Source organism: Trichosurus vulpecula, chromosome 2, assembly GCF_011100635.1.
Source record: "Trichosurus vulpecula isolate mTriVul1 chromosome 2, mTriVul1.pri, whole genome shotgun sequence".
NCBI lineage: Eukaryota > Metazoa > Chordata > Mammalia > Diprotodontia > Phalangeridae > Trichosurus > Trichosurus vulpecula.
The window spans coordinates 459,009,992-459,154,170 of NC_050574.1; the positions used below are offsets into that span (position 1 = coordinate 459,009,992).

Genomic DNA, 144,179 nt, shown 5'->3' on the forward strand with positions numbered 1-144,179 from the left:
TAAGTTTAATGTGAAGGTATACATATGCAGAACCTATATCAAATTATGTGATTATAAGCTCTCTTGGGGGAGAAGGAGGAGAAAATTTGGAACTCAAAAACTTGTGGGACTGAGTGTTGTAAACTAAAAATAAAAAATAAAAAAAAGAATTTGCATTCTACGTCATTTGATGGATATGTTTAGTGACCCATTCATGGCTGTTGGTAATACTTAATTGTCTATGGCAGGCCTGCAGAACATTTGGCCCACAGGCCTCTTTGGGGCTCGCAAAAGGATTTCAGGCAGCCCACAAAAAATGTAGAGGTAAAATAGGCCTGTACAACATACCGCCCACAGGCCACTTTGGTGAAGGGCCATATGTTGTGTAGGCCTGGTCTATGGTATCTTTTAGCAAAATGTGATTTCCCTGATTATCTCTTAATTAGGTCTATTTTTGCTTTTGTCTTGTCTGAGATTCTGATTGCTATCCCTGCCTTTTTTACTTCAGTTGAAGCATAATAGATTCTGCTCTAGCCCACTATTTTAACTTTGTATCTTTCAGTTTCAAATGTTGTTTCTCGTAAACAACATATTGTTGGATTCTGGTTTCTAAACTGGTTTCCATTCTGCTATTCTCTTCTGTTTTGTGAGTTCATCCCATTCATGTGCAGTTATTATTACTGTGTGCAGTTATGATTACTATGTATTTCCCTCCATCCTATTTTCTGTTTATCCTTGTTTACCTTGCCTCTCCTCAAGTCAGTTTTGCTTCTGAGCACTGCCTCCTTTAATCTGCCCTCCCCCCTTTCTCTTATCTTCTTCCCCTCCTACTTCCCTACTTAGTAAGAAAGATTTCTATACCCAACTAAATTCTTCCTTTTTGAACTAGTTCAGATCAGAATGAAGTTCAAATGTTGCCTGCCCCTCTCCTCATTTCCATTCCACTGTAAAAGGTCTTCCCTCTTTTATGTGAGATAATTTTCCTTCTTTCTCTCCCTTCCCTTCTTCCAGTGTGCCATTCTTCCTCACCTATTTTTTTTTAAATAATTCCAACATAAATGACTCACACCCTGTAATATCAATTAAGTTGGGTGTCTTTGATTGAGCCTTACTAGGTGCTAAACCCCAGGCTCCAAACTCCTATCTATTAGGTACTAAGCCTATGTGGGTGTGAATTGGAAATGAAGGTGGGGCTTCAGGTGGGGCCAATTAAGGGAGGTGTTAACTCCAGAGCCAATAGTAAAAGCCTAAGTTCCGATTACTTAGATGACATTTGATGATGTCTGAAACTGTATAAAAACAGAGAACAGAGTTATTTGCTTAAGGCTCTCACTACTGGAGGTGCGGGACTCTGGGCAGCCCCTCTAAGGGCCTTCCGGCTGAACTCAGATGTTGATGGTTTTCTTGGTAGCTATGAATTGTATTTGGTCTGTTTGTAATTTGATTGTATTTGCTCTGAAGTTCAGGGTGCTGGCTTCTTCCCCTGAACTAAATGAATGATATCTGTATGTTGCATTAAATTAAGACTGTTAACCCCTTAACGTTGCTTTGGTTAGCAAAGCAGATCAAAAGAACCTGGGCTTGCAGCATTCTGTGAACCAGTTGTTGTTGGTTTTACACTCCCACAGCAGCTGCTAGCTGGATTGTTGAAACACACCCATATTGTCTATGTAGACTTCTAACTGCTTGAATGATACTAAAGTTCTTAGGATTTACATGTACCATCTTCCCATATATGAATATAAATAGTTGAACTTTGTTAAGTCTCTTATGATTTCTCCTTCATATTTACCTTTTTAAGCTTCCCTTGAGTCTTGTGTTTGAATGACCAGTTTTCTATTCAGCTCTGGTCTTTTCATCAGGAATGCTCTATTTCATTAAATATACATTTTCCCCCTGAAAATTTTTCCAGATAGCTTATTCTTGGTTGTAATCCTAGCTCCTTTGCCTTCCAGAATATCATATTCCAAGCTCTCCACTCCCTCATAGTGGCAGCTGCTAAATTTTGCTCAATCCTGACTGTGGCTCTACTGTATTTAAATGGTTTGTTTCTAGCTGCCTTCAAGCTTTTCTCATTGAACTTGTAGCTTAGCAATTCGGCTATAATTTTCCTGGGAGTTTTCATTTTGGGATGTCTTTCAGAAGGTGATGGGTAGATTCTTTCATTTTCAGTTTTGCTTTGGTTCTAAAATATCTGTATAATTTTCTTGAAATATGATGTCTACCTTTTTTATTGTGACTTTCAAGTAGTTCAACATTTCTTAAATTATCCCTCTTTTGTTTTCTAGGTCAGTTGTTATGACTTATTTTGCATTTTTTTTACATTTCTTCTATTTTTCTTCTCAACTTTTATTGTATCTTGATGTCTAATGGAGCCGTTAGTTTCCACTTGACCAATTTTTAAGGAATTATTTTCTTTGGTGAGGTTTTATACCTCTGTAATAGCAATTTAGATTTGAAGATCTTTCCCACCCATTAATAGGCCATGCGACCTGCTTACATCACAGGAAGCCTAAGTCACATGTGGTAGGAGGAGCTTGCTGAGAGGAAAAGGAAATTGTATCAAAGGAAATGCCGAGAGAGCAGTTAGAACTGAGGGAGAGAGGATATGTGGTTGCTGTGAGTGTATTTTTGGGAAGGCCCCAGAAGGTGGGCAGATGGTTTTGAGATGGTGAGGCTCCATGCTGTGATATTGTGTATCGAATTCTTTGCGGCTATGAAGGATTGGGCATATTGGTTACGGGATCTAATCCTCTGGTGTCTGAATAAATGGTTTACTTCCTCTATCTTCTATGTGGAGAATCTCATAGATTTCGTGATACAGAACCACATAGGCATTTTGACAATTATCATCTATAGTGTGATTATTGCCTTCCTGATACAACCTCTTTTTTCATTTAGCCAATTCTGCGTTATTTTCGTCAGCAAAATTTTGTACCTCTTTTGCCATCTGGCTAGTTTTTCTTTTTAAAGAGTTCTTGTCTTCAGTGAGGGTTTGTGCCTCTTTTATCATTTGAGCAATTTTTTTTAAGGTGTTATTTTCTTCAGCATTTGTTTGGGCCTTTTTTATCAAGCACTTTTTTCATTGCTTCATTCTTGCATTGCTCTGATTTCTTTCTCCAATTTTTCTTCTACCCACCTTATTTAAATTTTTAAATTCTTTTTTGTTTTTGCTCTTTAAGAAAAAAAAAAACTTTACTTCTTCCAGAAATTCTTGTTGAGCTTGTGTCCAATCAGAATTTTTCTTTGAGGCTTTGTTTGTAGATAGTTTCATATCGTTCTCTACTTCTGAGTTTGTCTTGAGTTTCCCTATCACCATATTAACTTTTTATGGTCAGGTTCTTTTTGTTATTGTTGCTTGCTCATTTTTTCATCTTACTGATTTTGATCTTTATGTTACAGTTGGGCTCTCCTCCTGAAGGTGGTGTCACTGTCCCAAGCTTCAGGCTTTTTCACTCTTCTGTTTTCATAGCTATTTCTGGTGATCTGTAAGTTTTTGGTGCTTTCAAGGCGGTATGACCCAGAGAGAGATGTGGTCACTTTTCTCCTGGTCTGCACGTTGGTCCTTAACCAGGTAGGCGCCCTCCTCCCTTGCAACTACAGCCACTAGTGCTCCTCTCACCCTGGAATTGAAACCTGAAACTAGGGCTTCTGTTCTCTCTTTGCCCTGTGACCAGGACCCCTACTTCCTTGTGACCACAGGGAGTTCTCTTCACACTGGAATGCTACCCCGGTAATGAGCAATGGAATTACTCAATAGCACCTGGTCCTGCACCCAGTGTGACAAGTCGCCTGTAGTCTTTGTATGACCAGTTATCCAATTCTCTCATTGTCTCTGAGTAGTGAGATCTCCTGAAACTGCTGCCACCTCCAAGACCCACAACTGATGTTATAACCAGTTACAAATCTGTCCTTCCAACCTAAGTTGTCTTGGGCTGGCAAAATGTCTCCTCATAAGTTCTTGTTGACTATGCTGCTCCAGAATTAATTTGATACATTATTTTAAAGTTGTTTGGGGCAAAATGTTGTGAAGAATTTGGCTTGAATGCTTCCGCTAATCCACTATCTTGGTTAAACTAGGTCAAATCCAAAGATTCTTATATTCCTTGACCTGTATTCAAGTTGTTTTGATAGCAGAGTGTACATGTTCTTTTGTCTTTTTTAATTCCAGTATTTCTTGTTTCATGGAGTCATTTGATTTATTCTAGTTTTCAAGGCATACATTACTTAGCTATGGTTTGACGCTTTCTCTTTTAAGCTATTTATTCTTCCAATTCCTTCCTCTAGATATTTTATTTAATTTATCCCTTGCTTCATTTCTCCTATATAGTGTAGTCCTTCCTGAAAACCCATATGCTTATGCATTATTCTTATAGGTAGGATTTTGGGGTATCTCTGGATCTACAATAATTCTTTATAATGGTTTATTCAATTTTCCAGTTTTAGTTCCTGAATTGAAGCTTTGTTCAGGGCCAATTTCTTCTCCCTGCAGTGTTTTTGATTGGGGTGGTAGTCATGCTCAGTCTCAACCTGAGAATTCCCAGTTCCTGAGCTAATATTCACTTCTAGATCTTTTAGATTGAGTTCTGGATATTTAGGGTCCCCTAGAGCATCTCAGTATTTTGAAGCCCTGGGGTGACAGTCTGTGTTTCTGGGCCTAGTGGATCCCAAGGTACGAATTGTGGGTACCTGACCACCCCAGGGCCTTCTCATGGCAACCCTCTGATCTTGCTTTCCAACATTGGGCCTCAAATAGTAAATGTGTCTCTGGTTATGGTGGGTAGGTGCCAGATGGAACTAGCTTTGCTGGTGGCCTCCTTTCCTGATGTCTGGGAACATTTTACTGATTCTTCTGCAGCAGAAGTTGTCACACACTGTAATTTGTTACTGGATTCCTTAATCATTATTCAGCCTAGTGAGATGTTTACTTTTGCTGGAGTAGGTCTATGAAGTGACTGCCTCCACTTTTGTAACTTTCTTGACAGGAAATTGTGTGTGTGTACACTCTGCATGTATTCCACAGAAAGATTATCATTCAGAGTAATACTGTCTATACATGTAGATGTATAGACAACCCACTGCTGTTTTTGCTATTATCTTGGGTTATTTGCCATTTCTTTTGGTTTATTCTCATAGTAACCACACTCGCAAACAGACTAGGTAGAAGCAGTTAGGTGACACAATGCATGAGAGTACTAGATCTGGAGTCCCTCACAACCTGAGTTCAAGCCTTCGACACTTCCATACTATGACGAAATGGCAGTCTGGCATAGTTGCTGGATTGAGACCTGGGAAGATCTGAGGTTGATCCTGTTTCAAGGGCCTACTGAGTCATTGAACCTTTCAGATTGTTTCCTCATCTGTACAATGCATATAATAGCATTTATCTTCCCAGGGTTGTAGTGAAGATCGAATGAGATTTGTAAATTGCAATCTAAACCTTAAAGCACTATATAAATGCCAGCTATCAATATTAGTGAAAGCGGAACTACAACTTGAATACTAGGCCAATACATACTTAAGAAATATTAGCACCACCACCAACTAATGTTAATGCTGAATTCATGATTACACTTGTCCATTATGTTCTTCATGGATTTTCTGTGAAAAAAAATTTGAATTTAAAATTAGCTTTATTTCCACTATAAATTGACTGCACTAAAGTCACCTCCAAACTATATGTGCTTAGGCAATGAAATATAATTTTCATTTAGTGTAAAGACTCCCCCCCCAAAAAAAAACCACACTAAAAGCCATAAAATACTGCAAAAAGAAATCTTATTTGAATTTTCCACACTATTCTTTCCTCCAGTTTGTACAATTAGTCTACAAACGTATTAAATCAGAGACTGTGATTTAGGCTACTTAAAGATATAACCAAAGAGTTTTCTAATTCCCCCAAAGCCTTAATCAGAAACTGATTTGGACAATCGTGAAAATAAAATGACCTGAGAGTATGCTGAGATTACAAATAGATTACCTGATTGTAATGGTGATCTAAGTATTTCAAGAAGTACAAAACTATCTAAGAATCCTAGCAAAAAAAAAAACAAACTACAGTTATGAAATTACACATTTTCTGATTAAAAAGCAACGAAGTTTAATAGGATTAATTCTGAGTGGTCAAAAATGGGAGAGGGGGGCAGCTAGGTGGCACAATGAGTAGAGCACTGGACCTGGCATCAGGAAGACCTGAGTTCTAATCCGGCCTCAGACACTTGACACACTAGCTGTGTGACACTAGGCAAGTCACTTAACCCCAACTGCCCTGCTTTCCCCCCTCCAAAAAAAAAAAGGGAGAGAAAAATTTCTGCTGAGTGTCATTAGTATTTCATTCCTACATCCTCATTTATACCAAAGTTCAACATGTCAAATAAATGTATGTTCAACTAATCCCAAAGGAAGCCTGGTAAAAGTAGGCTAAGGACTGGCCTAGAGAAGGTGTGTATAGCTACATTGTTTTGGGGTTTTTTTTAGAGTTAATTATAAATACTTGAATTATCTCTTAAGACAATAGCAAAAATCTTCATCCTTTTACATATTACATAACAAATGTTAAAGTGCAGAATAAAGAGCTTCATAGAAATACGAACAATATTGTGCTGTGATTCACATAAACTTTCCACTGTCATGCAAACCTATTTTTACATGCTTACTAGATTTTTAAAAAAAACAGCAATGAACTTAAAATATACTGACAGTTGTGTTGATTTTTTTCTTTTGCAATTAAGAGTATATTAGTGGGTTAGAGTGCTCTTCAGAATAAAAATATAGATCCTGAACCTAAAAATAATTTGCACTTAGTCATATTCAACTCCACACAGAAAGAGATACAGAATGTAGTGTTTTCTTAGTTTATTAATTTATTTTGCAGGAATCTGCAACTCTCCGAATATGTACTGGTTGGAGGTACGATGCATGCATAGCCTTTTAATGCCTTTGTACAATTTCATCTCAAAATAATTTCATTCACAGCGTACACGGAAATCTAAAATAGAGACACCATATTTACAAGATTTATTAAGCTCTTGCTTTTTTAATGAAAAAAAAAACTGTGATCAATCCTGTTACAATAGGGAAATATGGATTAGGTACATTATTGGTATCATTATAAATAAAAATTTAGAAATGCTCAGCTTTTAAAAAAAACTTTCCATGGCTTTGAAAAATCAAAATTAACTAATGTCATAATCCCATTGACCTTTGAAGGCTCAAGTCATGCAAAGTCTACATGTATTAAATATTTGAAGATGTAAATAATACTGAAAATGTACCTCTGGTGAATGTGGAAAATGCCATCGAAATTAAAAATAGGAAAATACTGTTTACTCTTTCCATAAGATACAGTAGTGATGCAACAGTCAGTGCCCAATTATTCCATTTTTGCAAAGTACACTTTTTACTTCTGGTTTTCTGCAGATATATATGTATGTATATGTATGTGTATATGTGTGTGCGTGTGTGTGTATATGTGTGTGTGTGTGTGCATGTGTGTGTGTGTATGTGTGTGTGTGTGAGTGTGTGTGAGAGAGAGAGAGAGAATCCCTGTGGCATGAACTCATTTCATTAACACTGGTAAAACTAAAATAACTGAACTTTTAATTAGGAAAAGACATTTTCACATTCCAGGGTGTACCACTGACTTTTTTTTTAAGATCAATTTTTCTATACATTTAAACATAATCTTTACCTTTTTGCTTTCCTTATTCATATTAATTTCAAAAGGAATTTATGATTTGCTTTCAAAATCCTATATATAACTTGCCACAGAAAGACTGGATATGAGATCCAGATACCTGTGACATAAAGCAATTAACAAAGTTTACTGAGACATTGATTTCTTTTTTATCGTAATCAAAAAGTACTAAGATTGAGACCAGCTCTTTAAAAATATTACACTGCTCATCACACCTATCATTTTGTGGGAAAATACACAAACATAGTAGCACCACTCCTCTCCCTACCATCATTAATCTGTAGCTCTAAGACTACTTGTTTTACAAATGCATTTTCCTCAGCTTCCTTTATCAACCAGTCCCTCCCCTGTCCCTCCCCAGCCCTCTAACTCTGCCACCAAACAGAGTTAACAATATCAGTTCAATGCATTTTAGGGTGCTTGGAAGGACTTTGGCTCCTCTATTCTCAATTAAAACTTTAGAGAACTATTCCATAATTTAAGACAGTTAAATATAACTTTAAAAAAAAGTTTATCAGCATAGTGAAATGTCATAAAAGTTTGTTCTACTGTGTACATTACCATCTGTATCAACCTAGTAGCATGCTAACAGAAATGCTGTTATTAGAAACCAGAAGGACATTGACTGACCAAAACAGCATTGAGCATATTGTCTCCTAGGCTGGACTGGAGTTAATGTAATTTTCAATTATATGCCACTGTCTATCTATGCCAATATTACTAGATTCTAATTTTGAAAGGCATTGCCCACTTCTTAAATTTTGGTGATTTTAATGCTTGAACTGGACACAGGCACACATTCTTTATACACTAAATATTTAAGCATATCTAGTCTATCAGTGGCAAAGTTTCACTTTTTAAAAAAATAATGACAATCTAAACTGGTATATCTCTTGCACAGCCAGAAAAGTAGCACACACAAAATCTCTTAAAATTAACTTCTATTTCTTTTATATTCACCCTAATTAACTATCCAAGGACATCTTTTTTTTTTCATTTCCCCTGGCAGGTGAAACCTATGATCGACTAGAAATATCACCAGTACCAGAAACCATGCATCTACTGTATGGTAACAACTTATTTACTTTGATGCATTTCATGCAGAATTTTCTAAAAGCTGATTTTATAGGGTCTTAATAAAATATCAAAATATTTTCAAACATGCTATTTCCATTCTCAGCTGAATAACTGATAAAGGTCAATTTGGTTGCTGCCACTCTAGAATGACAGCATACATTATTGGTAAGTTTTTAGCTAGAGTGACACCAAGCAGTATTTTCCCCCTAAAATATTATTTTTAAAAAGGGCTGACCATCAATAAACAGATGTGAAAGCATAGGAAGGCAAAGGCATTGGTGTATAGAAACAATAGGGCTGGTATGTGACTGCTGAAAACACAAGATTAACAGATACCAGTGTTACAGAACCTTTTGAAAAAGTGTTGTCAATAATGTGTTTTTTTAAGCTAATCTGCTTTCTCACCACTATTTTCAGTTTTGCCATAGCTGTGGTTTTTAATCAGTGTGATTCAACAATTATACGCTAAAATGTTTATTCTGTGAGACAAACTGATGCATTTTAGGTATTCTTCCACATGAGAAAAATATCGGTGAGGTTGTGTTGGAGTATGAAATCATTAGAATTTTGATGGACTTTGATTGGGTCATTGATAGAAAACTATTAAGAGCTCTGATGCCTTTGGTTTTGTTACATTTATTAGTGCAGCTTGCTTTTCAAGATCTGCCAGAGACTGATCTTCTAATAAGAGTGGTACAACTGGCGTCTCTTTAGCAATGGCAGACCTACTAACTTTACTGCTGTCTTGATTCATCAGTATAGCAAAGACTGCAGAATCCTGTTCTGAGCAAAGTAGGAAAATGGCATCAGTGGGAGAGAAAATATTTCTTCTTTAAATTATACTAATGAAACGGATAATCCCTTATACCTAATTTTCCATCAGTGGTGATATCTTAGTCTGTCATATTTACCTTTACCTTACATTCATTTACCTACACTCCAAAGTTGTAGTTTCATAAACATGGAGTGCTTTAATATAGCTATTTAGATTACATGAATGATTAATATTACCTTTGAATAAAGGGTATCAACGCCATAGCTATGCTAGTTGGATTTAGTTTGAAAATCCTCTGCATTCCTCATTCTACTAATAACATTTCCTGACCAGCCCTTCGTCCCTTTATTTCCCCAAAATGCAATGGACAACTTTACAAGATTAGCCATGTGCAATTTCCAACACGCTGGTTTATTAACAATGTGCAAATAAACCTTTATAGCTAATATTGATTACATTTGAGCTAAATCAGGATTGTGGCACAAAGTACTGTCTGTGCTGTAAACATCATGAATTCTTCACAAAATTGGAAGCTGAGAAAAGGCCTAAGTAACAGGGTGCCAACACTTCTCATACATAACCACAGCTGAGCTCAAGTATTCCAAACGGAATCTGGAACTGGTCTGCATTTGGCATCCATTCACTGTACTATTAGCAAAGCACAGTCTGATGAGTGTCACATTTAAAAGCAGACTTTATGGGGACTTGTTAGCTGTAAAAACACAACAGCCTAATAAAAGCATGCAGTAACTTTTTTTATCCATTATGTGGCATAATTAGGTCTCTGTTAGTTACCAATGTTGATACAGCTTAATGAATGCTGTACAGGCAAAAGGGATTTTACCACCTCTGATTGTACCCTCAGTAATATAAGGCTCATGCCTATGTCCTGACATGTGTGTATGTGTGCGTGTGTGTGTAGAGATTGAAATTACCCCTGAAAAAAGCAGCAATTACAAACACCCTCTGATTACTCTGCACATAAAATAATCTGGTTGCCTTTTCCTGACTTCTTTTTTCAGCAGGATACAATGTGGCAGAGCATGGAAGCGTTCTTTTCCAGCACGCTGTGATCAGGTGAGTCTGTGCTAGAGTGTCACAGTTTGTCTGGATAACTGTAACAGGATGCACTGTGACTCAAAGTTCTAAGTTTAAGAAATAAGGGCCACTGAGCAGTAAATATAGCCATAGGGATTAAACAGGAGCAGCTCTTGGCTTTCCTGTATACATTCTTTGAGGAGTGAATCCTTTCCTGGTTTCAAGTATCCCTTCAACATAGCACACAATGTGGTTAAGAAAGAAAAACATCCCCCTCATTTTTTTCTTTAGTGTGGTAGACAAGTGGATACTATTTCAAATCTCCTTCCCTTTGGGAAATTGGAAAGGAAAAGACTGGTCAGATGGTCTGAAGGAGTCGCCAGGATTCCTTTTCCTCTGTGGGTGCTCAGAATTTCACTCTCAGCCTCAACAGTCTCTTCTTGATTCAAGTGTACCGCGGCATCTCACACTGCTCACAGCGATTTAACGCTGGGTGATTCAGAAAGGTGCAACTCTTACAATTCCATGGAGCCCCCTCAAACTCTTCATCTTGTGGCTGGGTCCTTGGAGTCTGTTTGGAGTTGTTTGGATGTTCTGGGGGAAAAAAGGCAAAAGAGTAGACCTTTTCCTAGTTACAGCAAAAACTGCTATGCCGGGAGCGATGCACACATGGAACCAGAGAGCAATTATGTGGTAGGTTTTTACAGAGGGAAAAAGCTAAGAATTTGTGCACACCTCCTTTTACTTTTCTAAAACCACTTTTACCCCCTTGTTAGGAGATGGAAATGAATACCTAAAAAATATACTGTTAGCTAATCAATTATGTTTCAAGTTCACCCTAATGTTACATTTTGCCCATATTTTACTATCTTTGCTAATTTGATGGACATGAACTGATACTTCAGATATCTTTGACAGCTGAGAATACTGATCAAAGTGGGAGAAATAATGGAAAAAACACCCCACTGCATTTCTAATTATAAAAAATTTTCTCTTTTAAAATATCTATCCTTAGGTACAATGTCTTTTCCCACACCGAATTTTCCTCAACTTTGAACTTCAATAAAGCAGACTCAATTCCACATAATTAAACATCTGATTTCTATTCTTACTGTATAGTTTGATGCATGTAAATTCTGTATGTGTCAAAGTCCAAATAAGGCTTGTCTTCACTATGACTACAAATCCTTAAGCATAGGGCGGGTACCAGGCTTTCCGAGACCCCTTGCAGAATCTAGCACAAGTGTGACATTAGGAGGAGATCTGGATCGGAATGAGAGGAGTAGGACCCTTGCTCTAGCTCTTGGTTACATCACACCTCCCTGGAGCTGCAATCTCCTAAGCTATCAAATAAAGACAAATACTAATTAAACATCATTTCTCACAAACTTCTTAAGCTCAACTGAAAAAGGATCTCAGTTCTAGAGCAAGAAGGGAACTCAGAAGCCATCAAGTCTGACCCATTCATTTTATAGACGCAGAAACTCTAAGGCCCAGGGAAGACAAGCGACGTATCTGGAGAGCTAGTGATCATCAGAAGCGGTATCTGAAGCCAGGTGTCCTAACAGAACAATGTTCTATTTTTAGGAATCTATTTGATAGCCTGTACTTTTCCCCCTGCCTTACACTAAAATGTATGATGAAAGCACTCTATAGACGGCAAAGCACTATTACATGTTACACTTGTATAATTATTGTGGTAATGTAATGATAATACCGTTTGAAGATCTGTCTGAGTCACATGAGCCTGCAGTGGGAGGAGCTGGCCGTGGATGGAACAGGAAGTTGGTGTGAGTCAGAGCTGGGAGGGAGCCCATGGGAGCTGCAGCTTGGAGAGGGAGGAGGCAGTCAGTGAGAGCAGCAGTTGTGAGGGAGAGCCAGGGAGTGATTTTGCTTAAGGAAGTTTTGTCTGTGGGAAGGCTGACAGAGGGAAGGCTTGAGGATGACGGTGCCCCTTGCATTGTTAATGTGCATAGATTTCTTTGTTGCTATGATGGATTTGGCTTTCTGGTGTTTGGATAAATGTTTTGGTTCTGTCTTCCATATGGAGAGTCTGTTATATTTTGCGATTCAGAACTATACCGGCACATTCATAGCAGTGGCTGTGGGTATCGCATTGGCGCTACAAGTAGGTGCTCAATAAGTCTCTACACCAACGATTTATGATTACTGCGTTTCCATTTGTAAATATTCTTAAAAGTGGGGAGAAAGCCAGAGGCCTGCAAATAATGAGCATTCTATAACCGGCGGGGGGGGGGGGTCAGGAAATGTCACCCTCTGTAAAAGAATCTTTAAAAAAGTTATTGGTATATTTTGTTTTGACATAAACATTCCAACACACTCACATACCAACTCACTACATTTAGGTACATTTCCTGAAAAGCAAACTGACCTTTATAAAAAAAATGATCAGAACGGCTACCATGGATCCCTTTCCACTTCTGTCATTTACCTTTTTTAGACGAAGATTGTGGGCTACATCGGTGATTTGGTATCGATGTTGTCCATTCATTTTATTTGCCTTGCATTTTGTTGCCTTTCCACGCTGTCTTGATTTTCTTTGTTGTAATCACATTTCCTGTTTTCAGGCCCTCCTTTCTGAACCCTGAAGCTCTTCACATAAATCCTCTGAAGTTTCTCTGAATTCTTCCTATTCCTTGTTCCTCATGGTGCAACAGTATTTCATTATACGTCTATCTACAATTTGGGGAATTAATTAAAAAATTGTACACAGATGTATAATGAATGCTTTTCCCATAGTTTTATTATAAATAGTGCTGCGATGAGTATTTTTGAACATACAGTCTCTTCTTACAATCAAGAGAATATGAATGACGTAGTATTGTTTGTTCCTTCACTCCAAATTATTTTCCTGAATGGATGGACCAGTTCCTAGCCTGTTCAGTAGTGAATTAATATCCCTGACTTCTCATTGTCCTTTTCATACTGATTTTTTCCATCTTTTATAACCTATGCCAGTTTGATGGGGATGAAGTGATACCTCAGCATTTATGGAAACTGAACGTACAAAGATGAATACACAATGGATAAGTCATCTGTAGGAACCTGGCACTCTGCTTTTGACACAGCTTTTTAATGAAATTTAGGCGGCAGGAAGTAACTACAATAAAATATAACTTTCTTTGATTATCCTTCCCAGCCCTGATCATCTATGGTAAACTGTAAAACTGGAACTGCACAGCTAAGGACCAGACCCTGGACTGTAATGTCTCTCTAAGGCGTAGACACCTGGAAAGATCCAATCTGACAGCTCAAATTCCAACAGAAAATACCAAAATCATCACTGGTGTTCCTTCCCTCCTGACAATGAAATGACCCTGGTGCAGGCCCTCATCATCTCGTGCCTGGACTACCAAAATAGCCTTCTAGTTAGTATCCCTACCTCAAGCCTCTCCTCAGTCCACTCCATCCTCCACTCAGCTGTCAAAGCAATTTTCCTAAAAAGTAAGTCTGATCATATCACTATTCAATAAACTCTAGTAGCTCCCTATTACCTCCAGGATCAAATATAAAATCCTGTTTGGTTTCCAAAGTTCTTCACAACCTGGCCCCTTTATATCATCAGATCTTAGCCCAGTGCCAGGCACATCATAGATACTTAATAAATTCTAGCTGATTGACTGTTAGCCTTCTCCATTCCTCTCTATTCCTGTAACTCTTTATCTCCTGTCTTTGTGCCTTTGCATTGGCCAACGTTCCTTATGTCTGGAATATATGTCTTCATTACCTCCACCTCACAGAACCCCTCTCTTCCTTTAAGATGCAGTTCAAATAGCATCGTCTACATTATCTTTCCTGATATCCCCAACTGCTAACTAATGCCCTTTCTCCCTACCTTCCGTTAACTTCCTTACATCTGTTTGTATTTATTCCATATGTACTAACATATGAACTTGGTATCTTCCTTGTTGGAATGTATGCTCCTTGAGAACAGGGACAATATTATTCTTTGTATTTGTATAGCAAGAACTTAACAAATGCTTGCTGACGGGATAATTGAGAAAACAGTTTTTGTGTTAAGGAGCATCTTAGGACTGCTGGAAGTAAAAAGTGGAAAAGCAGTTCATTTTCTTCTTCTAACCAAGTCAGGTCGCCTGTTCATCTGCCCAAGAGACATATATTTACAGATTAATCAAACAGTCTGCCCATCCTGCATGCCAAATTCTAAAACTGTGAAACTGAAAACTGATACCCCACTTTGTTTTGTATTTATTATTAATTGGGAATTATACCTAATCAGTTTTACTACCCATGGATCAGATCTGGCCTTGATTGTACAGGCTTTAGTGGTAGAGTCTGTAAGAGTTTAACTTCCCTATTCCTATGAGCCACAGAATGACCACAGTTCAAAATCTGTGAGCTTCTGCTGACCATGGAGGGATGTGAGTGAAGCCGGTCATAGGAGGTTTGCCCACCATGAGAATTTCCAGAGGATGTTAGTCAAACCTACTTTTTTTCCTATCACCATGGGTCCTGGAAATCCTCTCAGTCAAGCCAAAGGTAAGCCTACCCTCCACCTTTGCATTAAACCAATTAGAGTCTTAGTTTAATTTACATAATTTCTATCATTGGACAATTTCTGGTATCCTACATAACCTACCTTTTCACCTGCAGAAAAGAGCTGTCCTAGCTATTTAGATGCATCCCTGGTTGATGAGGAGCCTTGGATCCCATTTATTGGCAATTGCTAGCCTTGCTAACAAACCAATCACGCTCAGAACTCTGTGTCTCAATTTCTCTTTATGGCAAATTTTTATTATGGTAGTGGTCTCCAAATTTTTGATTGTGTAACCTTAACAGTAATAAATAAATGAGTGCCCCTCTATATGTGCAAAACAATTTATAAATTATACACATGTACTATTGTGCTTTTATGCACATCATAAAACCTACACAAAGACATCAATTTTAAAAGGTTAAGACAAAAATGAACTAGTAGCTAATAAAGGCAACTGGAAGCCACTAGAGTTCATGGAGCAATGGAATTAACACAGTGAGACTCATATTTTTGTGCCCTTTCTCTTGTCCTTGTTGCTTGTTGTCTCAGACCAACAGAGATGGAAGAGGTCTGTTCTCCTCAAAGAGGAAGGTCTCTAGTTGGTACATTACTTCAGGGAGATAACCAAAATTTGGGCTTATTCTCCATCTTTACTAGTCCCATTCTTCTGGGCTCTACTGTCCCCAGCGTAGCAACTGGAGGCAAGTTGTGAGGGTGTCTCAAGAGTATCCCTCAGAATGGAGCCCAGAAGTGATCTGGGAACTTGGGTCTCTCCCCTCTCTTTTCATCACTCCCTCTACTGGTTTCCTATTTCCTCTTTTGCCGTACTAGCTAACTTTAATTAGTGCTGTATTTCTGGTCTCTTTCCCCCTTCACTCTAGTCCCCAAAGTTCCCTATGGTTCCACAGCTATCCCATTTTTTTCTTAAACCTTAGGGGTGACTTGATTCCTGGGCCTCAACTCATCTTATGCTGAGTTATACTGAGACTCTGCTAAGGCATGAACTCTAAAAAATGCTAAATGCCTAAAATTTAGAGTTATAGGACAGCCCTAGTGTGGAAGAAAGTACTGAGTTGGTGTTCAGTTATTTTTTTCAGTAATAATTACCTTTTTTTCAGAGTCTTTCACATATCTTCTTCTTGTTTTTGCTGAGTTTTCTGTATTTTGGGGACTTTCATTTTTATTATTTTGGTGTGATGAACAGACAACTGCCCCTAGGAAATCTCTAACTTAACCCAATCCTCCCAGGACTCTTCTTTCTCTTTCTTAGATTTGTTCTTGACTCTTGACCTTTGCTGTTCCTACCTAGCCAACTGTCCAAAAGCCTATGGATATCTGATTCAAAAATAATTCAGTCATTTGTTATCTAACTGAATACACCAATTTCATTTTTAATGACATTGTTTGGCACTTGCTGGGTGCAGTACCCTCCAGCTTTCTTCCTGAGGTTTCCAAGTAGCCTGCTATCCTTTGGCTTCATCTGTTTCTTAACACTAAAACATGCTATCCAACAATCTTTTAAACCACAGATTTCCATACTATCACAACAAATGACAATGTATGTCCCTGACAGCTTTGGGGGATTTTGATGAATCCGTCCTAGAGTTTCTCTCTCATCCTCTGCAACAAATTAGCTGTAATTACTTGAAGGGGGTCTTTTTGTTCATTCTCCTCATGAGCATGTACGAAGAGATGACCAAATATCCTATGGAATGATTTTTCTTATAGCCTTTCTTTTCTTACAGTCTTTCACCTTGACGTAAAACCTGCCACAGCTAACACTCTATTGGGGCAACCTTGGGAAATCTAGGATAACTTCCTAACAGGGTATGGCATTGGAGAAGCACAAGCAACAAAGTATGAATGTTCAAACACAAACCAAAGTGAAAACAAAAAGCATCCATATATAAAATTATCTAAATCTACTTAAAGGAAAACTAGAGTAGTTCTACTTTCATAAAGCTATAGTATTTCAAAGTAGATTATACTTTTATTTTTCCCAAATTTTATTCAATAAGAAATATATCTCTACAGCTTTTATTGAGGAGGTTGACCACGTCCACGACCAAATCCACCTCTAAATTGGAATTCTGTTGCTGATCCAGCCCCAGCCTCAGCCTTCTCGTCAGCACCAGGGGGAGCAGCACTTTGCCTTATGTGTCTGTCAGCTTCACCACAAGTAAGCCGGGCAGATCGCTCACCCTCCAGACCTTTGGGCCTTGGCCTTCCTGTCTCAGGACGACTTCTGTGGAGTGTGGAAGGCACAATCTCAGGGGGCAGGTGAAGATAATCCTGGAGGTACTGAATGCCCTCATTGGTGAGGTACCAGTAGAAATGCCTCCATGCGAACTGCTCCTTAACATAGCCATGAGACTTTAGAGACTGCGTGGCCTTCATGAAATGGAAACTGGGCACATTCTTGTCTGCCAGCTTGGAGTGCTTTGGCATGTGGACTTTCTTCTTGGCTACCATTACTCCCTCCTTAAAAAGGAGTTCAGAGATGGCAATTTGGTTCTTCTTGGGCATCAACACCTCGGCGGTGGCAGCGGCAGGTGCTGCACTAGACGGAGCCTGGGATCTAGACTATACTTTTAAATGGCTAAATTTTAAAAGTTAAACCTAGGGATATCATTTTCATGAAATTTTATATTGTGATAATTTGCATGAAGATACTCACCATCAGCAGTAGTGGCCTGGGAATCAAGGGGATCCAACTGTACTTTGGAGGTCACACTGATTCTTCTGGCTTTTCTCTCTGTTGCACAGGGATCTGAAGTCTCTGCACAGAACAAATTAGAACCCCAGAACAGAACATTACCTAGAGGATTAAATTCTGGAACAATCATCTTGTACTAAGTTACTCTCTAATTTTTTTTTATCTATGTTAGTTCTATTTATCTAATAAATCAACAAGTATTTACTAAGCGCTTATTATGCACCAAGCACTGAGTTAAGTGTTAGAGACACAAAGACAAAGCAAAAGTCCCTAACCTCAAGGAAATTACATTCTAATGGGGGAGACAATACATACAGAAATGATAATACAGACAAGATGGAAAGCACTCTCACTGAGGAAGGCATTAGCAATCGTGAGGACTAGAAAAGACCTTTTACGATTTAAGAAATAGTACTTGAGAGAATCTCAAAGGAAGCCAAGGATTCTACAAGGTAGATGATAGGGAAGAAAGCACTCCAGGCATGCTGGACTACCAGCAGCAAGGCAGAGTACTGTGAAGATCAACAAGTATGATATTAAGACTTATCTACCTAAATTAATTTACTGACTATACCAATTAAACTACCAAAAAAGTACTCTAGAAAACAGCTAGAAAAAATAAGAAAATTCAACTGGAAAAACAAAGTGTCAAGAATATCAAGGGAACCAATGAAAAAATGTGACGGAAGGTGGCTTAGCTGCACCAGACCTCAAACTATACTATAAAACAGAAGTCAAGGAAACAATCTAGTACAGGCCAACACGCAGACTGGTAGATCAGTAGAACAGATCAGGAACACAATACACAGTGAGCAGCTAGGTGGCTCAATGGCTATAGTGCCAGGCCTGGAGGTAGGAAGATTCATCTTCCTGAGTTCGAATCCTGCCTCAGTCACTTACTAGCTATGTGACCCCATTTGCCTCAGTTTCCTCATCTATAAAATGAACAGAAGGAAATGGCTAACCACGCCAGTATCTTTGCCAAGGAAACCCCAAATGGGGTCATGAAAAGTCAGAAACTATGGATATGACTGAACAACAACTACACAGTAGTAAACAACTCTAGTAATCTAGTGTTTGATAAACCCAAAGATTCAAGCTTTTGGGAAAAGAACTCACTATTTGATAAAAACTGCTGGGAAAACTAGAAAGCAGCTTGGCAGAAACTAGGTATAGACTAACATCTCACACTGTATACCAAGATAAGTGAAAAATAGATACATGATTTAGACATAAAAAGATAATATCATGTGCAAATCAGGGCAGCATGGAATGGTTTATCTGTCAGATGTATGGAGGTTAGAATTTATGAGCAAACAAGAGACAGAAAGTATTCAGGATGTAAAATGGATAATTTTGATTTCATTAAATAAAAAAGTTTTTGCACAAACAAAACCAATGAAGCCAAGATTAGAAGGAAAGCAGAAAAAAGGGAAGGGGGGAATTTTATTGCAAGTTTCTCTGATAAATGCTTCGCTTCTCAAATATATAAAAAACGGAGTCAAATTTATAAGAACACAAGTCGTTCCCCAATTGATAAATGGTCAAAGGATACGAACAGGCAGTTTTCAGATGAAGAAATTAAAGCTATCTATAGTCATATAAAAATGTTCTAAATCACTACTGATTAGAGAAATGCATACTGAGAGAGGGAGATAGGGAGAGATAGAATGGGGTGGATTATCTCACATAAAGGTGGCAAGAGGAAGCAGTTCTGTGGGAGGAGGGGAGAGGGCAGGTGAGGGGGGAATGAGTGAACCTTGCGCTCATCAGATTTGGCCTGAGGATGGAATACCATACATACTCAGTTGTGTATCTTACCCCACAGGAAAGAAGAGGGAGGAAGAAAAAAAAATAAAAGGGGGGGGATGATGGAGGGGAGGGCAGATGGGGGTGAAGGTAATCAAAAACAAACACTTTGGAAAGGGGACAGGGTCAAGGGAGAAAATTCAATAAAGCGGGATGGGTTGGGAAGGAGCAAAATGTAGTTAGCCTTTCACAACATGAGTATTATGGAAGGGTTATACATAATGATACACATGTGGCCTAGGTTGAATTGCTCGACTTCTTAGGGAGGGTGGGTGGGAAGGGAAGAGGGGAGAGAATTTGGAACTCAAAGTTTTAAAATCAGATGTTCAAAAACAAACAAAAAAAAGTTTTTGCATGCAATTAAAAAATAAGATACACAGGCAATGGGGCGTAGAAATTTATCTTGCCCTACGAGAAATGCAAATTAAAACAATTCTGAAGCACCACCTGACACCTATCAAATTGGCTAATGTGACAGAAAAGAAAAATGAGAAATGTTAGAAGGGATGTGGTAAAATCGGGACACTAATGCATGAGGGTGAACTGATGCAATCATTCTGGAGAGCAATTTAGAACTAGGTCCAAAGGGCTATAAAACCATGTATAACTTTTGACCTAGCAATACCACTACTAGATCTGTTTCCCAAAAAGGTTTAAAAAAAAAGAAAAAGGACAGAAAAGGACCTCTACGTACAAAAAAATTTATAGCAGCTCTTTTTGTAGTGGCAAATAATTGGAAATTGAGGGGATGTCCATCAATTAGGGAATGGCTGAATAAGTCATGGTATAAGATTGTGATGGAATACTATTGTGCCATAAGAAACAATGTTTTCAGAAAAACCTGGAAGGACTTGCATGAATTATGCAAAGTGAAGTGAGTAGAACCAGGAGAACATTGTACACAGTAACAGTGATACCGTACAATGATCACCTGTGAATGACTTAGCTATTCTCAGCAATATGGTGATCTAAGACAATTCCAAAGGCCTCATGATGAAAAATGTTATCCACCTCCAGAAAAAGAACTAATGGAATCTGAATGCTAATCAAAGCATATTTTTTAAAATTTTATTTTTCTTGTGGGTTTTTTGGTCTATCTTTTCTTTCACAACATGACTATGGAAATGTTTTGCCTGACTGTACATGTGTAACTTATATCAAATTGCTTGTCTTCTCAATGGGGGAGAGGGGGGATGAGAGAAAGCAAGGAAGAGAATTTCAAACTCAAAATTTTTAAAAAATGAATGTTAAAAATTTTTAGATTTTAACACTGAACTATAGTGTACACAAAAGAGAGCAAGACTGGAAAGACTCAGGAAAGTGACAAGTTGTTAAGCAGTTTAAATGTCAAACTACATTTATATTTTATGTTAAGAGACAATAGGAACTAAGTAGACACAGGATGGATAAATAGATCTGGGAGTTATCTGCATAGAGATAACAATTTAACCCCTAACATTGAATAACTCATTAAGTGAGAGAACAGGCCCTCTTCTCTTCTCCTATGACAGTTTGGGATATACCATGGCTGGTGAGCCAGAGATGGAGAAAGGGCCAGGAAAGAACAATGAGAAGGTAGGACAGACAGGTAGGAAGAAAACCAAGAGAACCATAAAAACCTAAACAGGGAAGAGTATCTAAGAGATTCTCAAGAGTGTCAAATGCTTCAAAAGTCAAGGATGAGGACTGAGCAAAGGCTATCAGATGTGGCTATTAAGAGAAGATTGGTAAATCTGGAGAGGGCAGTGTCAGTTGAGTAAAGAAATCAGGACCCAGATTGCTAGGGCAGTTGAGGATTAAGAGGAGAGGAAGTAAAGGCAATGAGTTATAGACAGCTTTTTCTAGGAATTTTTAAGATAGCTGTGAAATAGAGGAGAGATACAGGATGAAAGCTTGTGGAAGCAGCAGGGGAAAGTGTTTTTTAAGGATGGAGGAGACTTAGGTATGTTTGCAGGGATCAGGGAAGGAGCCAATAAATGAGAAAAGATTAATAATTAGAAATGGAACCACTGTGGAGACAATCTGCCACTATCACTACAGGGTCAAAATCACAAAGGGTGATACAGAGGGTATGGTCTTGGAGAGTAAAAAGGTCACTTCATGTTTTTGCCATTTTTTATTCTGAACTTATCATCAAATAAAATAAGCATCTTATATACACTGTATAACAAAACAATATTGTACGTGAAATGATGAATTTCTACTACATAAAGCTTGCCTCTCTTTTAAAGTATATAATAAATTCAATATGTAACTTTTAAAGCTGTCCTGCTCATCTGTGATTCTTGCTTGCCTTCCTTCTGTTCTCTCCTCATCTGAAATGGGGAGGAACCTTATCCCAATCTGACCTCCCCTTTGTTCTCTCCTTCTACTGGGGAGAGAAAAAGAAAAAAAAAACCTTGTAAAGGAGCATCTCTTCAAAAGAACCAGATTAAAGGAGGAGACAATGGGGGATGATAAAAGATTTGGGGATGCAGAGTAGAGGAAAGGAGGAGCTCACAGTACTGAAAGACCTAAAATACCTATCCTCAACCTATATCTCTCGTAACTCCCCTTCATATGTCCTACTCTCTGGCCAAAGCAGACAACTCACTGTTTGCCAAACATGCCTTGTATTTGCCCATCTCCTAGCACCCACTGACTCCAGTTTTGAATTCTATTCAGTCTTCAAGGCCTAAGTCTAATGTCACCCTCTCCATGAATTTTTCATAAGTAATTGCTCACTCTTTTCCAAATTCTTATAGAGTTCTATAGTTCCTTTGTTTCCTATGAAAAGAATGTTCCTCACACTGTACCTTGATTTATAGTTAGTATATGTCTTATTTTCTCTTTACTGTGCCTTGAACTCTGGGACCAAGCCTTTGTAATCCTTCATTGAACCTAGCACAGTGCTTTGCTCCTACTCAATATATGTTAAATGAATATAAAGCCTTAGGGGAAAAGAAGATATAAAATAAGAAACTGAAAAAATATTCCAAAATTAAATTGACTGATCCAGTAGTTTGGAAGATCCTTGATGGCAGGGACTATTCTATTTCTGTCTTTGTATCCCCAGCACTTAATACAATGCCTTGCACATGAGGCACTAAATAAATATTTGCTGAATTGAATAGAAAACAACAGAAATAAAAACAACCAGAGAAGCTACCAAGAGTAAGAATCAAATTTTAGGTAACTTTTTTGAAAGCAATAAACAACCGTTTCTTATCTGGACAGTTATAACTTACTAATAATCATACCAGTGAATTAGTCAGATAATACTATGCACTGTGAAAATCCAGTGTGGTAACAGCTCTGCTATTCAAGATCAGTGCATCTTGCGTACATCTTTTCATATAATATTACTGTTGGACAATTTCCAAACATGTCAAAAGAACCTGACGCAGAGGTGTTAATGAGTTCTAGCTGTTTTTTTTTCAAGCTGAGTTTGGATTTGTAAAGCTATTTATATCCTACTGTTTTTGTTTTTTACTAGTGATGATAGTCTATGAATAGTGCAATGGAAATTTAGAGGAAAGTTTCTGGGCAAGGATAATATGAAGATTTTTAAGCTAGCATATTTTAAATAGCAGTTATAAACAAAGGAATTTTACAGCAAATAACTCTGACTACTTAATGTTACTTGACCAATTATCATGATAAGAATTTTAAGTTTTGGTTTTTTTAACGTAGAAGATGCTGATTTGAGCTAGAATTTCTTTTCTTCAAATCATACTTGCTCAAGGTAAATTACAAAGTCTAAAGCTCTTGTTATATAGCAGATAAGCTTTAAAGGACAAAGGCAATACGAAATGTAGATACCTTTGGCACTATTTATGTAACAGTGGAAAAGTAAAACCTTCTAACTATGCTTATCTTAAAGAATTCCAAAGGGTCATTTGAGGATGTCCAAGCACTAAGCTTATTCTGAGGTAAATATGATGCTGCCCTTCAAACACTAATGTTACTATTGCTAAATGAAATTCTTGGGAGTTAAAAAGATGATGTTCAACTGTCAATCCCTTCTAAAGGATTACATAGAAGGCAAGACAATACCTACACATAGTGGATGAAAAGAAAAACTACCACACGTAGTACTCCTTTTATAACCAAAACCTACTTTAACAAAAATTGTTTTATATATTCTTTTTTTTTTGGAGGGGGTTAAGTGACTTGCCCAAGGTCACACAGCTTTTAAGTGTGTCAAGTATCTGAGGCTGGATTTGAACTCAGGTCCTCCCGACGCCAGGGCCAGGGCTCTTCTCACTGCGCCACCTAGCCGCCCCGTAGTAATTGTTTTAACAGGATATATTATCAATTAGACTATGAGCTCCTTGAGAACAGGGACTTTTTCTGCATCCCCAGTACTTAGTACCTTCCACATAGGAAGGATTTAATAAAAACTCATTGATTACCTATTGTTAATATATGTATATGTTAAATTGAGAGATTTGATGAAAATGATGTATACTCAACTTAAATGCTGCACCAAGAACTTGAATTCATCAGTCACTGAATATTTATTAAGTACCTAAGCTGTTTTAGGCAATGCAGTAAGTGCTGGGGGTACAAAAACAAAAAAATAAACAGTTCTTTCTCTCAAGTTGCTTACATGTGGTAACCTGAAATATAATTTTTGGGATGGGAGGAAGTGACACTAACAGCTGAAGGGATCAGGCAAGGCCTTATGGAGGGTGGCAAAGAAGGTGATGTGGGAGTATATTATAAGCATGGACCGATAGCCAGTGCAGATACAGGGAGACAGGAGATGGAATGTTATATGTGTAGAACAGCAAGGTGGTCAGCCTGGGTAGAGAGTGTGAAGGGAAGTAACATATAGTTTGAAGCTGGAAGGGGACCTCAAGCAATTCCTTCACTTTGTTAATAAGAAAAAAAAATGAAGCTATGAAAACTTAAGTGACTTGCTAAAAAGCAAGATTTTGGACCCACATCTTTCTGACTCCAAGTCTGGCACACCATGCACTACACCATGCTGAGGCCAGGCTGTGAAAGGCTTTAAAAGACAACTGGAGGGATTAATTTTTGAACCTAAAGGCAATGCAGAACCACTGGGACTTAGTAAATAAGGGGAGTGACACAATCAGATCTGTGCTTAAGGAAAGTCACTTTGGTAGCTCTGTGGAAGAAGAACTGGAGTAGGGAGAGACTTGAGTAAGAGAGCACAGAGGAAGCCGCCGTAATAATCCAAGTGAAGACAGGTAAGAACTTGAACTAAAATGGTTGTTATTGTAAATAAAGAGAAGGGGTTGGATGTGATACGTTATGGAGGTAGAAATAAGATTTGGTAACTGACTGGATATGTGGGGTGAGAGAGAATAACTAGCTAAAGAGAACACCAAGGTAATAAACCTTAAAAACTATAAGGAGGGTGATGTCTTCAGCAGAAATAGGAGAGTGCTTTAGAGGGGTGGATTTTGGGAGAAAGGAAAATTTTGCCATGATTAATTTGAGTGTCTTCAGGTAATCTAATTTGAAACATCCAATTTAAAATTGGTGATGCAGGGTTGGTGCTTGAGGAAAAGAACTGGATTATCCCAAGTCTGTGCGTCATTAGCACAGAGACAATAATTGAACCCACGGGAGCTAATGCCATCACCAGGGAAGACAGAACAGAAAAGAAGGCTGAAAATAGTTAGGGGGAGAGATATGGATAAATAAGCCCAAAAGGGGAACTAAGAAGGTTAGACAGGTAGTTAGGCACAGTACAATGAGAATCTGGAATAGATAGCATCAAGACAGCAAGGTGTTATCAAAGATGTCAAAAAGGATGTAAAGATTACAAAAAGACTATGAGATCTGGCAACTGAGTTCAATGCTAACTTTGAACATAGCAGCATTTGTTGAATGATGAAGTTATAAGGTGGGAAGCACAGGCAATGAATGTAGATATACACATATGTGTATGTATATATATACACATACATACAGTATACATGCATGCACGCATAAATGCATACATACAAACGAGATAATTTAAGGGAGATGGTAAGGTCCAATAAAGATTTTTTTTTCAGTGATGATGAGACTTGGGCATACATTACATATATGAGGAAGATGAGAGATTACTAGTAATAGAAAAGACCAGAGAGATGATCTGAGTGACCTGATAAAGCCATAATACATATTATAATGAATTTATTATAACTACAATTATACTGAGTTCATTATATTCTTGTGCCATATATAGCACCACCGGAAAGCACAGTGGCGATTGCTGCTTACCAAAAGTCTAACAGGCAAATCACTGTTAGTAAAACAGGTTGGTGGGGTAGTGTGAGTACACCTTGTCCACTATCCTGTGCCCTGAGCTTCCTGGATTGTTTCACCGAGAATGTAAGGCTAAAAGCAACCAGTATTTCAATGTTTTAAGCTTTGCAAAGCACTAGATGTGCTACCTCCTATGAGCGAAAGCAAGGTGGGATTTTTGTTGTTTTTCTTTTGGAGTAAAGTTTCCCAGGCTTATGCTAAATTGTAAATATCTGAAGGATTAATCTCCTTTGAACCCCGGTAATCCACAGCTGTAGGTGCTGAGGCAGGACAGCTTTCGTATCTTCGAGCACTAAGCCAATCAGGTGCCGAGTAAAACCGTATAAATAAAGAGTATAACTAAAGAGCTGTATAGAGAGCCTAGAGAAAACGAGAGCAGAAGCAGCAAAAGGAAAACGAACATGAAGAAAAATGAAGGTGAAGAGAGAAAATGAAGGAGGAAATGTGCACCAAGTAGCAGCTGCAGGAACTTACTAAGCAAAAGAAGAGACCTCTGGTAGCAGGGAGATCTCTGACAGTGGGAAAGGAGACCTCTCATAGACTGAGAGTGAACCTGTGTGAAGATGTAAGGTGTTTAGTGACACTGGGATGTTTCCTAGTCTTTGTGTTACTTTTGGTAGCTAAAGGTCCCACAGAGATAACAAAGGAGCCAGGGCAGAAGATTCTTTTGAACTTCTCAAAGCCAAGGCTATGGTCAGAGGCAGAGCTGAAGTGGAGCCGCCCCTCTCCTTCCCACTCCCCCCAAGGGGGAAATGGAGCAGGAGCAAAAGAGCCGTCTGAGTCAGGAGCCCACAGACCTGCAGACACAGGGCTGGGAATTAAGCCTCAGGTCAAGATGGAAACTTGGTTGCCCAGTCACCCCTCAGGTCTTTGAAGGGGCGGGGCTAGAGCAGGGTTGGGCCTTGGACTCAGACTCTTTGGCTCATTCAAGCATGTGTGCGCCTGAGAGTGCCAGGTGGGAGCCTGCATGACAGTGTGGAAGAAAGGACACACCCCCAAGAGGACTTTACTTGGCCACTCTGTTTTTGATTGAGGGGATTGTAACCTACTGTGACCTAGGGATGGGGGGGAATGTGTTGTGTTTTCTGCTGCCCCTGAGGCTGTGATGTGTTACAAGAGAAGACCCTGGCCTGGGATCCCCTGATTGTATAAACAAATATTTTGGGACAGTATATTATATACCGAATGATGTTTTGTTTAAAGCCATGTGGCCACCCTGGTTACGCTGTTATGAATTGTAAATACTCTGAATAAGGTTTAGTTTTGTATAGAGTGCTTATTATACTGTGAGACTGGACCCTAAATATATTCACAGCAGCAGCCCTCAAGTATGCTGTGTTGATTGGCATTACACTTCCTTTGTTCCAGGTCATGTGGTCTGGAAAATAGCTTTATTTCCTCCTCTCTTCCTCATCTGTGTCTCTCTCCCCTATCTAACTTCTCCTCCCACTACCCTGTTTGAAACAGTTCTCTTAAGGCTACCAAGTAATTTTCTTTTACCAAATCTGACACTGCGGCCTCTACGGTAAATTACTGACAACACTCCCTCTGCTTAAGTTTCATTTCTCTGTATTTCAGTGATCTTTACTCTCCTCACTCTCCAATTCTTCCTTTTCAGGTACTTTTTCCCCTCCAAAATGTGGTAATCCAACTTCTATCCCAACACTGTCTCCCCTTAGAGGGCCTGTCAATCTGAGAGCTTCAACCATCCTCATGGGGAGGATTCCACAGCCCCTCATCTACACCTGGGCTTCAAGCTTTCATTCCTAAATGCTTATAAATACCTTTACATGGGCATGTTACTGTCTCCTCAGACTCTACACATCCAAACTTCTCAAACCTTTCTCTATCAAAAGGCTCTTCCCTCTTAACTTCCCTGCTACTGTTAAAGACACCATTATCACAGGTTCTTAGCCTGGAAACCTTGGAGTACTACTTGACTTACGTTTTTCACTCCCTAAACGTAATCTGCCATGATGTATTGTTTATTCCCCCCAGTGCATCTCCTGAATTCAGTCCCTACCAAGTTCTGAAGGACCTCTACACTGGGTCCACTGAGAATGAGCAAAAAAAATCATTTACTAAGTGTTTATTATGTACCAGCCAATCACTGTGCGAAACACCAGGAATACACATACAAAAACAACAGCCTCTCTGTAGTACTTATAACGGAGAAGAGATGCCCACGGGAGACTGATGACTTTGGAGAGACACTTTGGTCCTAAGGGATAATGAATGACCATACAGGGAAATAGAGCAGTAAACCCCTTCCAATGGCAGCTGATTTGATGGGAGGTGGGAGGGTGGATGTAGAGAATTTGCTATTAGAAATTCAATGCAGGTGACCAATTCTGAAACTGTTTAGGGTTAACTGGTCAAAGCTACTTCAAGGCAAGAAAAACTTTAAAAACAACTATGAATAGAGGGAAAAAAAAAACTTCTTTAACTCCTCCCCATTTTCTTTCTCAAACCTTTTACTAGAGCACCCAACAAGTAATAAACTGAATGATTTGAGCTTTGTCTTCTTTCCTTCTTTTACTCTACTACTTAAGGTCAGAGGCAGCTGGTGGCAAAGTGGACAGAATGCTGAGCCTGGAGTCAGGAAGACCTCAGTTCTAATCTGGCCTCAGACACTAGCTGGCCTCAGCTTCTTCATCTGTAAAAGTGAGGTGATAATAGCATTAACCTTCAAGGCTATTGTGAGACTCAAATGAGATATTTATAAAGCACTTAGCATTTGTGCCTGGCACACTGTAAGCACTCCATAAATGTTAGCTATGATTATAGCTTTAAGACGCTAACAGATAGTAAAATGACCAAAATAGGAAAAAGGAATAACACAAGACCAGACAATATCCAAATTGGATAACCTACCTCTAAATAATCAAGAGTTGTTATTGTGGAAAGGTAAATATATAAGCCTACATGCTATTCTAAACTATTATTCTTATTAAGTCATTGCTTCAATGGATTTTTAAAAATAGGGCCATTCTTAACAGGTTTCCCCACAGAATACCAATAAACCCAAATTCACCTGACATTCTTACTAGGTCCTACTTGCTAGATACTTAGGCAAATCTGAAGATTAAATACCTTAGAAGAAAATGCTCCCTGAACTGTAACTTAAAAGTACACACTACTTTGTCCTAGTGCCAGATCTGGTGACTGGAATACAATTACTGCTATTCGTCTTATTTTAGAAATCAGGAGCCCATTTTAATTATCGATGAAGCACACAGTCCATCCATGGTAACGTTAACCAATGGGTATATTTAAAGACGCTATACTGTAAACAGTGTATTTATGTAAAATTTTCTGGAATGCTCTGACAGTTTGAAAATCTGGGAGAAGATTAGCTGTCATACTTTAACCACTTTATGCCTATTTTTAACACTTTCTGTTAGGGAATGTTGTTTAAGATTTGTTTCTTTCCTAATTCATCATTTTCTTAAAATACTCCTTCACTAAGATCCTATGGTGATGTTTCATTGTGATTTCGAAGCAGACCTCCCTGGCTTCTCAAAGATTATGCCTATGGCTCATGAACACTGGCAAATGCTACCAAGTGAGGTGCCCGAGAACTGAACTGCTACTGGCTGTTGTCCCAGAAACAGCCCAGGTAGAATAGATTCCTACCACCAGAACTGCCGCTATCAGATCCTCGACTGCGTTGACTACAGCAGCCTACAATATATCTCAATCTTTACTGATGATACTTGTAAAGCACTGTGTAAAATGCTCTGTAAGCCCTAAAGAACCATATAAATACTAGCTATTATCATCACTGTTGTCATTACTATGGATTACTGGAGAGAATGCCATAACAAAAATCAATACTTCAAAGGGTTCATGAAGTATTAAAATATCAATTCTATCATTACATGTAACAATGACTAATATACCTTGAACTGCTTAAAAGTGATACACATCAACGCTCCAAAGGATCTAGGATTCCAACAATGTAGCATTCCTTCCAAAGATGCTAACTCCAACTCAACCTTGCCTGCCCTCCTTCCATGACTCTTTCTCATGTCTTCCTTTAAGCTGTCCACAGGAGGTTACCCTAACTTGCTGGGAGTCTTCCTCAAGTTCCACTGATATTCTGTGGATCCCAAAGTAGCATGCAAGCTATCAGTTAAGGAAGCTCCTTTTTTTTTTTTTTTACAATTTCCAAAATAATTTTATTGTCAGGATTCTGTACTTTAGTTCTCCTTCTCCTATACAGTTTTGGTACCCTGGAGTCGATCAGTATGCTGGGCAGCAATGAGACCGATCTTTCGTGCAGCTGGGGCATCTCCTCAAATGGTGGATGGTTTTCCAATGTGCTGGTGATTACCTCCTCCAAAGTGATGTTCCACAGGATTCATGGCTGCAACCTGGACACGGGGCCAGCGGTTTCTTTTGGCCTTGTATTTGTGGTAGGCATGACCTGCCTTAAGGATGGGTTTATCAATACGACCTCCTCCAGAAACACCAACCACAGCTGTGTTTGCAGAGGAGATCACTTTCTCAGAGCGTGAAGGTAGCTTCACCCAAGTCTTCTTGGTTTCAGGATTGTGAGAAATCACTGTGGCATACTTTCCAGATGCACGGGCAAGCTTACCCCAGGCCCCAGGCTCTTCTTCAAGGCAGCACACTATGGTCCCTTCAGGCATAGTGCCAACTGGAAAGACATTGCCAACGTTGAGCTGAGTTTTCTTACCACAGTACACAAACTGGCCGGTATGGATGCCTTCAGCAGCAACGAACAACTCTGGCCTCCTTCTAAATCGTTAGGAATCCCAGAAAGCTCGGCCTGGATCATGGATTATGTCCTTTACGATACCCTTAATGTAGCTATGCCTCTCAGCGAATTAGACTGCCCGGAGCTTGGCAGCCCCTTTCCTGTGCTTCACATGAGCGCCGAGGACAGAATCCACACCCTTCCTCTGACCACGGATCACTCAGCCCATCTCAAGTGGTCTGGCTCTGGACTTGCTAGAAAGATTATGGAAGCTCCTTTTGAATACAGACTGTCATTTCTTCTTTTTTTTTTTTTGGAGGGGGGAAGGCAGGGCAATTGGGGTTAAGCAACTTACCCAAGGTCACACAGCTAGTAAGTGTGTCAAGTGTCTGAGGCCGGATTTGAACGCAGGTCCTCCTGCCTCCAGGGCCAGTGCTCTACTCACTGAGATTGTCATTTCTTGTATTTGTATCTCCAGCACAGTGCCAAGCACTTAATAGGCACTTAATAAATGTTTGTTGACTGATTTTTCTCTTACTACATGACAAACTTTTTTCTTCGATTGAACATTTCTTTGATGACACCCTTGATACTGCTTCACCAAACAAAATTTATTGTTAATAACGTACTGTAGCTTATTCTTGTCCACCATGTGCCTTCCATTAACCTTTCCATGACTTTCAACTTCAGTTCTTCAGACTATGTTATTCCATAACTCACAGACATACATAATCCCCAGAACAATCTTCATACTAAATATTAAATTCAATATTGGTTTAAAGTGAAAGAAATGAAAATATGACATGCAAGACATTTCCAAGAATTATATTTATGTAAGATGTTAGTATTGACTGAAAATTTAATGGAGAAAAAATATATTTGTTTATAAACACTCAGTGTGTTAGCTGCTAATACAACAATGGTTAGTGACACAAATGATTTTAAACAATATTTAAATCAGAAATTAACTTTTATAAAAATGTTTAAAGTCTCTTTAAACATTCTATCCTGCAAAATATAAAGATCATACAATCACATATGTGAAAGGGAATCTAGGAAGTCATCCATTTCGTTCTCCTGACTGCAGGCAAGATTATAAGTAAACCATGTCATAATTTTTAATTTAAATTTTTTAAATCTTCCAAACAGGGAAAAAAGGGTGTCTCTACAGTCTCTTATGGGAGAATTTTTCTAGTATATACTAAAACATCACAAAATCATGATTCGTTTTTACCTTTATCCATCATATTGAAGTTAATTTATTTGGGGAAAAAACCCCTACAGTTCTTTCTCAAGTATAAAGTATCTTAAAATTACCTCATAGTGTCCTTTACTCCAGGTTAAAACATCTCAGCTCCTGTAATCTGTCTTCAAAAATCTAATTTTTTATCCCCATAAAAACAAAGCAAGCATAACTCTGAAAATTCTCAATCTGTAAAAATTAATTTTATTCAGAATATTATAGATGTAAAGTGAGTAATATAGAACTTTTTTTCTATAAACTATGCCAATGAAGAATTTCTCTGAAAATAACAGTTGTTATTGTGTCGCTTTTCAGTCATGTCCAACTGTTCATGACCCCATCTGAGGTTTTCTTGGGAGAGATGCTGGAGTGGTTTGCCATTTCCTTCTCCAGCTCGTTTTACAGATGTAGAAACTGAGACAAACAGGATTAAGTGACTTGTCCTGGGTCATATGGCTAGATTTGAACTCAGGAAGATGAGAAAATAAAAGTAATGAATTACTAATCTGAGCACTTTCTTAAAATATAAATTCTAGAGCCTTGCACGATTGCTAGTATCATTATCAGCGTGTGTTCTTCTAAGCAGCCTATGAAAAATAAAACATTTTAACCAATAAAGCTCTTATTTATCAATTTAACTACTGACTGTATTTTCCAGAATATTACAACAGCATCCTGAATTCAAACTGTCCAAAACAGAACCACTATCCTCCCCATTACCCAGGTTTTCAACCTCAGAATAACCCTTGTCACAGCTCTTTCCTTTATCTCTCTCTACCCCTCATATCTTTCCCTTGTCTCCTTTCCTTCAATTCACATAGCCAGCCATAGCTGCAGTTTAGACCCTCATCATCTGTCTGTAAGCCTTCCTGTTCTCAGTTTTTCCCTTTTCCAATCTATACCACTGACACCAAGGCCTAAGCTACATAAGGATAGAATGAGAACATGTCATTGCCCTGCTCAAAAATTTTCATCAGCTCCCTGTGACTTCTGAAAAGCCAATTCATCAGCCTGGCTCTTTACAACTTGACTCCAATGTGCCTTGCCAATTTTAGTTCATATTACTCCCCTTTATAAATTCTACAGTCCAGGCCAACTTGACTGTTTCCTAAAAGTAACATTTCGTCATCCAACTCTGCGCATTTCACATAGGCTTTCCCAAATACATTCCCCTCATCTCAACTTCTCAGAAGTCTTATCAGCTTACAGGCCACGTGCCACTCCCACCTAAAATTTATCTATGATCCCCACTCACTGGTAGCACTGTTGTCCTCCACAAGTTACCCTGTATCCAGATATTTGTAGGCTCCTTAAGGACAGGACTGTTTTGTTTGAATAAATGCTTGATGACTGATCTTATCCTCACTATCCCTAATGACCTGCAGGGACTTACACATACTAAGAACACAAAAAACGTCTGCTGAACTGAGTCAAGATATGTATGTTCCCCAGGTACTTTGATGGTATCACTGACATCTTGATAACTCACCTTTTTTGGATGGCTTCGGTGGCACAACTGGACCAGGTTCTATATGGTCATAAAAATTATTCATGGCTTTTGGATCAAAATTGCCTATCAAAAAAAAAAAATAAAACAGGAACTTAGGTTTATTTTCCTATAAATGTAATAAATGCCTATCAAGAAAAAAGTGAAGTAGGAAATTAGGTTTATTTTCCTGAAATTGGAGAAAATGAAAAGAGATGACAAATTAAGAAAGGGATTTCCTCAACTCAGACTCCTGAACTCAACGTCAGCTCTTTTTCATGACAACTTTAACATCCTGTCCCCATGTGAGGGACATACACCATAAAACAAAGCCTTCACTTTAAATTCATTCCAGTGTTTTTTCATTAAAGTATCTAAAATAACAGTTCTAAAATTTTTATACCAGTTTTCTTAGATAGGCATAAACAAACTTACTGGGCAACAAAAAAAGAGAAATGGCAATTCGCCCAACACAGTGAGGACAGTTGCCTTTCTTAATAGATTCTTAAGTAAAGCCAAATGAAATAGAAGGAAGACAGATGTCTATATATTTTCTAACAAGTTTATAGACCATTTTTACATGTAGTGATCTTTAAGCACTCACATCAATTTGAAATAGAATAAGCTTGATGGTCTTAAATATGTGACATATCGAGTCTTTCAATGAATTCAACCAATGGACAGATGGAACACAGAAACATTTGCAGAATAAATAAGATGGGTCAAATCCCTAGGGAGAAAAATCTTGATGCCAGTATCTCTAAGAATTTCTGCACCTGTTAAAAATTACTCCATTTACTAATTCTTTTATCTACAGAATATAGCTATAACTGCCCATTGTAACTATTCTTTGACAGGTTTTTTTTTATCTACTATGTGAATTATTCCTATGTTTTCTACTCTATTTAAAGAAATCTAGCACCATGTTTCTCATCCACATGAGCACATGGATCTAATAACACATGCCACTTTTGTTACTTTCCTCAACAGATCTTTATAGAGTGTAACATTCTTTTGTCTATATACTGAATACTTTCTTCTAACAAAGCACTTATTCTAGGATTTTGTTGTCGTTAACTATTATGGCTTTTCAGCAAGCCACTGAATCTTAACATCAGGAAGGAATCTTAAAGATTAATGAAAAAGTTATTTTTATAGCATTAAATTTATACACTGGAATCCTATTATATAGAATAAAAAAATCTTGGACCTTATCTATGGTGAATTTAAATACTACAGTACTAAGTTCAGTATTCAGTACTACTAAATATTCCACTATAGTGGGTCCAAAGAATGTACCTAAGGGACAGAATCATATTAAAATTCTGATGGCATTCGTAAATCTTACATGGACTTCTACCTGTGTTCTATCACAAATACCTATGTGTATCAAGTTACGTTGTAAGAAGATCTTCTAAAAGTAATTTTTTAGGACTGCTCATTAAGCATTTTAAAATGATAAAATAAACTGTCCTAAGATGAAGCACTCTTCCAGTCAGCATTTTTATCCATAAATTAGATAAAGGTATAAATGGCATGATTACCAGATTTGAAGATTACATTAAGTTGGGAAGGGTAACAAGTATGTTGGATAACAGAATTGGGACCAAAAAGATCTTAATAGGTTGAAATTAGACCAAATCAAAGATAAGATTCAATAGGGAATAAAAGTGTTTCTAATGAAAACTGAACTACATAAGTACAGGAAAGCAGAGACAAATACTCCTCACATTTATACACACTTTAAGGTTTCCAAAGTACTCTCCTTGAAACTACCCTATGAAATAGCTAGTACAAATATCATCCTTCTTTTACAAATGATGAAATGGGTTCTGAAAGGTTAAGTGACTTGCCCAAGCTCACACAGATTTAAGTGTTTAAGGCAGAATTCACACCCAGTTCTCTAAACTCCAAGTCTAGCCTTCTTTCTACTGTACCATACTGCCTCTGATACAGCTCAAAAGCATGTTTATTTCCATATATGTGAAAAAAGACCTGGAAATTTTCACACACTAAATATGTCTCAAGTGTGATATAGCAGCCAAAAAACCTAATGTGATCCATTGGCAGCATTAATGGAAGTGTAATTCCTGGAACCAAGGAGGTGATATCCTGCCTTGATGAGATATCTGGAATATTATGCCAACTCTAGGAGGTCCATTTTAGGAAGGACTCAGACAAGTGTGAAGCTCATCCAGAGGAGAATGTCTACAATGACCAAGGGACTGAAAACTATGCCACATGCAGATCACCTCAAGGAATTAGTAATATTTAGTTTAGATAGAAGAAGACTTAGAAGGAACATGAGAAATGTCTTCAAATATCCATAGGGTTGTCATGTGGAAGTAGAATTAAGACTAGTTTTGCTTGAACCCAGAAGGTGGAACTTGAAGGAATGGATGGAAATTGCAGTGGCAGACTTCAGACTCCTTTAACAAGGGAAAACTTTGTTAAAAATCAGAGCTATCCAAGAGGAGAATGGGACTGTCCAAGGAGACAATGAATCTCCCAATATTGGAAGTCTTAAAGCAAAGGCTGGATAACTGACAAGTGGGGACACTGTAGAGGGAATTCATAATCAGCACTGAATGGACTAGATGACCCCTTAGGTCTCTTCCATTATGGAAATTCTAAGATAAAAATTACATGATTTGCTAACTATAGTTTTTATGCTTTAAACATTTTATATGTGCTACTTCAATTACTTAAGTTAAAGCTAGTACCCTCATTTGTAGTTCTCCTGTTAAAGAAATCTGTAGTAAAGACTAACAAGATATTTCAGTAAGCTTTTATTCTTTTGCTCATGCAAAATCTTCACCCCCTCATCCCTCACAAAAAAAAAAAGCTGGTGCCATTTTCCACATAAAATCTTGTAATACACAATTCACAGAATGTCTAAGACTCCCTTGATGTTTCAGACTAGTGGGTCTTTACCTGATTCCTACATTGTTTCTTTATTTCTACATTTCCTACATTTCTACAATGTTTACATTTGATTAGGGTGCTCGATTTCCACCACCAAATTTGTTTCTATCTCTATTGTTGCTTCACTATAATTCTGAATTCTTTTCAAAAGTTATTTCTGTTTAATTTTTGTCTAGAATGCATGGAATGTTTAAACTGCATACTTACACATTATGCTCTGTAAAAAAAATCTTAAAAATTACACCATTGCAAGCTTGAGTTTTCTGCCACAAATGTACCAACATATAAAAATGGTATAAAGAACTGAATATGAATATTTTGACTTCTTGTATCTTTATTTTAAACAATTATTTTTAAAGAAAACCACATTTATTCAGAAGTTGAATTCCTGTGAAACTCATACTAAACATAACAAAACTTTTTTAGGTTTTCATAGTCAATGAGTGTTTGCAAGAACTATACTGAAAGACCTCTAAAGTTTCTCCTAACTCTAAGTTCTATAAATCTGTGATAAGTGAAGAATCTATTTTTTAACGCAGAATTCACAAGGTAAGAATTTCTTAATGAAATCACTATTAAGGCACCAATAATTAATTTCTAGGGAAAAAATTTGGTCAATGATCTTAAAAAATTTAGTCATTTACCAAAAATTTAGCCTTATGCTGGACAAGCTTTTCTCCTTACAATTCTCTAATCAACATTTTATCATGTAAGCATCTTAAAACACCGCACTATAACTTATGTTTTAACCAAACAATTAAGTCTATACCTCTCGATTGAAGGAGGTCAACTTCTTTCAGTGTACAGTCAACATTTATCTGCAGTTGTCTGTTCATGCTTCTCAATCTTGTCATTTCCTCAGGCTAGTAAAAAAGGACCCAAAATAGCAATTGGAGGAAAGTAATTATCAAGCCTAACATTTATGTTAAACAATTTCTAATTGGGACTTATTCAAGGTATTGCCTCTGTACACAGAAGAGGGCTTGTAAAGGAGATTAAAGGGAAAAAAAAAGGTGGTCAAGTAAATTTTGAACAAACAAAATGGCCACAAATAAAAGTTAATATATGAACCAATGTGTGTATAAATTTACAATGTTTCTGAGTTAAAATGAAACTTATTGAAACAGTTCATTCAAGTTATGTATACACTGTATAGAAATAGAATTTATAAAACTTATTTTCTTTCATTGCTTCTATCACACAAAAAAGATCTCAATAAAACAGATTTGAAATGCCTTATTTTTATGATTTAATATCAAAACAAAACATAAGCATCAAATAAAGCTTACAATGCTGAAAGATGACACCAATGATTTCAGTTTTGTAGAGGCTGGTGTAACTATAAGAAAATTCATTACCTTGTTGACCTGGATAAAGCAAATATGCATATGAAAACAATTTCAGGATACTAGAGCCTCTTCCCTTTCCATTCAGCTACATTCTCTCTACTTTCCATTTTATCTACAACCTTTGCCCTTTATTCTTCTTTCTGATTTTTTCCCCTCCTATGCTTTGCCTATATTTTTCAGACCTTCCAGTGCGATATCTTTGTGACAGTTAAATCTCATTATTAGTCTCTTGTCTAAACAGTAAGATTTCAGGAATTTTGATTTCATTTTTGATTTCTTTAATATGTTTGTTGTATTCAGTGAAAAAAATCAGGGCTTAAAAGCTAAAAGGCATGAAAGTCCCACAGTCCACTTTCAAAGTAAAGCCAGAGATTAACTCAATAACCTAAATCTGATTACAACTGTAGGAGTATTACCTAACAAATTTCAATTCTAAACAAATTTACTTCCTTCTTTAAAAACAGAAAGAAGGTAGGTCATGAGCAATATCACTCAATAAAAAAGCAAGAGCAATGGAGAAAAACATGTTTAATGAAAGTCTGGCCAAGATTCTCAAGGTAAATAATGGGGGGGAAAGTAGCAGTAATGAGGATGTGGTACTACCGAAACCAAAATTATACAGTAAAAAAACAAAACAAAACAAAAAACTTTTGACTAAATAGTTAAGGAGAAATTGTTAATTGGGAAAAAAATTATTTGCATCTTATTTCTAATAAAAGTCAGATATCCAAGACACATAGGGAAATAACAGCCATTTCCCAAAAAATAAATAGCCAAAGGTAACAAATGGTTTTCAAAGAATTACAAATTGTCAACAAGCATATCATCACTAAGAAATATAAAAAACTAGAAACAAAGTAGGTGCTCTTCAATTGGGGAATGGCTGAAATAATTTTTGTACATGAACATAATGAATGTTCCAATATTAAATAAAAGATATTAATAATGCAGAAAAACATTGAAAGACTTGTACAAACTGAAATAGAATGAAATAAGCAGAAGCAAAAGAACAACATATACGAATACAATCACATCGATGAAAAGAATGCTAAAATAAAGCTGCATGTTGAGTAACTATAAAGACCAATCTTGGCTTTGGAGAGATGAAGAAGCACCTCCCTCCCAGAGAGCTGGGGGACTAATGAGGAAGAATACACCGGCAAAGTAGCTTAACTTAACTAATTCTTTTTTGTCACAACAAAGAACTTACTTGGTGGTAGGTGAAGTAATAACTGGAAATGAATAGTATAAAAACAAAAGATATAAGTATTTTTTTTTAAAGAAAGCTTACACAGAGACTCAACTAAGAAGTTATCCTAAAGCCATTTAAGACAAAACTGGATAGAGACCAGAAAAAAAAGAATAGTAGAAAAAAATCTGTAAAGATTTTTATAACAAACTTTTTAAAAAATCATCATAGACACTGATAACTGGAAATGAATAGTATAAAAACAAAAGATATAAGTATTTTTTTTTAAAGAAAGCTTACACAGAGACTCAACTAAGAAGTTATCCTAAAGCCATTTAAGACAAAACTGGATAGAGACCAGAAAAAAAAGAATAGTAGAAAAAAATCTGTAAAGATTTTTATAACAAACTTTTTAAAAAGTCATCATAGACACTGAAATCGTTTTATTTAGACTCTAACAGCTCTAGATATGCTGCTAGGAGAAAAAAAAAAGCCACTGAACCAGATGCAGCATACATATACAGCAAGAATAAATTGAAAGCAGAACAATTTTGAGGACAATTAGAAATCAATTCCCAAAATAAATGAAAAAACGGAAGACACCAAATGGTGGAACAAATCTGTGACCTAATCATTGCCCCCCAAAAGGGCAATAAAGAAAGGACGAATAGCTGCCAATTTGTTCATCTGCCTACCTTCTACACACGCAGAGGAAAGGTTCCTCTAGGGCTGTACGAGAAGGGAAAAGACAGGTTTTCTCAAACAATCTCCCACAGAAGTCCACCTCTTTTGACTCATACAAAGAACAACAATATAGAGAATACAAGATCTCAATATGCTTACGGTTTCTTGACTGTAAAATATCATTTGACTCAGTAGCAGAAAACTCTACCTTGTAAACAGCTGGTTCTATTCCAACAAATTGTCTTCAATGCACATATCAATATCATAAAATATTACTTGAAAGACGTAACAATAGTAATTACCTTATTAAAGACCTACTTATCGGGAAGTGAGGAACAAAACAGGTAGATAAATGCTTGCCACCACTGACATAGAAGAGGTCCAAGGTTGAGTTCCAATTAAAGAGTGAGGTTCTCTAGAAGCTATTGTTTGTGAATGACCTCTTCCTGATTTCACTGAGCCCTAGAACATTGCAGAGACCCCTAAATAAGGTCCATAATCACTGGAAAGAGTTTTTTGTTTGAAGATGCATACTGGAAAAAAGACAAGGGGATCAAGAATCCTATTCTCTAGACTGAGATATTCAGGTGATTGGACAACCTATATAGTTTATCAGTCAGTATACATATCTGGGAGAGATGATGTACACAGACAATAAACAAAGTCGAAAACTGAACATGGAAAGGAAAGCAGGCTGGATACCCTTTGGGAAATTTTCAAGTCCTTCTAATGTTCCTAAGTTTCTTCCAATAGCAAAGGCCCATCTTTTTAACACTTTTATTATTCCAAGATTGTTGTATGGATGTAAGCCATGGAATACCATAGTTTATGACAGAAGCTGAAGAGTAATAGAGAGGTGCATGAAGGGTATAAGCAGGCCACAACACATTACAAATGAGGACTTATGTAGAAGTAATTTGAAGAATGACAGAGAAATGTATGATTAAAAAAAAAGATAGTCTGGTCATATGAAGAGCAAGGAACAATCAATGGATAACTCCACTGGTATTCATACAATGCCAGGAGAACTCAAAAAAAAAAAAAAGACTCCAGTACATCATGGAGTCCTCCAAAGCTAAACTTATGAGAGGGCAGGGCAGTAGTTACACAGGACAGGCAGGCATGTATTGTTTGAGGTCAGCATTGCTGCACAAAATACCCAAGCTGATGAGATCACAGATTCATTGGATCAGTAGAATAAAAACAGGCACCAGCTTGAAAATAGGAAGTGCTTGAGGAATCAAATGGAGCAAAAAAGCCCATATGATATTTTTATTTGAGAAAATAAAATTTTTCTTCTTGCTTTCTAACACCTCTGATTAAGAGCTGAAGATGGTAGAAAGAAGCCAGGAAGTTGCCCAAGCTCTCCCCAGTTTCCCTTTGAAACAGTGTTAAAGCAAGCCTCTAAAAGAATACTGGAGTGACAGAATCCACAAAAAGACAGAGTGAAACAATTTTTCAGTCCAAGATAAAATAGAAGGACTTCAGGAAAAGTCTGTCTCACTGGAGTAAAAGAGGAATGGAGCCCAGCACAGGTGGTGGGCAAGCCAGTGGGAGGCTCTCAGCAACAGCACAGATCAGCAACCTCGGCCCCGCAGGCAATGGCCAACACGCCAGCTGTGAGGCCTCCAGCCCCAGCACAGCAGGCAATCTACTAGCACCAGAACCCAGGGCACGACAGGCACAACTAGGCCAGGCCATGCTAGGGCAGTGGGCAAGCTGCCAAAAAAGAGTCCTAACCATAGAAAACTACTATGGCGAAAGAGAAGATCAAAACACAAACTCAGAAGAGGACAACAATCCCTATCCATGAAGCCTCAGAGGGAAATATGAACTGGTCTCAAGCCCCAAAAGTCCTCTTGGAAGAGTTCAAAAAGGATTTTTAAAACCAAGTAAGAGAAGTAGAAGAAAAATTGGGAAAAGAAATGAGAGTTATGCCAGAGAATTATGAAAAAAGAGTCAACACCTTGGAAAAAGAAGCACAAAAACTAACTGAAGAGAACATAGAATATTTCGAAGAAAATAAAATTGATTTAGAACTGGTTATCCAAGATTATCCTCTCCCCTACCTCTATGAATATGTGGAAGCAACATCTAAAATATAAAAGCCATGTCTATTAGATCACATTAAGATGGTTTAAACCAAGTACACCTTATTAATTTATAATTTATCAAGTGATGAGTAACTATTTAGGGAATCCAAACAGTGATGCTATTAACCTTTAGGAGGACTTGTGCTACAGCCTTAACAAGAACATATCAGGAATATATCCCTTAGGTATAAAGCAAACGATAGGAAGAATAACGAAACTGTATTGCCATTTAAAAGTAGTCCTTTGGGGAGGAGATGAAAGGAATAGAAGCAATTCTCACTGAAGAAAATTTGGAGTTCATAATAAAGCTGGGTAGGAATAATAAAAATTAAAAAGCTAAAATTTGCATAGCACTTTAAGGTTTATAAGCAATTTATATTACTTTATATAAATTAACAATAATCTTGAGAGTTTAAGAGCATTTTAAAAAAATTATTAATGTATTTTGAAATCATGTTTATATATAAATATATACATTCACCTTCCCCTACTTAACAATTCTTTGAGAATAAAAAAGGAAGAGGGGGAAAAACAAGTCAATAAAACCAACCAATGTACCAACCATATTTACAGTAATGTGCAATATGCTATAGCCACAGCACCCTACCTTTAAAAAGAGTATAGAAACATTTTTTCAACTCTTCTCAGGGGAAAGCTTGATTATTATAAATATGCAGCTCCTAATTCTGCTTTTTGTTCTTTACATTTATACTGTTACAGTCAATGTACATACTGATTTCCTGGCTCTGCTTCATTTTGTACCAGTTCATATAATTCTTCTAATGCTTCTGAATTTGTTTGTCTTTTTTTTAACAGAATATTATATTACACTTGTGCAGTATATATATTTTTGCCCTTCCCCAATACCTGGATATCTACTTTGCTTTGCTAAAACAAAAACACTGTTATGACCACGCTGGTGTATATGGGAACTTTCTGTTTGACTTCTTCAGGGTATATACCTAGTGGTAGGAGTTTCTGGGTCAAAGGGCATGGACATTTTAGTCACTAAAAGGCATAATTCCAAATTTCTTTCCAGAATGGCTGAATTCTCAGACATACATATATACACACCTATGTATATACACACAGGGAATCCACAGCCATACATACACACACACGAATATATGTATGTACGTAAATGTGTATGTGTACATGTATGTATGTATATGCGTGTGTGTGTGAGTGGCATATTAGTATGAAGTATGTACTTTTGATAATTCAGGAGAAAAGGGTTAAATTAACTCCAATGATGACATAAGTCCCCTAAAATAATACAAAGAACATCCTAAAAGTTGTCACTTACTCAAGAGTGGATTATAGGGGAGGCTGAGGAAAGCAATATTTTATACACATAGGCAAAATGCAGGTTATAGCTGATCAGTGATCAAGTCCATTGATAGGTCTTAACAAGCAAGTATTGGCAGGCAACCACATGGCTCATTACTGGGAAGTCCAGTGCACATCAGCAGGCATATGTGAGTGTAATGACTTGTTTACAATATGATGCTATATGGTTACATGATGCAATATTGTATCATCAAAATCTGAATGCAGGAAAAAAACACAAATTTACAAAATAAATTATTAAATTTAAAAAAATATATCATTTAAAAATATTTTTGATATTTTTTTTGAAATGATGCAAATTTCCCTCAAAAAAGTTAAGGAGTTAAAGAAAGTAGATTTCGGGGTTAGGGGGCAGGGCTGAATAATTTTTTTTTTTGAAAAGGCGGCAGTAGGCCAAATAAGTTTGGGAACCTCTGTGCTAACTTTTCAAAGAATTTCTCTACTTTATCCTCTTAACAGTTGATGCAAGTTGTAGTGATTTTCATGTTATAATATGAAAGCAAAAGGGAAAATTCCCCCTGAAATCACTTTCATACAACAAACATTTACTAAAAACTTAATGCACGCAAAGTACCACCCCAGACACTGAAGAAGAGAAAAATTTCAATGTGACTGAGGATCTGTCTAAGATAAAATAAACAATGAATACAATTTTTTTTAAAATTATACATTGTATATGAGATCTGAAAAGGAAAGTATTTATCTATAGGAAACACTGGAGAGGATTTATGAAGCAACTATTATTTGAGATGAATTTTAAATTTAGGTAGGAATTCTAAATGTAAAGAAGAGGAAAGAACATTTTCAAGTGTAGGAACAGCATGAGGAAAAATATCCAGCAGTTTGGATGGAGTGGAGAGTGGATGAATAGAGCAATATTAAAAGAAGATGAAGGTCTTTGGTGTCTATTTGTATTATTAATCTATTTCACAAGTCTGCCATGGCCAGAAAATTCATTATTTACCAGTGAAATACCCCAAGGATTCCCTCATAGATTTGGATTCTACTAATCTGGAACATGTGAATTTGAGAACAGAGCTAAAATTACCTCTACAGTGTCCTATGAAAATAAGATTATACAAATGAATAGCATCATCCACCTCTAATCCTTCCTACAGGATGCCATCAAAATAACTTTCGATAAACATGGTAAAATACTCGTCACAGACCTGATTTAAAATCCCCAATACTTCCCTATGGCTCACAGAAAACAGTCCAAACTCTTCAGCACAGTATTCACTTCTCTCCACAATCCAGTCCTACCATCCAACTCTCCAGTAATAATTCCCAGTATTGCTGAACACAAACCATAAAATCTAGATTGAAAGCATTCTTCACTTTTTGTTTTCTATATGCCAATAGCAAGGATCTACTAAAACTAGTCCTTTATCTCTCTTGGAATGTCTGTCCCTACATTTTCTCCACCTATCTAAATTTTACCCACCTTTCCACGTGAGTAAGTGCCACATCTCCTTAAGTCTTCCCAATGTCCATTTATCTCCAGCTCTAAATAACAACTCATATATAACAACCACAACTCCTTTCATTGTTAAGTAATAGTTTCAGATGGATATAGCTTGCTATCTACCCAAAAAAAGCCTCAAAAAAGAAAGGAATTGTTTCTTACTTTTTCAACAAATATCTTGAGTGCCTGGTATGTATGTAACACTGTTCTAGGTGCTCTAAAGAGAAGGATAATAAGAAAAGGACACTGCTCTCAAGTAGCTTATAAGACTTAATTTTTTTCCCTTCATTCCTATGACAACACTAAATACATGTTAAACAATAATTGAGCACATGAGAAAAAGAATGAAGCAGAATGTTTAAATTAGTTAAGAAACAAACAAGCACCTTAGAATTCACTACCATGTTAAACAGCAATAAATTACAATCATTCAGCAAGCACTTATTAAGCACCTACAAATGTGCCAAGCACTGTTCTAGGCACTGGGACAACATACGAAACAAAACCTACTCTCAACGACGCTGTATTCTAAGAGAGGAGACAACCAAGGTCACTTTACATAATAAATATAAATATAATAAATACAAAATAGTTAAATACAAAGACATTTAGGAGGAAAGTCACCAGCATTGGAGTCAGGAAAGGCTTCACATGAGCTTGTTCTTTGAAGAGAGGGATTCTGTAAGGCAGAGCATTCCAGGTAAAAGGCACAGCCAATGAAAGGCAAAGAGACAGGAGACTGGCCTTCATATGTAAAGGACAGAGAAAAAGTTGAGATTGGCTCAATTGATAACTACAGTAGAGAAAGTACTATATATAAAGGCTGGAAAGATGGGTTTGGGCCAGATTGTAAAAGGCTTTAAAAGTCGAAAAGAATATTTTATTTTTAATCTTGGAGATAAAAGAGATCTGCTGGCGTTTACTAAATAAGGGAGTGACACAATCAGATCCGTACTTAAGAAAAATCCAGTTGGCAGCAATGTGGAGAATAAGACTAAAATAGGGGGACACTTGAGATAGAGTAATTAGGAAGCCACTGCAATAATGAAGGTAACAGGTAATGAAGGCCTGAACTAAGGTGGTAGCTAAGTGAGTATTGAAAAGGAGACTGATACAAGATGTGCTGTGAAGGCAGAAATGTCAAGATCTGGCATCTGATTAGATAATCTAGGGCAAAGGGTAAGGAAGGGTGAATTAATGCTGAGGTTACAATCTTGGATGACTAGAAAAAATGGTGGTGCCTTCAAAGAAAGAGGGAAGTTTGAATAAGGGGGAAAAGTTAGAGAGCTCTGTTTTAGATATGTTTTGAGATCTCTCCAACTGGACATCCAGTCTGGATTGTCCAATAGGCAAAACAGTGATATTGGAAAGACAATGAGGGGAGAAATTAAGGTTGGATATACAGATCCATAAGTCATCTGCATAGAAATAATAATTAAATCCATGGGTGCTACCAGTGTCTGGGAGAAGAAACAGAGAAAAAAGATCCCAGGACAGTCTTAGAGAAATACCTGCAGTTAGGTGATGTGAAATGTATGATGAATTAGAAAAGGAAACTAAGAAGGAATAGTTAGCAAGTTATGTAAGAGACCTAAAAGAGAGTAATGTCATAAAAAGCCAGATAGAAGAAAATGTCTAAGGACAGAGTAGTTAATAATAAAAAATGTTTCAAATGGATCAAGGAGTTCAAGGACTGAGGAAAAACCATCAACATCTGGCAATTAAAAGATCAAAGGTAATTTGGCCAAGAGCAATTTCAGTTGAGCAATGAAGTTGGAAGCCAAAGTGCAACAAGGTTTAAGAATGAGTGAGAAGAAGGGAAGTGGAAGGAATGAGCACAAACAGCTTTTCCTTAGGAGTATGACTGAGAAAGGAAAGAGATATAAGATGACAGTATATAGGACAACCAGTGTGAAGGAACAGTTTTTTTAAAGATGGGAGATGTGAAAGTTTTTTTTTTTTAAACGATGGGCATGTCTGAAGATAGTAGGGGAAAAAAGAGTAGATAGAGGTTGAAGACTAGAGGGAATGAAGAATAACGCTGAAATCTACTAGAGAAAACAGGAAGCAATGAGATCAAGCACACATGTATAAAGGTTGTCCACTTCATTGTCAGACTTCATTAAAGGATAAGAGAAGGGGCCTTGAAATGAAGACAAAAAGGGGTAGCTTGCATCAAGTGGCCTCAATTTTCTCAGGAAAATAAGAAGCAATTGTCCTTACCTGTACAGTGTTAGCTTATAATTAGTAATCCAAACTAGTTAGGTTTGGTTGCACTTTTTTTTTCTTTAGAAAAAGAGACTAAAAATAAAAATCATGTTTGACTATACCATAAGCAAAAGGAAATCTTAATTTTTTTATATGATGTAATTTAACACAAAAAGTGATCATTAGCACTTAAATTGACTCCCAAAATAAGAGTGACAAATCCTAACAGCTTTTAAATTCTACCAAAGATTTACTAACAACAGGAAGAATGATTAGTAAATTCAAGGTAGGGTGCTGTTTATACTTCTGTGTTTTAAGCAAACCTTTGTTTTCAGACAAATAATGCCCTACACACATCTTGATTATAAATGTCATTTTAAAATAATGACTGGATTTGGATTTTTTAAAATAATGACTGAGCTTGGATTTTTTTTCTTATGAAATACAAGACTAAAATGATATATACTTATAGAAATGCAAAATTTCTTGAGGAGAGGGAAGGTCTTTCTTTCTCTCACTGTCTTTTTAACAGCATATCATCAATTGTACAAAACAAACGCTTAGAACCCTCTTACTGATAAACAAGGACTAACAAGGGCAGTAAGAGGCGTTAGCTTAAATAAATGCTGATTAGTCATGACCCCAAAAGTAAAAACAAGCCATTATTAAAGAATTTGCTAATATGCTTTTTCTGGAAATAGTGTATTTTCTAACTTTAATAATAGTAAATATATTAAATATTTGTAGTTTCTATTTCTGTTCTTATGTGTGACCAAAAATGTTCATGTTTCCCACTAAAAACTCAATCATTTAAAAACATTTCAGCATATACAAAACATGAAAAGAACAATGGATGAATGTGACCATCACCCCATGATTATTTTTTAAAACACACAGAGACAAACATACACGCATGTGCATGCAAACACACACATACATGTGCACGCACACACAATTACTTACAGTCGGGATGGCCGTGGTACAGCTAACTCTTCTAAGCCGTCTCTGCATAAGATCATGCTCCATACCATTAACTTCAGCCTTCAGCCGCTCTAGTTCTTCTTCCTCAAGTTTCAATTGCTTTGCTAACCTCTCCATCCTTGCTCGCTGATGTAATAGCAAGGCTATAGCATTACAAAGTCATTGTAAAGATTAACATTGAAAAACTGATCATTTCTTGATAATTTCTGTACAATACTAAAATATAAAGTTCAATGGCAACTCTATTTTCTTATTTCCAATTCTTCCCTAACTCTACGGTCGCTGCCATTTGTAATTCTCTCTTGAAAGGGCTAGCAAAATAATCACATGCATATCAGAGTGAGACTCTATTCTGAACATCAGAACATACAGAATACTTTAAAGTTTTTCTAAAATTATCTCTATTTCTATACTTAGGTATATTTCAACTATGACTAATATCAGACATAAAAAATAACAGAAATTACCTTTCTAAAAATTGGTGAAATTTTGGTTCCTTATGGTATCTTTAAGTTAAAACATCTCGGCACAATCTGAGCTGATTTATATATCCCACTTACTTCAGAGGATCAGGTGCCACGATTTTACCTAAACCCTTTCTTTCGCCATTTCCACTTCTGCTCTTACATTTATTATTCATCACTTTTTAAAATTATCTATACTTCATACCTGTTTCTTCAAAGTACTTTCTCCAAATGTCTAACATATTTCTGCGTACTCTGTTACTCTTTGTATCTCGTTTATATTTTTCCTTAGTAGCTTTCATAAAATTATTTTTCCAATGCTGAAAACGTTCTTTATCCAGCCTGAAGCTGACACATATCCAGTATAGTTAGCATTAACAGAATCTTGAAAATAAAACTTCTCACGTTGAAAATATTTAACATAAAGGAATATTATTTGCTCTGTAAACCAGAGGAAAAATCATGATAAAGACTGAATTTCATGTAGATTAGAAAAATTTACCTTGAGTATAGGCATAATCATCAGATCCAGAACTACAACTTCTCTGATACTTATGGCTTCCTTTTTCTCCTCCCAGTGCTGGTATCAATGAAATGGGCTGAATAGGTTCTGGTGCTCCAGAACGCTCTTCTTGGTCCACTAAATTTAAAAGATTTTCAGTTGTTGCTCGGCCTACTGTAATTTTGAAAACTGTCGTTGGGTTTGGCATTACCCGAGGAGATGGCGTAGGAGCACACGAAGGTCCAGTTGGTTGTGTATATGTAATATATACTGGATTAACACTAAATGGAGGTTTGGGTTGACTAGACATTCCTCTTGAAGGAGAACTTGACGGTGGAGTAGTGGCTGTATACAATGGGTGTTGGTTCCGCTGAGATGGCTGATTACTTATTGGTGAAGGACTTCTATTAATTGCTGTCCCAGGTCTTTGTGGGGGCTCAACTGTAATTTCTATCTTCTTCATGGAGCCTTTGGATAAGCTAGATGTACTGTAAGGGAGATAGGACACCGAATGGCCTCCCTGCTTCGGATAGCTTGGAGGAGCTTGATACAGATGGGGTGGAGTAGTTGAAGGACTAGGTGGCATAAAGATGTGTGAGCTCTGGTGGCCCAGCTGAGGAGGCTGCACTTGATGCTGAGGAGAACCAAAAGGTGAAGGGCACTGAGAAGGAGGTGGCGATCGATAAGCGGCTTGAGGGATCTGTGACTGTTTGGGAGAATACTGAGAAGGCTGGTAGTTTTGCTGATGTGGATAAACAGGTAAAGGACGTGGATTATAATGTGGTATGGGGCCCTGTGGTGAGGACTGCCAGGGGGTGCTCTGAGGAGTCTGTCTTCCTGATGAACTTTGAGATGTTTGCCTAATATATATTGAACCAGGAGGCCCATAGAGATTGCTTGGAATTTGTGGAAGAATTTGTAAAGCTCTGGGAACAGTCTGTCCAGAGGGGAGGTTTTGTGATACTGTAACAGTAATTGGATTTGTACTATAACGAGGTATGTGCATGTATGAGGGAGGTGGCTGTGGTGGTGGTGAAGGCCCTTGCATAGCAGATGGATTCATTCCTGTTGGCATGGAAGACGGCTGCTGAGGTGGCTGTGGAGGAGGAGTAGCTGCATTTCTATTCTGTTCATTCATAAAAAATGGGTTGTAGTTAGGAGAAGCAGCCACGACAGCTGGAGCCGAGTGTGGTTCCTGAACTAAACAGATCAGTTGTTTACCTGGTGTGTGCTGTGGATCAATATGACCATCACTTGAACTATGTACCAGTGTTCGACCACCATTAAGTTGAGCTCCATCACCTGTATGGTAGTTACTAGGGGGATGGACACCCAGATTAATGTGCAAAAAGCGATTTCTATTCATCCTGTTGTCATCTGGGCTCTGGTACTCCATATACAAATATTTGCTGCTTTCCTGTGAAAGGGCTCGACAGCAAGCTTCCAGGTTGTTGTTATTCTAAGAAGGAGGAAAACGTTAAGGTTATATAGGCACATTAATGAACTATAATACTATAAATAACATTAAGCACAAGCAAAGCTTAATGGAGTCATGATAAAATAATATTTTAGCTAATGGAAAACATCATAATTTTAAATGATAAGGAGGAAAAAAAAACGATTTTTACTATTTCACACCTGGTTCACATAATTTTTCTGGTCCTAAGAACTTAATAAAGGTTTGTTGGTTATTACTTTGAAAGGGTAGTTATATACATGCTCTAAGAATCTCCAATAAAATTTTCTTATAAGGTACATATGAAAGAAGATGTTGGCTAAAAGTACCGCATGTATAAGAAAGTTAGCAGGCCTCAGATCCCTGTCCCAAAAGTATAAGCACAACCACTTTCTCAGCAGTCTAGGCCAGAAACCATGCCCTGGAGGAATTTAAGCCTAGGGACTCCACTCTACTAATGACTGACTGTGTCTCCAAAAACACTACTTCAGGAAAGCCCCAGCCATTCTTCAAATTATTTCCTACCTCTCTTACCACAAAAGCCATTCTCTACTCAGGTACCCTATCCCCAAACCTGTCTTCCCCTCCAGTTCTGGAACCAGGATCAAATCAACTTTGCTTTGTCCTGGATAAGGTATGTACTATTCTCCTACTGCCCTGTAATCATCTGAACCAAAATGCCCCACCCGTAAAGGCCACTCCACTACGTATGTTGATTCCCCATTAGAAGGCAAATTTTTTGAAGGCAGGTACTTTCACTGCTTTTGTATTCACACTCCCACAATTTAACACTGTGCTCTGCACAATCAGCACTTGACAATTTTTTTAATATTTAAATTCATTCATTCATTAGACATCCTTTACAATTAAAAAAAAATCTAGAAAACGGTAGTTAACAACAGTGGATCCTACACCTTTGGCACAATAAATTTTACGGGCAAATGACATTAATTTGCAACAATTCAATTAATAGATTAGATCAGTTTTGCTAAAATTTGATAAAGCACTGATAAAACACCCACTCCAGTTTTTACCAGAATTGAAAACAATCCCAATGTGAATTTCCTAAACACTTAAAACATTTAAAATTCAAAATAGCATTTGCTTTTCTTTTCATCAGCTTTGCCATATACTTTCACCCATTTCTTAACAAGAGAAAATTAAGTTAAACAAGAAAACAACTTAAAATAAATTGTTTGAAGCAGGGGACATATTTTCCACTAGGTAAGGCCTGGCCCACAAAGTGATTTAGAATCAGAATTGGTTCCCATACTAAAATCCATACAGCCAACGACAACATCTTAAGAGATTTACACATGGACAGGCTTTCAAAATTATTAAATGGTTCAAATGGTCAGTTACGCCACTAAAAAAGGGTAGCAATCCTAAATGTTATAAAATTAGCAAAAATATTTAATCTAAGAAAGGTTTTCTTCTTTTTATATTAAACCAATGATTAAAGTGACCTTTTATATTAAGGTAATAAGTGACCTTTATTAAACATGAAAGAAAAATTTGGAAAGCAGGTACCCATTAAAATGAAAGAATGATGAATTGTCCTCTGCTTTTTATTAGTGTGTACACCATCAAGAATAAATTAAATGCCCTGAAATGTTGTTAATAACCCACAAATTTTTCTGTTTGCCTCAAAAGTTTATTTCTTATAATACACATTAAAAAAAATTTTTCTATTAATAGCTGGAAAAAAGATATTTTGCAAGAGAAAGGAGAGCTAGGGAAAAGCCATCCAGTGATCAAAGAAACACAGGGTAGTAAAACAAAAATTTCAACAACAGAAAGTAGACTTAACATTTTGTAGGTGAAAAGAATACCAAATGAGAAATTTCATTGATTTCTCTCGAATAGAATAAGAAGGAGAAAAGAAATGTGTCTTCCTTATAAATCTTTCAAAACATCAAGTAGGAGAATGAAAAATATAAAACTCTTTTTGAGACTTAAACCAACTGGGGAAAGAGATTTCTTTTGATGGTTTGAATGAAAAGTTTTCCACATCAATTTGTGTAAGGTGTTTTACAAATTAGGATTCAAATTCAAAATAATATTTACAAGTTGTATTTATAATTATCTCCACAACAAATCTCTACAGCAACAAAAGATAAACTTTGCAAATGTGAATACAGCAGAAAAGTGCGATAATAAGAGAAAAAAAGAAGCTAAACAAGAGTAAACAATGTCGTGTTCTGTATTAAAAATGTGTATGTGTGTGTGTGTGTGTATCTGTATGCATACATATACATACACACACAGGTAAAATCTGGAGGGATGAGTCTAATCTATCGTCAATAAAACCATACAAATGGACCATGCAAAGAGGAACTTTGGGAAAAACAGAAAGAAAAGAGGTAACAACCTGAATCTCAATTTCCTCATCTGTAAAAGGGGGACTATAAGAGTTGAAATACCTACTGAATAGTGTTGCTGAATTGAATTCAACAAGTATTTATTAAGTGCCTAAAAAACATGCAATGGACTTTATTAGGCACTGGAGATACAAAGAAACACAATCTGTCCTTAAGGAACTCGAATTATTTTACAGACCCTAACTAATATCCTATTATTAAGTTATTAGCCTAAAATGGTAAAGTATGTACAGAATCATTCAAGCATTTAAAAGAAAAAGCAATAAATAACTAATGAAAATGTGGCAAAAATATTTATCTCCCTCAAAACTGGGGAGGAATTGAAAGATGATTTTTAACAAGTGAAATGTGTGTTTGAATTATTAAAAATGCATTTTCAATTTCAAAATGTTTGAATAGAAGGATAATGCTATTCTTGAGTCTAATCCTTAACAAATGTATTGATAATTCTTAAAGAAAGCATAGGAGGAACCTATGCTACTAAGAAGAAAGGACTTTAAGCTGGGACAGGAGAGCTAAAAATTGATGAGACTGGGTGACAACAGTATAAAGATTAAATTAAGAAGTAAAATAGCTAAAGAGAGAAATTAGAATGAGTGGGTTTATAATGGAGGGACTTAGGAAATAATTCTCTTAAGAGAGCCAGACTATTCAACAGAAGTCAAAAGCAGAAAACTCAAATACAAAATGACCTTGCTTCTACAGAAACCAAAAGGGGACTAAAGTCCATGAATTCAAAAGCAGAGGGCTAAGACTCTCCCCAACCCTACCCCATCCCCCAAAATAGAGGCTATCTAAAAAAGGGTTCATGAACTAAAAGGGGGAGTAAAGACAAGGAGTTTCTGGGAGAGATGATTTAATATTTTAAAGTTGTACTGAATTAACAGAGTAATGTGACAATGTACTTAGGACTCAAATCAACTACATCTCTGAATTCTCTCACAGTGTAGGTAAAATTTAGTTTCTATATCTAAACCATCTATTAAACTGAAATGGACATAGTGGGTAAAGTGGTAGTGCTAGAAAAGACCAAGTAATTCAAGTCAAGCATTTCTTGTGTTTATGATGTGTAAGCTATCATGTGTGTAAATTATGTAAGGACTTCCTGTTTTAGAAATTCCCTCCACCAATGTAGATAAGCAAATTGTCTCTAACATATTCTTAAAGAGCTTCCTGGGGAACTAAGCGGTTACAGTATCTGCCCAGGATCACAGGGCCTAAATGCATCAGTCAGGAATTGTATCCTGACCAGCCTTCTATCCATCACATTTGACTTTCACAGGTCTGGAATAGTGTTCAAGGTATTATTCTGGGCATTGGGAATACAAAGAAAGAAATGAAAAGCCTTAAGTGGAGCAGGCATACTTGAACAGCATATTTGAAGAAGAAATCTTAAATCTTCCTATTTTTTTGCTCTTGGGTGGTGGTAACATAAAGTTTACTACAGATCTAATGAAAAGGGATAGTGAACCCATAGAGAAGAGCCTTCATTGTACTTGGGGACTAAAAAGAAATGGGGAAGTAACACCCATTTCATTATAAGGATATTTTCAATTTCTAAATATAACAAGACAAGTTAAATGGGCTTAATTTTAAGAAAGTGGAATTATATAAAGGTTATGAGATACTATAAAAAATAACATGGTAATGAAATATCTTAAACTTTTTTATAATAGGGTGAAAACAGGTTAATATTTAAAAGTATAAACAAGAAAATGCCATGCAGGCATTTAAAACAATATTGTTGCTCTAAGGATTTGGGGGCTGAAGTAGTTAAACTACCCAAAAAATAAAAAGGAGAAATCATTGAAGTCTTTCCTTTCATTTCATTTCCAATAATTTGTTAACCTCATGTTTCCAAGATTTTATTTTTTAACTCAAATGTAGACCACTCCTCAAACCGCAAATTCTAGGGAAAATCATGGTTTTACATTTCAATTTCATTACTCTACAATCTACCTGCAACATGCATTGTGATACCACACCCTCTGGAATCTCAGGGAAAAGTTGTCGGAGATCATGGAGTATCTGGACATCAAGCTGTGGACTGCTCTGCGCCATGCCAGGGCTGGTGGTGATCAAGTATTTGAGGAATGGATGTTAATTGGCTTTCCAGTAGAAATGATGTTCCAATATTTCAGTCATTTTCTATGGCAAGAAATAAAGTTATTGGTAATTTTTAAACTATACTTTTACTCTATTCACATGAACTCTCACAAACTATACAAAGAATTGTAAATACTATTTATGGAATGGCATACCCAATTCTATAGTTGGAAAATTCTGTACCAAAGCCAGCTTTGACTGTAATAAGCAATTATCATTTTTCTCAATTCCACATTTAAACATGGTGTGTAGATATTCACTCTCATTCTTATACTGAAAACTTCAGAAACAAAACATACAATAGGAAATTACTCCCAAGTGGCAATTAAATTTTTCTAGCTCTAAGTAACAGTCATTATGTGAAATTACTCTGATTTTTCCCTAGGGCTATTACATCATGTTTCTTAGGCAAAAATTATCATACTTTATTATCACACACCTCAGAAAATAAGATTTTAACAATATAATCACAACAGCAAAGATCTTGTATTTATCTTATGATTTCTATTAACAGTTATGTTGAAAGTCAAGTTGTACCAGCTTCTCTTCTGAAAGAAGGAAAGCTAATGCCTAAAGAAAGGAATATAGCAGATAAAAATTAAATTATACTTTCCTCTATAAGATGATGTAGATACTGGGGAACTACACTTAAAGACTTTATTTTTCCATTAATGATTATGCGTTAATACCAAATTAGTTGTATTTTCATATTCAATCCTCCTTGGGATCACTAGTCAATTTTCAAGACAGCTAAATTATGACATACAACCACTGGTCTTTCGATTACATTAAATGAGGACCAACTGTAAGAACTGAAGATACTTATCTTTGGGGAAAAAAATAACTAAAAGAAACATGAGAGCTGTTTTCAAGAATCTGAGTGGCAATCAAGTATGAAAAATTTATTAAAATCCTCCAAATTAAATCAATATATACTTTTAATAGTTCACGATGCCAGGGCAAAAGTGTGCATAAAGGAGGATGACAAAGGAGCTGGAAAGCATAGTTCGGGATTAAGAAAGGAGACTTTTTAGTCTAAAGACTTCATGCTTTCTTATCATGAACACTTGGGGAAGAGAGTTGGAAGGTGTCTGACATAGTGAGTGACAAATAGAATCACACACACAAAAGAAACTCATTAAATTTTAAGAAACAAGAAATTACTAGTTACAAATGTGAAAGTAATTTCCAAATCAACTGCCTATGAACAGTCAGAACAACTCACTAAAATAAAGATTAAAATCAATGTCAAATTTTAAAAATTAAGATGAGGAAACATCAAGTAATCAAAGCAATTTCAGCCGGTCTTCTTTAAAAAGCTGTTGACCGCTCCCCCCCTCCCAAAAAAAGGGAAATGGGTAAAAGAACGGATGTCAACACTGACTATTCAGAACTTCTTAAGAAAATTAACTAATGTAATACATTGCCACAATTAGGAGACTAAAAGCCTAGAAACTGCCTCAAAAGGCAAAATTTAATCTGCATCTGAAGCACGTGTCAGAGACCGATGACTAAATATCAAGAATAAAAAAGAAATAACAGAAAGCCCATAAGCAGTCATTAGAGCACCAGCCTATAGTCAGGAGGACCTGAGTTCAAATCTCGCCTCAGACACTTGACACACTTAGTAGCTGTGTGACTTTGGGCAAGTCACTTAACACCAATTGCCCTGCCTTACCCACTCTGCAAAAAAAAAAAAAAAAAAAAAAAAAAAAAGCCCAAACGATCCACTGATATGCAAGAATTTTCAAGTGACCTGGAGCAGTGGACTCCAATGTGGCATGACATTAAGTTTTGTGATCAATCAATTGCAAAATGAGAAAGAGGGGGTTTCATCCCACCCTCCTCAATGGAACCACTTCCCTTTTTTCACCCATTACTTCTCCACTCTACCCCCTCTTATACAAGCTCCCAATCTACCTCCTTCTGTACCACTCCTGGGGCTCTCAGGACAGTTATAACCCAACCCTGAACCTGCCACCAGCTTTTCCCCTCAGCACCACACTGTACTTATTTCCTGTTCTCCCCACCACCTCATGACTATGGCAGGTGTCCCTCCACAGGTGGTCTCTTGTGTTCAAAGGCTTCTGTGAAATAAAAGCCCTGCCTCCCCCCGCCTCTCTTCCCTTTGGGTGGGAGAAAATGACAAAGGGTGAATAAGTATAGACGGGTGATCCATACCTATTGTTCCTATATAGTTCTCATATTAACTTGACCACCAAACACATCTCTTTTCCAAACTTTCCAATTTTTGTCAAGAGAACCATTATCCTTGCCAACCCACAGATTTGCAACTTCAATGTCATCCTCAAGTATTCATTTTTATTCAACCAATACATACACGCAGCTGCCAAATCTTTCTGTTTCTATCTTGACAACGTCTCTTGCAACCATACCCTTCTCTCCAATCACAGAGCCACCACCTCAGTTCAGAGCCTCATCATCCTGTTTGACCTGAGGACGTCACTTAACCTCTCTCAACCTCAGCTACTTCATTTGTGCAGTGGCAATGATAATGGCGCCTATCTCACAGGGATGTTGCAAGGATCAAATGAAATAACCTAAGTTAAACAGTAAAATACTTTGAAAACTTTAAGGTGCACTATAATTCTATTATTTTATAAACAAGGTATTAATAATTTATGTCACAACCATATCAAAATTTTTAAATGCATATACTTATATTGGGTGCATGTTCCCAAATTATTTAATGTTGATGAGAACCATCAAAAAAGTTTAGAGACCACTGACCTAGAGAAAGTCCCCCAGCACTCTGGGTGAAGCCCCTCCCGAGAATTTATGGGAAAACGTGGACAAGAGTCATGAGATGAGAAGGCACAGATGGGTGAGCTCACTAAAGCATGTGTGAGATGAACTAGATTCTCTGGTCTAATCAAGAATATCTCCATTTAGCCTCAGAGGATAAAACAAGGAACAACTGATAAAAAGTTGGAGAGGAAACTTAAATTTAATGTAAAGGGGGTAAAAAAATCTTTCAAATAATTAAAACTATCTCAAAATAGAAAGGGCAGCTGTGGCAGATAGCCGATTCACCCTAACCAGAAGTCTTCAAGCATAGTCTGAATGATGTGCAAGGGACTGATACACTGTTATAAGGTAGGTGAGATGGTCTCTAAAGTTCCTTTCAACTCCAACATTTTCTAATTTTAGCTTTGGAATAGAATTTCTCTTTGTGTATCTCATTATTAGCACCAAGTTAACTAGTTTAGAAGGCAGCAGAACGAAAGGCCAATTATCTAGCTTTTTCCCAATGAATGTCCTACTTAGCTGAGAAGGTATATATATATATATATATATAGATATATATATGTGTGTGTGTGTGTATACATATATATATATATATGTACAGACACTATGCAGCTTCCCAACATCTATACTGAAATGCAGATACTTGAAAGAATGAAAGAAAATAAAGTCTACGTCTTCACGAGACAAAGACCGTATTAGACATTATTCTTCCTAATTTATAATGAGATATACACTTGCCATACCACATTATTTTTTCTTGCAAAAACAACAGACCCCTGGTGTATACAATTTTGCTTCTGCATCCTCAGTATCTGGCATGCTTAAGAAATGTTTATTGACTCGGTATAACAGCAATAATGGAAGTGGCTTACAAAAAAAAATACTGAAGAAAAATGTTTCCTCTACTGTAGAAGCTGATTTTAAAACGTGTACTACACGGTAATTGTGACATAGCATTGTTACTTTCACATATGAGAATATGATCATATCCTACAATGGTCAGAAACTGCTTGCTGCATTGCTAGGGTGTAACTTTCTAAAATGCTGAAAAAATTAAGAGAACCAAACCGCGGTATCAAGTAAAACCATGATATCAAGTAAAATGAAATATTTAATATACAAACTGTCTTCCATTCAGAAAACAATGGATGTGCCTCAAGAAAATTCATCAGGAGGATTAAACACAGTCATTACATTTCATTCCACTTATATTTTTATCTCCATATATCTTGAATAAATCACAAATTGAAAAATAACATGCAACTTCACTGAAGTTACATTCATAATTTTATAATAGTGCCAATAGATTCTACGTCTATTAATGAAGTCTTTTGATATATTAAGAATGATGTTTAACTGACCTGCTACAAACTACTACTACAATAAAAAGCAAATATAGGCAGGGAAATTTCATTTTATGTATGTGCTTCAATTATGTACCAATGGAAAATCAATTTTACTGTAATGAGTCAAACTTCATATCAATGAAGGACTGAAGACTGTTATTTAGAAAAATGAAAAGGTTACTTCCCATAATCAGGCAGGTCTGAATTAAAAATATTTATGATTTCCAGTGAGAGTGACAGAAAAGACTTTCTAGATGAAGCAATTTGTTTCTTCAAAAAAGGCAAACAAGTGATTATATTAGTTGGCTTGCAAGATTTGGATGTCTTTTTTTTTTAAAGACAAGTCTCCTTTCTATAATATCCATGGACATACTATAAATATAAGCATTTAACTGACAATCTTATTTTAAATTCTTTAAAACAGCTAACATAATCCATCATCTCTACAATAAGATAAATCTATGATTTGCCCTAATTCCAGATCTCTGTTTCAATAGTTCTTTGAGGGAATACAAGTGATTAAACCCAGTTTAAAAATGGAGTTAAATAAAACAGCCACACTAAAGTGGTAGATATTTAGAGGCAATGATATGAAATGCTATCAGTGGCATATTTCCAACTTTCCAATTATCTAGATATTCAAACTAGTAAATGGATTAAGAGCATTTTGAGGCTACCATGTCAGGGTAGTCAGGGCTACCATGAAGTTAACAAAATCAGATCTAGTAGTGTCAAGGGTAGATTTTATTTATTTTTAATCTCAAGCCTATAAAGGTTTGGGTAGATAATAAAGCTGCATAAGATACAAGAGAAAAGAGGTAGGGTAAGGATGGCTTAGAACAAAGAAGAATTTATATTGTTTGAACACATTCCCTCTATTAAATTACTCCTTTGATTTCACTTCTCAACCTTTGGCAATACATCTTTCTACCTCATCATTCAAATAAAACTGCTCTCTTCAAAGTTACCAAGACAGCTTAATTGCCAAATTTCTCAATCTTCATCCATCTTGATGTCTGTAGCCTGTGACACCGCTGACCGCCATCTCCAATTGGATACACTTTCTTAGATCAGTGCTGGGGACAGAGCTCTCTTTTGTGACCATGCTTCAGTATTCTTTGCTAGATCATCCCTGATACCCTGCCTTCTAAAGCGGAGTATTCTTCAAAGCTCTCTGTCTCAGCAGCCCCTTTTCTCTCTCTCTACTCTCTCATGTGGTGAAATAATCAGTTTCATTTTATTATGTTAATAAGAGCTTGCATTTATGTAGCACCTACTATGTGCTAAGTGCTTCACAAATATTATCTCATTTGATCATCTCTTAAGCAGATGACTCCTAGAGCTAGGCTAGTCTCTCTCTTTAACTCCAGGCCCACTACACCAACTACCTACCAGACAATTTGAACCAAATTTCCCACAGGCACGTCAAACTCAACAGGTCAAAAAGAAACTCATTATCAGTACTACCCCACAAAAAAGTTCTTCAAGCTCTTCCTTTTTGTGTGTAGGGTACCCTCATTTTTCCAATAACCGTGGTTCAAAATTTCACATTCTCATTCATCCCACACATTAAACAAGTTGCCAGATTCTGTCAATTCTACCTCTACAACGTCATTTATACAGCCACCATCCTAGTTAAGGTCCTCTTCACCTGGGCTGTTAGAATAGCTTCCTGGTTTGATTCTCTGCCTCAAATCTCTAATCCATTCTCCACACAGGTACCAAATGATTTTCCTAAGGTGCAGGTCTAACAATGTTAATCCCTAGAGTATCAAATAAAACTTCAATGGCTATTGTCTATAGGGTAAAATACAAACTCTAGGGTCTGACATTTAAAGCTCTCTACATCCTAATCACAACCTATCATTCCGGCCTTATTATAAATGGCTCCCTTTCACACACACTACCATCTAGCCAAATTGGTCTTCTTGCCATTCCTAATAGATAGCACCCTGCATGCCGTCTTCACGCCTTTATGTCCATTATTCCCTATACCTGTTATGAACTTCTGCTTTTCTTCTACCTTTCAGAAGCTTATTTCCTTCAAAAATTAGCTCATGTGCTGCCCTTATCATGAAATCTTTCCTAATGCAACTAAGTGCTAGTGCATTTCAAACAACTGACTTAACAGTAAAAACAGGCGGAATAAAACAAGATAAGCAGGGAGAAATCACATTTTGGTTAAAGTCACAACAGACAACAAAACAACATCAATACTTAATATATATGTTCCAAACGGTGTAACATCTAAATAGTTAAAGGAAAACAATCAAACTGGAGGTGTGTGGGGTGAGACCACCCAGCTTTTAATAAAAAAAATCAGAGGTTTCTCAAGGTAGAAACAGAAAACTTCTTTATTACAATCTCGAGAGAAAGGTCTTCACCACTACCAGCAGGGAACTAGTAGGAGAGGCCAGGTACAGGAAGTGAAGCATGATTATATACCTTAGTGGTTCCATCCTCCTCCCACCACTGACCTTCACCTTCATTGGTGGGGTTCAGGCTCACAATCTCACGAGAAATCTAACCCAGGAACAAGGAAGTGAAAAACATCTTTTTCCTTATTTGGCAAGCTCATGCAGAGGTGACTGTGGGGAAGGAGTGGGTCCAGCCACTCTAAGTTCTGGATTCCTTTAAGTCAGGTGATTTCTCAGTAACTGGAGACTTAGACCTAGCTGTCAATCAGAAGGCCTGAGCCATGCTGATCCCATTCAATCTACAGAAAGGTTGAGATTTAGATCTCATGATAGGTCTTCACAATCCCACTCAGAGGGGAAAGGAGACAATAAAAATTTTAACAGAAGAGACCTCAACGTACCCCATTTAGACCTTAGACAAATCTAACAAAAACATAAACAAGAAAAAAGTTGAGAACTTGAATAGAACTTTAGCAAACTAGTTAGATGTGATAGAGCTCTAGTGATTATCAAATGAAGACACAAAGGAATTTACAAATTTCTGAAAATATATAGAACATTTAACAAAAGTGATTATGATTTGGGGCATTAAAATTTCACAAATACACATATAAAATATTAAACACATCCTTTTGTGAACACAATACAATAAAAATTATATTCAGTAAAGGGCCTTTAAAGAAAGGACTGACAATTAATTGAAGACAATAATTTACTTCCAAAGACTTAGTGGTCAAAACTAATCACAAAAACAATAGAAAATATAATCAGACAATAGCAACAAATCAAAATTTTGGGGAAGGAGTTAAGCAGTCTTTTGGGGAAAGTGTATATCTCTAAACACATTCATCAATAAAAACAGACAGATCAGTAAATTAGGATTGTAACTAAAAGTCAACAAATTGAAAATTACTGAAAACCAAAATAGAAATTCTGAAAAAAATCAAAGGAAAGACAAAAAGACCACTGAAGAAAATACTACCTTAAAAATTAGATTGGAGCAAGTGGAAGCTAGTGACTTGATGAGAAATCAAGATATTATAAAACAGAACCAAAGGAATGAAAAAATGGAAGACAATGTCAAATATCTCATTGGAAAAACCACTGACCTGGAAAATAGATCCAGGAGAGATAATTTAAAAATTATTGGACTACCTGAAAGCCAGGATCAAAAAAAGAGCCTAGATATCATCTTTCAAGAAATTATCAAGGAGAACTGCCTTGATATTCTAGAGCCACAGGGCAAAATAGAAATTGAAAGAATCCATCGATCGCCTCCTCAAATGGATCCCAAAAAGAAATCTCCTAGGAATACTGTCACCAAATTCCAGAGCTCCCAGATCAAGGAGAAAATACTGCAAGCAGCCAGAAACAATCAATGTGAGTATTGTGGAAACACAATCAGAATAACCCAAGATCTGGCGGCTTCTACATTAAGAGATCAAAGGGCTTGGAATACGATATTCCGGAGGTCAGTGGAGCTAGGATTAAAACCAAGAATCACCTACCCAGCAAAACTGAGTATCATGCTCCAAGGGAAAATATGGACTTTCAATAAAATAGAGGACTTTCAAGCTTTCTCAGTGAAAAGACCAGAGCTGAATAGAAAATTTGACTTTCAAACACAAGAATCAAGAGAAGCATGAAAAGGTAATCAAGAAAAAGAACAACAAAAAGAAATTGCAAGGGACTTACTAAAGCTGAATAGTTTTGTTTACATTCCTACATGGAAAGATGATGTGTATGATTCCTGAGACCTCAGTATTAGGGTAGCTGAAGGGAATATGTATATATATGTATATGTATATATATGTGTATATATATGTATACACACACACATATATATGTATGTTTATGTGCATATATATGTATAAGTGAATGCGTATGTATATATGTATGTGTATATATATATATATATAGAGAGAGAGAGAGAGAGAGAGAGAGCAGGCACAGGATGAGCTGAAGATGAAGGGAAGATATCTAAAAGAAATAAAATCAAATTAAGGGATGAGAGAGGGAGACAGGAAGAGATAGAACGGGGTAAATTATCTCGCATAAAAGTGGCAAGAAAAAGCAGTTCTGTAGGAAGAGAAGAGAAGGCAGGTGAGGGGGAATGAGTGAACCTTGCTCTCATCAGATTTGACCTGAGGAGGGAATACCATACGTACTCAATTGGGTATCTTACCCCACAGGAGAAAAGAAGGAAGATTAAAAAAAAGGGGGGATGATAGAAGGGAGGGCAGATGGGGGTGGAAGTAATCAAAAACAAACACTTTCGAAAGGGGACAGGGTCAAGGGAGAAAATTTAATAAAGGGGGATAGGTTAGGAAGGAGCAAAATATAGTTAGTCTTTCACAACATGAGTATTGTGAAAGGGTTATACATTTAAAAAAAAAAAAGAAAGCATGGGAATAAATGAACTTTTCCTTAATATAAGCATTATCTAACTAAAAAAAGAGGCCAACATTACATTTAATGGAAAACAGGTAGAGGTCTTTCCAATAAAGCTGGGGGTAAAGTAAGGATGTCTATTATCACTACTATTATTTGATAAAGTGTTAAAAATATTAGCACAGTACCAGAAAAAAAAAAAAACAAAGGAATACGTACAGGAAAAGAGGAAGTAAAACTATCACTTTTTACAGATATGATAATCTATCTAAACAACAAAAGAAAAGTAAACTAAAAAATTAAAATTAACCCAAAGCAATTTTGGCAACATGATGGGATATAAAATAAATCTGTGTAAATCATTTGTGCATTACCAACAAAACTCAGCAGGAATAATTAGCAAGCAAAATTGCATTCAAAATAACTCCAGAATGTATAAAATATTGGAGAGTCTATCTACCAAAGACACATAAAAACTACAGGAATACAACTACAAAACATCCTTTATAGAAATGCTCTTGGGGAAAACGCGCCAATATAATTCTTAAAAATGCCAATACTATTTAATTACTTAGATTATTCAGTGCTCTACAAATCAAATTAGCAACAGGTTACTTTAAAGAGACAGAAAAGGTAATAACAAAATTTATCTGGAGGAAAAAGTCAAGAATCGAGAGAGAGAGAGAGAGTGCCTAACAGTATCAATTATAAATGTATCACAAATAGCAGTAATTATCAAACTTATCTGGTACTGATTAAAAGCAGCAATTGAACAAAGTCAAGTCAATAAATTCAAAGATTCTAACTCCTGGGACAGGGACATAATTTGACAAAAACAGCTTGGAAAACTGTCAAGTACTGTGACATTAAATCAATGATGTTGGTTGTAAACTATTTTATACTACATGCCAACATAAGCTCCAACGGATGTATGCCTTAGGTATAAAAGGTCAGATTATAAATAAATTTGAAGAGTAAAGAAAATACTTTTCACAACTGTGAATAGGGGAAAGAATTCATGACAAAGCAAGGAAAAGAGCAGATCAAAAAATCAACAAACATGTGAAAAAATATTCCAAATCACTAATAATTAGAGAATGCAAATTAAAACAACTCTATGATTCTACCTCACAGTCAACAGATAGTCAAAGATGACAAAAAAGGAAAATGAAAATTCTTAAAGGGATTGTAGTAAAAGCCCTTCACCACTACTGCAGTGTTGGTAGAGTTGTCAATTATTAGTCCAATAAATTCCTTGAGGACAGGGACTGTCTCACATCTCTTTTTGTAATCTCACAGCTTAGCACAATACCTGGGAGCTTAACAAATGCTTACTGACTATTTAGAACTATGACCAAAAAGTCCCAAACTGTGCATACCCCATCACCTAGAGGTAGTATTACTAGGGCTATATTCCAAAGAGATCGAAGAAAGAAGAGGACTCATATGTACAACAATATTCATAGCAGCTCTTTGTTACAGCAAAGAAATGATACAAAAATGCTGATAAAATAAAGAATGGCTGAACAAAGCACATTATATAAATCTAATGGAACATCAGTCATAAGAAATGATGAAAGGTATGGCTTTAGAGCAATCTAGGGACACACTTGAATATACTGATGAAGGTGAAGTGCCAGAAAATAATCTATACAATAAAAATTTATACAGTAATTTATACAATAAAAATACTGTAAAGATAACTATGTTTATTTTTACAAGGGGTTTTTTCTCCTCTCAACTTGGGAGTAGGGGTAGTATAAAAGACAGAAGAGCTAAGGACATGGTTGCCAAAAAAAAAAAAATTTGATAAATGAACAGTAAAGAACAGAAGGTAGGCCAGAAGGAATCATAGACAAACAGGACAGCTTTGAAGGTGACATGTTGAATTTTATACTTAAAAAGAAAAGCAAGCTATACATAACGCAAATTAATGTTTCATGTACGATTTTCTGTTCTGTATATATTTAAGTATTCCTTTTGTTTGATGCTTGTTAAGCTCAGAATTAAAAAAGAAAAAACCAACCTGTGATCTATAATCAAGACTAGACTTGGTCAAGGGAAGGCTTAATATCCAATATGATAAAAGCACAGTTTCATGATAATTACAGAACATGTCAAAATCTTTTAAATTCAATGCCAAATCATGTCAAACAAGAGACTACAGCAAAAGGAGAACATACTGCATATTACAAATTTTTCAAAGATATAAAAAGCTTTCAGGCTTACTACATAAGTCAATGAGTCATTTTATCTCGTCCCGTTTCATTTCCATACCACTGTACGTAAGATTAGTGGACATAAATTCCCCCCTTTTTGAGGGCAGTAGAAAAGGCGCACAAGCAACATCTAAAGGACAGTGGGATTTTTTTTTCACCCTAATTGTACCATATTGCTTACACTAATGCAAACACAATAAAAACAATGCAAATACAGTGCTAAAAAACTTCTTACATCAGATATAGTACGTTATAGTTGAAATCATTTCTGTCCATTCCTAGCTATAGATGTGCAAATGTACATACTTCCATTACCAGGAAAAAGCTCTGTAGGACTCTATGTTGGTCATTTTAGGACCAACCTAATTAAGTTCAGAGAAGCTCATCAACTAGAAGACTGGCCACCAAGAAATTAAGTTTATAAAACAGGACATTCTTTAATTTTTGGCTATTTTGAAGATATAAAGGGTTAACAGCCTACAAAAATAAACGAGGTAACCATAGTAACAAAATCACAGATAATTATTATATAATAATTGTTGTTATTCAGTCCTTTTATTCATGCCCGACTCTTCATGACCCCATTTGGGGTTTTCTTGACAAAGATACTGAAAGTATAGTTTGCCATTTCCTTCTCCTGCTCATTTTACAGAGGAGGAAACTGAGGCAAACAGGGTGAAGTGACTCACCCAGGGTCACACAGGTAGTAAGTGTCTGAGGTCAGATTTGAACTCAGGAAGATGAGTCTTCCAGACTCCAGGCTGGGCACCCTATCCACTGTGCCATTTAGCTGCTCTACTTAGCAGCATTTACAGAGCGCTTTAAGGTTTGCAAAGCATTTTACACATGCTACCTCATTTAATCCTCACAACAACTCTGGGAAGCAGGTGATACTATCACACTCATTTTACAGATGAGGAAACTGAGAGAAGTTACAGGGTCACAACTCAGGTCTTCTAAATCCAAATCCAGCCCTCTCTCTACCCACTGCACCAGATAGATGTATGTTCATTAAAATTAAGTTGAGCAAGTCAGTTCAATTACGCAAGTTGGTCCTGTCCTTTGAGAACCTAGGAAAGTATACTCGATTATAACACTTTCTTGTCAATTTATTTCTGTATCTAATATCAATCTGAATGTGAAAATGTTCTTACACATGTGGATGTCCCAAACCACAACTTATTTTGTTTTGCCTGACACACTGACATTTTCCACATAAAGTGTTTTTATATAAAACTTTGGTGCTCTGTTTTATTTCATTACTGTTTCCTAAAATATAATAATTAGGTAGTGTCTTGTTTGATTTTCAGTACTCTATTCATTAAGGAAGTAATATTTCTAAATAGTGTATGATTCTATAAAAGCAGAGAATTTTAAAAAATTTCCTCAATTTTGGATCACAGATATTTTGGAGCTGGAAAGGTCTTTGGAAATCACCTGGTCCAATCCTCTTAATTTTAAGTGAATAAACTAAGGTCCAAAAAAGTTAATTTGTCCAAAATCACACATACGAGCTTGTGGCAGAACCCAGACTGAAACCTAGGTACCCTGGCTCCAGGTCTGGTGCTGTTTGCATCACACTACACTGACCACACAGTTACATGAGAATTTCAAGCTAAATATAAGTTGCATGGTTTTCATAAAAGAGGTGACAAGCTCTCCCCTGGGCACAGACTAATGCCTCACTAGATTACTTCTAACATGCTTTTCATAAGACTAAAATCAGACAACTGAAATTCAGTACTTTTAAAAATAAGCATATGCAAAGGATACTGACAATATGACACAGTTAAAGGGTGTGACATCCTTTATTTCATAGTTTCCCCCAAAAGTTCAACAAACTAAAAAAATTTTACTTGCATCACCTTCAATTAATGACGCCTCTATTTTGAAACAAATGTTGTCTTATACCGTTCCCTGTGCAAATTTTGCCCCTTTAAAATTTAAGTAATTTGTAAGCAGGAATTATGCAGTAGGATTTTGTATCTTCACCATACCTAACAAAAGGTTAGGTCCATTCATTCACTCCCCAACTTATTTAGTACATTTTATGCTTGTCTATGGCACCAATACAAATTTTAAATAAGACCATGATACACTACAGACATTTAGTAAGTTTTTCTTGAACTGAATTATACTAATTTCTAACGTACTACCGAGAGAAATACTATGATAAATAAACATTAAATATTAGATAAGGAGCATCAGCAAAAATACTACATGCAAAGTGCAAAACCCCACAGAATTTGTAGAGGAACAAATTAAAGAAAAAAAATCAGACTACTTGCTAGATATATAATGATATTTATGACAAGGAAAATTGCAGGCATTTGAATTATGCAAATTTGATGATTACAACTTGGAATAAGTCTTACTAAAGGTAATAGACTTACTAAAGGTGTTTAGTATTATCATGAAGGATATCTAGCAGGATATACATAAAAGGATTCCATATAAATGATGAGGTTTGCTAGATGCTCTTGTTTGTAGATAGAGCGATGACTGCAATCCAGCCACAGAATGCTAGTCTCTTAACTGAAACTAACAAACACTCGAAAGTTTGATTTACAAATCCACCCACGAAAAAAACAAAAATGAAAACAAGTAGATGGAGCATGCTTACTGTCCAAACTATGACATTCAACACACAAATCCAACAAAAGGAAAATAACTCCACATCATCTACAAACAAAATTTCAAAGAAAATCACTGCTTTGCCACAAGCTCTACTATAATTCCTGAAAGAAATAAAGCAGGAATTTAAAAAGGCTAAAACAATTTCACAGCATGGTTTCAAATGTTTTGTTGTTCTTTCCACTGAAAAATATTTTGTGTACATTGTTTGGCTAGTTCTGCTTACTTCACTTTAAATAGTTTCATAGAATACTGTAGATTTTTCTGCAGTCATTCCACTCATCATTTCTTCCAGCATGATAATACTCCTTTACATTCACAGACTACAATTTGTTAACCATTCCAAAAACAATGGGTATCTACTTTGTTTCCAAGTCTTCATCAACAAAAAACAACACAGCTATAATTTTTAACTTACATGGTACCTTTCTTTTTATCACTTAACTCTTAGTTATCTATGCCTAGAAAGGCAATCTTTAAGTACAAAGACATGGATATTTTACCCATTATTTACATAATTCCTAACTGCTTTCTAGAATGGCTGGAATAATTCACAGCTCTATCACATACTGCGTACCTTTCTTTCCATGACCCCTTCAACAATTCCCATTATTTGTAATCTTTGTCAGTTAGCTTGGTGTGATGTGAAACCTTAGGATTGTTTTAATGTGCATTTCACCTTATTGGTATTGTGGTCCATTCTTTCACAGTTAGTTATTAACAGTTTATAATTCTTTTCAAAATTACCTTTCACATCTTTTCACCAATTACATATTGGTGAATAGTATCAGATCTTATTATTTCTGCCAGTTATCTATATATCTTCGATATCAAACTCTTAGCAGGAATATTGCTTAACAAAGACTTTTCCTAGCTACTACTTCTCTTCTTATACCAGTTGCACTAATGATGTTTATTTGGTAGTCTGAAACTTCACTGAAGCTATTATCTTTTTTTAATATAAGTTTAGAGATTAGTATACTGCTGAGCTGAGGTTGTAAATATTTCCATGCAACTGAAAGAATAGCATTACAAAATTAAAGGGCAATTTAGAAAATGGTCTGTTACAGAACTAGAAGTATAGTCCAAGGATGTGACAGAAAGACAGGAAGGCAGTGATCAAATGTACTTTCTACCAAAGAGAATTTTTCTCTTACATTTCATGGGTGTCTGGTAATACCTCAAGGGTGTTTTAATTGCATTTCTAAATTATTAGCATTTTTTCATGTTCTTTTGACAGATTTGATTTCTTCCTTTGAAAACTGTCCATTCATATTCTTTGACCATATATCCACTGTGGAATGGTTCTTTTCAAGTAGTTTGGACTCAGTTCCCTATACATGAGATCTTTATCAGAGAAACTTGCTGAAAAGCTTTCCCCCCCCAACTTTCTGATTTTCTTCTGACTTTAGATGTTTTGGTTTGTGCAAAAACTTTTTAAATTTATGTAATCAAAATTATACATTTACCTCCTGTGAACTTTTCTTGACGATCATGACTCCTTCCCTATCCATAGATATAATAGGTAATCTCTTCCATGCCCTATTAATTTATGACATCACTTTTTATGTCCCAATCATGTACCCATTTTGAGCTGGTCTTGGTATGCGGTGTATGCATATGCCTAGTTTCTGCCAGAATGCTTTCCCATTTCCCAATAGTTTTTGTCAAATATTGGGTTCCTGTCCTAATAGCAGGGATTTTAGGGGTTTTATCAAACGTTCAGTTTCTACACTCACTGCCTCTGTATATTTCATACCTACTCTGTTCTACTAATCAACCTCTCCATTTCTTAACCAATATCAAATTTGTTTTAATGTTTACAACTTGGTAGTGTAGTGTAAGATCTGGTATCAGTAGTTGCTCTTCTATTTTTTTCATTCATTCTCTTGATCGTGATTTTTTTGTTCTTCCAGATGAATTTCGTTATTTTTTTCCAGCTTTATAAGGTTAATTCCTTGGTAATTTCCTTGGAATAGCATGGAATAACCACATTAATATTACTGTTATCATTTTTGTTATATTGGCTCAACCTACTCATGAACAACCAATATTCCTCTAATTATTTAGATCAATCTTTATTTGTGTAGTGTTCTATAATTGTGTTCATGTAGTTCTTGTGTGTCTTGACAAGCATATTCCCAGGTATTTTACACTGTCTATAGTTATTTTAATTAGAATTTCTCTATCACTTCCCACTGAGTTTTGTTGGTAATAGGCAGAATTGCTGATTATTTTTACGTGAGCTTATTTTATATCCTGCGAGTTGTTAATTGTCCCTAGGTTTCTCTAAGTAAAGTGATAGTTTTGTTTTCTCATTGCCTATGCTTATTCCTTCAATTTTTTTGTCTTATTGCTAGTTAACATTTCCAGTACAATACTGAACAGTGATAGCAATAATGGACATTCCTGCTTCATCCCTGATAGTAGTGGAAAGATTTCCAGCTTATCCTGACTACAGATAATATTAGCTCTTGGTTTTAGATAGATACTACTTAAATTCTTAAGGAAGGTTTCATTTATTCCCATGCTTCCCGATGGTTTTATCAGGAAAGGATGTTGTATTTTTTCAAAAGTTTTTTTCTTTATCTACTGAAAAACATATGAATTTTGCTGTTTCTGTTACTGATAAGGTCAATGATGTTTATAATTTTCCGAATACCAAACCAGTCCTGCCTTTTTGTTATAATCCAACCTGGTCATATACCTTTGGAATATATTGCTATAATCTCCTTACTAGTATTTTATTTAAAATTGTTTCACTAATATTCATTAGGAAAACTGGTCTATAGTTTTCTATTTCTGACTTAGTTATCAAGACCATATCAATGTTATAGAAAGAATTTGGAAAAACTCCTTCCTTACCTATTGTTTCAGTTTATTTAGTATTAGAACTGTTCTTTAAATTTTTGGTAGAATTAACTTGTAAATCCATCTGGTTCTGGTTTTTTTTTCCCCCTTGGGGAGTTCTTTTTTTGGCTTATTCAATTCTTTTTCTGAGATGGAGTTATTAAAGTATTGTATTTGTTTTGTTAATCCGAGCAATTTATGTTTTTGTAAATATTCAGCGATTTTAATTAAATTGTCAATTTTATTGGTAAAGAGCTAAGGAAAATATTTCCTAACAATTGCTTTTATTCCTTCATTAGTTATACATTCACCATTTTCATTTTCAATACTGATAATACGGTTTTCTTCTCTATTTTTTAATCAAATTAGCCAATTTTAAGTTTGTCAACTTAAAAAGAACAGCTCCTAGTTTTACTTATTAGGTCACTGCTGTTGTTGTGGCTTTATTTTGAATTTTGTTAATCTTGGTTATTTTGATATTTAATTGGGGATTGTGTTGCTTTAAAAAAATTTTTTTTAGCTGCACACCCAAGTCAAAGATCTGCTCTCCCCCTTTTACTGATGCAAACACCTAGAGATAGAATTTTCCCCCAAGTACTATTCTGACTGCATCCCACAAATATTTGCACATTGTTTCAGTGCTGTCATTATCTTTAACTAAATTATTATTTCTATGATTTACTCTCTGATTCAGCCATTCTTTAGGATTAGACTTAGGTTCCAATTAATTGTTAATATAGGCTTCAAATGCCCTTTATTGAATGTAATTTATTACATTATGGTCAGAAACAGATGAATTCAATATTTATGCTTTTCTATGTTTGTTTCTGAGGTTTTTATGCCCTAATACAGAGTCCATTTTTGTGAAGGCATCATACACAGCTGGGAAAGAGATACTCCTTTCTATTTCCTTTCATTATTTCCCAGTGGTATTATATCTGTTTTTTTCTAAAATTCTATATCCATCTCTTTAACTTCCTTCTTGTTTATGTTCAGATTTATCTAGGTCTAAGAGGGGTAAACTGAGGTACCCTATTATTATAATTTTACAATCTATTTCCTCCAATAATTCATTCAACTTTTCCTTCAAAAATCTGGATGTGGTGTCATTTGGTACATATATGTTCAGTATTGATATTAATTCATTGCCTATGGTGCCTTTTAGCAAAATGTAATTTCCCTATTTATCTCTTTTAATTAGGTCTATTTTTGCTTTTGTCTTGTCTGAGATCACGACAGTCACTTCTTTTTACTTCAACTTAAGCATAACAGATTTCTGTTCTAGCCCCTTACTTTAACTGTGTCTACCTTTCTATTTCAAGTTTTCTTGTTTTTTTTCTGTCTCTTGTAAACTACATTATTGTTGTAATCTGGATGCTAATTCAGTCTGCTATCCTGTCCTATCATCTCATCATCTCATTCACCTTCACAATTATGATTCCATTCTCTTATACTTGTCCTTCTCTTTTTCATCCTGTCCCCTGCTCAATGGACTGTTTTGCTTCTAAACTACCTTCCCTTATTCTCTGCCCCTCCCCTTAAACCTTTCCCTCCAAGCTCCCAGTAGGGTATGATGAATTTCTGTAAATTTTTGAATGCCAAGTGCATGTGTATTTGTTTTCTCTCACTGAACCAGTTCAAATGAAAGAGGTTTCAACATTGTCCACTCCCCCCACCACTGCCCTCTCCATTGTATAAACTCTTTCTGGTACATCCCACTAATGAGAGATAATTTTGCCTATTCTAACTTCCTCTTCTTCCAATGCTTTCCTCTTTCTTACCCTTCCATCTTCTTTTGAGATTATCCCCAAAAACAGACTCATACCCACATCTGAAGTATAGGGCTTTTCCTGGAGGCATTCTATGAATTCTTTCCCTTGTGCTCCTAAGTTCTGGGAACTTTTCTTGTATTATTTCCCACATTGTGGCACTGAGCTTTCCGTCATGTTTTTTTGAGAGATCTAGGATATATAAGCTGTCTCTCCAAAACGTGTCTTTAAGAATACCTTTTGCTTCAAGTAAGATCCTATGCTCTTTTAACATTGTTTCTCTTTATTTATTTTTTAGAAACCGAGTATCTCTTCTCCCAGGAAGGAAGTATGGGGCTACTCATAAGCCCAAACTCACTACTGACTGGAAGAGGAGCTTTGACTTGCTCCATTTCCAACCTGGGCTAGTTCATCTTTCCTTAGACTAACAGGTGGCCCCCCTGATAATAAGAGCTCCTTATTAATGCCAAACTTAGTGAGGTCACCTGATCAGCTTAGCCCACCATAGAGCAGACTGCCTAAGCTAAGGTATTCCCGCCAAGTTGTGCACTGATCTGACCATTCTGGAGTGCAACCTGAAACTATGCCCAAAGGGCTAAAAAACTGTACATACCGTTTGATCTAGCAATACCACTGCTAGGCCTATATCCCAAAGACAACCAAAAACAGGGGAATGTGACCTATTTGTACAAAAATATAACAGCTCTTTTTGTGGGGGCTAAGAACTGGAAATCAAAGGAACGCCCAAAGGAATTGGGCAATGGCCAAATGAGCTGTGGTGTATGACTGGTATATGGAATATTGTTGTGCTGTAAGAAATGATGAGCAGGATTTCAGAAAAACCTGGGAAGGCTTACATGATCTGATACACAGTGAAGTGAACAGAAACGGAGATCGTTGTGCACAGTAAGAGCAATGCTGTTCAATGAAGAGCAGTGAGCGACTCAGCTATTCTCAGCAATAAAACGATCTAGATAATCCCAAAGGACTTAGTATATGGTATGAAGCTCAACATACACCACCAGAGAAAGGACTTACATTGTTCCAACAGAGACTGATGCATGATGATTTTCACTTTTTTATTCAAGGCTTCTTATAGAAAATGACTAATAGAGAAATTATTTACCTAACTGCCCATGTATAGCCTATATCTGATTGCTTACCATCTCAGGAAGGTGAGTGGAGAGGGAGAGAAGGGATAGAATTTGGAACTCAAAACTTTAAATAAAAATGTTACAAAAAATTTTTTTTAAATATAGTATTCCCACCAGACCTGTCCCTCCTGGAAGCTGAGATTACCAGCATGTGTCACCACAGTCTGCCCTTTTACCTCTTTTGTCAGATTCTCCCCTGCTACCATTTCTGTATTCCAAATATGTCAATCTCTCTTTTGCTTCTTTGGAGAAAATCTCTACTATGGATTTAATTTTTTGCTAATTTATTTTATTACTATAGTAGAAGCTGTAACTTCTGGCATTCCTAACATGTTTTGTTTTTTTTATGGATTCTATTTCTCTTTTGAACCACTTTGGAATTTCTTCTTATTGATTCATATTCTTCTGGAATCCCACATGATTCTATTTCATTATGTACTAGGTCACTTCTTTTGTTTTATACTATCTGTTAAGAAAAGTTTATAATCAGGGTTAGCACTCATCCTCTTAGGTTTAGAATCATTCTCAGTGCTAACTTATCTATTTGTGCTATGATTTGTTGCTGAATTTTCTTCCTCTTGAAATCTTAGCATTTCAGCCTTCTTTCTTTATATTCCCCCATCACCTCACTTTTTGAATCCTCCCCATCTTGTGGTACATACATCATCTCCCCCTACCTAATAGTCTTTAGCCTCTCCTCACACTGGATTTAGAGTTCATTGGCCTGAGTTCCAATCCTGTATGGTGGAGAGTGAACCTCTGCTAGGTTTTCCAGTACAGCCATCCACAATGATCCCTAGCCCTTCCTCCTTTCCATCTCCACCTGGGCTCAATCTGCCACTTTCTGCAAGAGACAGGGAGGAGATGGAGGAATATTCCACTGAGAATCTCTATAGTTCTGTAGGTCCCTAATATAGGGTTGACCCTAGACACAATGTTTCCTTCCCTTCTTCCTCCTCATATGAGTTGAGATTCTACACGAATGGAATGACTCTCTGTCACTTGTGGGAGACAAGCAGGAGGTGAGGTGTGTTGGTCATGTCTCTGCAGCATAAGAGGATCCCAATTTTATGGGTTCTAAGCACAAACACACAAGTATATACCTGCCAAGACTGTGAAGAATGATTAGGAAAGATGCTAGGTGAATACTTTAAAGATTTACATTTTACTATTTTAATTCTTAAGGATTTTACTCTTTTTGATACTATTGGATTCAACTATAACCATTCTATCTCTGGTGCACAATTCCTTTTTAGAATCTTTTTTTGAGTCAATGAGTTTCAAGAAAGTTCCTAGTCCTCAATATTTTTGGTCCTATGACCCTGAAGAATACTGCTCCAAAACTTTATATTGATTGTAGCATAAAAGAGGAGATGAACATCTAAGGCAAGCATATGCCATTGTCACGGAAATTACACAAAGTCCAAGTCAAGGAGAGTTTTTCTACAAATGCTGAAGTCTTCCAGATGCTCCTTCACAGATGGCATTATGCTGATTGCATCAAACTCTAGAAGACAGCAGAATCTCCCAAATTAGATCCATAATCACTGTAAAGATTTTGACCTAACTATCCACACAGGAAAAGAACAAGTGGATGAAAAACACAGCTGAATGGACAATCAAGATATCTTGGACAAGTGCTCACTTCAGCAACACAGATACTAAAAGTGGAAAGATATAGAGATTAGCAAGGTCCCTGTGCAAGGATAACACACAAATTTGTGAAGTGTTCCATGTTTTTTCTTTTATTCTTTTTTTTAATGTTTGAGTCTTCTTCTATAAAATGGCTAATATGGAACTGTTTTACATGACTGAACACATATAACCTATATCAGATTGCTTGCCATATTGGGGTTGGGGGAGAAGGAGGAAGGAATAGAATTTGGAACTCAAAACTTAAAAAAAAAGTTTAAGATTGTTTTGACATGTAATTGGAGAAAAACAAAATATTATTTTAAGTATATATATATATATATATGTATGTATATGTATATATATATACACACATACACACACATACATATATATCTTACACAATCACTGAGAAATGACAATGAATTGAATACAGAACTGAATAGCAGGAAGAGAGTGGGCTAGAAATTGGGAAACTGGGAAATTTGCAAGTCTTATTTTTTAATTATTCCAAGCTTCTCCTTGAAACAAAGGCCCACATTTTTTAACACCAATATTCTGCAGGTCTTGTATAGCTACATGAAAGGGAATTCTACAGTTTCCAAAAAATTGAAACTGAAGGGCACCCAAAGAGCAATGCAGAAGCACATGGGGGTGGGAGGAGATGGCTAGTGGTGAAGTGAACAAGCAACACATTACAAACAAGGATTAGAAAGGAGAATCAATGTAGAGTTTCTAATAAAAGACATATGAGCAAAAAAAGATGATCAGGGGATAACTAATGGATAGCACACATAACCTATCCAAGTCAAAAAAACAAGAGGCCCCAAGCAGATTGGATTAACCCGACTGTGACAAATTTATGGAAGGCCATGGAAAAGAGCTGCAAAGGATAAGAAGGCATGAATGTATTGCAATATGCAACCTTGGAGGGAATATCCACATTGATGAGATTACAGATCCATCTGAGTATAACACAGTACTAGAAACTAGAGGCCAAGATAATTTTATAAGTTACAAAAAATAAATTCTCTAGAAACTAAGTCAACAGCAACAATCCTTTTCAATATTGATTCATCAGCCATTCAGAGAAGTTTTATTATCATTTTATCTTTTTAAAAGGATAAACTATGTTATTTTCTTTTCAAAACTCCATATTTATTCACTGTTACCAAAGTTATATTCTCTCTTTTGAAAATAAGGAAAATAAAGCTAAGTCTAGGAAATTAATGAATAAGTATGAATTCAATAAAAAAGATGGGCTACATATTGGCCAATTCCACTCAAACAAAATTTATATTTAGTTTTGTTACCACATTTCCCAAATCAAAAATTGGTACCTGTGGTCTCACAAAACAAAAACAAAAATAGTCCCATAGTAAAGCCTCATTCTTGAAACCAGGACTATCACAGCAAATCTGGGATTTACCCTCACTGGAAATTTAGTTTTTATGCAGAAACCCCACTTACAGAAAGTCAACTGCTAAGAAACCCCAAAAGGGAAAGAGAATACTGGTTCTTTCTCTTTCACCCTCATGATACTCTGCATGTCCCTGATAGGCCTCCTGTCTCCCTGTTCCTATAACTTCTAATCATGTTCTTTACCTAACAGCAGATATATATGTAAAATACACATTTCAGTTCACAGTTCTAAACAAATATCAACACAACAGCAATTAGCCTTACAAACCTGATCCTGTTTCAACAATTAGGCTAGCAGCTTCTGTGGGGGTGTAAGATCCATCCACAGCCAGCACCCAGAACGCTGCTGGCACTCTGGGAAAGCACAGGTTCTTTTGATCTGCTTCAATAAGGAAAGCAAGGTTAAAGGGGTTGACAAGTTTACTTTAATCCAGCATACAGACAGCATTCACTTAGTTCAGGGGAAAAATCCAGCACCCTGAACTTCAGAACAAAATACAAACAAATTACAAATATCAACAGACAGACCCAATACAATTCAGTTACCAACACCTAGGTTCAGCCCGGGAGATCAGAACAAAGGCTGGCCCAGAGTCGTGCGCCACCACTGCTACGGCAAAGAGCTCCCAAGAACAAACAGCCAACCCCTGGTTTTCATATCTTTTTCAGCGTCAGGGGTGAGTCACACATGCGGCTCACCCACGTGACCTAGAATTGTCACAGAGAGGAGGACTTAAACCCACGTGGTCTAAAAGCCTCTGCTCTCCCAGACATGTAAACTAGGCCCTCCCTGGAGTTAGCCCCACCTTGGGCCCCCACCTTAGCTGCCAATCCACACCCACTAAGGTTTTACACCTAACAGGGGTTTGGGCCTGGGGCTTAGCACCTAGTAAGGCTCAATGAATTACTCAAAGGGAATAAAAGCCAAACTATTCAAGGGCACTTGTTGAACTAAGTGCTAAGGAGCCCATTTTGATTACCAACACAGATCCAAAGCTTTAATCTCAATTCAAAGGAGGCAGTCAACTATCAACTCTTTACACCTCTTCCCAAAAATACAATAATGAGAAAATACTGAATAGATTAGAAAGTAAAAACAGCTTTAGAATCATAAAAAAAAAACTACAGTTAGGTAAGCAAAAAAATTTAGTTGCCAAAATAAGGAAAAAAAATGCTTCTAAGGTTACAACAGGAATGTTATATATAAGATGAGCAAGGAAATCTTACCTTTGTGTTTTAATTGATAATGACTTAACTAGGGTACTATGTCCAATTTGGAGGACCACAGACCAAGTTGGTGATAACTTAGGCTGCAAAGAACAAGAACAGTGAATTACAAAGTTTTTTTTTTTTAATGTCTTATTGGTGCTTGAAAAAAAAAGGAACCACTGCCACTCTGTGGCCATCAGTCTACCCTAAAAGAATCTTTACTTGTAACTAATAAATACAGTTAAAACATGATTGGGAGAGATTTAAATAGATATAAAAAGCACCTGCAGAGGAAAAAAAAAGTAATATATGTAAAAGGATTTTGTGGAAAGGAAAGCAGTCAATTGCTCAAGTTTGCTAGAAATTTCAAAGGAACAAAATCTGGTTAAACCAGTTTGGCAAATTTTGAGAGAAAAAAGCACACCTGTCTATCTTGCCCTGACCCTTATTACTCCTGGCCACTCTTTGTGGATGAAAAGGAAGAGGTAATCTACAACAGAGTAGGCTAACATGAAGCCAAAGCAGGCAGCAATGGTTTTTTGGAAGTCTGAGGCTTCACAGAAAGCTAACGGAGATATTGCAGCTGCAAACTTGGCAAGCTACTGAGTCCCTGCTGCTCAGAGAGATGTGGAAGCTTTAAATAACTTCCTATAATGCTGCAGAGAGCTACACAGTCCTGGTGCAGGATTATTAAATTTTAATGACCCTAAGCATAAAACTAAACTGAGGACGTTTAAAAGCCACAGAAATGAACTGAAGGTCTTTAAAATTTAAATGATACCATGCTGAGGCTAGGTAGTTCTCTGACACAACAGAGGAAACTATTTTAAATTCCCACAGTTCAAAATGTGCAACAGTCAAAGAACATATACCCGAGAAGTGGCTGGGAAGTATCACTTCCCTAACTTATTTGCTGTCCCATACCCCATCTCAAAGCACGGTCATCTATTCCAGTGGTGTCAACCTCAAATAGAAATGGGCATCATTAAACCTACAGGCCACATATTGACTTAGTTTTAAAATGTAATATTATCTATTTTTTATTGTATTTTTGCTTATCTTGTTAAATATTTCCCAATTATGTTGTAATCTGGTTCGGCTGAGTGTGATGGGCTGTGTGTTTGACATCTCTGATACAGTCCATTTCTCTCATTTTTAGGCCCACAGCAGTTAAGTATCTTGCCAAAAATCACCCAAGTATTAAGTAGTAAAACCAGGATTCACACTTATATCCACTGACTCCAGTTTTCTTTCCACTGTACCATGCTGCTTCTCATGTCTTAGTTATTACAGGTTTTGACAGGTGACATTCTGCCAACTTTTAAGGAACTTAATACCTAAAGTATGTAATGTTAGGTAATGTTACCATTATAGAGCCCAGGCATAAAGTTAATATTAAAAGATGTGGGTGAACCCAGGAACCATAAGCAATTTTGAGGTAACAGAGCCACAAGATGCCTAATGTAATCAAAAAGGAAAGAACTAGAATTAGCAAACATATCAGAAACTAATGTGAACTAATTCAGGCACTAAAGGACAATTATAGCAGACACGAGCTTTTATTTACAGTGTGCCACATATACATTTGATCGACAAATATCCATGATTCCAACTTACTCAGGAAGTCTAAAACTTTTTGACAATAGTGAAAAAACCCTGGTCCTTATGCCTTCTAATCCATCAACTCTACTGGCAGAGCTAAAAAATTCCAGGGATGGATCTATATCACATGCCCCAGGTTATCAGTGTAAAAAGACCAACAAGGCAAAAAAGTTGTATGTACACAGACTCAATATTTTTAAGTACTGAATGCTGGTAAAGGGCATCAAGTTCATGCCATCCAATAATTGGCTAAAGCATCTGGGGATATTTAACTTGAAGAAGTCTTAGGGGTGTTTTCAAGAACCTGAAATGCTGTCATATGGAAAAAGAAATTGCTCTGCTTGGCCCCAGAAGGCAAAAGTCAGAATGATGAATTTAAGTTGCAGAGGGACACTGATGAAACAAAGTTTTCTTAATACAAGTATTTATGAAGTTAACACTAGACTAACCATGAGAGCTATCCAAAAGTACAGTGGGTTGCCTCTAGAGAGTAGACTGCCTTTCTCACTGAAGGTTTTTTCCAGCAAAGGCAGAATGAATACTTACAAGTATGTCTAGAGGATCTTTTTTTTCAGATATGGTTTGGACTAGATTCCTTATAACTGATATTTTGTGATTCTGTGAGTTTAGTGGAAGGAAGAGATCAAGGCAGCTGATCTGCTCAAAATTACACAGCTGAGACTCAGAGTAAACCCTCAAAGAGATAGAGTTCATAGACAGAAGCGGCAAAAAGTTTCCTTACTGGGGAGTTCCCTATGCCAATGAAATCTCAATTCTAATCTTTATCCCTACTGTTATGTAGAACTACATCTTTTCATTAACCATGGTTATGAAAAGATACAATATAGGGTCTGAAAGGTGGCCAAGGGCATGATTCAAAACTTGGAAACCTTAGATAGATTTAAAGGAAAGAAATGAGGAGACTAATGATAATGATGGCACAGTGAGTGGGAGAGAATATGAAAGGCGGACCTATAGCAGCAGGGAAGTATTCCCAAGGAATTATTCTCAAGTAACCATAACATTACGTTACATAAGGAAAAGCAATACTTAGAGTATTCTCGACAAAGTAGGTGACAAAGTCACTAGGGCTTTTAAGGAGCTGGAAAAATTCCAAACAAGGGGACTAGGATAACTGGCTAAAAACATTATAGCAATGATTATTATAGGAGGCAAAAATTATTACCCAGCATATTCCCTTAAACAGAATTTAGATCCTAATCTTAATTAGGACATGAATATTTTAAGAGTCAAAATCTTACGTTTTACAGATCCAAGAATTCCAGAGTTAGAAGGGACTTCAGTAACCATGTAATCCAACTCATACCACCAAAAGAATTCCACTGAAACATATCTCCTCCTGTCTGACTTTTCCTTCTCAGGTTTCTCTGCAGGATCATTTATGTCCCAGTCCTTATGTTCATATACCCTAAGGCTCTGTCCTGGCTTCTCTAGTCTCTATATATTCCTTAAGGTTCAACTATTATCTTAATGCAGATAACTCCTATATCTCCATATACTACCCCAGATATACTATCCCTAGATATACTTGCCTGATAGACCATACATGTCTTAAATTCATGGCCAAGGCAGAATTCGTCTTCCCCCACAAAAAATCTATTCCTCATTTTCCTATTTCTGTCAAAAACACCATCCTTCATTCCCTCAGGCTCACAAACCAGGAATCATTCTCATCTCTTTCCCCTGATTCACTCCCTAAATTGACTCAAGTGCCAAGTTTTCTTGACTCTATCCTTACATCTCTTGCATCCTACCACTGCAGCCCTTCATCACATATGATACTGAAGCAGCCTACTCTCCCTGCCTTCAGTCTCTTTCCTCTCCAATAAATCCTTCACTCAGTTGCCAAACTGATATTCCTAAAGCACAGATCTGACCATGTCATTCTCTTGCTCAAGATGATTCAATGGTTCCATCTAAACCCAAGTACTTATTTCCCAGTTGTCACCAACCCTACTGTTTGTTCCAAACTTTTCTTTCCAGTACAAATTATCTTCTTCCAGAACTATCTTCTTTAAATAGACAGGCTTTAAAAAATAATCATCATAATTTAAATGTCACTGGAGAGTCTGTCAACTCTCATTATTCCAACTGAAGGCTTTTTAATAATTAAAATCTTTCATGGAGAGGTGCTAGTTCAGGAAGGACACTGACAAACTGAAGGGTGTCCCTGGAAGGCTGAGCAGGAGACACTGCCACAGGAAGATCAGTTAAAGAAACTAGGTTAAGAAGAAATAAGAGAAACACAAACATTTAAAGACCGGTCTTGTGGGAGAAGGATTATACTTCTTTTACTTGGCCCTGTACTAGGAGCAAAGCTGCAAAAAAAACCAAACAAATAAATAAATAAATAGATTTTTGTTAGATATAAAGAAAAGCTTTAACAATTAGAGCTATCCAAAAGTGGAACGGACTGCCCCAGCAGATGGTGGGTTCCCCCTTACTAGAGTGCCTTCAAGTGAAAATAAGATGACACTTTGCTGGTAATATAGAAAAAGTCTTGTTCAGATACAGGTTGGACTAGAGGCCATTAAAGATCTTTCCAAATATGAAATTCTAGAACTCTTTTTTGTATTTATTTTATTTTTAACTTATGAAATAACACAAGCATTTCTGTACTAGTTGAATTAAAAAAAAAGAATGATAGCACATGAAACTGCAAATCTACTAATACATAATAAAGTTATCATGTAATTCTTGGTTGTCCTTTTGTTGTGCCATACTGACTTATAAGAAATGTGAACATTAACCAAAGAATTTATAAGAAACCCTAGAGGAGTGGTTCGTAATCTTTTTTTGTTAATCAATCACTAAACATTTATTAAGTGCCCGGCACTGTGCTAAGTCTAGTGAAGCCTATGTATTCCTTCTCCGAATAATGTTCTTAAATGCATAAAATACACAGGATCCAAAAGGAAGTCATTATAGTAAAATTAGTCATCAAAATATGGAGAAATCAAATTTACAGCCCATATTAAGAACCCCTGCTCTAGAAGATCCCTTGAAACCAAAACAATTCAGTATCCTTTAAAACTCAAAATCACCAAACACAAAGTCAGGAAGGAATGGAAAAGAGTGGAGAAGTGGGAAAAGAAGCATCACTCTTATTCATAAGTATCTTGGTTTATCTCTAACATAAAGAGGGGCAGTAGATGAACTGAGAGAAGGAAAAATCCTAGAGAACTTTCCAGTTCCTTCTAAATCAGATCTTCAACAATATAGTTTCACTATTATGTTTTTAGCAGAATGGAAACACTTCACTATAATATAAATAATGACATGAATTTTAACATTTCCAAAGTTATGTTCAAATCACATTCTGGAAAACTACATACCCATTTATCCCTGATCAACACCTGTTTTGCTGTGAATTCTCACAGAAACAATTTCCATGTGTATATATGTACACATATATGCGTGCATGTATGTTTGGGTATATGTATCTACACACACGTGTGTAAATATGCAAGTATGTGTCTAACTATGTCGATATTGGAAAGGATGAATAGTATATATTCTTTAGATCAAAGAACTCAATCCATCTTATTTATATTTTTACTCAGCTAAAAAGGTAGGTATTAAGCAAAATGCTCGTTCTTTAAAATTTTTCATGCACAAAGTGAACAGTGGAACTCAAGCGATTTTAGAAATACTGCTTTGATATAAATTGAATTTCAGTGAGTTATCACAATTTATATACAAACACTATATTTACTAGAACAAAGGACTTTTAAAAAAATTATATTTGACTTTATAGATTATAGAGACTTCTTTAAACCTTAAGAAAATAATCAAATGTATCTGAATACATACTAATTTTTTGGGTTCACCTATGTTTGATAAGGTGTGAGTAGGATTTCACTCAACAAAGGAAAGCTGTTTTATTAGCCATATCCTTTAGTTCAAACTATGAAATTATGCCAACTTTCCATGTGAACATTACCATCTAAATTACTTGTCACTCATTACTAATACTAAAATTCATTTCTATGGCAGCAAAGATAAGCATTTCTAGTGGCAGAGTGTGTGATGTGCAATATAAAAGATAGCCTTCTCTGTGTGCTAGATTATATTTTTTTCTGGAATGTAACATATGGGCCTATCTGATAACTCAGAATGGTGACATAACACACTAGGTGTCATTTAATTTAACTTTTAGATATATAATGGGTCTGTTTTTTCTCAGAATAAATGTTAATAGCGCTACCTATTCACCATATCTTGTTATTCAACCAAACTTGTTAGCAATATTAAATATCATCTTTCCCTTTATTCTAATTTCTCTTCAATTTAACATGAGAAAAGTATGCTAATTACAATCTTAAAACAGCAAGATATGGTGCAAGTTATGCTGGATTTGGAGTCAGAAGACTGAGTTTTGCATCCTGGCTCTCCTATATACCTATGTGATTGGGGAGTGGGGTGGGGAGGGGAAAGGGCATGTCCCTTAACCTCTCTCAGCAACAGCTGGCTTGTCCACAACAAATGCATTAGATTAGAAGACTCCTCAAGTCTCTTACAGAGCTAAATCATGATCCTATGAACAACTCTGGTGGAAATCAAAAAATAATTTATAATTTTGAGCTATGTCTATTTTAAAAACTGAGTATTACATAGAATGGCCCGTTTGACTCAGCTCCTGTTTGTAATGGACAGACTTTTAAGGAGGTCTCTTTAAAATGGATGCTAGGTGGTGCAGCAGATAGAGCACTGGGCTTGGAATCAGAAAGTCTCATCTTCATGAATTCAAATCTGGCCTTACACACTTACTGTCTCACCCTGGGCAAGCCACTTAACCCCAATTGCCTCCGAAAGGAAAAAAATAATGTTCCAAATTAATCGATGCTCAAAAGATATGAACAAACAGTTCTGAAAGGAAAAATATCCTAGCTACCAACAGCCACAAAGAAAAAAAGCTCCAATTCACTATTAGAAAAATATAAATTAAAGCATCTTTAAAAAAATAAGTAAAAATAAATGGATGATATGGTATACTGTCGGATAATTTCTGCTAAAAAATACCAAAAAAGGAATAAACATAACTCAAATAGCAGTAACTTAATGTCAACATGATTTCAAAACTCATGATCACAAATAAGTGATATAATTGCTATATTTTTTGTTAATCTTCAGAACTAATGTTTCTCAATTTATTGAATATTCCTTTTTTGAAAGGTTTTCAAATTTAAAATCATTGTGATATTTATTGCTATTCAAGGATTACATCATACCACAGAAAAGATTTATGAAATCAAAAATATAATACATTCAGCTATATGCTCTATTCCTGGCCTATTTAGCCCTTTTTATCAATAACTTGAGGATCTAGACAGCATGTTTATCAAACTGGAAGACACAAAGCTACCAGTGACACTTAACACATAATACATCAGAAATGGGTATTAAAAAAAACTTTTTTAAGACTGAGGGCTAAAACTCGTAAGATGAAATTGAGATAAATATAAAGATTTCCATTTAAAAAAAAAAATCAACAAGAGCAAGATGGAAGAAAGTTGGTTCATTTTAAAGTATTTAGGGACTTTACTGAACTGCAAACCTCATGTGTCAACAGCGTGGTATGTCAATCAAAAAACATAATTCAAATTCAGATTGCATTAACAAAAAGAGAAGGTCCAAAACAAGAAGGTGATAGTTCTATTGTAGTCTACCTTGATCCAGCTCTGGGCACCAAATTTTAAAAGTGCCATTGACAAGCTGGATTACTAGAGGTGGGTGTTCAGGGAAATCAAAATCATGCCACAGCAGGATGCAGTTAAAAGATCTAAAGATAGTTAACCCGGAGAACAGAAGACTTAGAGGAATATATTTTCATGTATATGTTCTGTTTGCCCTCAGAAGGCTAAATTACCCTGAGTGAGGAGTGGTTCATACTAATTAGAGCGATCTGAAAATGGAATGGGCTGCTTCAGCACACAGTAAATTCTGCAAGTGGATGCTAGATGGTTTCCTCTTGGGGATGTTGAAGATTTTTGAATAATGATTGGACCCTCTAAACAACAGCATTCTATGATTGGATGATAGCTCTGATTTACCAGCAGAGCACATACAAATGTTTTCATTTTACACTCTGAAGGTTCAACAATTTAGATAGTACTATGAGCAAGTTTAGTCTAAGACAATACCTCTTTATTCTACTAGTAAGTAAAAATAATTACAATCAGGTGGACTTAACATTCTTTAAGCTATGACAAGTATTATTGGATCTGCTCTCACCGATGTATACTATCCATCAGTATGGACCAGAAACTAGCTATACCTTCTCCTGTACAATTCTTCTCCCTCCTTTCCCCAAAAAAGGTTCTCTCCCCAAGTGCCACTGCTCTTCATTTAGGCCCTTCTATATTTTGCTGATACCCATTCAGAACTTAAGCTAGTCATTTGTTGTTATCGTTCATTTTTGCCACAGGACCAGCCTTCCTCCTCTCCGGTCATACCTTTCTTGGATGATAAGCCTTATGCTACTTCTTGCATTCAGATAATCACTGGAAATATGCCACAGCCTACTTAGGCCTACCATGTACCTCCATTGCCTTTTATGGTCAGCAACAACTTTGATTGTTCAAAGATTCCTGTGGTCCAAAATTTGCAACCATACGAGCATTACAAGAAGAACGTAAGTATCAAAAAGATGGGCGTTTGTGTCAGTGAACAATATGGGACTATTAAAAACACTACAAAATTTTCCAAATAAAAACTGGCTTCCTTTATGAAGGCTTAATTCTGGGCCCAGATCATTGTCCTTCAGCACCTCTCCCAGATAAACGCAATAATCTATCAATTCAATGAACTAACCATTCAACTACCTGTCACAGTGTGGAAAACAAGCATTTTAAATCCATTTGCTTTTTCACTGAAGATTTTTAGGCTAATCTTACGAATATCAATAATGCCCTGAGGGGAGGGGTTTGATTTGGAATTCTGACTTGATTTTTTTCTATGTAGGGTACTCCTGGTATCAAAGTTTCATACAGCAGACTAACAAATTCTCAATAATACATATTCTTAGAGTCTCATGGAGGTTAAGCAGGGGTAGGGAACCTACAACCTCGAGGCTACATATGGCCTGCTAGGTTCTCAAGTACAGCCCTTTGACTTCACAGAACAAATCCCCTTAATAAAAGGATAAAAGGTTTTGTTCCATAAAACTTGGAATGAGTCAAAAGGCCACAGTTGAGGAGCTAGGAAGGCCACATGTGGCCTCGAAACCACAGGTTTCTCACCCCTGGGTTAAAAAATTTGCCAAAGATCATGTGTCAGGGGAAGGATCTGAACACAAGTCTTTCCTATTCTAGGGCCAGACTTCTATTCACTGTATCACAGTGTATCTCAATAATGTCCATAAAACACTGAAATATGGTTCTGGTCTAATAGTAATGTGAATTTAGTCATGGAAAATGCCTAACAACATCAGGGGGCATTAAAGAATCTTCACTTGCTATCAATGGAGAAGAGAAAAGATGAAGGAGAGAGGTTAAAGTAGTACATTTATTTACCATATTTCCCAACTTCTTACTTATACTGAAATTATGTCTTCCCTCCCTTTGAAGTATTAGCTGAACTCTAATGCTTCATTCCTGAGGCCTGGGACCTCTCATGCCCCAAGTCCTAGATGCCTGGAACTACAGATAATCATATATTTTCAAAATGGGAAAATATGTGATACTACTTTCAAATATTTCTAGGCTTGGCATCAGGACTTAGGTTCGAGTCTCAACCGTAACATTTATTAGTTGTACTGCCCCAGAAGAGTCACCACTTCTGTAAGCTCCACTTTCTTTATCTGGCTTATTAGGAGGAAACCACTTTGCAGACTTCTAAAAGTGTTACATAATGTAAACTACTAACGGCAGCATGGATTAGTGGAAAGAGCACTGGATTTGACATCAGAGGACTTGGGTTTAAATGCTAGTTCAGTATTAGCTGTAGGAACATGGACAAGTTACTTCATCTCTCTGAGCCCCACTTTTCTCATCTGTAAAATGTATAGAACAACTCTTAAAGTACCTACCTCATAAAGTTGTTCTGAAGCTCAAACAAGGTAATATCTACAAAGTACTCTGCAACCTTATCTCACCTTAATGGGCCTTGAGGTTCCACACCAAGAAAATGAGGGGGCTGGATTAGAAGGCCTAGCTAGTCCCTTCCAGCTCTAAATCCTATGATGTTTCCACACTGCAATTTTTCCCAGGGCTACCCTTGGTAGCCAATGATCTATCTCAACCTTCCTGCCAATGGCTGAATTCACTATGTGCCACTTTATTAAGAAACAACATTTCTTGAATTACCCTAAACTTTTAATTGTTAGTCAGCAAAAACATTATTCTTTAAAAATAACTTCTCTAAGGATTGCATTTAGCATCGATTATATTTGACATAAAACTGACCGAGTAATTGAAAGTTCCAGTAAGAAATCTAGAAAGTCTTCACAACTGGAACAGTTTGTATTACTCAGTTTAAATTAAAAGATTTAACATTTTAATTTAAAGAATGAAAGTCATTTGGCTTTTTGGGTAGAAGCCTTGTGAAAGATTTATGGAATGATACTGCAAAGAATCATATAGGGGGCAGCTAGGTGGCGCAGTGAGTAGAGCACCAGTTCTGGAGCCAGGAGGACCTGAACTCAGACACCTGACACACTTACTAGCTGTGTGACCTTGGGCAAGTCACTTAACCCCAATTGCCCTGCCAGGAAAAAAAAAAGAATCATATAGGATTCACCATGAGGAATAAATACCCACACTGATGAGAAGATCATGGCTCTATCAAAACCTGAGGTGGAAAGGGAACAGGCTGGGTCCTTGAACATCTTAAATACTTGGAGAATTTCTGAAGCCCACCCTGGTGGATCACTACAGACTGGTATATCAGACCACTTTTCTGAAGCCTGGAAATAAGATGCATCATTACCACTTTCAAATACTAATCATAAGGCCCATTAGAATATGAATATATCTCTGTCAATCAATTACTTGTTAACTCGTATCAGGCTGACACAATGGGGGAGGAAGGGACAGACAGGGGAAGGGAACAATCTCTGCCACAGTTTTTGCAATGCTCAGTTCCGCCATACACAATTTTAAGTGTTCAATTTAGTCTTCTGTTGCCTTTCATGGGCAACAAGCAGCTACTATTACACCTTTGTGCTTCAGAGGTTTTTGCATAATAAGTTAGCCATAAAGTACTATCTGTAAAAAAAAAAAAAAAAAAGCCAGTATTAGGGAGTTTAGCATTAAATGTAATGCAAAACTTGACTCCCAAAAGTATTGGTAATATCTTATGAATATCATGCCTTTTTATTTTAATTCAAAGATTATAAACTCTTTCCCAGTTTTTTAATTATTTAAAAAATTAAGATAACTTTCACAAGTTCTAAACAAAGATACTAATAGATTAAAATAATCAAGAGGATGTTGATACAGAAGATATGGCTTAACAGAAGCCATGAATGTTAAATGAAACTTTTCAATTACCTCTTTATGAGTACTCAAGACTCTGGAGTTCACTCAGTTTAAACAATACACTTGTTTGTAACCAACATACTTCGATACTCTTATTATTTAAGAAAAAAATAGCTTTAAAATACTTTAGTATCCAAGCGATGTAGCCACATTTAGCAACAGCAAAATGAACAAAACATTAAATGGCTAATAATAACAAATGGCTAAAAAAAAATGACAAGTGGCTCTTCTTTTTCCAGTGATTTTCAATTATTTTTATGCTCAATAAACATTACTGACTAATATACAAAAACAAGGTTTCACCTCTAGTCTTAAAAAATATAACTACTTTCTACCTAGTTCCTAAGTTTAGGGCAAATAACAGAAAGCTGATGATATATGTTTGGGAATCTGTACTACATAGTAACAAACTCAGAGAAAGTAAAGAAAGCAGTGCCAAATGGGCACAAGAATTGCCAAAACAAGGAATAGAAATAAATTAGAGACACAGATTACTCAGGTTTAAGTAGACAGTCCTAATAAGAGTAAGTCTGAATATAACTGGAAACTGTGAAAGAACTACCTTTTGTCATTTGGAGATAATTGAAATTATCATAGGACAATAATACTATCATAATAAAGCAGTATCAAAATCAGGCCATAACCAGTCAATCAAAAAGCACTGATTAAGTGCCTACTATGTGCTAGGTCATGCGCTAAGCACTGGAAACATAAATACAAAGAAAATTTCTACTCTCAAGAAGCTTACATTCTAAAGGAGGCAAAAACAATACATACAGAATAAATTCAAATGCAAGTTAGTCAAATATAAGGGAGACAGGAACAAAGAGATCAGGAAAGGCTTCATGTAGAAAGTGGTACTTAAGTAGCATCACTGTCTCTGTGAGACAGGTGAAAAGGGAGCGTACCTCATGTATGGTGTGCAAAGTCAAGAGATGGGGCAGTTGTGTGAGAGAAGGGATGGAGAGTCTGGCTGGATCAGAGTGTGGGGGAGGAGGAGAACTGTACAGTGAGGTCTCAAAGATATGCTGGGCTGGGGGGTATGGGGGGGGGTGCAACTGACTTGAAAAGCTCAACAAAGAAGTTCATATTTTATGCTAGAAACAACAGGGAGCCTCTGGAGTTTACAAGTAGGATAACGACATGTTCAGACCTGAGCTTAAAGAAAATCACTTTCACAACTGTGTTGGGAGAGCGGGGAGAGGCTTGAGGCAAGGAGACTAGGGAGAGGGGGGATCAACAGAATCAACAGCAGCAGTAAGGTCAAAATAGAGAAAGACTGAGAAATAATCAACAAATTTGGTAATTAAGAAATCACTGATCACCAGTTTCAGCTGAGTGATGAGACTGGCAGTCGGATTAAAAAGAATTTTGGAGTGAGAAGACAGGAAGGAGAAGTAAGGAGACAGCTTTTTCTAAAAGAAATGGAAAAGAGATATAGGTTACTGGTGCATAAAACAATAGTTTGGGGGAATGGTAGAGTCTAGTGAAGTTTTAAGGATAGGTCAGACAGGCGTTAATTGAAGGCAGTAGGTAAAGTTAAAGATTAGAGATCTAAAAGAGATGATTGAGAGGGAAAATTTTGATGAAAATGACAGGAGGGGATGGGAGCTAGAGGGGCTGGCTGGTCTTGGCAAGGAGAAGGGTCATTTCATAGTCAGAAACTGGGGGGGGGGGGCAAGAGTAGGGGATAATATCAAAAAGTTTTAAGATGAAAAGAAGAGGCATCCCACGACAAGCATTAGCAATTATCTAAGTGGCTTCCACTATAGGTTAATAAAAAAACTACAAAGGTCAGAAGCAAAATTAAATATATGTGATAAAATAAAAATATATACGTAATAAAATAAACATGAAAAAATAACAAATTCCAAACTTGCAAGGAATAGTGGAATTGATAGATTCCATTTGTGGTAAATCTGAGTCTAATCAATAACAACGTAAAGTATGCCTTACCATTAAAACTGAAATGGAGTAAATCTGGTAACTCATCATTCAAAAAATGTCTTGTTTTCAAAATCTTTGCTATAGGCAAGTCTAGATATCCAGTGCATGTATCAAATGAAACATCAGCTACAAACACCTATCAATTACCTATTATCATCCAGAGTTTAACCAATCCCTAATTTACAAATAGACTATATTCTAAAAGTTCCTTGGAAAACCAATTGTTTGGAACTCATCACTCATTTTCCCATAGAAACACTAGATTCCCAGATTATCCCATAAAATCTGCTTAATCTACAAGTACCTGAAATAATTCAATCCAAACATTTATTAACTACTCACTACTACATGCAAAGCACTATGTTCAGCTATGGGGAATCAGAGTTTGAAGAATAAATGTGCAGGCCTGCTCACAAGACCTTTACAAGAAAAAATGTTGAGTTGTAACTTGGGAAACCAAGAATACACATCACCTCACTATAGTCTGGCAGCTGCATATTATTTCCCATACCTAAGGCAGTGAAAACTGAGAACCCCAGAGCTCAAAGTCATTGGTAGCAGAGTTCCAAAAGAGTGGCTACCTGGTAGGAAATGGTACTAGGAGGTTGAGATAAGGAATCTCTGGGATCAAAAGTGAGACGCTAAAGTATGGGTTCTAAGGAATAAGACCAAAGCTCTGAGGAACTGAACGTTTAAAATGGGGGTATAGAATCAGTAATGAAAGCAAGGTAAGAAATTGAGTATGCAGAATGGGAAACAAAGTGACCTATGCTCAGTATTTGCCATACCTTGTCATCTAAGTTGGGGGAGAGGAGGATAGCTGAGGAGAAAGACTGGAGAGGAGGAAAACGAACTCTGGCTTGGAGAAAATTAATTTTCCTTCTCCTTCCCCCAATAACCTCCTAACATGTGCCACAAGGGTAAGACAATGTCAGGAGAATGTCCAGACAGAAGCAAGGGCTGTATCAGTAAAAGAAAAGGAAAGAGAATAACAAGGGGAGGGAATTGCTGCACAGAAGAAGCAATTCCTGCGATCAGCTTGCTGGGTGATATATATCAGAGATCTTCTGTCAGGTACATGCAAATCAGGGTTTTGCCAATACAGTACAGACACAATCACTGTCAATCTTGACATCGCAGGAAATCTCATAATTGGAAGTTAAAGTCCCAATTCTACTTGAACAAGATACCCTCTACAACATACCTGACAAGACTTCCAAAAAAGGGATCTTACTAGCTCCCAAAAGGACTCATTCTTCTTTTACTGTATATTTATTAACCCTATAAGCCACTTACATTATTGTTAATACTTGCCATGCTTGTTTCATCTTAAAACTCTATGGTATCACCCCTTATTTCTTCCCCCTAGTTTCTGACCATGAAGTGACCCTTCTCCTTGCCAAGACCAGCCCCTACGTTCATCCCATCCCCTCCTGTCTTTTTTAGTAACTGTTCCTCCCAATCATCTCCAATCTTTAACTTTACCTACTGCCTTCAAATAATGCCTTGTCTGACCTATCCTTAAAACTTCACTAGATCTACCATTCCCTGAAACTATTGCTTGTTCTTCTCAGGTTCACAGATTTAGAAATGCTGGGTTATTGCCTTATGTTGAACCTTAAATGCTTCTAGGCGATTTTAAGCACTTGTTCCTAGTTCTGCCCTGTGAGGACTAGAAGAATGAGACATTTTTTTACTTCCAAAAAGCTTCATCTTTTTTTTTTTTTTGGTAGGGGGAGGAGTGTTGGTGTACTTTCTATCTAGCATATAAAATAAATTATTTCTGGTAATATAAGTGACTAAAGGTTGTGTTATCTGGTCTGTGGAAAATATTTAAACTAACAACATCTTATATCATACATTATATGTGATATATATTATGCCATCTGAATATTTATCGTGTTCCAGTAATTTTTCATATTTTCACCAATATTTTGAAATAGAAAAATACCAAAAATAAAAAGATGATTCCATAGTATCTGTTCTCTAACCTATAAGAAAAGCCCTAAATCAATTCAGAAGGTTTTTATGAGCATTTCTATTACTTTAAAATATGGCAAATTTTAAATATTTACTCAACTGACAAATTATCCTTACATGTAAACCAACAGACACACATACCCTTTTTCAAATCGTTCATTGAGAAATTTCTCTTTCAAGTATAATAAAAGCTCACTAATTCAGACTTAAAGGAAAAATTTAACCTTAGTTTAAAACAAAAAAATTACAAAATTTTGAAAGTTACATACTTGAGATGAAATCAGCCCACAGCACATAAACTATCCCCAAGAATCTGCAATATATACTTCTTCCCCTCCTGGTCTTGTATACTCTCGATTTCCAAAAGACTCAGGTCACAGATCCTGCCAAATCTACTTGATCTGGATCCTGTTAATCCTATACCAGTTCTTTTAGGACTTTCCAGGCAGGGACTAAGACTATGGGTGAATCCAAATGAATAAAATTCAAGTACCAATCACTTACAATCCTTTTCTGTTTTCTGCTGCTGCCCCTCCAGCCTTATCATTCCACCCAAATTGGAAGCATATTTCTTGTGCAGGGAAAATGAGATGTAGTAATCATACACCAGAGAAGCAAAAGCAGAAAACAAGTGAAAGGACAGTTAAGTGATCGATAACCATCCAACAGCAAGTTGTTCCTTCAGTTTCACCTACAACCATGGCTCAAAGCCCAGGGAACTTTCCCCTCACTGACTCCTAAAGAGGTGTGTCAAATTCAGCGGCTATATCTTCTGAAACTGATGGCGTGGGTCTGAAACTTTTCCAATGAAGCCAAGGAAGGACCAAAAGAGAAGCACATTGCCAGCTATTAAATATTTCACTGGCTAGAGTAGATATAATTAAATTATCTTAAGTGGCAAATTCACAAAATCCAAGTTATTTTTGATATATAATCATTTTGTCAGTGATGCAGTTTAAATTACTGTGCAGAACTGATGAAGCAAACCATTTGATCTTTACCATAACACAGGCATGTTGAAATGGGAGGCAAAAAAGATCAACATCCTTCATTGATTTTAGGTTTCAGATAGGTATCACCAAAGAATCTTTAGGTCAGTTCTATAAAAATCCTTCTACTAAAAAATCGTTGTATCAAATTTCTCTGATAAGGGCTTGGTATCCAATATGTATATATAAAAAAATTAACAAATATACATAAGGCAAATAGCCATTCCCCAACAGATAATGAGTTAAAGGATATGAACAAATGGTTCTCAAAAGAATTGTAAAGTATTAACAAACACATGAAAGACTGCTCCAAATCAATAATAATAAGAGAAACACAAATCAAAAACCCTAAGGTTTCACCTCAGCCCCTGCAAATTAGTGAAGATGTCAAAAAATGGCAATAGTCAACAATGGAGGAATCATAAAAAGATAGGCACACTAATATACTGTTGATGGAGCTAAAATCGGTAAAACCATTTTGGAAAGCCATTTGGAATTATTGAAAAAAAAGTGACTAAAATATCCACAACCTTTGACCCAGAGGTTCCATTACCGGGTTTATTCCTCAAAGAAGCCATTGATAAGAAAGTCCCTATATAGAACAAAATATTTATAGCAGCACTTTTTGTGAAAGCAAAGAACTGGAATTAAAGTAGATGACCATCAACTGGGGTACACTTAAAAAATATGTCATATGTACATGTAACTGTAGTTTAAGAAATAATAAATATGATGAATACAGAGATGCATGTTAAGAGATCAACTGATGCAGAATGAAGTATGCAGAGCCAAGAAAATCTACACAATGACTACAACAATGTAAATGGAAAAAAAACAACCACACACCAAAAGTGAACCTAGCAAAATCATAAAGATTAAGCAAGACTTGAAAAAAGAGATATGAGAGGGCACTGCTAAATCACCCCTTCATGGAAGTCCACGAGGGTTGAACATTGCACATATTTTAGGAATATTTCAATTGAGTGATTACGCCAATTTTTCTTCCTTCTCTTTTTTGTTGTCTTTAAAAATACCATTTGTTATATGGGATGGCTCTCTGGGAGGGGAGGAGAGAGAGATATTAGGAAAAACCATCATGATGTTAAAAAACAAAAGACATCAATAAAGACCTATTAAAAACAATTTTCTAATCAAATTATGTGTTCTCTTGGCTATGTAATAGACACAGACTTGAAAAAATACACATACTTTTAGTTAACCACGATAAGAGCAACGCAAATGAAACTTTATAATGAAAAATTTCATTTTTTATATAACTATGCAAAATACAATTCTATACACTTGATAAGATAATCATTTGTGTGTGAGACCTCCATTAGGAAGTGGTCTAAGACTGACTATAGATTCTGACAATCATATTATCTCAACACCAGAATGAATTTTTTTTTAATTAAAATTAACCTACACTGAAATGAGTATTTCCTTTAAGTTAATAACTTTAGAAAACATGTGGGCCCCGTTAAGAAAAAACACTATCACATATGCTGATTTGGTTAGCCAAAATAGAAATACCTCCTCAAAAACTTCCAATGCGTACAAGACAATACAACAAATTTACAAAGATGAAATTTCACAATAGGTTTCACTTCACAAAACCTGATGCCTCCATGTCAATAGTCCATTCCTACTGCAATGTTTTCTCCTTTTTATTCATTTCTAAAATTTCCCTGTTTTGCTACAAATAGTTGATGTCTAAAGCAAGAAAATTAAAAAGCATTTTGCCTTCTTGCAAATGTTAAGAAAAAAATAAGTGCATGTAAATAGCCAATTCTAGAAAGTTATTATTTTTTTCTACTAATTCCAAAAATTGTATATGCCAGGACTAAGAATTGTAACTTATTAAAATAGATATCCAGTAACGAATATCACTGATGAACATGCAAAACTGACAGACCTATCAATATAAAAGTGAATTTTAATCTTTTTAAATAATTTAAAGATAGCTACCTTAAATGCCTCCAAATATTTAAATAATGTAAACTTTAGGTCCAATAATGCAATTCTGTACTTTGCATAAATATTAATAAAGTGATAAATTTCAAAATAGAAACTGAATCAAATCTGTTAATAAACTACAAAACTCCTGGTTTTTTTAGGTAAATGAACAAAATATTAATTAATGCAATTAATTAACAAACTTTCACTTCTGCTCTCTACTTCACTAACCCATCTATCAATCACCTTTAGGAAAACATCATGATTACTGTTTACTACCATCACCACACCCTCCCAGCTCCCCTTAATATACATAGTGAATTATAATGAATATCAGCACCAGACCTATCTAGGTCCCTACGGGAGGATAACTAGACCCTTACTCAGGAAAGCTTAGAATGAGTGAATGGGTAGGTACGGTAAAATGGGGAGGGGAAGATCATTGAAGGAGGAAAGCCAAAACAAAAACCTACCTCCAAACCCTCTTACCCCACCCCCGACTCTAGAAGCAGCTACAGAGGGACAAGCAGCAGGACAACAGCACCACGACTATTAATGTTACTACTACAACTCATCACCTTCCTCATTCCCCTAAATAGACACGCTGAATAAAGGTGCAATGATCAAAAGCCCGCAAGCAAAGCAGGCCACCGAAGTCCTTTACTGAGGAGAGTCAAGCCCTTCCTCGGGATGCTCATTCTCCAGGAAGAGGGGAAGGGGAGATTGAAGGGGGAAAGCTTTGGTACCGTCCCTCCCACTCCCCAACTCACTATTCCAAGCCAGAGGCAGCTAGAGACAAGCCCCAAGGCAAACACCGCAACTATGTAGTTACTACTATTCCACCACCTTCCCAACTCCCCTAATACAGACGCTGAATGAATGTGTAAAGGACAACAACCTGCCGGCGGAGCAGTCACTAGGAGGCTTAGAGACAAGCAAGGCCCTTCGCTCCTAATGCTGGCTCTTTGGGGGAAGGACGGGGGGACGATGAGCGACCACCACCACGCTCCGCACCCCACCCCGATTCCAGGGCCGGCTCTACCGCGCCCCCCCCCCCAGCTACACCTGCACCCAGCCTTCCCACGTCCCGGCAGCACCAGCCCCACGCCCCAGTCCAGGGGGCCGAGCAGGAGGGAGGCAGTCAGCCAGGCAGACTCGGGCACCCGGTCCCCCCGCATCGCCCCGGGCTCACGGAGACACCCCCCTCCAGCACCCCCAGCCCCCTTCCCGGCCCCAACAAGTGCAAGGGGGCGGGCTCCGGTGCCCCGCGAGGTCTCTCACCCTGAGCGGCCGCGGCTGCTCCTCCTCCTAGTCCCCGTGTCCCGCAGCGCGGGCGCCCTGGGCTCCTTCCTGCCCGTCCCACCGGTGCCGGGCCCCGCGGGTGGGGCCGACGTCGCCTCCTCTTCCCGGCGGGGGGTCCGGGCAAGCGTAGCTTCCCCTCCCCCTTGGGTTCCGCCCCCCTCCCGTCTCCCCCCACCACCACCACCACCCGCGCGGGGTGCGCGCACGCACGGGGGCCCCCCACCCCGGGAATCCCGGAGAACAGCAGCGAGAGAGCGCCCGCGCGGACGGAGTAGCAGCAGCAGCCGCCACGGCCGCCGCCGCCCCCTTTCCTGCCTCCCACCCTCCCCTTCCTTGTATTTCCTGGATCCGGCCTTTACGCGGAGTTGGCAAGTGAAGCAACGGGCTTCCCGGGCTACCGCCCGGCACAGCCAACCGCCAGCTACAAAGATGGCGCCGGCGGGGGCCGGGGAGGGCGATCTCGCGAGAGTTGCCGGAGGAAGGGTGATATACAGGAAGAGGGTGCTGGGAAGAGTCTCCGAAGCCGAAACTGGCCTCGGATTGGCCTTAGGGGCAAACGCGCTCCCGGCATCGGAAATAGGTAGTAGAGAGCGTACGTACTGCGCATGTCTGAAATCTGCGCATGCTCAGAACCAGCCTTCTGCATGCTGTTCAAGTGTGGTCGGGAGCTCAGTCAGGTTTTTAGCTGTTTTCTCTGTGGAGGAGTAGAGAGGATACGGGACGGAAAGAGTTTTAATAGGAGCTGGAAAAAGTGGCAGGATCCAATGCAGAATTAGAAGTTCTTGAGCATCGCTTTCCCAGGACACTTGGGCATGGTGCTTGACGGCTCCCCAGGGGACCCCGAGTTCTGTGGACTCTTGCTTGAAAGATCCGCCTCGTCAGCCCTTGCCTCGTCGGCGCCCTGGCCCAGCCCTCTTACCGCAGGCATGGGATTCCTGGAAGGGAAGCCTGGAGGTCGCTTCCAGCTGCCCACAAAGAGCGGCCTTTTTTGATTCCCCTTTCCCTACGTGTCCACCCAGTTTCATGAAGGCCTGATCATTCTCTTGGTCATCCCGTGGAAAATCCTGAGTCCCGTAACATTAATGCTTGCAGCCGCCGCCGTGGTTCGGAACCTAGCTCTGTTTCCTAGCCGGCCCCCCTCCCTCGGTCTCTCATTCCTCCAGTCGATTCTTCCGGTCCGCAATTTAGAAATCCTCAGTGGCTGCACCATCGAGTCTAAGCTCTTGTCCTTAGCGGATGGTGGATGGAAAGGACACTGGAGTGATGAATGTCGCACCAGGTACTAGCTCAGTGACCCTGGCGAATCCGCAGACTGAATCCCAGGTTCCCTATCTGCAAGGAAATTTAGTGGGATAGAAAATCACTGTGGCGATAACTCGCAGCCCGCACTTCACCCAGTTGTGAGTGTGTACGTTACAAATCAAAAGATCGCATATAGCTATTGTCTAAATCCTCTGAGGTTAAAATCAAATTCTGCCCGCTTCCGTGATGTTTGTCCTATTTTGGCGCTAAATGATGGATCCCTTTTCTAAATTATATGTATTATCGGACTATATGGCAACCATATGTTCTGATTTTTGGAGGGATACAGCACCAAATTCCAGAAAAGATAGCAAAACTTCGCGAATGGAATAACCTATGTAAGACTATGTAGCTTAATTTTGACTTTGCAAAGTTAGCAATTCTCTACCTCACCATTTCACATTTGATTATGAAACACCCTCCGGGCAACTTCCTCAACTTGTTCTCGTAGCAGTGGGTTAAGTTTCTAAAGGGTAGCTGAAACCTTAGGGTTCCGAGGGTAACTCTGTGGGTCGGTACTCCTAACATAAAGACCCCATGAACTTCTTCCCATTAACAATCAGGCAGTGAAAAACAATTAGCTTTTAACAAAGATATTTACTAATGGTGTAGTAAAAATAGTAGATTGGAAAATTATCCCCATAAACCTAGGTGCATTCTCCCACAGATACACAGTATCCATGGAAAGAATCAGAGTATAGTGCTAATGAGATACACATACAGAATACACATGTGGCAGAGGCTGCTCACAACTTCTGATACGAGGGAGCCCGGGTGTCCTTTGTCACTTTGTGAACTCACATAGTTCCCCTTGAATATAGTGTCTCCGATGAACAGGTTGCTTATCTGAGTTCTCAGAGTCAAATTTTTAGATGACACAAAGATAAGGATAGTTAACACCCTTGATGTCAGAATCCAAAAGCATCTTAAAGAGACTAAAGCCTTGAATTGAATCTAATAAGATTAAAAATTAAATACTGATAAATGTAAAGACTTTTGTTTGAGCACACACACACACACACACACACACACACACACACACACATACACAGACACATTAGCTACACAAACATAAGATGGAGGAGGCATAGAAGTTGTTCTGAAAGAGAGACTTGGGGGTTTTAGTGGACTACCAAATCAGTAAGTACTAAGCACCAACCATGCACCAGGGTCGAAGCTAAATGCTAGGATTACATAAAGAGGCAAAAGTCAGTCCCCGTGCACTAGGAGCTCACATTCTCATGGGGGAGACAACAAGCAAATAAATTACAAACTATGTGCAAAATAAATAGTAAATAATTAAAAGAATACAGGCACTAAAATAAGAGGGGTTAAAAAAGATTTCCTGCGGAAGATGGGATTTTAGTTGGGACTTAAAGGAAGACAGGAAAGCTGAAAGGGAGAGCATTCAAGAAGGGGAGGGAGACATGCAGAGAAAATTCCTGGACCTAAGAAATGGAGTGTCTTATTCATGGAATAGCAAGTAGGTCCTTGTCACTGGATCTAAGAGTACAATTCAGGGAATTAGATGTAAGAAGACTGGAAAGTGTGTATTGGGGAGGAGGAAGTAGATTATGATTGGCTTTGAATGCCAAGCAGAGGATTTTGCATCCTGGAGGCAAAAGGAAACTACTGAAGTTTATTGAGTGGGAGGTAGGGATGTTGACGTGATAGGACCAGAGCTTTATAGAAAATCACTCTGGCAGCTGAATGGAGGAGGGATGGGATAGGGAGAAACTGGAGACAGGCAGACCCCCAGCAGGCTTTTGCAATAGTCCAAATAAGAAGTGATAAAGGCCTGCATCGAATGGTGGCAGTGTAAGAAGAGAGAAGGGGGTGTACTTGAGAGATACTACAAAGGCAAAATTGATAGATCTTGGTAGCAGATTGGATATAGGGGGGGGTGAGAAATGAGGGAGAGGTGGGACATAGCGAGAAGTCAAGAATGATACCTAATGGGAACCTGGGGGACTGGGAGGCTAATGGTGTCCTTGCCAGTAATAGAGAAGTTTGGATTTGGGGGAAGATAAGGAGTCCAGTTTGGGACATGCTGAGCTTAAGATGTCTCCTGGACGTCCAGTTCAAGATATCTGAAGGGTAGTTGGAGATGGCAGACTGGAAGTCAGCAGAGAGGTTAGGACAGGCTATGTAGGTTTGAGAATCATCAGCATAGAAATAATAATGAAATCCATGGAAGCTGATGAGATCATCAGGTAAAGTAGTACAGAGGGACAAGAGAAAGAGTACCCAGGACAAAGCCCTGGCGGATACTCACAAATAGAGGGTATGACTTGGATGAAGATCCAGCAAGGGAAACTGAGAAGGAGTTATCTGATAAATAGGAGGAAAACCAGGAGACAACCAGAAAGAAGAGAGTATCAAGAAGGAGAGAATGATCAACAGTGCTAAAAGATGCAAAGAGAGCAAGAAGAATGGGGATTGAGAAAAGGTTTTAAAGGTTAGGCTTTAGCAATTAAGAGATGACTGGTAACTATGGAAAGAGCAGTTTTAGTGGAATGATGAAGTTGAAAGCCATATTATAAGGAATTAAAGCCATGGGATTAAAAGGGATTAAAGGGATTAAAAAGAGGAGGGAAAGTGGAAGCACTATTGAAGCTGGCCTTCTCAAGGGATTTTAGCTACAGAGGGCAGAAGATGTATGGAATGATGATAGGGATGGATCATTTGAGGATCTTTTGAGAATAGAGAAAACGTGGGGATGTTTGTAGGTAGTAGGAAAGAGTCAGTAGATAGGGAGAGATTAAAGATAAGTACAGCATGCAAATAACAAAAGGGGCAATATATTGAAGGAAATGGAATGAAATAGGATAGCTTGCGCAGGGGTTTGCTTTGGTAAGGAATGAGGCCACCTCTTCCTGTAAGACAGGGTGAAGAAGGCATCCAAGTGATATGAGATGAGGAAGAAGGGTGAAGAGGGACCCTACAATGAATGACCTCCAGTCTGATATGTTAGAAATGTGGTACGGCAGCCAAGTTGCAATTTTCGCCTTCAGTAGAAGGGGCATAGCTTCCAACGCATAGAGCGCTGACCTTGTCAGACCTTAGATAAAATACTGTGTGTGTTTCCGGGCACCATGATTTAAAAGGATATTGATCATTTTTACAGTGTCTAAAATAGGGCAACCAAGACAGTGAAGAGCTTTAGGATCTTGACATACAAGTATTGTTTGAAGGAGCTGGGCACCTTTAGCCAGGAGAAAAGAAGATTTGGAGAACATGATGGTCATGTTCAAGTATATGAAAATCTGTCATGCGAAAGAGAAATTATGTACTTATTCTATTTGGCCCTAGAAGGCAGAACCAGAAACCATTAGTGGAAGTTTCAAAGAAGCCAATTAAGGCTTGATTTCTAGGAAAATTTGCTAACAATTAGAGCTAGCCAAAAGTGAAATGACTTGCTTCAAGAAGTGGTGGTTTTGGAGCTCTTCAAATAGAGACCTGTTGAGTATAACATGCATAGGTTCGACTATATAACTATTGAGGTCCCTTCCAGTTCTCAAATTCTGTGATGCCCTGATCTGTTCCTCTCCTCCTCTGTTGTCTGTGGTTCCGTTCTTCAAAAAGGCATCCTCTCTCAAATGACTGCCTTTTTGCCTCCACGTATGTCTGGAGCGCACGCCTCCTCTGCCTCAATTGTGCCTTACACTTTCTCCAACTAGCAAACTCAAACTGCTAGATGAAATGTTTCCCTCTGGGCAAGGTGCCGCTAGACTCCATGCGAATGGGAGTGGGAGTGGAGGGAGAAATCCCTTCCTTCTCACCCTGCAGGAGTCTCTTCCACAAGGTACCCCTAAACTTGCGTTTCCTTGAACTAAACTGTTGTCCCTTCGGCTTAGTTATTTAATGTATTGTAAAAGCGATGTTTAATTGCTTCTCATCCAATGAAATTTCTCCCTTTAGTCAGGAAGAGTTGTTCACACAGGATCACGGCTGGAGGCATCTTTGCGCTTAATTTAACCACTCAGCACCTTGTGATTACACTCTGGGACTTCCAAGCTGAGAGGCTGGTCAAAGATCAACTTCCCTACAATTACATATTTTGACAGTTCTCTAATTGTCATCTGAATTAAGAAGAGAGAGCAGTTGACTTAGCAAAAAACAGGCAGCAATAGCCCTAGCAAATCTATCATCCTCTCTCCCACTCGATCACTGACTGCAGGTAACAAATAAAAGTGGGGGAGGTTCAAGGCCTCTGGAATGTTATTCCTAATTTTCATAACTACAGAGCTGAGCATGTAGGTTAGAAAGAATAAGAAGGAAGAGCAAGTGAGTCAAGTGTGATAAGTCTATCAGACAGTATAGCTGAGAATTAGAAGTCTGGTGTTTCTAGGTAACTTAGCTGGAGTAGCTGTGTGTTTGTGTCCCCCAAGTGGTATGTACCAGAAAATCATAGAATTGGAAGGGCCCTCACAAACCACCTCATCCAATACTTACTTAAATCAAAAACTCTCCTACAACAGACACATATACTTACCCAACTTCACTTATTTAACTAAGCTGTTGCTGTGTGTTGTACAATTATGATGACCAAGTTGGTCTCTGGAGAAGAATAGAAAAAATACACCTATATCCCTTCATTGCAGTGGTAGAGAGAATTAGATATGAAACATTGCATATACAATCTGGCATGGTTGATGTGTTGGTGACTTTCTGGAATGCCATTTTTCCTCTTTTAAAAAATCTTTGTCATAAGTGGAGTTCACCAGATGTGAAAGATGGAGAATGCTATTTGGAAAGAAGTCATTGATAAAAATCTCTAACAGTACAGAGCTAACCACAGTTCCCTGGGGCACCTCCTTCCTTGACTTCTCTTTGTATCTGGCCTATGGACAACTTATAAATCTGCTTGCTTAATTGTACCACTATCTAGCCTATATTTCTCCCTCTTTTTCACAAAATTAGCTTAGGAGACTTTGTCAAATGCTTTCCTAAGAAGCTAGTTTGGTGACCTATATCTATAGCTATCTCTTGTTCTACCGGTTAAGTAATCCTGTCAAGAAAGGAAACTGCCATGCCTGTGAGCTCCACCATGGCCTGTCTGTGAAGCCATGCTTTGAACTCACTTCCTAGATATTCACTAATCATCCCTTTAATAAGAAGATCTAGAATTTTGCCAAGTATCAAAGACAATCTTATTTGACTATATTTGTCAGATGCTACTTTCTTCCCTCTTTCTGTAAATTGGAACTTTTACCTTTCTCCAACCCTGTGACACTTCTACCACTTTCCATGGTCTTTCAAAGATAATGAACAATCACTCAGCCATCACATCTGCCAATCCTTTCAGTACCCTTGACTGGGTTCATCTGGGCTTACTGACTTTAGTTCCTCCAGAGCAGCTTTGTTGTTGTTCAGTTCTTTCAGTCATGTCCAATTCTTTGCGCCCCCTAGTGGGGTTTTCTTGGCAAAGATACTGGAGTGGTCAGTCATTTCCTTCTCCAGCTCATTTTACAGATGAGGAAACTGAGGCCTATGGAGGTCAGTGACTTGGGCAGGGTCTCATAGCTAGTAAGTGTCTGAGGCCCAATTTGAACTCAGATCTTCCTGACTCCAGACCCAGTGCTGTATTGGCTGCACCACCTACCTGCCCCAAGTCATTCTGAAATTTAACATCCCCAATATTATTCTCGCAGGACCATGCCACACTTTTATACTTGCTCTCCATTGACTTCCATCTTTTTATCATGTCTTTTTAAAATCTAAGTTCAATACAAGGGTGAAATATTGAGTTCGCTATCAATGTTGCTGGGTGAGTTTGTTTTGCTTAATTGTTTTTAACTGAACTGGTTAGGAAATGTGAAAACATCTGGGATAAAGGAAGGCTCAGATAACAGCTAGTACCAGTGCTGAGGTTAATGGGAAAATAACAGACAAGAAGAGACAAGGCAGAATTTCCCATGCCTTGTTTTCTTTGTCTTCTTGGTGAATAGGGATTATCATTGCCCCATCTTGGGTCGGTCTCAACTCCCTGTTAGCCATTTTTATTGCTGACTATTCCTTTTTACAGGTTATCCCCCATGCCTAGAATTCTCTCCCTCCTCATCTCTGCCTCTTGATTTCTCTGAATTCCTTCAAGTTCCAACTAAATTCCCACATTCTATGTGAGGCTTTTCCCAGTCCTTTTTAATCTTCCCTCTAGAAATTATTTCCAGTTCGTCCTGTATATATTTTGTTTGCACATAGTTTCCATATTGTCTCCCCAATTATACTGTGAGCTCCTTGAGACAGGAACTGTCTTTTGCCTTTCTTTAAAACCCCAGAGCTTAACAAAAGTGACTGGCACACAGTAGGCTCTTAGTATATGTATGCTGATTAACTCTTTGTTATAAGGAAGAGTTGTATGGGAAGGGCTTATTGGGAAACAATTGGCATAGAAAAGCATCAACAAAACTTTTTTAAGTGCAAGAGAATTCAGATGAAGAGTGACATGGCCACATAGGAAAAGCTTTTAACAAAAACTCTTTTTATACTCTTCACAAGGAAAGGAGAACAAATACCTGGGGGGAAATAGTCTCAGTGTATGGTCTCCAGGCCTGCAGTGCCACCACATGGAGGGGTAGTGGTGGAAGGTAGCCACAGTCAAAGGCCCAGAGTCCTTTAGGGCTCAAACTTAATAGAGTTTTAGACAAAGAGCCAGAATAGCCCCAATGAGAGACAACCCTGTTTTCTATAAAAACATAGCTGAGACTAGTGAAATGAGGGTATTTTCTAAATTGCTAAACAAGGAGTGAAGGATGAGGGCTAGGAAATAGGAAAAAATTCTAATGATGTCATCCACGAAGAAGCTAGGAGGTGAGGGGGTGGGGGTAATGCTTGTTCTCTGGGTCATGTGTGCATCTTGGGGGTGGGAGTTACTAGGGCCATACCAGTCAAAGGCATTTTCACTGGCTCACAATTCATCCCCTAGACCCAGCATCCTACTATTTTGATCAGTAGTTTTCCCATCTGGGGTACATATAAACCAGGCAGTGAAGGAATTAGTGAGTTGATATCAGATGCATTTCGATACACAGCAGTTTATCATGTATCGTGCAGAGGGCCAGAATGGGAAAGGCAAATTGGGATGCAGGCTTCCCAGGAGCTATATCCTAGCCATGAGAATAAATCTCACAGGGAAGAGGAAGGGAGAGGTGAACCCCAGAAAATCGGGTGACCTACTGCTTTATTGTCCTCATGCTTATTCAGCTTACCCACTGGTATTTACCCAAAAACAAAAGGAGGCTTTACATAGAGCTCAGACCCCTCCTTAACTGGATAGTAGATAATCTAGACAATACAGTTATCTATCATCATGTATAATAGAGAACTCAGACTTCAATCCTGTCTTTCCAATCTTTCCAGTCTTGTTAGCTACCTGGGCTGGGGTTAAGGAAATGTTCTTGATTATTTTTTCTGTTTCAGCCACCTCAGAAAGAAAACTTTTTCAAACTGATGAAACCTCTTATCTCTGACCCCACCCCAACATCCAGGAAATTACAGTACCTTGGAGGCGGGGAGGAAGGAAATAGGGGAGGGATCTTGATCAATAATGAAGGCTCAGGCCACCACCCCATCTCCCCCAGCACATTTTGTTGTCAGGTATTAGGGTGAGGAATGTAATGCTGTCAAGGAGATAAAGGGTTCCATTGGGTGCTTTCCAAGTTAGAGAGGTTACCTTTAAAATGGTATCAGAGAAGGGCATACCGATGATGTCAAGGACTCTTCTGGTTCCCAGAGCCTGGATTCATCCAGAAATTTGCAGAGTGGGGAATACTTGTTGGCATAGCTACAAAGACAGAGCTTAAATACTGGTCTTATATTTCCCCAAATCAGAGGGTGAGGCAGGACAGGAAGGAAAGATCCTCATTTGCCTATGGCATTATCTAATATTTCAGATACTCTGTTTGTGCAGCAGAATTTGCAAAAAGTGCCTTCCTTGCTGTTCAAGTAGCTACCAGTAGTATTCAAAACTCTACTCTCCACCCTTAAGAGGGTAATTTTGCTTGCAGACTTTGATGTCATGTTGCCAGTTTCCTATTTCTCCCCTCCACCCCCCCCCCTTTTAAAACCTCTAAACTGTATTATCTCTCCCAGAAGAGTATGGTTTTACATTAAAAAAGAAACTTTAGATTCTCGCCTCCAGTGTTCCTGGAACCTGGTGACCCAGCCATCTTCAATAGCAAGTGCAGAAGTTCGATAGATGCAGCTGCAGTTGCTTGAGCCAAGCCCAAGATATTCAGTGTTATTGGCCCAGTAGTCAAGGACCTGAAGGAAAAACAGAAAAATAAGAGAATCCTCTGAAAAAGCAAAAGGGAACACCTTCCTGCTGCTGCGTGGGTTTACTTTGCTTCCATCTTTTAAGGGTCAAGTAAAAAAAAATCAAACAGGTCAATAGGACCAGTTCAGATGGAGTGTGAATGTCTAAATCCTTTCTCATCCAGTGTGTGGCGTTACATAACTTCAGAAATAAAAGCAAGGAAGTGTAAATACCAGAGTTTAGGATTCCCCTCCCCACCAGAGCACCCCCATCCTTTTAGGTCTAGTCACCAGCCTATAAAACTAGACTGTCTGGTGGGCAGGATCCATAATGTCCCCTGGCCCACTATTTCCTCTGGAGTCCCACTGCTTCTATGATTCACCACCCATCCTCCTGTTTAGGCTGGTTTGATGATCCCAATAGGTTACCTGGGCTGTAAATTAGCTATCCTAGGAAAGCTAAGTGGGGTCTTAGGCAGGGTAAATGTAAAAGATGATTGGTCCACTAACCAGACTATCAGGACATGGCCAGCAGGAATCAATGCATCCAAATTGGTATTATCTCTACTATGGTTGATGAGGCCTGCAGAGTGGAGCATCTATTCTCCTGTTGTATATGTCTTGGATGGGAAAAAGAAGGGTGAGTCTGGTTGTGTAGTCACTGAATTATTCAACACTATTATAACCTAGTGGCACCCTTTCCTCCTCTGATAGTGGGTCAGCCAACATCTGAGATGGTAGAGATTCACTCTTGTGAGGTTTAGAGATACTATGATATATAGAGGATAGATAGATGGATACACACACACACACACACACACACACACACACACACACATATATATATATATATACATATATATATATATATATATATATATATATATACAATGATATCATAGATAGACATATTATGGGGCATAGAAGACCCATCTAGTGCCCTAATTTGGGACCCATTGTTAAAAATGGAGTTCTATTATCACTGGAAATATAATCAGAATAGTCAAGATGAAGACATGTCCTTTTTAATGGCTGTAACAGTAGCCTTTACATCAGGGTGGGGAATAGTATGGCCATTCCATGCCCTATATACCCATCTATTGCTATTAAGATATAATATAAGCCACAGGTGTTGTGAAAGAGGTTGTATATAATTTATTTGCCATGGTCTGGCTAAACATATCCCCTGAAAGATCTTCTCTAGGGGTCTACTTTCTACATGGAGAAACTATTCTTTGTTTTCTTGATTTCTTGAGTGAAGTAGAGGCCTATCTGGTAGGTCCAGCCCTATGTGGTATGTTCATATGCATGGGAAATTTGGGTATGGATCTGTTGTGCTACTGAGAGGATCTATCTCATTACATTTGATACCTTGGGAAAAGTTCCCCTGTGTACATGAGTGACCTACAGCCATTATTTTTTCAGTTCAGTTGCTATTCAGGCCATAAGGATCCCTTCCCCAATGCTAGGTTAGACTTGATTTACCAATTAGTTTGCTGCCATTGACCTGACAAGGTGGGTAGGTCACTGGCCAAGGCTCAGGGGTCAATATAAATGAATATTTTTTGAGTACTCAATTTGAAGGAGGGTGGCGCCTTCTGTAGAAATAGAGAAGGTTGGATGAGGCTTTAGGTTTTAGGGAAAATATGATGAATTCTGTTGAGAACGCCATGAGACATCCAGTGAAGATATCTAGGAGGCGTTTAGCCATGAGGGGTTTGAGTTCATAAGATAAGTTAGTCAAGTCAAGTCAAAACAAACATTATTAAGAACCTACTATGTGCCAGTCACTTATGTTAAGCTCTGATGTTTCAAAGAAAGGCAAAAAAATAGCCTCACTCTCAAGGAGCTCACAGTTTAATGGGGAGACACCATGCAAAACACTACGTGCAAACAAAACATATACACACACATACACATCTGTACACACACACACACACACACACACACACACACACACACACACATATGCATATATATTTACTAAGCTGGAACTAATTTCAGAGAGAAGACACTTCCATTAAGTGGAACCAAGAAAGGCTTCTTGAAGCAGGCAGGAATTTAGCAGAGACTTGAAGGAGCAAGAAAGCCAGGAGGTGGAGGAAAGGAGGGAGAGAATTTCAAGCATGGGGGACAATTAATTAAAATACATGTCATTGAGAGATGAAGTATCTTGTGCAAAGAATAGCAAGGAGACCAGTGTCATTGGATTGCAGAGTATGTGGAAGGGAGTAATGTATAAAAAGACTGGAGGAAAGGAAAGGGCCAGGTTATAAGGAGCTATGAATGCCAAATAGAATTTTATATTTGATCTTGCAGGTAATAGGGAATCAATGGAGTTTGTTTAATAGGGGGTGGCGTGGTCAGACTTCCACTTTATGAAAATCATTTTGATAGCTGAATGAGGAGCATAGAGTCACTTGAGGTAGACCAACCAGTAGGATATTGCAATAGTACAGGCATGAGATGATAAGGCCTACACCAGGGGGTGGGGGGGTGGGGTGGGAGGTAGCAATGTAAGAAGAGAGAAGAAAAGCATATATGAGAAATGTTGGGGTTGATTATAGAAATTTAGAAATCATCCACATAGAGATAACAGTTGAACGGATGAGATCACTAATATAGTGAGTATAAGAAGAAAATAGAAGAGAAAAAGACCTTAAAGTATACCCAACCACAGAGACTAAAGGATGGCCAGACAGGTAGAAGGAGAATTAGGAGAGAGCAGTGTTATGAAAAGGAAGGTAAAGAGGAGTATTTAGGAGGAAGGGATGTTTAATAATGTCAAACACAGCAAAGGGATCAAAGAAATTATTGAAAGATTGCCTGGCAGCAGCGAGGGCCCAGTTGAGGTTACATAACATAAATTTGTAATGAACCTAATTAGCATGGTTACATAACTTTTTCCACCTTTGTTCAGCATCATGTGTATAGGAGCAAAGGCAGCAGATTTTAGGGGTGGTCCAAGGCTGAAGCTTGGCAGTGAACAATCAATGATATGATAAGGGGGCAAAGGACTCAAGAGAAGTAGACAGTGAAGAGCTGACTCCATTCACCAAGAGTTCAAGGTGGAGAAAGTAAGAGAATATAGCTAGTGTAGGGGTACCAGCATGGGAGAGAACTGAGGATTGGAGGGATTGGGGTGTACATAGAGCAGGATTTGGTAGTGGAAGGCAGAAGGAGAGGTAGAATGTCAATACATAGTGATCAGATAAGGGAATTTCAGAATTTTTGAACATGGAAGTGGTATATTTGTAGGTGGTAGCAAGATCAAGAATATAACCATTTTTGTGGATTGCTGAAGTGGTATGGAAGAGTAGGTCATGGCAAATGAGGAAGCTGAGAAACTGGGAGATTAGAGTGTTTGAGAGAATATATATATTGAAGTCCCCTAGTATAAGGGCAAGTGGGGAGGAGAGAAAGATTATGAGCCAGGTACTGAATTCAATGAAGAAGGAAGGGGAATGTCCTAGAAGGCTGGTGATAAAAGCTACCAGGATTTTGATTGGGTGGTAGATATAGATTTCATGAACCTCAGAGGAGAAGTTACAGATTGATGATGGTAGGTGGAGAACCTGGAAGTGGCAATGGGGAGCAAAGGGTATTCCATCTCCCCCGCCTTGACCAGTGGCTTAGAGGGGATTAGTGAAAGTGCAGCTAGTGCTGGAAAGGATGACCAGGGAGGCTGTGTCATCAGGAGACAACCAGGTCTCAGTGAGAGTCAGAAGATGGAAACAATAGGAAAGGAAAAGATTTAAGATGAAATTAAATTTTTTGCCTATGGATCAGGCATTCCAGAAAGTTACAGCTTTGGGGTGGGACATTAGCAGGAGGAGCAGAAAATTAAAGGAAATGGGAATAAGGAATCACATAGTGGGAGATGAAAAATGAGGTTTAAATGATGACTTATGAGGTTCAGAATCACTAGAACGGGAAAGTTATGACTAGGGCGGGGGTGGTGGTGAAATTTGTTAATTGTTGGGGGAAATTTTTAGAAACATGTTTAATGCCAATGTTATGACTTCAGGGTGGCAACTTTTTCAGAGTCTTGGGTAGTTCAGGTGATGGAGCAAGAACTTGAAGCCAAAAAAGTGGTGATACTCTCCTTCCCCAAAGCAGGAGACCAGGCTGGAAACTTGATGGAACAGTGTCCTTTTCCCTCACCTCAGTGATTGGAGGCTTTTAAGATGCAACACAGTTCTTCCTTTTCCCACAAGAGTCTGGAGACCAGGAAGGAGACAAAAGTGGCTGAGATAGAATAGCTGGAATGGCACCTTCTCTCGTCACCATAGCGGGAGACTGAAATGGTTCTTTCAAATGAGGCTGGAGACTAGGCAGGAAAAATATGAGGCATTTCCTCTCCCCTTTGCTCCAAGAAGAACAAAATTCCAAGAAAGAATATAAGTATTGTCATACAACAAGATGTTCCAGAGAGAAGACTGGCAGGATCTAACTGGTATTAGGACAAGGGGATAAGGTATTCAGAATTAGAAGACCTATAATTCAATTGGTCAAATATAAGAAATATAAGAAAGATAAAGAGACCAGAGTGGGGGTGGCAAATTGGAATAACGTAAAGGGATAGAGTGACGGATCATGATGAAAATGGAGAATAGGTTTTGGAGGAGTGAGGTAGAGGAAAAGATAGAAGGACAGGAGATTGTTATAAGAAAGGGGGATTTCAGATTCCAGGATCATTGAAGTAGCTTAGATAGGGGTCATAGGGGAACTTAAGGCCCTATGGTTAGTACATTATGCTCCCATCCATGATATCTCTTTATGTCTTTCCAAATTAAACCTCATCCAAAGGCCTTAATTCAAATCCAGCCTCATACACTTACTACTTGTGTAACCCTGAGCCAGTCCATTAAATGCTGTCTGCCTCAGTTTCCTCATCTGTAAAACTGGATAATAATAGCACCTACCTTTCAGAGTTGTTGTGAAGATAAAATAATATTTGTAAAGCACTTTGAAAACTTAAAGCACCATAAAAATGGTAACTATTATTATTAATGCAATACTACCATGTTATCTCTTATTCTATACCCTTTCACTGTATTCAGAATTCTAGTTTCACTTTGATTTTTAAAAATTTGTTAAGTGCCTACAGTGTAGAAGGCAGGCACTCAATGAGCTTATTTTGTTTATTACTCATACACTACACATGTGTGTATAGAGATATCAAGCAAAGAATATGAGAGGCACAGTTTGCTAGTGTTATTGGTAAGGAAGGAAGGCAGAATGGGAGGGAAGAAGGGAAGGAGGGGAAAAAGGGAGGGAGGGAAAGAGAGAAGGAAGAAGGAAGGTAGGAAGGAAGAGAGGGAAGAAGGAAAGGAGGAGGGGAGAAAGGGAAGAAGGAAGGGAGGGAGGAAAAGAAGGAAGGAGGGAGGGAGCAAGGAAAGAAGGAAGAGGAGGAAGGGAGGAAGGAAAAAAAGAAAGGATTGAGGAAGGAAGGGAGGAAACAAGCGTTTATTAAGGATCTACTATGTGTCAGACACTGTACTAAGGGCTTTTACCAGACTTAAAGTAAATGAAACCTGGGATTGAGTGTGAATGTTGACAATTGCTAAAAACAAGTCACATAACCTCACTGAGCCTCAGTATCTTCATCTGTAAAGTGGGAATAATTCTAGTACAATTTGCTTCAGAAGTGTGTGAAGAAAGTATTACAGAAACCATAAAATGGGAGCCAAGATGATGGAGAAAAGGCAGGGACTTGCCTGAGTACTCTCGAATTCCCCTCCAAACAACTTTAAATGATGCCTCAAAACAAATTCTGGAGACCAGAACCCACAAAAGGATGTAATGAAACAATTTTCCAGCCCAAGACAATTTAGAAGATTATCGGGAAAAGTCTTTCACAGAGGGGTAAGAGTGGAGCACAGGCTGTGCCAGCTCAGCCTGTGCCCCAACAGAACAGCAGCGGGCCTTGAGAACAACTGAATCAAGGGTGACAACAGGGGCTTCTGGAGCTCTCAGCCTATGGATGGTAAAGGGGTCAGACAACTGATCATAAGATTAGAGGGATCCTTTTGCTAGACTCTGTTGCATTGCCCATACATGCATCTAGGTTGTGGTCCTGGGTCGCAGTCCTAGGGCAAGGAAGAGCCCTAGCACACCAGAGCTTATGGCCCCAGAGGAGCAGGGACCATGGTCACAGTTCTAGAGCAGAAAAGAGTACATGTGGTCACTCACAGACCAGAGCGCAGGCCAGGAGAGCAGTAAACACAGCTCTGCTTAGATCATACCACCTTGGAAGAACTGAAAACTTACAGAGCTCCAGAACTAGCAACACAAAAAACCTGAAGCTTAAAATAGTGCCCCCCTCAACCCTGGAAGCATAGCCTGACTTTAATATAAAGTTAAAAGTAAAGACATGGGCTGGAAAATGAGCAAATGACAAAAAGAACCTAACCACAGACAGTTACTATGGTGACAGGGAAGGTCAAAACACAAACTCAGAAGAAGATAACAAAATCAAAACTACTACATCTAAAGCCTCAAAGATACATGTGAATTGGCCTCAGGCCCAAGAAGAACTCCTGAAAGGGCTCAAAAAGGATTTAAAAAACCAAATAAGAGAAGAAAAATTGGGAAAATAAATGGTAGTGTTGCAAGAACATCTTGAAAAAAGAGTCAACAGCTTGGTAAAGGAGGCACAAAAAAAAAATACTGAAGAAAATAATACCTTAAAAAACAGAGTAGGCCAAATGGAAAAAAAATATATGAAAATTTACTGAAGAGAAGAACTCCTTAAAAAGCAGAATAGACCACATGAAAAAAGATGTACAAAAATTCACAGAAGAAAAGAACTCTTTAAAAAGTAGAATTGACCAAATGGAAAAAGACAAAAGCTCACTGAAGAAAATAATTCCTTAAAAAATTAGAATTGGGCAAGTGGAAGCAAATGACTCTATGAGATATCAAGAGCCATAGAACAAAATCAAAAGAATGAAAAAAGGAAGAAAATGGTGAAATATCTCATTGGAAAAGTGACTGACCTGGAAAATAGATTGAAGATAAATAATTTAAGAATTATTGGATTATCTGAAAGCTATGATCAAAAGAGGCTAGATATTATCATTCAAGAAATTATCAAGGAAAACTGCCCTGATATTCTAGAATCAGCAAGTAAAGTAGACATTGAAAGAATTCACCGATCACCTCCTGAAAGACTTCCCAAAATGAAAATTCTCAGAAATATTATAACTAAATTCCAGAGCTTCCAGGTCAAGGAGAAAATAGTATAAGCAGCCAGAAAGAAACAATTCAAATGTCATGGAGCTGCAGTCAAGATAATACAAGATTTAGCAGGTTCTACATTAAAGGATTGAAGAACTTGGAATATGGTATTTCAGAAGACAAAGAAACTAGAATTATCTACCCAGCAAAACTAAATATAATCCTTCAGGAGAAAATATGGATTTTTCAATTAAATAGAGGACTTTCAACCTTTCCTGATGAAAAAACCAGAACTGAATGGAAAATTTGACTTTCAAATACAAAATTCAAAAGAAACATAAAAAGGTAAACAAGAAAGAGAAATCATAAGGGATTCAATAAGGGTAAACTGTTTACATTCTATGGGAAGATGTTACTTGTAACTCCTAAGAACTTTCTCACTATTAGGGCAGTTAGAAGGAGTATACATAGACAGGGGGCACAGTGGTGAATTTAATATGATGGGATGATACCTTAAAAATAAAATTAAAGGGTGAGAAAGATGGATATTGACTAGAGAAATGTTCCTTAAAACAACTCTGAGATGCTGCCCCATATCTATCAGATTGACTAATATGACAGAAAAGGAAAATGACAAATGTTGCAGGGGAGGTAGGAAAATTGAGACACTAATGCACTGTTGGTGGAGTTGAGAAGTGATTCAACCATTGTATGGAGCAATTTGGAACTATACTCAAAGGGCTATAAAACCGTGCATACCCTTTGACCCAGCAATACCACTACTAGGTCTGTATCCCAAAGAGATAAAAACCACAAAAGGAAAGGGACCTATATGTACAAAAATACAGCATAAAAAAGAATAAAATGAATAAAAATTAAAAAATATTTATAGCAGTTCTTTTCATGGTGGCAAAGAATTAAAAATTTGAGGAGATGTCTATCAATTCTGGAATGGCTGAACAAATTGTGAGACAAAAATGACAAGCTCTTGGACAGAAATGAAAAGCATGTGATGTGGGCTGTGGCTTGAAAATCTGATTAAATGGGCTTTAAATTGAAAATGGAGATGAGGGAAACAAACTAATCATATACATCCACAAACCAGGTAACTTGGAGAGAAGCAAGTATAACTGGAAGAAGAGAATCAGCGGGGGGATGAAGGGGGAAAGGAAAAATTACATAGGCAACAATATGCACAAAGAAAGTTAGTACTTTATGGTTATTTTTTCTTTTAATATTTTATTTTCCCCCAATTACATGCAAAAATAATTTTAATTCTTTCCCTCCTTTCCTCCTCTCCACCCTCATTGAGAAAGCAAACAATTTGAAATAGTTTATACATGCACTGTCATATAAAACATATTTCCATGTTAGTCACGTGTGAAAGAAAACACAACACCCCCCCCCAAAAAAAAACCCCAAGAAAAATAAAGAAAGTTTTTAAAAAGTATACTTTGATCTGCATTCAGACTCCATCAGTTCTTTCTCTGGATGTGGATAACATTTTTCATCATAAGTCCTTCGGAATTGTCTTGGATCATTGTATTGCTGAGAATAGCTAAGTCATTTGCAGGTGATCATCATACAATATTGCTGTTACTGTATACAATGCTCTCCTGGTTCTGCTTACTTCATTTTGCATCAGTTTACGTAAGTCTTTCAGGGTTTTTCTGAGAGCATCCTGCTCATCATTTCTTATAGCACAGTAGTATTCCATCACAATCTTAGAGGTTCATATTTGTGGGATTATTTTTATTCTATGTAAAATATATGATAGTGGGGTCTTTTTGGTTCAATATATACTATTCCTCTCTGTACAATATCTTTCTTTATTCTGATAAGGTTATTATATGTAATCCATAGCCAAGTACTCCATAGGTCTGAGTTTAGACTTTTAAGGGTGTGTCCCTTTTAGACTTCTGCAAAATCAAATTATAAATGACAAACAATGAAAATAATGTAAGGAGGAAATTCTTTTAGGCATAATTGAAGCATTGTACCCTTAGAAGATCTGAGAAGTTAAACTGCATTTGAGAAGGCCAGCAGTGAAGACAATGAACTTGTCCCCAGTGGATAAATAGTTTTTGAACACTTCTACCACAGAGTGAAAAATTTAAGAAGTTCTTTACCAGGGAACCGAGCCCTGAAATAGGAAGAGTCGTCAGAAAGAGGAGGTTGTACCTTTCCTGCCTCTTGGGTGAATGAATGAATGAATGAAGCATTTATTAAGTGCTTATTTTGTGCAAAGCACTGTATTAAGTGCTGAGGAGAAAATGGAAAAGTCTCTGACCTTAAGGACCTCACATTCTAATGGGAAAAATAAAAAAAAAAACGATGGATTTCAGCTTCAAGTCAGGTGGAAAGGTGTAATGGTCCATAGGGCATAGTGGCAAAGCAGACAGCAATGCCTCTTCTTTAATGTCATTTTCACTGATAAAATTATATCAGTTTCTGATGTTGAACAAAATGATTGTACGAAGGTTTTTGGTGACAAGAACTGGTTTTTTTTCCTGAGTCTTTGTGATGGTTTGACTTGTCTGGCACATTTTGTCTTCGGTCTTCCCCATAAGCTACTTTGTTATCCTGGTTAAGCTGGCTTGCCTGCCCAGTGGGTAGCAGTTAATTGGCATTATAAGAAAGACCCTCCAAGTCCTTCTACTTAGCTAACCTTGAATAAATCAGGGAACATCCTACTCTTATTCTCTTATCCCCTTCAACTAGTTACTTCATAAAAAGACCCCAAAATGTAGATCCAGAAACAAGTTATCTAGATACATTTTGCAGCCCACTGATCACCATTTGGAACACTTGAAAAGGAAGAAATATCTCTAATCTGGGCAGCTAGGTTGTACAGTAGGTAGAACACTGGGCTTGGGATCAGGAAGATTCATCTTCATGAGTTCAAATCTGGCCTCAGACGCTTACTAGCTGGGTGACTCTGGGCAAGTTACTTCACCCTGTTTGCCTCAGTTTTCTCATCTGTAAAATGAGCTAGAGAATGGCACACCAGTCCAGTATCTCTGCTAAGAAAACTCAAAATGGGGTCATGCAGAGTCAGACACAACTGAACAACAACAAAATCTCTAACACATGTCTGAGACAGAACTTTTCTTATGGAAAAAGGGAAAGCAGAGAAGCCACTTTTGCAGCTAGCACAACCCTACCATCAGGGGAACTGTAATTACATTGCCCTGATCTAGAAAACATTTTTCAAGGTCCAAATTAGAAATATCCCATTCCCACTTCCAGCCACCTATTTAGAATACCCTTTAATATATCTCCTTTGGAAACATAAGTCTTGTGAGTTTCCTTTTCCCTGCTCTAGAGACACTTAGATTACCACAGTCATTCATTTGGAGAGGTATTTGCTGACAAATGAAGGAATTGAAATGGATAAGAAAATCTGATCAAAACTCCTCATTTTTAAATTCCTAGGGAGTCCTCATTCTAATTGCTGTAATGTATAGCCCCAATTTAGACAGTGTCTGGAAGAAAGCAAAGGGGATGTTTAGAAAGTGGATAAGAGGCTAGAGATCAGTCACCAAAATGAAGAAAAGGCCGATGACATGTCCAAATATTGGACAGAATTGGAGGACGGAGCTGTCCAAAGACTTAAGAGAGAATCAGAAATGAGTTTGAATTTGTCAGGCCAGCTAGATGTGCAGAAAATAAGGAAGATTAAGGTAACAACATGTTCCCATTGTAGGATAAGGCATCTTTCCTTAAGTGAGCACAAAAAGTCCACCTAGAATCTGGAGTGTTGACTTAGAGGGGAATGTATGTACTTATTAGAGGCTCATATAATAGGTATAAGAAACTAGGGATACTAATCTCAAAGTGATAATCCTGATTGAGGGAGACAACACGTAAAAGAAGGCTCACATTCACAGTCAGTTCATAGGCAGGGAAAATAATAGGACAGGCGGTAAGTCTTTGAAGACCTTGGAGAGCAATGGCAGCCAGTTTCTGATCAAGAGGATAGTGGGTCCAAGAATGAGAGGAGCTCTGGGATACCTCTAGCTGAGGTGGGGATAAGCATCCAGCATCAATGGGCATCCTGTGGCTAGTGGAAACTGGGAATTGGGGCAATGAGGACGTTGTGTAGAAGTAAACATTCTTTGGCTCCTCCTGGTGGTGACATGTGGTACTGCTGTCAGCTGCCCTTTGTCACTAATTTCCCCCTCCACCCCCATTGTCTATTGTTTTCTCATTGAGAGAGCTCCTTTACCTAGGAAATCACGAATCTGGACCACTTGTCATCTCACTGCCCACCCCAAACCAATAATAATTTATTGCTGTCTTCTTTTTGCTAAGATTTTATTTATATGTGAATCAATATTTATTGGTAATATTTGTCTATAATTCTCTTTATTCGCTTTACATTTTCCTGGTTTAGGTATTATGACTGTCTTTTAGAAGAGTTTGGTAAAGTGTTTTCATTATCAATTTTTAAGAATGATTTTGTATTATGGAGGTATTAATTGTTCTTTAAAAGTCTGATAAATCCTGTAAATCTTTCTATACCAGAATTTTTTTCTGTCCATGGAAGTTCCTTTCTAGTTCAATTTCTTTTTAAAATTATCTCTTTCATGTCAATTATTTTAAGTGTTTAACATTTTAAAGACAATCTATTTCTTTCAAATTTTCAATTATGTAATGATTTAAAAGTGAAGTATTATGAAACAAGGTATTCTATGAAAAGAAATATTTACCCCAAAGAGTACTGTTCAAACAATGTAGGTACCTTTTTACATTATCCTGAGCAATGTGTTAACTTTTTTTTAATCACGTTGTTAAAATGCTATTTTTCAAGGCTGCTAAGTGAGTATGGTTTGTTTGTCTCAACCTATTGGCTCTTCGATATTTATTTCTTGGTCTTCCAAAAATATTTTTCAGTCAGATTCTCTGAAGCATAGGGTATCATCTTCTGGGGAAGCCTTTTAGAATTCATCTCTTCTTAATATGAGTGGTAAGTGAAGAATCTTCTTCCCGAAGAAATTTGAAAACTTAAGAAGGTTATTAAGCCCTGCAGAAATGACATTAGAGTATCAGGATAACAAAGTCATGCTCATCAGAGCCAGGCTGTAGTATAGTTAATCAATCAATAAGAGAAAAAGGAAATACACTTGGCTTAGGAGACTGACTGAGAAATTAATTCAAATTGGATATTCTTTACTCATCTCATTTTTAAAGACTTGGGCACTGTTTCTCATTGTAAATTTTAGTTGACATTGAGGTCACAATCCTCATTTCTTTCAGCTTACTTTTCCTTTGAAGTTTACATGGAAATTCACATTTTAGATTTTATCAGTGCAAGTGGCAATTCTCTTTCCCTTTAAGAAACTTAGAGAAGCAATGTATATTTTCAGTCATGTTCTCTGGTAGCAAATGTCACTGGTAGGCTGCCTGAAGGTTTATTTGTGTTGTAATTGTATTTCTTTATGACCTCAAGCAGTTTCCACTTTTAAAACCACCTACTGTGTCTTCAGGAATTTCAGGGGTGGGGAATCACATCTGGTTTTAAAGTATAATATTTCTAGCTGAGAAACTCTCATGGTCTGGGTTTAATAGATTACTCAATCATCTCTTACAATTTTATGGCAATTTACAGTTTACAAAGTGCCTTCACAAGTATTGTTTTATTTTTTCTCGTAATAACCATGTAAGATAGGCAGTGGAGCAATTGTTCAAATTTAAGCAGTACTTTTCCTCCAAACCTGACTACTACACATCCTGAGCATGGCTTGTAGCCTTCCTTCATTTGTTTTTATCTACCATCCATTGGTAAAAAGCAGTGATGCATGAGAAATATGTAGTCTGTCTCACCTTCATCTTTATTTTGCCCCTCTGTCAAGATATTAGTCTCTGAATTTGATACCTCATACCTTCTTGTTGCAAATATAGTTGTCACAATTCTTGGGGCCTGTCCTCTTGACCCTAGCCAGGGCAACCCTAGAACTGATGCTTTGGGAACCCCAATGTTTCTCTCCTCAGTCATTTACACAACTTTTACAGTAATCTACATTTTTATAATGATTTTGTGTTAATATTTTTCAGTTTATGTGTAAAATTACTTCCCCTCCAACCAATAGGGCAAATATTATTAATATATTAAAACTAAATCCTAGTGTAAAGATAAGAAACCCTGCTTTGATATTTTTAGGGAGTCTATAATGCATTTATAACATTGTTGCTATTCAATTAGCATTTTATCTAACAATATTTTCATAAACAGATTAGTGACATTAGGCAGGGTTTGCCTATCTGTAACATACTCAAATGCTCAAATGGATTATCTCCTAGATTTTGAAAGTGTCTTCGAGCAAAGCAGATCACAACCTATCCATGCTTACCTATCTTGTGGGACTCTGGGCCATGTTCTCCTATAGGCTTGTCACAGGGGGTTCACTCAATGGCTTATGACATCACCAGAGTACCCAGTGAAGCACTCTGCCTGGTTACCTGTCATTCTTTACCTTCGCCACATAACCAGCCCATCTTTCCTTTCTATCATATACTTCCTTGATGACCTGTTTTCTCCTGTTTTCAGAGTCCCTCATTGGTTATGTGCTACATATTTACTATGTGCCTCTCTATGTCCTCTGTGTAATATTCATTTTTAATTTTTCATAGACTGCGTAATCAGGTATTCAGATATTCTAAAATTTAACTTTGAATTTTGGGAATTGTCGTAGATAGAGAGTGTTTTCTCTTCTGCTCCTGAGAGGGATTGAAGGTATAGCAAGCTCTAAGCTGTGGTGGTAAGGGGCCCATTGAGCAAGGAATTAAAAAAAATTAAAAATAGTGATGATAACAGGAGAGAGGAGTGGATAATAGTAGAACAAGGACATTTGCAAAGAGGGAGAGAAAAATCTCTGCAGGCCTTTTGCAATGTCTCTAAGATTAAGCATTGCAGACTGGGCAGAGGGGCAGAGATTCTGCTCATGAGGAAACAATCGTATGAGAGAAGGGAATTGGTTGGAAGGGACTGATGGTGCTGGTGCTGGTCACTTCTTGGGGAATTAGCACAGGGACAACAAAGGTTTCATTCTCTTGTGACTGTGACTGGTAGGTATTTTCTATATAATTTTTTTTTTTACCATTTCTTTAATTTGTTTCTATGTCCTCCTTTTGTTTCATATAAAAACCATCATCAACTATAACTTCTTTGTGGCGTATCTATATAATAATTGCTTGCAGGGAAGACAATGGAGAACACCAAAGAATGAAACAAGGACAGAGGATTAAACGCCTGTTCAAGATAGTCAGGATTTCATCTTGGTTTGGGGGCTCTAAGCTAAAAGTGAGAGACAATCTTATGTCTTTGAATATAGCTAATCTCTCATAAGATCCAAAATAAGAGAGACGCAGCTACAAAGAGAGAAGGACAGAAAGAGAGGGTCCATATGAACTAGGATCATATCGCCCATTATCTAAAATGAGTTCTGTTCAAGCAGAGCCTTGTGTGTGGTCTGTCCTTCATTCTCGAAGAGGATCAGGACATCACGGAGATGATGACATGACTTGCAGTTGAATTGGATTTGAGTGAGGGAGGGCTATGCAAAGTCACCAGCCTCACTTTCTCCTCCAGAGCCATCTGGGTTCAGTGGCATGATATTCACTAGGATGACTGGAGATGGCCCAGGATGGAGTATGTCAAGCAGAGCCATTTTTTGCTTAGAATGTAGATGTTCCAGGGAAAATTCTATATATATAAAAGGGGTTATGTAGGAATGTGGAGAAAGGGAAGATCGTGCATCTGGGGGGCCACCTAGAGTGAGGAGAAAGGCTTGGTCCGAAAAGAACATGTCCCACTTTCTTATCCAGTTTTTGGTGGGGGAGGAGAGGGGAGAGCAGTTTCTACACTAAACTTCCAAACTTTGCCAGGTAATAGCACCTATGGTTACACATTTCCATGCATGTATATACACATACATATACACATACACAATATATTTCCATTTAAGAGATCTCATTTTAATCAATCAATTAAACAAAAAATAAACATTTCTTAAACACATATCGGCCGTGTGACCCTGGGCAAGTTACTTAACCTCTAACTGCCTTAGTTTCCTCATCTGTAAAAAAAACAAAAAGGAATAATAGCACCTACCACCCAGGGTTGTTATGAGGATAAAATGAGATATTTGAAAAGTGCTTTGCAGCCTTTAAAGCACTGTGTATGTGCTAGCTGTTGTTGTCTTTGTGGTTGTTATTATTGTTGTTCAGTGCTTTCAGTCATGTCCAGCTCCTCATGACCCTTTTGGGGTTTTCTTGGCAGGCACTGGAGTGCTTTGCTATTTCCTTCTGCAGCTCATTTTACGGAGGAGGAAACTGAGGCAAACGGCTAAGTTTCTTGCCGAGAGTCATACAGCTAGTAAGAGTCTAAGGCCAGATTTGAACTTAGGAAGATGATGCTTCCTGTCTCCAAGCCCAGCAGTATTATTTAAAAATCCTACATACACAAAGACAAATACAAGATTATTCTCGATCTCTAGGTACTTATTACATTCTACTGGAAAAGGCAATATGTGTCTATATGTTTATACAAAAAAAATAAAGTAATTTTAGAGATGGAGACACTAGCAACCAAAAGGAATCAGAAAAAGCCTCATGGTAGTTGTTGACACTTGAACCCCCCTGCAGAGGGTGACCTCTAAAGCAACTTCAGAGGGAAAATGACCACTACTAGGAGCATGAGTCCAAGCCATGCCTTGGCTTCCAAGAAGATAGAAACTTTGAGTAAGTGTTTGGTCAGAGGTTCAGTAGTACCTTAGAGTGTTCCATGTTTTAAGTATCAGCCTCTTGTATAATGGGTAAAATGGGAATTAAGGGGTACTGTTTTATGTTTTAAGCATTTATCAATGGGTGCTTGTGTAACTTTTGTTTTTTTACATTTCCTTTGTGGCAGAAGCAGTAAATAGCTGTTCTATGCCCAGTATATACAGTATAGAAAATGGAAGAAAGAGGCATTAATGAAGGATGAATATGAAAATGTCATGATCTTTTAAGACCAAATAGTGTCAAGAGTTCTGAAGCCCAGAATAAACAAGAAAAGTAGAGAACCACTAAAAAAAGGTTTTAAACCTAAGTTTGTTAGGAAAGAGGGGGATAAGAAAAAGGGCAAGGACTAATGTTTGGCATAGATGAGACCATGATAATGGATAATGAGAAAGCTGGACTGATTACACCCCCCTCCCCTTTCACCTTCCTTTTATGTTTTATCTTCCCCCATTAGAATATAAGCTGCTTGAGGGTAAGGACTATCTTTCTTTTTGCTTTTATGTTTATTTATGGTTTAGCATAGTGCCTAACACTTTATTAAAGCTTAATAAGTGCTTGTTGACTGACTGATTTGATACCAAGATAAGTAAGGCTATTTTTTTCCTTTGGAGGGGGGAAGGCAGGGCCATTGGGGTTAAGTGACTTGCCCAAAGTCACACAGCTAGTAAGCATGTCAGGTGTCTGAGGCTGAATTTGAACTCAGGTCCTCCTGACTCCAGGGCCAGTGCTCTACTCACTGTGGTACCAAGGATATTTTCTTTAAAAAGTACCTAACTGTCCTAGATGAGTTCAAGTCAGTGGGCCCAGATAAACTACATTCCAGAGTGCCAAAAGAACTACCAAAAAAGATTTTTTGGAACATCACGGAGGGAGATACTTCTTGTTCAGTCACATCCAATTGTTTGTCATTCCAGTTGGGGTTTTCTAGGCAAGGGTACTGGAATGGTTTCCTATTTTCTTCTCCAGCTCATTTTACAGATGGAGAATTGAGGCAAACAGGGTTAAGTGACTTGCCCAGGGTCACCCAGCTAGTAAGTGTCTGAGGCCAGATGTTCTATACACTGTACCACTTCCCTTCCTGTGGTAAAGTACAAGAAATAGATTGGAAGTTAAGAGATTAGGCATGACTCTAGTCTGGGGAAGAGATAAGTAAGGCTTGAATTGTGTTTGTGGAAGCAGAAGTAGAAAGTAGGGGCTATATAGAAGAGTTAACACAGAAAGAAAATTGAAAGAAATTGGCAACTGATTGGACAGAAGTGGTAACTACATCATGGAGTCTTCCTTCCTCAGTTCTGCCCACTGACTTCTCTGGCTTCAAGTCCAACTAAAATTCCATCTTTTACTAGAAACCTTTCCAAGCCCTCTAGTGATTATTTCCTATTTAACCTGTATCTAGCTTGCTTTGTATATATTTGTTTGTATGTTGTCCCCTGATTAGATTAAAAACTCCTTGGGGGTCAAACTATCTTTTATTTTTTTTGTATGCCCAGCATTTCACACGGTGCCTGGCATATCATAGGCACTTAATAAATGTTTTCTGATTTCTGGCCAGAGTGGCTGCCTGAAGGGAGGCAGGCAGATCAGCTGCCAAACATACTTACTTTACCAAAAAATCTAAAATCATGCCAGGCCAAATAATTATTAAGAAATACAATGAAAAACTATAGTAAGGGACTTCTTCCATCCCAGAACTAGACAAAAGTCAGCTAAAACACCATAGATATTAAGAAAAGGAACTATCACCAAACCAGAGCCTACACTCAGGCAGATATGCTGCCCAGCATGTGACCAGAGACACATGTAGCCTGCAGAGCTCTGTATTCAGTGCACACACATTTGGGCAGCATACACAGAGCTATATGCCCAATTCAAGTGCATAAATAAGTTTGATGCATGCAGTAACTAGCTAAGGCATCTTACAGGTATAGCTCCATCTTACCTGTCATGTAGCACATTTGTGAAGACGAGAGAGACGAAACAAGCAGACACCATCCCAGAGTTTACCCACTGATAACTTGTTCTGAACATGGATTTCTGGGACAAGCTGGAAAAGGGAGCTCATTCTCCATTTTAAGGCCATTTAGGAAGTCAAGGTCTAGTGAGTGCCTGTTCTTTTGCTCCTCTCTGAGATTGATAGGCATCCGCTGCTGTGATGGCTGGACAGAGTGATGAAGTTCTAAATTGATGCAGAGATGCTGATATCAAGGGTTGGTAAGACAAAGTAAGCATTTCAGGAAAATTCCCATTAACTGTTTGTTTTATATGAATTTTTGTCTTTGTTTCCTTCCCCTTGGGAATGAGATAAACAGAAAGAAGAGGAATCTGCCCCATCTCAGGCTTTTTTCCTTTCCAAAGGCACTATTCTTCTCATTACTAATTGTCCTTTCATTACAATTATTTTATTCTCTCCCCTCCCCCTTATCTCATATCCACTGAGAGCTCATTGGAAGAAGTTGAGACCTACTTCTGTGAAACCTGGCTGTGCTTGCCAGCATTGCTCTTTAACTGTGTCTACAGCTGGAGAGACGGAAATTCCTCCAAAGAGCATTTCTGAGAAGTTTTATATTTCTCCAGTGTAAGGCAACTAACTGTTTGTAACTGAAATAACTTAACATTGTTTCAGCTAAGAGAGCAGATCCGGAAAGCCATAGGCCAAAGTTTAGGGATGCTGTTTCATTGAAGAGATGTAATATTTGAGGACTGCCTATTTATGCCCTTTTACCATTTTTCATTTGGGGAATCGCTCTTATTATTATATTGAATAATTCCTTATATATCTTGAAAAAGAAACTTTTATCAGAAAAAATTGCTGCGAAGATTTTCCCCCGGTTGTTTTACTGATCTTAGAAAAAAATGGATTTTTGAATTTGCATTGAATTTTTATCTAAAAAAAATTAATTTTATGTAACCAAAATTGCCCATCTTCTTGGGATCTTCTCTATTTCTTGTGTTGTCATGAACTGTGTCCCTACCCCATAGATCTGGAGCATAATTTCTTCTTTTTTTTCTTTCTTCTTTTCATTTGTTTATGGTATGAAATTTTATATTCAAGTCAAGTATCCATTTGGAAATTATCTCATATATAGTATAGTATATAGTATAGCTGTTACTCTTAACCTAATTTCTGCCAAACTGGTTTTTGGTCTAAATATGTGGAGTGAGACACATTTTTGCGCATGGCCATTGTGGGAATTCATTTTGCTTGAGCATGCATATTTGTTGTAAGCGTTTTTTTGTTTTCCTTTTTATTTAGTGTGGGAAGGGAGGGAAAAGAAAATAAATGCTTATTAATTGAAAAAAATAATTTAAAAAGAATACTGGTTCTTTACTAAAAGAACTTAACCCTGTTTCAGCAGCCTGGGAGTAACAGAGAAGCAGCAGGAACACTGAGAGGAGAAGAGGAGACTTGCCTAATAAGTGACCCGTGGCACAGATGGTTCCCAAAGAGACCACAACAATGCAGGCACATAGGTTTGGTTATCTATCTCACCACTAAATTTCTGTGAATGTTTGTGAAGTTGTCACTGTGTGCATCAGTGGGTGAGTATGACCCAAGTTTGGGAACTGGGAGATAGAATTTTATTTTGATTATTCCTGCTTTTGCCTTCTATTGAGTAAATGTTTCAATTATTCTTGTTTTTTACCTTCTCATTGAAAAAATGTGTCATGTTTAAGAGTTCAGGATTTGGATCTCTGTAGAGCAGGGACTCTTAATGTTTTTTGAGTTATGGATCCCTTTGACAGTCTGAGGGAGCCTGTTGACTCCCTCTCAGAATATTTGTTGCCTAAATTATAACTGAAGGAAATGAGAAATTTCAATTAGAAGTTAGTGAAAATAAAGATGTAGTATTTTCCCCTTTCAACTTCTTGAAATCAATCAGTAGAATCCTTGAGGGTCCATGGATCCCAGATTAAAAATGCCCGCTGAAGAGGGTACCTGAGCATCCCTGAGCCTTGGGGGCAAGAGTGCAGAGGACTCAGGTCAGAAGACACAAACATAACAGAACTGTATAGAGACAAAACTAAATAAAAATGATCATGAATCTTTTCCCAAATAACTTTAGGCACTTTCCACAACGTTGCCACTAGGAGGCAGGTGGAACTCACCAAAAGTGATGATAAATTAGCAGCTGGTGAGTTTACTTCTCATTCTTTTCTACTAATCCTTTGGCATAAATGATTAATCATAAATGATTAAATACCACAGTCCGTAAGGTCAGAGTCAGCTCCTCTCTGGGACAGGCTTGTAGGCAGACAACATATCAGACCAAAAGTGTTTTTGTTTGTTTTTTTGTTTTTGGCAGGAAGAGATACCTGAACATGGTAAACTTTTTTTTTTCTCTACGGTTGATTGCCTCTCAGGCCTCAAATGCTGGAAACCCAATAATAGAAAAGACAAAGGGAAGGGAAATCAAAATGTCCAATGGACAATTCTCAGGAACCTAGCTTCAACCTTAAAAAGCTAGGGTCCGACTTTCTCTAAGGTCTCTATTGAATAGAAAAAAGATAACTCTGGGGTTATCAATCAGTGTGCCCAGGGATGTTACAGATGCTGCAGAGTCAGGAGACCGAAGTTCCTAATCCTAACTGTTCTGCATCTCTATTTCCTTTTCTATAAATGGGGCCGGTAATTGTCCTAACTGTGGTCTCAAATGAAGCAAGTGTTTGTAAAAGTGCTTTGCAAAGAATAAAATGCTATATATGTTTAAAGTATTAATTTTTAAACTCATAGTCCAATTGCCTCCTGCTGTCTGCCCTTCCCCCAGCAGTTTTCCCTGAGAACCTCAGGATCATTTGCTCCAAATGTTCATTTGCTCTCACTCATTTTCTTTGAGGCTCTCAGAATATAGTTCATGTCTAGGTCTCCACAGATATAGGCCAAAAGGACTTAGCTCCTGTGTCAGATACAGGACAAACCTCACTTGCTCCACAGAAAATGTGAAACAACATAAAGGCCTATGACAGTCAATAAACAGCCGATACAAATCTCATTTCCTCTATGGTGAGTCCTACTTTCTCCCCAGGGCCCTATGCAGTTCTACAGACTCATAGCACCACCTTGTGGTTTAGATTGTCCCTAAACAGAATTCAGGTTTCCCTCACATTCTAGTGAGTTCAAACTCCTGATCTGGAGACCTATGTAGGCTTCCAGTCCATATGCTACAAAGTACTATAAAGTATTACCTCCAGGGTTTAGACTTCTTGTAGAAAGGAAACACACTTGGAGATATTAGGGAGGCAATCCCCTTCCCACCAGATCTACAGCCTAATAGAAAAGGGCAAAGTCTAGTTCCTTACTTCCTTGCTTGTTCCGCTTTTCTTCAGAAGCCTGGGTCCAGCATCTCTCCACCTCTGGCTGCTGCCATCTCTTACTTTGATGGGCTGTACCACTGACTCTCCACAGGTAGACCGAGGGCAGGCATTCCTCGGTTTTCTTTCTAGAAGACTGAGCCCCAGGCCTCTTGACACTTTTTTCCAGAAAGCTATAGCCAAGATCTTTTGGCAGATGGAATCAAGAAAACCTGCCTCAGACATTAGCTGTGTGGTAGTGAACAAGTCAGTCAACCTCCTCATCCCCAGTTCCCTTATCTGTAAAATGTGGGTAACCTATCTCCCAGGGTAATTGTAAAGATCAAATGTGTAAGACTTTTTACAAGCCTTAAAGCGCTGTATAAATGCTAGCTATCATCATTTGCTACTCTGATTATCAATGACCCTGATGCAGCTGCTTATCTGGCTACATGTATGGGGCCATGTGGTGGTGAAGCTCTTCCCCTGTTTCTTCATCTTTACCATTAGAGGCTCCCTAGTGTGAGGGTATGTGTACGTAGAAACTTAACTCTCCCTACCCCAGGGGCTCTGAGCTCTGCTCTGGTTCTCTTATTCTGATTAACAATCATTTAAACCTTGCCAGCTCTGTCTGGCCCATTTTGCAGGCCAAGTACAAATGGCTGACTGATTGACAATAGTTACATGTCAGTGAGGTAGAAAGGGGTGGAAAAGTACTGAGGTCCACAATATTCCCTCCCCACACAAGGTAACTCAGGCCTCCTTGATGCCCTTCCCTTGGCTCGTGGTATCCTTATGCCACTCCCTTTGGGCACAACATATAAGCTGGACAGGTCACTCAGTAGGAGATTCTGGACCTGTTCCACTCAAGGGATGGACAAGGCCCTGGTTATCTTCTTGACAGACAGAGCTTGTCCTCCCCTGTGTTATCTCCTGCCTTGACAACTGGACCTGTTGGATATAGTGTCCTCCTCCTCCTCCTCCTCCTCCTCCTCCTCCTCCTCCAATGATTTACTCTCAAGGATTTTATTCTTCTTCCAAAGATGGCTCTTTTCTCTGCTACCAGAAATCATGCTCCTCAGAGATGTTTCCTACCTTGGCTGACTCCCAAAAGAGTATGTCTTAATTTTGAAAGGGACACCATGGGTGTGGCTGATCAAAAACAGCTAGCTACGTTTTAATTCCATCAGTTTTGAAGGGAGAATTTCCTTACTCTTCTTAAAGAAGTAGCAAAGCCTAAACTTTTCTTCATTTTTCTTTAAGATCTGAACCCCATATTGTCCCTGTTACCTGTTCCTGATCATCAGTTAGGCTGGGGGGAAATCAATTGATTGAGGAGTATCCAGAACAACTTGCCTTCCCTACACATAAGTTATTAATTATTTACTGAGCCCCTATAATGTTTGAGGCAGGGTTACACTAGGCATAGGCAGTAGTGGGCCATATATGAGTTGGAAATGGAACCAGGAAAGTCTTACTCAAAGCCATTTCAGTACTCTCCCTTTTTACCTAGCATGAAATTTACAGTTTTAGTCTTAAGCTAGTTAAATAAATGTAATCATCTCACTTTTAAACACTTAGCTCCTTAAAATCTGCAAAGTACTTTAAATGCATAATCCCATTTTTCTTAGATTACCACTTAATCTAAGCCAAATAGAAACTTGTGTTGTACAGAGAAAGTTCTTCCCCATTTCCCCTGTATTTTAAAAGGGGAGAAACTCCCTGAGAATTCTTAGAAGTAGGTGAGCAACTTTGGTGTCACTTCTCCTTTTATTGAAAGGTATGGATGAAGAATTTTCCCATAAAGAAGATGGAGGAAGAATAGAGGGAAGGATATGATACATCCTGGCTGTGGAAAAGCTGCTAAACAAATTGGGATGAATAGTCCCTGATACAAGTCAAGACAGGACCTTCATGAAGACCTCATAATGGGAGCCATAGGGAAAGAAAAAGGTTGCAAATTCTACTCTTCACTGGGGTGTTCAGGCTCTGGGTTCCATGCCAGCCTATAGTTTGGCTGTAGAGAGAGTGTGTGAGCTAGGCCTTAATTACCAGGGTTGTGAGTTTGAAAGAACTTGATTGCTAAGCTGGTTGTTCATCCTTTGTTTTCAGAGTACCGACAACATCACAGGGTGATGTCTTGACTCATGTATGAATTGAATTTAAGTAAGGCAGAGTTGTACAAAGCTGTCAGCCTCACTCTCTCTTCCAGCCTGAGATGCAGTGGATAACCTTGGGGTCTTCAATGTCTGATCAAGCTCTAAGTGCCCCACCGTGTCTGCTTCAACTGCCTTCATGGCCGTTGGAATGAATTATTCTCATCTGCCTGAATCTGGGCAAAAGTCTTCACACGCCTGAGGCAGACACTTCTCTAAGTCACCAATAGGTTTGAGGCCTGTCTGCCAAGAAGGTTACAGCTTTCGGAGCCACAGGTGAGAGTTGGGTGAAGGTGGATATCGAAGGTGGATGGGAGATGCTAGACCTTATAATCCCTCTCCTAAACTTGGGAGGGGGAGTGGGGCCCAAGGAGAAGGCACGCTATTCAATGAGGAATGAGGCTGGTGCTGTTTGCATTGCTTTAATACTCATTTGTCTCCCTATTTAAATGTAATGCATGCTCTAGGCTGCTCTCCTCAATCTGCATTCTCATTCATCGGTGCACCCTTGGAGAGCAGCAGCTGCTCCCCAGGTAGAAGGTATAGTCTTGGGACCTGGACTTCTAAAACCGTAGCTCACAAACTGCGGTGGTATGGTCACCTTAAATAGCCCCCCAGTAGACACAGTCAGCACGAAGCAGACGTTTACTGGGGTAGCAGTAGTGACAAGTCATTCCCTCGATAAACCTGGGGCTTACTTTCCCAGAAACATACATAGTGTCAGAAAGAAGAGTGGGCACATCCATAGTTATCACATTGATAGTGAGGCATGTATGGAGGAAATACATAGAGCCAAGACAAATCAAGGCTTTGGTACTGCAGGACTCCGAAGTCTATTCGCTTCTCATGATGTCCTCTGGCTACTCTCCCTCCTAAATTTAAAATGTCTGTGCTGGGCTCTCCCAGCGCAGTGTATATTCTGGATGGGTCACTCCATTCAACCAGGGCTTTCTCCCTGGGTAGCTAGGGTCTTCACTATCTCCAGTTCAAACTTAGCTGCAATTCTCAGCTGGAGTAGTACTGTGTTGCACTTTAAGCCTAACCTTTGCTTTTGACATTTTTTTTTTCATGGTACAAGACTAAGACCCTTTGGTGAGAAACCTCACCCTAAGTTATGGTAACTATCTAGTACATTCCCTAAATTTTCATTTCTGTAGGCCTGGCTATAGCCAAGAAATGGCCATTTCCCAAATAATCTCCAGATTTAGGGTTTAGGCCTCCCCAGCTTCTTAAAACTCTTAAGTCTCTTCTTTTGTTCTATTCAAATGAGTTGGATGGGGGCAGCTAGGTGGCACAGTGAGTAGAGCACCTGCCCTGGATTCAGGAGGACCTGAGTTCAAATCTGACCTCAGACACTTGACACACTTACTAGCTGTGTGACCTTGGGCAAGTCACTTAACCCCAATTGCCCTGCCTTCCCCCCTCAAAAAAAAAAAGAACAAAAATGCGTTGGATAAAGAAAAGTTGCCAAGACAATCTATGACTGAGAGCAGGCAAGTCGATTATATTTGGTGGCTGCTCAGATGGTTTCCTGGCCTTTTCATGTGTAAATACACTATACAAAACATCACAAGAGGCTTTGTGAGGCAAAAATTAATTTTATTCATTATTCTTTTTAAGGAACAAATTGTTTCACTGAAATCTGAAAGGGGTTCTCCTTTTATAGGGTGCATGTGTAGTCTGAACAGTCTCTATGACTTGCCCTTTCATCTTTATAATTTGCAAAAATCTGAAAGGGGAATGCCTTTACATAAATGTTTACCATTTCAGTGAATGCTTCCTTTCCTGGATTTGTTACCCTGATCAGCAACTCTGTACTCAGACAAGTTAACTTTGTATGTTCCCAATTTCTTTTTTCTGAGTATGAGCAAATGAACCATGACAGGTAAATACTATTAAGAGCTCCCAAGTCTGAGCTTGTATCTATATGATCCTGTATTAGGAGGGCCGAGTTTATAATCTCAAAGAGGATCATAAACATGTCTGAAAGGTTCGGAACCACCGGATATAAGAAACTCTCAAAGTAGAAGGTAGAAGAATCAAAACATATTTAGGCTCCACAGTAACCAACCCATGAACCAGCAACCCCATTTTGATATATTGATCAAAAGCTTCCAGGCCCAATAAGTACGCCTTGAAAGAGTAACCAGGAGGCTACAGAGAAGCATGATTGCGTAAAGCAAAATCATGCTTCCCCCTCTATGGTAAAAAGATTACCCACTGGCCTGAAGTCTTTGTTCAGCTTCCTCCCGTAGGTCAGCTCTGCTACTGGCAGCTCCTGCTTTGGCTGCGGCTGCGGCTGCGGCTGCGGCTGCGGCTGTAGCTGTAGCATCCCCTGGCTCCAACGGGAGCTGCTTTTAACCATCCAGCTTCTGCGGGGGTGTAAGGTACGCCGGGGAAAACACAGGTTCTTTCAATCTGCTTAAGCAAGGGAAGCAAGGTGAAGGGGCCGACAAGCTTACTCCAGTCCAACATACAAACAGCATTCAGTTCAGGGGAAAAAGCCAAACTAGTCAAGGCCACTTGTTGACTAAGTGCTAAGGAGCCCATTTTTGGTTGCCAATACAGATCCCACAGGGTAGAACCCAATTGGCTACAAGCAGTTATATCTACAACTCCAGGGATGTAGAACCTGAGGTGTCAATGGCATCAGGTAGCCTCAGGAATACTAGAAGGCAGGGATCACAAGTTATGGATCTGCAATCAAGGCTGGCCTTCAAGTTAATGTTTGCTTTAGTGGCCCTTCACTCATTCTTATTTTAGGCAAAGTTCTGGTAAAAGAACTTTATGTGTGATGTTTTCCATCATTTTAAGTTATGTTGGTTCGCTATGAGTCAATGCTTTTGTGTTTATACATCTTTTATCTTTCATCTTCTATTTTCTGTCTCCCCCCTTCCTCTTCCCTGTTTTTCCCACATTTATCTATCCCTAATTCTTTTTCCCACTCTTCTCTATCACATCTCCTAACTAGTCATCTCCATCAATAGCTCTCTACTGTGGGGGTGGGTGTGTGTGTGTGTGTGTGTGTGTGTGTGTGTGTGTGTGTGTGTAGGGGATGGGAAGAAAAAGAGGATTAGAAAGAAAAAAGATATGAAAGAAGATAAAAATGCAGTGTATCATCTCTGCCTTTACTCTATGTATCTTGTAGCTATCAAATCAAAGTACATTTGTTTTCTGTACAGATCAAAATACCAAAGGAATATTTTATAGAACTAGAAAAAATAATGAAATTCATATGGAGGAACAAAAGAAAAAGAATCCGAAGCATAATTTTTTTAAAAGGAGTAAGGAAGGGGGTGGAGATGTCTATCAGTGCCAGATCTCAAACTGTTCTTCAAAGCAGTGATCATTAAATGAATTGGTTTGAGAGAGAGAGAAAGGTCTATCAGTGGAACAAATTAGGTACATAACTCCCAGAAGCAAACAAACACTGTAGCATAGTGTTCAGTAAACCCAAGGACCTCAGTTGCTGGGGAAAGGGCTCACTGTTTGACAAAAACTGCGATAAAATTGGATAGCAATCCGGCAGAAATTGGATTTAGATCAGTGCTTCACACTGTACAATAAGGTAAGTTCCAAATAGACATACGGCCTGGATAGAAAAGGTCATGTCATAAACAAATTAGAGGAGAAAGGAAAAAAATTACTTTTTGGATCTATGGATGGGGAAGAATTCATAGCTAAGTAAACAGTAGAGACAATGACACAAGATAAATTGATTGTGTAAAATTGAAAAGTTTCTGTACAAACAAATCTAGTGGAGTTTAAAAGGGAAATAGGTAACTGGAGAAATCTTTGCAGCAAGTTTCTGTGATAAAGGTCTCATATTTAAGATACATAAGAAACCAGTTCAGATTTATAAGAAAAGTGGTGAGAAAAGGAACAAGCATTGATATAGCACCTACTGCCAGGCGCTGTGCTTAAATATATATTTAAATATATAATATAAATATAATATAAATATACAATATAAATATAATAGGACTTAAATATTACCTCATTTAATCCTCATAGCAACTCTGAGAGATAAGTGCTATTATCTCAATTTTACAGTTGATAAATGACTAAGAATCACTCCCCAGTAGGCAGATGGTCAAAGGATATGAACAGGAGGCTTCCCAAGGAAGAAATCCAAGCTATCAACAACCATATGAAAAAAATCTCTAAAATGAGAAATGCAAATTAAAGCAACTCTGAGGTTCTACCTCATACCCATCAGACTGGCAAAGATGACAAAAGAGGAAAATGACAAATGTTTAAGGGGCTTTAGGAAAAGAGGTACACTAATGCATCCATCCATTCTGGAAAGAAATTTAGAATTATGCTCCCAAATTTACTAAACTGGGCCCATAGCCTTTGATTCAGCTAACAATAATAGCTAATATTTATATAATACTTTAAGGTTTACACGTATTATTTTATGCTCATGAAAACCCTAGGAAGTATATGCTATTATTATCCATATGTTAAAAATAAGGAAACTGAGACTGAGAATGGTTAAATGATTTGCCCAACATCATGTACCCAGTAAGTATCTAAGGTGGGATTCAATCTCAGATCTTCCTGACTCCTGCACTCTTATGTACTGTGCCACTTAAAGGCCTCATGCCACTACTAGCTTATGCTCCAAAGAGGTCAAAAAAGGGGGAAAAGACCTATATGTATAAAATATTTGAAATAGCTCATTTTGTGGGAGACAAAAATTGGAAACTAAGGGGGTGTTTTTCTCTTGGGAAATGGTTAAACAAATTGTGTCATACGAACATTATACCATATTATTATATCATAAAAAATGAAGAAATGGAAAGTTTTGAAGAAAACAAACAGACCTCTATGAACTGATACAGAGGGAAGCAAACAAAATTAGAATAATTTATACAATGACAACATTATAGAGAAAAACAAATTTGAAAGACTTTAAAATTCCAATTAATGCAATAATAAACCAAAAAAATATATAGTTCAACAGAATGAAGATGAAACAGGACATTCACATCCTATATGAGAGAGTTGTTGAACTTGAAATAACAGAAAAATATAGAACTTCAAATACTTTTTTGGACATGCCCAATGTGGGAATTTGTTTTGCTGGGTGAACTATGCAAAAATATGAGTGCTTTATTTTTGTGTATATATGTATTTATTTATCTACTTGTTTATCTAACTATTTATTCACACTTATTTAATAGAGGGAGGTAGTGGAAGTGACAGATTAATAAAAGAAAAATATGACTTTTAAAAAAATTTTAAATGCAGACTCTATGAATAAACTTCAGAACTATGGTGATAGCATAAAACCACCAAAGAATGTGTGTGTGTGTATGTGTGTGTATGTATGCATACACATATGTGTAGACACATGTATACACACATACATGTACTGTATAGGCACATGTGTGTATGTATGCACGCATACATGTGTAGACACGTGTATACACACATATACATATACTGTATAGGCACACGTGTCTATATGTGTGTGTATGTATGCACACACATGTGTAGACACGTGTGTACACACATACATGTACTGTATAGGTGCACGTGTGTGTATGTGCTTGTATGCATTATATATTAATATACTCACTAATATTTGAAGTCAACCTGAAGGGAGGAGGCCTTTAGATGACTGACCCAGAGATCTATGTTTGCCTCTGTTTTGTAAAAAACATTCTTATCTCTGACTTAGCTGAAGACATAGATGGCATAGAGAAAACTTTCCAATGATACAAAGCTAGAAGAACAGTTGACCTCTTGGATGAAAAAGTCAGGACCCAAAATGATCTTGAGAAGCTAAATGAGGAGCCAAATTTGATAAGGTAAAATTTAAGAGGGTTACTAGGGTTCAGAAAATAAACTTCACAAATCACAAATACAGGAGGGGGGTGGTCTACCACCAGACATGGCAGCCAAAAAAATTCATCTTTTTCAGGGAAACCTACATGAACTGATGCAAAATGAAGAAAGCAACACCAAAAACAATGTACACAATGACTGTAGAAATGTAAAGGAAAACATTAAAAGGTCTCTGAACTCAATTGTTGTGTGAAGCACGGTGCTTTTAGGGTTTATTGCTGAGGTAAGCCTGCTCAAAGTTGTAAGAGGAACTACTGCTCTTAGAGGCAGTTGCTGGGGATTGAGTTTGACAGCTCTGCAACAATTGTTGCTCAATCTTAAATGTGGCAAGTTATGTTCTGCAGAGATATGGACTTTAGAATTGGTGCATGATTTGGAAGTAAATGTAATTTTTCCGAATATTGAAAAAGGATGAGAATTTGATGACTAATTATTAGCTAAGATGGAGTCATTCACAGAGAGGATCCAGAGTCTAAACCCAAAATGATAAGAAAGGGAAAGAGATAAAAGGACAGATTTCTAAACTGCATTAGCAGTGTGAAGCTGGTTGTGATGGCTACTACAATTGATGCTAAGGAGTAAATCTAGCTGAGCAAATGAATGGTTTGGAGCAGAGAATCAGAGAAGTAACTGGGTAGCTTGGTTAGTTTGGCTAAGGCTTTGTGTCCAGTGATATGTAGCCAAACACATTGTGGATCGGCTCAGCTTAAGCCTGGAAGCCTCTAATCCAAATAGCAGATACATTTTTTTTAATAGCAGATACATTTAATCAAGGAAAGTTCCTGAGACAGAAAGGGGACACTGACTCTGAGCTTATGGGTTTTCCTCATTCAAGGAGTCAAGTTTCTGTGTGTGGCTCCTCTCCTCCACAGATACTTATTACAGATACCCAGGTTTATGTGTGGCTTGAGATATATTCATTATTTGTGTATTGCCCCTAATACGTAAGTACCAGTGATATTATTATTATTATTTCTTTTGCCTTGTTAAGTAAATGGATATGTTTAGATCAAAAGTAGAATTATTGTAAATAGCTGGTGTGGGGAAAAAAGAACTGTATTATAAATAGAGTATATTTCCCTGATTTCATGGTTCTCTTCAAAAACGAAGAACCTGTGAGTAGACCAAGCTGCTTGAATGGGGATGCTGCCAGTTGGGTAACTAAGCTCTTCCTCTCCCTTTCCCTCTCCCATTCCTTTCCAAAGGAAAGTAAATTGTGATGTCCTGAAGCTGCCCAGTTAACTTGGGGTTTACTGGCTAGATTCCTTCCTTCCTTCCTTCTTTTCTTTTTCTCTTTTCTTTTTCTTTCTTTTTTTTCTTTCTTTTCTCTCTCTCTCTCTCTCTCTCTCTCTCTCTCTCTCTCTCTCTCTCTCTCTCTCTCTCTCTTTCCTTCTGTCTTTCTCTTTTCTCAAAGACCAAACCTTAAACCCATTTCACTCTGGAGTGCATACATTGGACCACAATAGCTCCCTGCCCAAGCACCACTCTGTGGCTATATTTTGGGCCCTCCTGGCTCACAGTGAATGTTAATAGTAACTCTTCCTCTTTTGACCAGCAACTCCAAAGGTCTTCTCTTACCAGTTTGATTTTTTTTTAATTAAAGGGGTCATACCTTGACTCACTTTTTTTTTTTACTTTTTTTTTGACTCACTTCTTAAAGAGGCTTATTCACTGAATGAACATTACCTCACTCAAAGTAAGAACCTGAAAAGGCCTTAGCTTAAAAGGGCCAGGGTCTCCCATTGCGTCCTGAGCTATTTCCAGTCATCCTGATGAATATCTGGTCACTGGACCCAGATAACTCTGGAGGAAAAAGTGAGGCTGGTGACCTTGCACAGCCCTCCCTCACTCAGATCAAAGTCAACTGCAAGTCATGTCATCATTTCCCTGATGTCATGGTCCTCTTTGAAAACAAAAGACAAACAGAAGTAAATAGAAATGTATTGGTGGGGCCTGTGATAATTTAAATTTTTGAAATATATTGTTTTCTGTTATAGTTATAGTGATAGAATGCCTAATGATAGGAGTCACTTAAGCTAAGTGGTCCTAAAGCTCATAGACAGTGACAGACAGTTTTGTATTTCTCTACTATTCTGATCTACTTTAACTCTGTGTCAAACAATTAATGATTGCAGCTTCTGGTTGGATAAAACTTCTGGATGACTGTACCAGCCTCTGAGCCACCACCTCTCTGTTGCCTCAGTCAGCCAACTCAAACCCTCAGCCAGTTTCTAGTTCCAGTGAAGAAACTCCTCCTTCCCAAACCTGGTATCAATAAATAACCCTAACCATTTCTCTACCATATTTGGGTCTGCTTAAGAATGTCCCTTTCAATACCTGGCATTGATTACCTCTTCTCAACCAGCCCATTTTTATGGCATAAAACTTCTTTGCTTGATACTGTACTTTGTACTTGTACTTTCCCCAATATGACTCCCTCCCTCTGGAGTTTCTTGCATCTGTGGAGATGAACCTCTGTCTCTCTGTATTGTCGTATAATATGTGTGTATGATTTTGTTTTTGGCTTGTGTGCTGTGCCATATAATAATAAAGCTCCTGTTCGTACTGGTTTCCTGAGTACCAATTTTCTGTAAATCCCTAAACCCAGGTCTTTTCTTTATCATGAATCTCAAGCCTGAATGTCAAGTAGGGGACTTCAATATACCTTATTTGCTCCCAACACAGTTACTCCCTAGGAGCCTTTAGCAATGTGAATGTAACGATATAGTAGTGGTCGTTTGGAAACCATGAGAGCAGGCAGCAGTGAATGAGCTGGCCCAGAGAAAGAGTTACAGGTGCAAGACACTACATCCTGTGGGTAGGCCACCCAAGCACCTATTGCAATCAAGATGATTAATTTCGTTACCAGAGAATATATGACAAAATCCACTTCTTGGTAGCAAGAGACTATGGGGCTGTAATTCAGCACATGTTGTCAGATTCAGACCTTGTGGTTTTGTGACTTTTTAGGGATCAGTTATTTCTAGGAAGAGTTATTGTCTCCCTCTAGTCAATGTCTTGATTTCTCTCACTGTTTCTGAGGTAGGACTTGCTAGTGAGGCGAATAGATTTACTTAGTAACCAATTTAGAGATTCACTTCATACTTGTGTCTTACCAAAGCATGCTTACCTCCAATAACTACAGATAAAACTTCTCTTACGAATAAACCATTTATGTAGAAATGGGGGAGAAAAATAAAGGAGACACAATTTATTCCAGGCTAGTTCCCAGAATTCAGCCCTCTCTCCACCTTTATATGAGTATTGATTTAAAAGTTGATTGTTGTTTTCTATCTATGTGAGGCATGCTTGGATACTAAATTTTAAACGTTTATTTTTTTTAAGTAGATGTTTACCTCTATAATGGATTTTGTTAAGTTTCCCGCATTAAACACTTCCCTCACAGTTTTGGGAATGCAGTAAGTATTTCAGATCTTTTTTGGAAGATCACAAATTGGAAACCATCTTGTGAAGATGGAGAAACTTTGTGAAAGTGTTAGAACATTATCTGATTACTAGATAGGAGTGTGCTGGTAAATGTTTAACAGTCAACTTTCCAGGAAAAAAAATGACCATGATATACTTAGAGTGTTAATCTGCATTATGAAGATTTTCTCCAGTACTTTCTTAAATCTAGAAAATTAACAAAATGATAAATCAATCCCTGTTTTGTAGCCTTTGCCAATTTCCAAGATGTAAAGGCTCATGATTAAAATTCAACAATTGGCTCTCTCAAGCTGGTTCCAGGTGGCTTCAGCACACACACCTGCTTGTAGTAGACATAAGGTTCACATCTCTCCTCAAAGAGGTGAGAGAAAATTGAACATTAAGCGGTACATATTAAATTATATTTTAAAAATAAAAACCACATGATTATATAAATGTATATAGAAACAATCTTTGATAAAAACAATATTCTCTTTTAGTAAAAAAATAAGATAAAACAAAACACTTAGAAAGCATAGAATACACAAAATTAAAGAATTTGAGAGTGGGAGGGACCTAGTGGCCACCTTGTTCAGCCCATATACCAAAAATCCCATCCCAAAAACCCTTGTTTTTTTGACAACTGGTTGTCCAGATTCTGCTTGAAGACCTCCAAGCCAAGCAAACCCTGTTTCGCTTAAGATGCTGTCCATTCCACTTTGAACAGCTCAGATTCTTAGGAAATTTTGCCTGACAAAATTGTCCTATTTTTAACTTCCACCCATTGCTCCTGGTTCCACCCTCTGGGGCCAAATAGAACAAATCTTCCTTCTACACAATAGCCCTTCCAATACTCGAAGACAGGTATTATATTCCTACCCCCAACCCTTACTCCAGGCTTCTCTTTTCTAAGCTAAATATGCCTGGTTCCTTCGACAGATTCTGCCATAACATGAACTCAAGACCCTGTACCACCTCTGTTGCCATTCTCTGGACATCTGCCAGCTTGTCACTGTCTTTCTTAAATTGTAGCTCCCAGAATGAAACTTAATACTGTTGATGAGGTCTTATGAAGGCAGGACACAATGAGGCTATCACCTTCTTTTAGTAAGGTGAATTTTAGTGTAAGTAAGGTGGATTTTAGTGTGTGCAAAATGGATTTTTGTTGTAATTTCTTAGAGTTCAGTTTCCCAGGATCTATGGCCATAACAACCCCAGTTTCCCAGGATCCATGACCATAACAATCTCTGTTTCCCAGGTATTAGATATGTGTTCCCAGGCTATGGTTCAAAACATCTCCACCGTGCTTGCGCAGCATTAAACATGTGTGCTGAAACTGTACACATCCAACTGAGACTGCGCAGTAAGATATAGAGATGAGGTGATGTAAATTTGTGAGGCTATTGCTGGCAATATGCCTTCTTTGTTTGATAACCTATAAAAACAGGTGGTCACTGATCAGTGAATTGGAGAACCTTTATGGTTGAATGCACAAGCTGGAATGCTGTGTGCCTTGACTGACCCCCATCAAGGCTTGGGAGGGGAGAATCTGTGTTTGCCTCAACCAGCCCCCATTGAGGCTTGAGGGGATGCACAAGTTGTGCCTGTGATTAGCCCGGTTGAAACACAGGGGTAGTTGCCCCTCCTTCTTGCCTGCCCCTGGGAGAAGGGTGATTAGGGAATACTGTAGGAGTTTGTGGTGCTTCCGTTATCAGCAATACTGTGTTAGAGAAGACTAGGCTGGAATAAAGCTTATTATTAACCCCTTTTGAAGCTGTTTTCCTATCTGACCAGATCAAGAATGAACCTGTTAGAGGCTGGAGTCCAAATCTCCAGTGCCTCCTTTGTGTAATTGTCTGTCTCCTTCCTATACCTGGAAGCTATGCTTCTCTTGGTGCAGGCCAAGTATCTTTTTCTGATGCTATAGCACACTGCTAGCTTATATGGAATTTGCAATCCATTAAAACTATTTTTTTTAAAAAGGCTGTGTAGGGAAAGACCAGCGAGCTTCAAAACTCATTTCTAATCCTGAATCTTTTTTTTTAATTATACTATGTTATTGAAATGCTTGTTTTATTCCTTTAATTAAAACTAAAAGTTTTTTTTTAAAAGAGGAAAAAATAAAGTGAAGAGAAGCAATATGGGAGTGAATTTTTTAAAAATCCTGAATCTGCCACCAGTTTTCTGTGTGAACTTGAATAAGTTACTTATTTTCTCTTGGTCTCAATTTCTTTATTCGTAAAATTGAGTAAGGGAAAAAAGATGATCTCTAAGGTCCCTTCTGATTTACAGAGTATGGCGTGAAAGTCTTTTGGTCCTTTGAAAAAGGTTATTTCAATTTGAGCTAAGGCTGAGAGAACAGCATCTGGGTAATGATCAACCAGTTTCCTGGAGATGCTGCACACCTGTTCACTGGGTGCTGCTTAAACTGCACCCACTGCCAGTTGTAGGGAAATCATTATAAGAGAAAATGCTCTTCCACCAGGCACCTGGCAGGAAGTGGACCTGTGTGCCCACTCACAAAGCTTCAGAACTGGAGTAATGATGGAAAAGGCCAGAGATACAGATGATTTAAAAGGTGTGGAGAGACTTGGACAAATAGCACCAGGCTAAGGGAAGCCTGTGTGATCTTCTCTCCCCACTTAGACAAGTCTGAGAAACCTACGCCATTTAAGCCTTGTAAGGAAAACCATTTCCTCTCACACTTGCTTTAGAGTGGGGAAAAAAGGAGGTGGGGGGACAAAGGCATGACTAAATGAAGACGTGACAAAAGGACTAGGGATTAAGATGTCGGAATCTGTGCCTGATCCAGACTGCTGGTGGAGCCATAGCCCATGCCATCAGGAGAAAAGAGAAACAGTAGAATCCTGAATTCCTCAGTCACCACCCCGTAGAGAACACTGCCAATGAGAAGTTTTATCATTAGTTAGCAACCGCTTTTTACTAGCTCCCTGTGAGAATGGCAGGGAGGAAGAACTGAGCTCTTTCATTGCTTGGCTTACTTGCTGAAAGAGGGGTTAGAACGGATCTCAGAAGGATCATAGTGGTTGGGTCCATGCTGAGTGCATTGGTGGTTTTTTTAAATCATTAACTTCTAATATTATGAATGAAGGCTAATATGTAGTTACATGCCTTTGTATATGCCTTTCGATCCTTCAGTTGAAATTCATCAAGGAAATTTATCAAGAATGTGATGAGGGAAGGAATTTTCTGGAGCAGAAAACCAAACTGTAAGGGGACAAGTTGCCACCCACAAAAACGGCAGAGCTAAGGAGAGAGAGTCAGTCCTCTCTCTGAGGGTCAGAGAGAGCTTGGTGGTTCCCAGCCCTGATTGTTGCGCATGAGCTGAGAATTGTATGGAAGCACAAATATGGCCTCTGATACTTACTAGCTGTGTGACCCTGGGCAAGGCACATCATCCTGTTTGCCTCAGTTTCATCATCTATAAAATGAACTGGAGAAGGAAATGGCAAACCCCTCCAGTATCTTTGCCAAGAAAACCCCCAGAAAGGGTCACAAAGAAGTCAGACATGACTAACAACAACTTGGTCCTTACTAACAAGCAGCCTAACAAGCAACTGGTCACAATATATAGAATGGTGACAATATATACGCAGTGAGTAGAACACCAGCCCTGGAATCAGGAGAACCTGAGTTCAAATTGGGCCTCAGACACTTGACACACTAGCTGTGTGACCTTGGGCAAGTCACTTAGCCCCAATTGCCCTGCTTTCCCCCCTCCAAAAAACAAAAGACTATCCCTAAATTTCACAATAATTTCACCTCTGGTCTTGTCCTTGAAATAGACTTGAACTTTCACTAGCCACCACTATATATCCCCTGATTCTCAGGACAAGTAAAAATCTAGGTTTTATATTAAGGGCAGGTGCCAGTGGTTCACAGGGCAGAAATATGACTAATTCCCTGAAAATACTGCTTCCACGACCTCAGTGGAACTCACTACCTCCTCCAGGCCTCTGACATGTTGGCTCATTCATAAATTGAAGTGCTTTTCTTGGCACTCTAGTCTAGCCCTGGTCTAGCACCCAATACGTATTTATAGCAACTATTTTATTTCCAAACGATAAGAAGGGATGGAAGGGTACAGTTAGACTGAGAGGAATAGGGAGAGAAGGGGAGTGAGAAAGAGGGAAGGGAAAGAAGAGAGAGGAGGGAGAGAATGAGGGAGAGAAAGAGAAAGAGAATGAGAGTCCCTATTCTCCAGGAGCTCACATTCTAATGGGAGTAGCAACACTTATGGAAGGTTTTTGGCTACAAATCAGTTGGAAAGTCCCAGTAGCGCCAATTCCATATTCACAGCACCTACAAAGGCATAGCTGGTGCAGTTCTAAATCACAA

The 144,179-nt window shown here is 37.8% G+C and overlaps 1 protein-coding gene, 1 non-coding gene and 1 pseudogene across 4 annotated transcripts; 1 reads left to right on the top strand and 2 right to left on the bottom strand.

The window, feature by feature from the left end:
- Window positions 1-6,803: 6,803 nt before the first annotated feature.
- On the bottom strand, window positions 6,804-97,668 carry TAB3 (TGF-beta activated kinase 1 (MAP3K7) binding protein 3). 3 transcript variants are annotated; one of them, XM_036744551.1, is made up of 9 exons: window positions 97,549-97,668; window positions 54,335-54,523; window positions 48,539-49,997; window positions 47,555-47,715; window positions 37,023-37,116; window positions 33,332-33,415; window positions 17,762-17,863; window positions 12,283-12,393; window positions 6,804-11,159 (listed from the first exon to the last, which is right to left on the bottom strand). In XM_036744551.1, exons 2-9 carry the CDS (start codon window positions 54,434-54,436, stop codon window positions 11,011-11,013), a joined length of 2,262 nt encoding a protein of 753 aa, XP_036600446.1. In that variant the 5' UTR covers window positions 54,437-54,523; window positions 97,549-97,668; the 3' UTR covers window positions 6,804-11,010. The 3 variants fall into 3 exon arrangements, with proteins under 3 accessions (XP_036600446.1, XP_036600447.1, XP_036600448.1); XM_036744552.1 differs by lacking the exon at window positions 97,549-97,668 and adding an exon at window positions 54,637-54,662; XM_036744553.1 differs by lacking the exon at window positions 12,283-12,393 and having other exon boundaries at window positions 97,549-97,667.
- On the bottom strand, window positions 30,044-30,828 carry LOC118837588 (annotated as a pseudogene).
- LOC118840498 lies at window positions 75,668-75,771 on the top strand. The gene has a single exon (XR_005009687.1). It is a non-coding gene; the product is annotated as a U6 spliceosomal RNA (small nuclear RNA).
- Window positions 97,669-144,179: the final 46,511 nt, after the last annotated feature.

Excerpts from the sequence above, each read along its gene's own strand:
- TAB3 (XM_036744551.1), bottom strand. The coding sequence starts at position 54,436 with ATGGCGCAGAGCAGTCCACAGCTTGATGTCCAGATACTCCATGATCTC. Across the intron at positions 49,998-54,334 it reads TATCACAATGCATGTTGCAG|AATAACAACAACCTGGAAGC; the intron begins GTAGATTGTAGA and ends CCTCCTTCTTAG. Across the intron at positions 33,416-37,022 it reads TGACCTCCTTCAATCGAGAG|GCAATTTTGATCCAAAAGCC; the intron begins GTATAGACTTAA and ends TTTTTTTGATAG.